This window comes from Mytilus edulis, chromosome 12 (assembly GCF_963676685.1).
Source record: "Mytilus edulis chromosome 12, xbMytEdul2.2, whole genome shotgun sequence".
Classification (NCBI taxonomy): domain Eukaryota; kingdom Metazoa; phylum Mollusca; class Bivalvia; order Mytilida; family Mytilidae; genus Mytilus; species Mytilus edulis.
In genome coordinates, this window is record NC_092355.1 from 29,052,810 (window position 1) to 29,176,552 (window position 123,743).

Below are 123,743 nucleotides of genomic sequence, written 5' to 3' on the forward strand. Positions count from 1 at the left end.
GCAAAACTATTTGGTTCATTAGATTGTGAACCAGAATAAAATGTAGTTAGCAGACTGGATTGTCTTTTAAAGGTTAGTAAATCTGTAAATTTGTTTAATAGGGTGTTTTAATAAATTTACCGTGCTGAAGTACGTCCATTATTCATAGTTCATTATTCAAAATTCAATAATGAATAATGAAATAGTTCACTATTCACTATTCAATGTTTCAAAAATGAATAATGAATAATGAAATAGATTATATTTCATTATTCAGCTTGAAGCGGTGAATAGTGAAATAAAAACTTAAAAAATTGACTGTGACACTATAGCTATACATCCCGTATTTCTAAATTCGTCTTTTTGGTGTTATCTAACAGATATTCAAATTAATATCAGAAAAAATAGATAAAATCACTCCTTAAATTTTATTTTATATATTTATCTAGTTCCTAGTTTCGGAGGATAAACTAGTGGGTTTTTCTAACTATATATATTTTTAACAGAAATTCCTTGGTTTAATGTATGGACGACCTGAATACCAAAACATATTTTTTCAAAATTAAAATACTCTAACGTTGTCTTTCTTTTTTTAGTTTTCACTGGACCTTTGCTATTCTCCATCTTTTAAAAAATATATATACATAAAATAAGTCGATTGTGCCGCAATGACCATTAGGGGTTACGGAGTTAAATGCTAAAATACGCGTGTAAATTAAAAAATAGCCAATTTTGAATAATGAAATGGATATTTTGAATAATGGAATGGACTGCTGCGACCCATTAGCCCCTAATTATAGATAAACCTTATACCTCATTCGAAAGCTTATTACGAGAGGAACAAAATGTATATAGTCAACATGTTCCGCAACACATATTAGAAGAGTAACGACGGACTTTAATATCGAAATACGCGTGAAAATTAAGAAATAGAAAATTTTGAATAATGAAATAAATATTTTGAATAATGGAATGGACTGCTGCGACCCTTTAGCCCCTTATTATAGATAAACCTTATACCTCATTCGAAAGCTTATTACGAGAGGAACAAAATGTATATAGTCAACATGTTTCGCAACACATATTAGAGGAGTAACGAAGGACTTAAATAAGGAAATGGATATTTTGAAAATTGGAATGTACTGCTGCGACCTTTCAGTCCCTAATTAGAGATAAACATTTTACCTCATTTGAAAGCTTATTACGAGAGGACCAAAATGTATAAAGTCAACATGTTCCGCAACACATATTAGAGGAGTAACGTTGGACTTTAATATCGAAATACGCGTGAAAATTAAGAAATAGCCAATTTTGAATCATGACATGGATATTTTGAATAATGGAATGGACTGCTGCGACTCTTTAGCCCCTAATTATAGATAAACCTTATACCTCATTCGAAAGCTTATTACGAGAGGAACAACATGTATATAGTCAACATGTTTCGTAACACATATTAGAGGAGTAACGACGGACTTTAATATCGAAATACGCATGAAAATTTAGAAATAGCCAATTTTGAATAATGAAATAGATAGGTCTTTGCATGTGAACTAAACACATTTATTCTAAAAACAGTTGTTGGCATGACACGGGTAATGTTCTTCTCATATATGTTATGATGGTATGATACTAAACCCCTAACGGGAAGGATTGTGCCTGATGTTCATATGATGAAATCATAATCTTTCAGTCAGTTTAATTGAAGTCTGGAGCTGGCATGTCAGTTAACTGCTAGTAGTCTGTTGTTATTTATGTATTATTGTCATTTTGTTTATTTTCTGTGATTAATACATCTTCTGACATCAGACTCGGACTTCTCTTGAACTGAATTTTAATGTGCGTATTGTTATGCGTTTACTTTTCTACATTGGTTAGAGGTATAGGGGGAGGGTTGAGATCTCACAAACACGTTTAACCCCGCCGCATTTTTGCGCCTGTCCCAAGTCAGGAGCCTCTGGCCTTTGTTAGTCTTGTATTATTTTAATTTTAGTTTCTTGTGTACAATTTAGAAATTAGTATGGCGTTCATTATCACTGGACTAGTATATATTTGTTTAGGGGCCAGCTGAAGAACACCTCCGGGTGCGGGAATTTCTCGCTACATTGAAGACCTGTTGGTGACCCTCTGCTGTTGTTTTTTAATTGGTCGGGTTGTTGTCTCTTTGACACATTCCCCATTTCCATTCTCAATTTTATTTGAATAATGGAATGGACTGCTGCTACCCTTGAGCCCCTATTTATAGATAAACCTTATACCTCATTCGAAACCTTATTACGATAGGAACAAAATGTATATGTCAACATGTTCCTGAAGGCATATTACAGGAGAAACAAAGGACTTTAATATCGAAATACGCTTGAACATGTAGAAATAGCTTATTTTGAATAATGGAATGGACTGCTGCTACCCTTCAGTTCCTAACCAAGGCCTAATTTATACACCAAAGTAAAGCTTATTGAGGAATAAACTGAATATAAACGATATGTGCCGCCATGAACATTAGAGGGTGTACGAAGGACCTAAATGCCAAAATACGCGTGAAAATTTAGAAATAGCCAATTTTGAATGATGAACTACATGTAGATATTTTGAATATTGAAATGGAATGCTTCGACCTTTTAGCCCCTAATTATAGATACGCTTTATATCTTATTCTCAAGCTTATTACGAGAGAAAAAATGTATATAGTCAATTTATTGCGCGGAGTAACGAAGGACTTTAATATCGAAATATGAGTGAACATTTTGATGGGAATTTCTATTGGAACCGGACATAAAAGTCCAAAATTCGTTGACGAGGTTAAGAGGTGAAAACCTGGGTGGTTGGGGTTGAAGGGAAATAAGTATTGGGTTGGGGTCGTGGGAAAATGTTTCTTTGTGGAAGAAAGACAACACACCAAAAATAATCCGCACATAGAATAAACACAATGGATTGTAAGATTACAAATATGTCTTATCAGAGCGAGAATATTGCGCAACAGGTAGAAATTTTGGAAACTACTGATGAGGAAACTCTCAAATGGCGAGAAGTAGGTCAGGACTTACCCTGGATTGTCAAAGACATTAAAGATGTTGACACGAAGTGTGGGTTCTCAAAAATTACAACCTTGTGCTGGAAAGGGAAATATATCCGCACTTGGGGATGTGAAAGACAAAACGAACAGTTGACCACCGTCTGGACAAAGAGAGAGACCGATGGAGCTGTGCAAATCGCGAGCTATAGGATGAAAAAATCCAGGGGCACCGGATATGCTTACCACGACTTTTATATTTTTTTAAAGACAGTATGATTGGAAGTGTAAGGATATATTGTTTAGGCCTGACAATTGGGTCTAAAACCATTGAATTGAGTAGGGTGGGAAAAACCTAAGAGGACCATTTTGACAGATCCTCACTGATATTAGACATGTGTTTTTGCAGCTGAATTATGTTCGTAGTAGTTTTTAAGGCAGATGACGACTTTCCCAAACTCGTCATCATCGATCTGTTCATCATCACCTAAAGCAGAGCTGACACATTGCTCAACCAAGGACTGTTTGGACTGGGCCAATAGCAAGGTATCGTGGTGTTTCTTTTCCTTTTTGGTTACATTAGTGTGAGATAAATTACGGTGGTCGCATTTAAGCAAGCTGGAAACCCAAGAGGAAGGGTGGCTATAACACCTATACCGGTCAAAGATGAAACAAGGGTACTGCTGGTTAACACCACACTACCCACAAAACAAGCACCCACTGCTACAGATACAGCTTTGTTCAGACGTTTATAGGCGTTCAATGTAGTTTGATACCTTCAAATTTCTGCATCGAGTTGATTCTACACACATTCGACTATAGTCTTCCGGTACCCAGAATCTAAATTGTTAATTTATTCTATAGGAGCATACCGAGGAGGGGAATGTTTTTGAAGGGGCTGTTAGCATCTAAATATAAGATTAGACCAGCTCCCTCGTGGAGTTGCTGACCACGCTGCCAGTAGAGTCCATACCCATAGGTAATCCGGGCGTTTGAGGATTTGAAGTAGAGATCGTTGCCACTGGGATTCACTGTGCAAACGCATCCACCAAGTTTCAGGTACAATCCATAAATTAAGGCCTTGTTGACGACAACACCACCCAAACCGCTTAAGGCTCCAACACACAAGGCTGGTAGAATAGTTTTTTGCTATCATGGGAGTGCCCTCATTGCCAGTCCTGTCAACATGGGTAGGAATCCACCTACTTTTTGCATGTTTTCCTTCATTCCCGATTCAAACCACCAGTACCTTTTTTGGAGAAGCTTTGTAATCTTTTGAACCTGCCGAGAGGTGAGCCAGGTTTGATGAGACAAACGAATGGAGACTGGATAACCTTTCTTGGCAGCCCATTGTAGTTTATTATGTTGACCGTTTGTCAAGTTCAAATCATGTTCGTGATAAGTCATTTATTTATACCTCTCGAAGATGAAATCGGATGGTGAGATGTTCACCTCTGAGATAGATGTGTTTACCGTTTTGATCGTTGAGATATGTTTGCATGCGATTGCTGGTTTGCAAGGTCACTGGCAAGTACTAGTATACTAGGTTCTTGTGGGTTTGAATGATTTCGGTACCAGGACCGTCTGCGGATAAAAAAAAGCTGTAGATGGAAGAGTGCTGTATACCATTTACATAACTTCCATGGTTAATATCACTATTCACCAGAATGCTGTTGATTCTGATGATATTTACAATGTGCCCCCTTTCTGTATAGCCGTTTGTGATCATACCGAACTTGTAAATCTGCCACTTGAATCCCAAGACGGTGTTGATGCTATTGAAAACGTTGAAGTATACTTGATAGAATTCTGTCGAGGGTCAGCGTTGCTCTTAGGGTCGCCCGGTGGGCATCGATGATGATCTTCGTTTTTGTGTGTGTTGAGCCGGACCTGCCGCTGGATTTTATTGTTGATGCCTTCAATGTTATAGGAACCTGTGCTCAGTGCGATGGAAAACCAGTTGGCACCATCGTCGGGAGAGCAGCGGAAGGGATTGTTACCTGTATGCATATGTATATTAGGGATGGAGTTATTGGTTTCCAGGTTCACCAATGTCATCTCATAGATCTTGGATTCCATCAGTTGCATCGGGGTTTGAAACGGGTAAAGATTTGGCTATCATTTACAGAAACGATGAAGGAAAACCCATGCTTGGGGTTTGTGTTATTAGCAATTTGCTGCAACCATGTGTTACCCATTTATTTATAGTACACCATTGTCACATATTTTTTCTTCCACTTTTCGATATCGTCATACTTCTCAGTTGTTTAATAACCTTCGCCACGATCGCATAGACTTCGGCCGGGCGGCTTGCAAAGAGGAGTGAATTTTATCCATTTTTCGACTTTTTGTACACGATGTTTATCTTCTGACCGTCGGATTAAAACTGCAGGATTCTGTCGGAAATCACAAGTGCAAATGCCTCTGTGTTTGCAGGTACTTTGCGCTCGAACTCGATCAGGATCTGTCGATCAACAGTCGACTCTTTCAACCGCTTGGACTGGTGACTCACATCAATGACAAACAGTCGGTAGAAATCGACGAAATCGGAGGGGTAAATGTTGCAGTTGCTGATAAAACGGTCCATGTTGAAGAAGTTTTTTTAGAACTCAGCGACATTCTTGTACACTCTGGCGATCTTGGTTTTTGTGAAACTGGCATTGAAGTCTACCGCCGCGTAGAGTTCTGCGTTGAGAGTGACGTAGATAGTTTAACCGTCAGTGGTCGAACACGGCTATATTTCGAGTCCGATCGTTACTTTTCCAGGTCTGCAAGGCTACGATGATGTATCTCAGTTTTTCCCGACCGCTCTTGGCAAACAAACGCCAGTGGAACTGTAAGGTTTGGGTAACACGTGTAGAATCACATTGTAGTATTCGGAAACCACAATCGATCTTACCCTTGCTCTGGATGGTCTTGTTCAACCGCATTTTTTTTTCATCGGAAGGAAAAAAGGACGTGAGGAACAAACCAAGAGATCTTACTCAAGTTGATTTTCGCCACGTCGTCAGGTTGATTTTTGCCACGTCGTTGATGGCAGCTTTAGGATGGCATTGTCGTCCGAGTCGCGGACGTGTGACAATTCGTAATTGAATCCATACACAATCTTGTTGTAATCGTCTGCAAAGCCCGAAATGTGTCTAAGGGGTATGGAGAAAGAAAACAATCTGTTGTTGGTGGGCTAACACTTCCGATCCTACAATCCGTAAAGAACAATAAGAACGTCAAGAAACGTACCCGGTGCGTCTGGATCTTTTCTTCCCATAGCTAGCAATTTGCACAGCTCCATCAGTCTCTCTCTTTGCCAAGACGGTAGTCAGCTGCTTGTTTAATCTCTCACATTCTCATGTGCGAATAGTTTACCCTTTCCAGCACAATGTTATAATTTTGCGGACCTTTACTTTGTCGTGTAAACATCTTTAATGTCTTTGACAATCCAGGGTCAGTCCTGGCCTGCTTCTCGCTATTTAAGAATTTTTCATTATTGCAGGGCTGTTCTCGATTGGCATTAACAGTGGCCAGATTTTTTTTTTCAGAATTTCTTCCTCTTGCGCCGTATTCTCTATCTGATCAGACATATTTGTAATCTTAAAATCCATTGTCTTTATTCTAATCTGTGAATTTTTTTTGATTTTGTGTGTGTGTGTGTGTGTTTCTTTCTTCCACAAAAACATATTTTCCCTCGACCGCAAACTCGCAATGGGGGTGTAGCCGGACTCTCATAATCATACTACTGTTCCTTTCTTAATAAGCTTTCGTATGAGGTATAAGGTGTATCTGTAATTAGGGGGCTAAAGGGTCACAGCAGTCAATTCCATTATTCAAAATATACATTTCATTATTCAAAATTGTCTATTTCTTAATTTTTACGCGTATTTTGGCACTTAGGTCCTCCGTAACCCCTTTAATGGTCATTGCGGCACATATGGTTTATTCCTCTATTAATCAGCTTTAATTTGGTGTATAAATTTTGCCTTGATTAGGGACTGAAGGGTTGCAGGAGTCCATTCCATTATTCAAAATAAGCTATTTCTTAATGTTCAAGCGTATTTCGATGATTAGGTCCTTCGTTAGTCCTGGAATATGCGATGCGAAACATGTTGACTATATACCTTTTTTCCTCTCGTAATAAACTTTCGAATTAGGTATAGCCGTATCTATAATTAGGGGCTTAAGGGTCGCAGCATTCCTTTCCAGTATTCAAAATATCCATTTCATTATTCAAAGTTAGCTATTTCTTAATTTTTACGCGTATTTTGGCATTTGTGCCCTCCGTAACCCCTCCAATGGTCATAGCGGGACATATCGTTTATATTCAGTTTATTCCTCTATCAATCAGATTTGATTTGGTGTATAAAATTTGCCTTGATTAGGGACTAAAGGGTTGCAGCAGTCCATTCCATTATTCAAAATAAGCAATTTCTTAATGTTCAAGCGTATTCGATATTTAGGTCCTTTATTTCTCCTGTAATATGCGTTGAGGAACATGTTGACTATAAACTTTTGTTCCTCTCGTAAGAAGCGTTTGAATGAGGTTTAATATATATCTGTAATTAGGGGATGAAGAGTCATAGCAGTCCATTTCTTTAATCAAAATATCCATTTCATTATTCAAAATTGGCTATTTCTTAATTTTCACGCGGTCATTGCGGCACATATCGTTTATATTCAGTTTATTCCTCTATCAATAAGCTTTAATTTGGTGTATAAATGTTGCCTTGACTAGGGCCTGAAGGGTTGCGACAGTCCATTCCATTATTCAAAATAAGCAATTTCTCAATGTTAAGGCGAATTCCGATATTTAAGTCCTTGGTTACTCCTGTAATATCCGTTGCGGAACATATTGACTATATACCTTTTGTTCCTCTCTTAATAAGCTTTCGATCGAGGTATCATATATATCTGTAATTAGGGGCTGAAGGGTCCTTCTTGTCCATTTCATTATTCAAGATAGCCATTTCATTATTCAAAATTGGCTTTTTTTTTAATTTTCACGCGTATTTTTGCATTTATTCCCCCTGTAACCTCTGCAATGGTCATTGTGGCACATAACGATTAAACACAGTTTATTTCTCCATCCATAAGCTTTAATTTGGTGTATTTTTTTCCTTAAATAAGAAGCTGACGGGTTGCAGCAGTCCATTCCATTATTCAAAATTGGCTATTTCTTAATTTTCACGCGTATATTCACGCATTTATTTCCTCTGTAACCTCTGTAATGGTCATTGTGGCACATACCGATTATACTCAGTTTATTCCTCCATCCATAGTCTTTAATTTGGTGTACAGTTTTTGCTTAATAAGAAGCTGACGGATTGCAGCAGTCCATTCCATTATTCAAAATAAGTTATTTCTCAATATTCACGCGTGTTTCGATAATTAAGTCCTTCGTTACTCCTGAAATATGCGTTATAAAACATATTGACTATATAACTTTTGTTCCTCTCTAAATAAGCTTTCGAACGAGGTATTATATATATCTGTAATTAGGGGTTGAAGGATCCTGCTAGTTCATTCCATTATTCAAAATATCCATTTCATTATTTAAAATTGGCTCTTTCTGAGTGTTCACGCGTATTTCGATATTTAAGTCCTTTGTAACTCCTGTAATACGCGTTGCGGAACATATTGACTATAATACCCTTTGTTCCTCTCTTGATAAGCTTTCGATTGAGGCATAATATATATATATCTGAAATTATGGGCTGAAGGGTCGTACCAGTCCATTCCATTATTAAAAATATACATTTCATTATTCAAAATTTTATCTTTCTTTATTTTCACGCGTATTTTGGAATCTATTTCCTCTGTAACCTCTGTAATGGTCATTGCGGCACATAACGATTATACTCAGTTAATTCGTCCATCCATAAGCTTTAATTTGGCGTATATTTTTTTCCTTAATAAGAAGCTGATAGGTTGCAGCAGTCCATTCCATTTATCAAAATAAGTTATTTATAAATGTTCACGCGTATTGCGATAATAAAGTCCTTTGTTACTGCTGAAATATCTGTTGCGGAACATATTGACTATAAAATTTTTGTTCCTCTCTTGATAAGCTTTCGATTGAGGTATAATATATATCTGTAAAAAGGGACTGAAGGGTCCTGCCAGTCCATTCCATTATTCAAAATATCCATTTCATTATTCAAAATTGGCTATTTCTTAATGTTTAGGCGTATTTCAATATTTAAGTCCTTGGTTACTCCTGTAATATCCGTTGCGGAACATATTGACTATATACCTTTTGTTCCTCTCTTAATAAGCTTCCGATCAAGATATCATATATATCTGTAATTATGGGCTGAAGGGTCCTTCTAGTCCATTTCATTATTCAAAATAGCCATTTCATTATTCAAAATTGGCTTTTTTTAAATTTTCACGCGTATTTTGGCATTTATTCCCCCTGTAACATCTGTAATGGTCATTATGGCACATACCGATTATACTCAGTTTATTTCTCCATCCATAAGCTTTAATTTGATGTATTTTTTTTCCTTAAATAAGAAGCTGACGGGTTGCAGCAGTCCAATACATTATTCAAAATAAGTTATTTCTGAAATTTCACGCGTATTTCGATAATTAAGTCCTTCGTTACTTATGCGTTATAAAACATATTGACTATATAACTTTTGTTCCTCTCTAAATAAGCTTTCTATCAAGGTATTATATATATCTGTAATTAGGGGTTGCAGGATCCTGCTAGTCAATTTCATTATTCAAACTATCCATTTCATTATTCAAAAATGGCTCTTTCTGAGTGTTCACGCGTATTTCGATATTTAAGTCCTTCGTAACTCCTGTAATACGCGTTGCGGAACATATTGACTATAATACCCTTTGTTCCTCTCTTGATAAGCTTTCGATTGAGGTATAATATATATATATATCTGAAATAAGGGACTGAAAGGTCGTACCAGTGAGAGGTTTAGCTAGCTATAAAACCAGGTTCAATCCACCATTTTCTACATTAGAAAATGCCTGTACCAAGTCAGGAATATGACAGTTGTTATCCATTCGTTTAATGTGTTTGGACTTTTGATTTTGCCTTTTGATTTTTGATTTTCCTTTCTGAATTTTCTTCGGAGTTCAGTAATTTTGTGTTTTTACTTTTTTCCATTCCATTATTAAAAATATACATTTCATTATTCAAAATTTGATCTTTCTTCATCTTCACGCGTATTTTGGAATTTATTCCCTCTGTAACCTCTGTAATGGTCATTGCGGCACATAACGATTATACTCAGTTAATTCGTCCATCCATAAGCTTTAATTTTGTGTATAATTTTTTCCTTACTAAGAAGCTGATAGGTTGCAGCAGTCCATTCCATTTATCAAAATAAGGTATTTATAAATGTTCACGCGTATTTCGATAATAAAGTCCTTCGTTACTGCTGAAATATCCATTGCGGAACATATTGACTATATACATTTTGTTCCTCTCTTAATAAGCTTTTGATCAATGTATAATATATATATCTGTAATTAGGGGCTGAAGGGTCATTGCAGTCCATTTCATTATTCAAAATATCCATTTCATTATTCAAAATTAGCTATTTTCCATGTTCAGGCGTATTTCGATATTTAAGTCCTTCGTTACAACCATTATGTGCGCTGCGGATCATGTTGACTATATACATTTTGTTTCTCTTGTAATAAGGTTTCGAATGAGGTATAACGTTTATCTATAATTAGGGGCTAAAGGGTCGCATCAGTCCATTCCATTATTCAAAATATCCATTTCATTATTCAAAATTTGCTATTTCTTAATTTTCACGCGTATTTCGATATTAAAGTCCGTCGTTACTCCTATAATATGTGTTGCAAAACATATTGACTATAAATTTTTTTTCCTCTCTTGATAAGCTTTCAATTGAGGTATAATATATATCTGTAAAAAGGGACTGAAGGGTCCTGCCAGTCCATTCCATTATTCAAAATATCCATTTCATTATTCAAAATTGGCTATTTCTCAATGTTCAGGCGTATTGCGATACTTAAGTCCTTCATTACTCCTCTAATATGTGTTGCGGAACATATTGACTATATACCTTTTGTTCCTTTCTTAATAAGCTTTTGATTGAGGTATAATATATATCTGTAATTAGAGGCTGAAGGGTTCTGCCAGTCCATTCCATTATTCAGAATATCTGTTTCATTATTCGAAATTGGCTATTTTTCAATGTTCAGGCGTATTTCTTTATTTAAGTCCTTCGTTACTCCTGTAATATGCGTTGCGGAATATATAGACGATATACCTTTTGTTCCTCTCTTAATAAGCTTTCGATTGAGGTATAATATATATCTGTAATTCGGGGCTGAAGTGTCCTGCCAGTCCATTTCATTATTCAAAATATCCATTTCATTATTTAAAATTGGCTATTTCTTAATTTTCACGCGTATTTCGATATTTACGTCCTTCGTTACTCCTCTAATATGCGTTGCGCAACATGTTGACTATATACATTTTGTTCCTCTCGTAATAAGCTTTCGATGAGGAATGAGGTTTATCTATAACTAGGGGCTCAAGGGTCGCAGCAGTCCATTCCATTATTCAAAATATCCATTTCAATATTTAAATTGGCTATTTCTTAATTTCCACGCGTATTTCGATATTTAAGTCTTTCGTTACGCCTCTAATATGCATTGAGGAACATGTTGACTATATACATTTTGTTCCTCTTGTAATAAGCTTTCGAATGAGGTATAAGGCTTGTCTATAATTAGGAGCTAAAGGGTCGCAGTAGTCCATTCCATTATTCAAAATATTTATTTCATTATTCAGAATTGGCTATCTCTTAGTTTTCATGCGTATTTCGATATTTAAGTCCTTCGTTACTCCTCTAATATGCATTGCGGAATATGTTGACTGTATACAGTTTGTACCTATCGTTATAAACTTTAGAATGAGGTATAAGGTTTATCTATAATTAGGGAATAAAGGGTCGCAGCAGTCCATTCCATTATTCAAAATATCCATTTCATTATTCAAAATTGGCTATTTCTTAGTTTTCATTCGTATTTCGATTTTTAAGTCCTTCGTTACTCCTCTAATATGCGTTGCGGAACAAGTTGACCAGATACATTTTGCTCCTATCGTAATAAACTTTCGTATGAGGTATAAGGTTTATCTATAATTAGGGGCTAAAGGGTCGCAGCAGTCCATTTTATTATTCGAAATATCCATTTCATTATTCAAAATTGGCTATTCCTAAATGTTCATGCGTAATTCGATATTTGAGTCCGTCGTTACTCCTCTAATATGCGTTGCGGAGCATATTGACTATATACCTTTTGTTCATCTCTTGATAAGCTTTCGATTGAGGTATAATAGATATCTGTAAATAGGGGCTGAAGGGTTCTGCCAGTCCATTCCATTATTTAAAATATCTTTTTCATTATTCAAAATTTGCTATTTCTCAATGTTCAGGCGTATTGCGATACTTAAGTCCTTCGTTACTCCTCTAATATGCGTTGCGGAACATATTGACTATATACCTTTTGTTCCTTTCTTAATAAGCTTTTGATTGAGGTATAATATATATCTGTAATTAGAGGCTGAAGGGTTCTGCCAGTCCATTCCATTATTCAGAATATCTATTTCATTATTCGAAATTGGCTATTTTTCAATGTTCAGGCGTATTTCTTTATTTAAGTCCTTCGTTACTCCTGTAATATGCGTTGCGGAATATATAGACGATATACCTTTTGTTCCTCTCTTAATAAGCTTTCGATTGAGGTATAATATATATCTGTAATTCGGGGCTGAAGTGTCCTGCCAGTCCATTTCATTATTCAAAATATCCATTTCATTATTTAAAATTGGCTATTTCTTAATTTTCACGCGTATTTCGATATTTACGTCCTTCGTTACTCCTCTAATATGCGTTGCGCAACATGTTGACTATATACATTTTGTTCCTCTCGTAATAAGCTTTCGATGAGGAATGAGGTTTATCTATAACTAGGGGCTCAAGGGTCGCAGCAGTCCATTCCATTATTCAAAATATCCATTTCAATATTTAAATTGGCTATTTCTTAATTTCCACGCGTATTTCGATATTTAAGTCTTTCGTTACGCCTCTAATATGCATTGCGCAACATGTTGACTATATACATTTTGTTCCTCTCGTAATAAGCTTTCGATGAGGAATGAGGTTTATCTATAACTAGGGGCTCAAGGGTCGCAGCAGTCCATTCCATTATTCAAAATATCCATTTCAATATTTAAATTGGCTATTTCTTAATTTTCACGCGTATTTCGATATTTAAGTCTTTCGTTACGCCTCTAATATGCATTGAGGAACATGTTGACTATATACATTTTGTTCCTCTTGTAATAAGCTTTCGAATGAGGTATAAGGCTTGTCTATAATTAGGAGCTAAAGGGTCGCAGTAGTCCATTCCATTATTCAAAATATTTATTTCATTATTCAGAATTGGCTATCTCTTAGTTTTCATGCGTATTTCGATATTTAAGTCCTTCGTTACTCCTCTAATATGCATTGCGGAATATGTTGACTGTATACAGTTTGTACCTATCGTTATCAACTTTAGAATGAGGTATAAGGTTTATCTATAATTAGGGGATAAAGGGTCGCAGCAGTCCATTCCATTATTCAAAATATCCATTTCATTATTCAAAATTGGCTATTTCTTAGTTTTCATTCGTATTTCGATATTTAAGTCCTTCGTTACTCCTCTAATATGCGTTGCGGAACAAGTTGACCAGATACATTTTGCTCCTATCGTAATAAACTTTCGTATGAGGTATAAGGTTTATCTATAATTAGGGGCTAAAGGGTCGCAGCAGTCCATTTTATTATTCGAAATATCCATTTCATTATTCAAAATTGGCTATTCCTAAATGTTCATGCGTAATTCGATATTTGAGTCCGTCGTTACTCCTCTAATATGCGTTGCGGAGCATATTGACTATATACCTTTTGTTCATCTCTTGATAAGCTTTCGATTGAGGTATAATAGATATCTGTAAATAGGGGCTGAAGGGTTCTGCCAGTCCATTCCATTATTTAAAATATCTTTTTCATTATTCAAAATTGGCTATTTCTCAATGTTCAGGCGTATTGCGATACTTAAGTCCTTCGTTACTCCTCTAATATGCGTTGCGGAACATATTGACGATATACCTTTTGTTTTTCTCTTAATAAGCTTTCGATTGAGGTATAATATATATCTGTAATTCGGGGCTGAAGTGTCCTGCCAGTCCATTTCATTATTCAAAATATCCATTTCATTATTCAAAATTGGCTATTTCTTAATTTTCACGCGTATTTCGATATTTACGTCCTTCGTTACTCCTCTAATATGCGTTGCGCAACATGTTGACTATATACATTTTGTTCCTCTCGTAATAAGCTTTCGATGAGGAACGAGGTTTATCTATAACTAGGGGCTCAAGGGTCGCAGCAGTCCATTCCATTATTCAAAATATCCATTTCAATATTTAAATTGGCTATTTCTTAATTTTCACGCGTATTTCGATATTTAAGTCTTTCGTTACGCCTCTAATATGCATTGAGGAACATGTTGACTATATACATTTTGTTCCTCTTGTAATAAGCTTTCGAATGAGGTATAAGGCTTGTCTATAATTAGGAGCTAAAGGGTCGCAGTAGTCCATTCCATTATTCAAAATATTTATTTCATTATTCAGAATTGGCTATCTCTTAGTTTTCATGCGTATTTCGATATTTAAGTCCTTCGTTACTCCTCTAATATGCATTTCGGAATATGTTGACTGTATACAGTTTGTACCTATCGTTATAAACTTTAGAATGAGGTATAAGGTTTATCTATAATTAGGGGATAAAGGGTCGCAGCAGTCCATTCCATTATTCAAAATATCCATTTCATTATTCAAAATTGGCTATTTCTTAGTTTTCATTCGTATTTCGATATTTAAGTCCTTCGTTACTCCTCTAATATGCGTTGCGGAACAAGTTGACCAGATACATTTTGCTCCTATCGTAATAAACTTTCGTATGAGGTATAAGGTTTATCTATAATTAGGGGCTAAAGGGTCGCAGCAGTCCATTTTATTATTCGAAATATCCATTTCATTATTCAAAATTGGCTATTCCTAAATGTTCATGCGTAATTCGATATTTGAGTCCGTCGTTACTCCTCTAATATGCGTTGCGGAGCATATTGACTATATACCTTTTGTTCATCTCTTGATAAGCTTTCGATTGAGGTATAATAGATATCTGTAAATAGGGGCTGAAGGGTTCTGCCAGTCCATTCCATTATTTAAAATATCTTTTTCATTATTCAAAATTGGCTATTTCTCAATGTTCAGGCGTATTGCGATACTTAAGTCCTTCGTTACTCCTCTAATATGCGTTGCGGAACATATTGACTATATACCTTTTGTTCCTTTCTTAATAAGCTTTTGATTGAGGTATAATATATATCTGTAATTAGAGGCTGAAGGGTTCTGCCAGTCCATTCCATTATTCAGAATATCTATTTCATTATTCGAAATTGGCTATTTTTCAATGTTCAGGCGTATTTCTTTATTTAAGTCCTTCGTTACTCCTGTAATATGCGTTGCGGAATATATAGACGATATACCTTTTGTTCCTCTCTTAATAAGCTTTCGATTGAGGTATAATATATATCTGTAATTCGGGGCTGAAGTGTCCTGCCAGTCCATTTCATTATTCAAAATATCCATTTCATTATTCAAATTTGGCTATTTCTTAATTTTCACGCGTATTTCGATATTTACGTCCTTCGTTACTCCTCTAATATGCGTTGCGCAACATGTTGACTATATACATTTTGTTCCTCTCGTAATAAGCTTTCGATGAGGAATGAGGTTTATCTATAACTAGGGGCTCAAGGGTCGCAGCAGTCCATTCCATTATTCAAAATATCCATTTCAATATTTAAATTGGCTATTTCTTAATTTTCACGCGTATTTCGATATTTAAGTCTTTCGTTACTCCTCTAATATGCATTGCGGAACATGTTGACTATATACATTTTGTTCCTCTTGTAATAAGCGTTCGAATGAGGTATAAGGCTTGTCTATAATTAAGAGCTAAAGGGTCGCAGTAGTCAATTCCATTATTCAAAATATTTATTTCATTGTTCAGAATTGGCTATCTCTTAGTTTTCATGCGTATTTCGATATTTAAGTCCTTCGTTACTCCTCTAATATGCATTGCGGAATATGTTGACTGTATACAGTTTGTACCTATCGTTATAAACTTTAGAATGAGGTATAAGGTTTATCTATAATTAGGGGATAAAGGGTCGCAGTAGTCCATTCCATTATTCAAAATATTCATTTCATTATTCAAAATTGGCTATTTCTTAGTTTTCATTCGTATTTCGATATTTAAGTCCTTCGTTACTCCTCTAATATGCGTTGCGGAACAAGTTGACCAGATACATTTTGCTCCTATCGTAATAAACTTTCGTATGAGGTATAAGGTTTATCTATAATTAGGGGCTAAAGGGTCGCAGCAGTCCATTTCATTATTCGAAATATCCATTTCATTATTCAAAATTGGCTATTACTAAATGTTCATGCGTAATTCGATATTTGAGTCCGTCGATACTCCTCTAATATGCGTTGCGGAACATATTGACTATATACCTTTTGTTCATCTCTTGATAAGCTTTCCATTGAGGTATAATAGATATCTGTAAATAGGGGCTGAAGGGTTCTGCCAGTCCATTCCATTATTTAAAATATCTTTTTCATTATTCAAAATTTGCTATTTCTCAATGTTCAGGCGTATTTCGATATTTAAGTCCTTCGTCTCTCCTCTAATATGCGTTTTGCAACATATTGATTATATATATACCTTTTGTTTTTCTCTTAAAAAGTTTTCGATTGAGGTATAATATATATCTGTAATGAGAGGTTGAAGGGTCCTGCCAGTCCATTCCATTATTCAAAATATCCATTTTATTATTCAAAAGTGGCTAAAATGTTTAACCCCGTTTATGTTTATGTGTTACATATTTGTTTTTCGTTCATTTTTTTAAAATAAATAAGGCCGTTAGTTGTCTTGTTTAAATTGTTTTACATTGTCTTATTGGGGTCTTTTATAGCTGACTTTTCGGTATGGGCTTTGCTCATTGTTAAAGGCTGTACGGTGAGCTATAGTTGTTAATGTCTGTGTCGTTTTGGTCTTTTATGGATATTTGTCTCATTGGCAATCATACCACATCTTCTTTTTTATATTTCCTCATTGTTATGCATATTGTGGCATTTAGGTCCTCCGTAAACCCTCTTATGGTCATTGGAAATCAAAATATAGCTATAGTGTAACAGTCAATTTTTTTTTCACTATTCACCGCTTCAATTTGAATAATGAAACATAAACCATTTCATTACTCATTATTCATTTTTTAATATTGAATAGTGAATAATGAACTATTTCTTTATTCATTATTGGAATAATGAATAATGAACTATGAATAATGGACGTACTTCAGCGCGGTTATAAATTTAGAGGAAACGAGTTTAAAGAATTAAAAGATGTTTCAGTAAAGTAATTTTATTCACATGCGCATGGAAAATCGTAATAAAGATTAAATAAATAATAGACAAAGTTTGAAATGATATTTAGGTAAATGATTTGTATAAAAGGTTCTTAACTTATAAAAATAGGTATTTAACTTATTCGCATAGATTACTTTTGAAAATACAATTTTTAATTTGATACCTGATTAAATATTTAAAGTAAACGAATTAAGGGGAGATAACAGATGACACGACTGTTCATTTATGGCGCATATACTATTGTCAGGTTTTGTATTATTGTTTAAATTATATTGCGAAATATTTGATGTCTAACTATGATGGAAAAGTAATGTAATCTGTATTATAAATGTTGTAAATATGATCAGACTGTCAACCAGAATAAAAATGTATTTAGCAGACCGAATTGTCTTTTTAAGGTCCCGTTGTCATGCCAAGTCCAAGCTAGTTCCCAAATTATGTTACACCAATGTGAGCAGTATCCCGCAATAAAAATTGATAAAACCATGACAGAAAGACTACAACACGAATTACACAGACGGGACCAAGTTCCCGCATAATGAATTTTATATATACACATGGACAAAAATATTGCAACACCAAATTGAAATTGAAATTAAAGAAACACTCTTTATCTTTTTGTGATATAATTTGTTAAAATAGAACTAGTTAAACATTATTTGAATATCACCTGAGTTTAATCAATAAATATCGACTCGATAAGTTCTTATCTGCATATGCAGCTACTGTACCCGTGAACAGCAAAACAGATGTTTTTATCCTTATTGTTTTCAACATTTTAAATAAACATGTTTATAAAGTTTTGTGATTGACACCTTGAAATGGCTCCTCCACAACTCTTAACTGCAGAAATATGGCAGATTATCAGCATGAGAGAAGGAGGAAAGTCGCTGTGACAATAGCACGTATTGTTGGTCATCACCATTCCACTATAAGACGTTTTGAGAATAAAAATTAGGCAATAAACGATGTTAAAGACCTTCCGAGATAATGAAGACCCCCTATACCATTTGCTAGAGAAAATCAAGCACAACGAAGGTTGGCCAGAAGGAAACCCATTGCATACAATACAATCCTAAAAAGAGAGTGGTGGGCATACAGGAGCCTTTGAACATGAACTGTTTGAGATCGACTCATCGATACTGGTTATCGTGCAATAAGACCATTTCGGGGGCCTTTGCTACGAACAGACACACAGTTGTAGTGCAGAGCTCGCCAAAGTTGGAAATGAGCATCGTGGAGGAAGATTCATTGTTCCAATGAAATTCGGTTCATCTTCCTTGGCCCGATCGTAGCCCGGATTTGTACCATATCGGGCGCATATGGGACACTATTGAGCGTAAAGTGTAACGTATAACGATCAATCATGATGTGAACAATCATCTTAAGATTAATTTTGAAATTTCCGACATTGTAAAGTTAGACTACAGTAAAAGTCGTAAAATGTATTTTTTGGTACAAAAAAAAAACACTTTATTTTGTTATTAAAATTGTCGTGAGATAAATCATCTTTTTTCAAACATTTTCTGTTATTTTCTGTTCGTTTAATTGCCAATGTTATCATTAACTACGTTTTGATATTATTTTACAAATATTTTATCAAATTCCATGCAAAATAAGAGGCTGAGTTTTAAAAAATCAAGGTGTTGCAATACTTTTTTCCATGTGTATATAAAAGTATACATTTGAAGTTGTTTTATTGATACAAATCTATATTACAAAATCCTGATAAAGACAAATATGCAACTTAGAAAAGGTTTTTTTATTCGGGGACAACGAGTATTTATGACAGCTTGAAGATGTCATTAAACGATTTCCTATATATCTTATCAGTCCTGTAAACTACGAAAATCATGCTTTCAATGTCATTAAGAATTTTTATGATTGACTGCTAGCAGCGGTTGGATATTGAATATCGAATATCGAATAACAAACCGGCTGCCAACTTCACATCCATCTTGCAATTGGATAGAAAGTTGTTTCATTGAAATTTATATCATATCCTTTTTTATCTACTAGTTAATTAAAAGAACTCGTATCAAATCTATATAAGATGACTAAAAGTTAAAAAAAACCTGAAAAATTATGTGAATGAAAGACCCGAATCCATTAACAGAGATTTAAAACCTGTTACCGAAATGTATGTTGATGTTCCTGTGGATAGAGTTTCAACGAATATTGTGTCTGCATGTAAATACTACGAGTGTCTTCTGAAAGATTAAGAAACAAATAAGCACTCAGGAAATTCCACCTACAAAAAAACATATCGTTTGACAAGGATGAATTTTTTTCGAATAATAAGTCCGTCATGGCTTCAATAAACATTCCATTGAATAGTAAATCGGAGGACCTACCTTGTACTATATTGGACACTGAAGTTTTACAAAATTCCACATGTTCCATGGTAGAACTGTACATTGCGCCTCTGGTATATTTTCTTTCGCCCAATTTGTAAACGCCCTATACTACGTTCCCGTTTCCGAATATTACGGGAACTAGGTATTACTATGACACATGGTTGCAATTATAATAATAAATGAGTAATGTTAAATAAAGTTTTCTAAAATTAGATTTTCCTCTTAAGCTTTGATGACAGTCTTTCACATTTGTTTAATCCGCTAGGCCTACACTACATTAGAAATGCCTGTTTATTTTCAAAAATGTTTGAGAGACAACGCACTTGACTTACAGTATGAGAAAAGAAATTCCTCCCTTTTTAGTTTACAATTAAGAAATTATATTCTACGGTTACATCAAAACTATTGCACCTACAGAATGTAACTACAAGCAACGTTGCAGCACCTTGATTTTGAACAATACATGGAAAACCCTCGGACATGTGTCTATTCCAACTCGCTTACTTTTACTGCCCCTTTGGCCATGTTATTAACTGAGATCTAACATAATTCAACATGGAAATCACACCGAAAGATGATCTATCATGGTCCTATGTTTAGAGAACTGAAAAATTGTGTGAATGATAGACCACAAACTGTTAACAGAGGTAAAGAAGCTGTGAAATATTTATCATCTGTTAACAAAATAAATTGTGATGTTCCTGTGGATAGAGCTTGAAAGGGTGACACTTTTCAGATGGTCAAAATGAATATGAGAATATGCTTTCTATAAAGATTATTAATTTCCGAATTATAACAAACAAAAAAACAAAAGCACGCAAATATGATATTAAACCTTGAAAGTCTTAAATGAAGATGACAGTTGTCTAGTTTTGTTGTATTGTCTTCTGACTTGACTTTTGATGGAAAAAAAGTAAAATCACCAAACAAACTGAATACCGAGGAAAAAATCAGAACGGAAAGTCCCTAATCAAATGTCAATGTAAAAAAATACATCAAACAAATAGACAACACCCGTCATATTCCCGACTTGGTACAGGCATTTTCAAATTTAGAAAATGATGGATTAAACCTAGTTTTTTAGTGCTAAACATTTCACTTGTACAACGATCGCATCAAATTCTACTGTACCGACATCGATGTGTAAACAAAGTGTCCTAAATAGGAGTAAAAAACATCACGAACCCAACCAAAAACTGGGAGTGATGTCAGGTGCTCCGGAATGGTAAGTATATCCTGCTCCACATGTGGCACCCGTCGTGCTTCTCTTGTTTTTAAAAAGCTGGTAAATACTCTTATTCGGTAGATCACATTCGTGAAAAGGGAACGGTATTGTTTCGATATATTAAAGGAATATATCCGATATCATCTGATTAACGGATATCCAATAACCGTCAACCAACTCGTGATGGCGTCAGTAAAATTTACGAAGTGGATTGTGGCTTGGCATTACAACTTCTGAGCTTTTAATTACCAAACGTGACTTATTTCCCATTCTGACTGTTTGCTAAGTGTGAAATAAACATTGCTATAAGACGTGTCAAGATACTTTTCTATCCAAAATTCATGCATTAAGTTTTTATGTTATATTTGTTTTCTCATCGGATTTTGTTGAAATATGTTATCGTTTGAAGTTGTAATTCTTTTTTTTTCTGTTGTATTCGTGTGTTATGGTAAAGATAATTAATCACCCAGGTCATTTATAAGATTATAGTTTGGTTCAAGTAAAATTATAAGATACAAAGCTACTTTTGTATAGGTACTATTTCTGTACTTAAAATATGTACTACTGGAAATTTACTTTTAATATTCAGTACTATTTTATATTATATAATGTATAGTATATTTAGTTCAAAGATTGATTTAGAAGAAACTCCGACATAGCTAGATAATACAATTAATTATCTAATTACTACCACAATTTGATATTAATTACTTATAGTATTGACTTATATCATTGTTATTAATGAATGTTATATCAATATGACAAACCTCATCTTATATTGTATCCAAATTCTATCCTTTTTTAGGGAATTTTTTAGAAATTCAAATATGACGTCACGTTGTACGTAAATCGCTTTTGGGTAACTCGGCTGTGAATTTATATGCGCTAGTTTAGATTGTTTGATGAATCCGTCTTTATTCTGTAGCTAGTCACTACTTCGGTTTCATCATGTATATCTATTATATAGTCATTTTATAAAACAAATACTGTTTGCAAAAGTATGAATTATTCTACATTACAAGGATGTTATTATCCCAGCCAGAAAACCTTAGCCGTATTAGGCACAATTTTTGGAATTTTTGATCCTCAATGCTCATCAATTTCTAACATGTTTTGGCTCTCGAACTTTGTCATCTGAGCGTCACTGGTTAGTCTTGTGTTGATGAAACACACTTCTGGCGTAATAAATTTTAAACCTGATACCTTTTGATAGCTATTATTCGTGTGTTTCTCTGTCCTATATGTTCTCCCATTTATTTGTATTGTAATCCTGTCATGTAATGTTGTCATTTTAATGTTATGTTTAACATTGCCATAAACGCGGGAGGTTTTCTATAACACAAAACCAGGTTCAACCCACCATCTATTCTAAAAATGTCCTGTACCATGTCAGGAAAATGCCAGAAAAAGCCAGCAAAATGACTATTGCTATATTTAAGTTCGTTTATGTGTGTGTTACATTTTAATGTTGTGTTTCTGTTGTGTTGTAGTTATCATCTTATGTTTGATGTGTTTCCCTCAATTTTAGTTTGTAAACCGGATTTGTATTTTTCTCAATTGATTGATGAATTTCGAACAACGGTATACTACTGTTGCATGTGTTGACTTTATTTTAAAATGAAAAGGTCACAATTGGAAATCTGAAATCATCTCTTTTAAAGTAAAGTTTTGTTTTCAACCGACCCTCGTAGTCAATTTCTAAATATGCGTCCAAATGTAATGTCAAAATCAAAAGCTCAAACACATCAAACGAATTGACAACAACTGTCACATTCCCGACTTGGCACAGACATTTTTTTATTTCTTAAAAGCACTATTCGTCTTACTTGTATGACAGTTGCAACGATGCGTGAACAAAAAAGACATAATAGGCACAATTGTCAAAATAGTGGTACAGCAGTCATCACTGTGTCACAATCTCAAATAGAACAAAAACAAACAAATATTTAACATTGAAGCACAAAAAGCATCTTTCAAATTTCACATTCATTGCTTACTTAATATGTATTTTAAATCAACCCATTAAAGGATTGAAATTTTGAAGTCCTGTGACTGCATTCACATCAACGTTAGTGTAGAGTCGCGTGTTGGACGTCAAAATGTATACAGGAAGAAATATAAAAATAATTTTGTCGATCGAAGTATTTTCAAAATTATAGTTTCACATGGTGAATGGTGATATATAGAGTCTAAAATCAAAAGTTTTGCTAGAACTTATTTCAGAAGACCGAGATTTAAAATTATACAGAACATCTTTAGAGTTTTTAAGAATACACAAATGGCTAATACCACTCCGCAAGTAAAATGATTTGTCGTTAAAAGTATTTTCAAAATTTTAATAGAACATTAAAATTATAAAATTTTAAAGAACAATATTTATATGGTGGGATCTATAAAAGTAGATCCACTCCACATGCACCAAAGAAACACAAAAAGTGACAGGTATAAAAACACATTGAGAAAAAAGTAAAGATAATACAAACACCACATTGACAGGATTCATAAGTACGGAGCCACGTCAAATGGATATCACAGAAAAGAGACCAAACAGTAAAAGTAATATTAATCATTGAACAGAGAAAATAAAAGAACAATATAACACGTTATTAAGAAAATACACATGTAATGAATATACAAGCTGCATTGTGAATGTTCAGCAAATACCTGCACTGGAAAATAACATTAAGTCAGAGGTACTCCGTAATATATGTGTAATTCAGGTCTTAGACAGGGTATATACTGTGACATTCCCGCCTAAGGGCTTATATCCCTTCGTCTTCGGCTCAGAGGATATACACTCTATACCGGGAATGTCACAGTATATAACTCTTCCTTATTCTGAAATTGCTACTTGAAGCTTTGAAAATAGGTGGCATTTAATATGCAGATAATTTAAGTTCATGATTGCTTTGTCAAGAATAGTATTCCGAATCCTAATGTAGTTAATTAAAGCTTTGCAAAGCAATGTTATACTATATGCAGAATATTTATTATGCATTATATAAATAAAATGTTGTTTATGCTGCATTTAGTCCCCTCTACAACGAAATTTTGTTTTACATGCACACGTATACAAAAAAAACGGTGTTTGAACAACGCAAGCATATGTTTGAAAGTTGTTTTCAATTTAGACGTGTATTATATATATATGAATTATTCGTAAATTTGCGCAAAAGTTAAACAAAATTAAAATTAACATTTGTAAAAAATCGATACCTGCTATTCTGAATTACGAAATTCAATTTCACAACATTTACCGGTAAAGTGAAATATTTTCAACTTTGAAATATATAAATTCATATTATACATATTTCAAGTGACTTTATCATAATTAATATATTGATAACGAAGTAAGAAAGATGTTACACGTACATTATTCAGGCGTACATAACTTGCATAATCAATTATGTTAATATAGAAAAACAAAGACCATTTTATTTTGCTATACTAACTGAATATATATTATAATACCTTATTAATATCTTAATAACATAATATACAAATTAATAAATGAGATATACCAGTTTTTTGTAAACCATACTCTACACATATATCAATAAAATTGAGAATGGAAATGGGGAATGTGTCAAAGAGACAACAACCCGACCAAATAAAAAACAACAGCAGAGGGTCACCAACAGGTCTTCAATGTAGCGAGAAATTCCCGCACCCGGAGGCGTCCTTCAGCTGGCCCCTAAACAAATATATACTAGTCCAGTGATAATGAACGCCATACTAATTTCCAAATTGTACACAAGAAACTAAAATTAAAATAATACAAGACTAACAAAGGCCAGAGGCTCCTGACTTGGGACAGGCGCAAAAATGCGGCGGGGTTAAACATGTTTGTGAGATCTCAACCCTCCCCTATACCTCTAACCAATGTAGTAAAGTAAACGCATAACAAACATTTTTTTTTAAATGTTTAAATGTATTCAAGGTATGATTACAACTTCTGTAAACCAACCGTCATATCAATTTTGAAATATGTTTTTTTTATTTCACTATACATATTGCATGTATTGATAGTTTAAGTAACCCTTGACTGGTTGAGACTATTCAAAATGTCATTGAACAAATCTTCATATTTATCTCTGAGTATCATAATCCCCTCTGAAACGACGGGACGACATCGTACGTTTTTACGTGCGTTTAATGTACATAATGTCATAAACTTTATTTTTTCTATAGCGATATTAAATTTGATAGATATACAAGTGTTGATGTTGTTATTTACGTTTTTGTTGTTGACTTTTGGAAGCCCATTTAATTTGTGAGATAGTTTAGTAAAATTTTACTTTTTCAATTCAGAATATATAATATTGTCATTTTTACAATTTTTATTTAATCCTGATAATTTTATAAATATATAATGAATTTTTTTCGTAACCCAACAATGTAAGATCTGCAAATTTTCGAAAGTAATTTGTTGTCTTTCTCTGGCATGGACTCGAACTCACACCACTGAGATATCATGGCACCAAATCGCCTTGCACTATGTTCAACGCGCTAGATCACTCGACCATCTAAGCTCTATACAACTAATAAAGCTCTCATCAGTTTTTGTCTAACACATAAAATGATCTATTTAAAAGCATGAAGATGGAATTCCTACAGATCAGCTGAAACTTCAATAGCTGAGGATCTAACAAATTTATATAGAATGAAGTCATGTAAATAATCATATTATAAGTACGTCTGAACCAGTGACAACCTTACGACAAATTTTATACATCAGATCACCAGTGATGGTGAAACAAGGCTGAACACTCATTCTATATCTACATCATTGTCGTAATACCAACCAAACAATGTTATACCAACAAGTAAATATAAGATGTACCAGATCGTGTAGAATAGACGATACTACGCAGATGAGGAAAATGTATATAATAATAACTATTAAAATATATAAATTCATATAATACCTATTTCTAGTGTTTTTTAAAAGTTACATGTAAAATTCTGCTTACTCTATAACAATTAATATATTGATAAATAAGTAAGAAAGATGTTACACGTACATCATGAAGACGTACATAACTTGCATAATCAATAATATTAACAACGAAAAACAAAGACCGTCGACATTTATTGTTGTATAATTAGCTAGTTCTAGAACATGTAGAACACACCCGCGAAATCGCCGGCATTCAGAGCGTAGTTTAAAGTATGTAAAGTGTTGTTGGAAGAATTTTGTAAAATATTGAATGACTGGAGAATTTCAGCAAATGTATCATAAGTCATAGGTTATTGGGAACCGGAAAATGTTTTTTTTTATCCCTCCTCCTTCATTTTCAAAATTCCCAATTTATTTCACTATACATATTGATAGTTTAATCAACCTTTGATTGATTGGGACTGTTCAAATTGTCATTGAACAAATCTTCATATTTACCTCTGAGTATTATATTCCCCTCTGAAACGACGGGACGACATCGTACGTTTTTACGTGCGTTTAATGTACATAATGTCTTAAACTTTGTTTTTTCAATAGCGATATTAAATTTGATAGATAAACAAGTGTTGGTGTTGTTATTTACGTTTTTGTTGTTGACTTTTGGAAGCCCATTTAATTTGTGAGATAGTTTAGTAAAATTTTACTTTTTTAATTCAGAATATATAATATTGTCATTTTTACAATTTCTATTTAATCCTTATAATTTTATAAATATATAATGTATTTTTTTTCGTAACCCAACAATGTTAGATCTGCAAATTTTCGAAAGTAATTTGTTGTCTTTTTCTGGCCTGGACTCGAACTCACACCACTGAGATATCGTGGCACCAAATCGCCTTGCACTATGTCCAACGGGCTAGACCACTCGACCATCTAAGCTCTATACAACTAGTAAAGCTCTCATCAGTTTTTGTCTAACACATCAAATGATCTATTTAAAAGCATGAAGATAGAATTCCTACAGATCAGCTGAAGCTTCAATCGCTGAGGATCTTACAAATTTATATAGAATGAAGTCATGTAAATAATCATATTATAGGTACGTCTGAACAGTGACAACCTTACGACAAACTTCATACATCAGATCACCAGTGATGCTAATACAAGGCTGAACACTCATTCTATATCTACATCATTGTCGTAATACCAACAAAACAATGTTATACCAACAAGTAAATATAAGATGTACTAGATCGTGTAGAATAGACGATACTACGCAGATGAGGAAAATGTATATAATAATAACTATTAAAATATATAAATTCATATAATCCTATTTCTAGTGTTTTTTTAAAGTTACATGTAAAATTCTGCTGACTCTATAATAATTAATATATTGATAAAGAAGTAAGAAAGATGTTACACGTACATCATGAAGACGTACATAACTTGCATAATCAATAATATTAACAACGAAAAACAAAGACCGTCGACATTTATTGTTGTATAATTAGCTAGTACTAGAACATGTAGAACACACCCGCGAAATCGTGGGCATTCCGAGCGTAGTTTAAAGTATGTAAAGTGTTGTTGGAAGAATTTTGTAAAATATTGAATGACTGGAGAATTTCAGCAAATGTATCATAAATCATAGGTTAATGGGGACAGGAAAATGTTTTTTTTTATCTCTCCTCCTTCATTTCCAAAATTCCCAATTTATTTCACTATACATATTGATAGTTTAATCAACCTTTGATTAATTGGGACTATTCAAAATGTCATTGAACAAATCTTCATATTTACCTCTGAGTATTATATTCCCCTCTGAAACGACGGGACGACATCGTACGTTTTTACGTGCGTTTAATGTACATAATGTCTTAAACTTTGTTTTTGCAATAGCGATATTAAATTTGATAGATAAACAAATGTTGGTGTTGTTATTTCATTTTTGTTGTTGACTTTTGGAAGCCCATTTAATTTGTGAGATAGTTTAGTAAAATTTTACTTTTTTAATTCAGAATATATAATATTGTCATTTTTACAATTTTTATTTAATCCTTATAATTTTATAAATATATAATGTATTTTTTTCGTAACCCAACAATGTTAGATCTGCAAATTTTCGAAAGTAATTTGTTGTCTTTTTCTGGCCTGGACTCGAACTCACACCACTGAGATATCATGGCACCAAATCGCCTTGCACTATGTCCAACGCGCTAGACCACTCGACCATCTAAGCTCTATACAACTAATAAAGCTCTCATCAGTTTTTGTCTAACACATCAAATGATCTATTTAAAAGCATGAAGATGGAATTCCTACAGATCAGCTGAAGCTTCAATCGCCGAGGATCTTACAAATTTATATAGAATAAAGTCATGTAAATAATCATATTATAGGTACGTCTGAACAGTGACAACCTTACGACAAATTTCATACATCAGATCACCAGTGATGGTGATACAAGGCTGAACACTCATTCTATATCTACATCATTGTCGTAATACCAACCAAACAATGTTATACCAACAAGTAAATATAAGATGTACCAGATCGTGTAGAATGGACGATACTACGCAGATGAGGAAAATGTATATAATAATAACTATTAAAATATATAAATTCATATAATACCTATCTGTAGTGTTTTTTAAAAGTTACATGTAAAATTCTGCTGACTCTATAATAATTAATATATTGATAAAGAAGTAAGACAGATGTTACACGTACATCATGAAGACGTACATAACTTGCATAATCAATAATATTAACAACGAAAAATAAAGACCGTCGACATTTATTGTTGTATAATTAGCTAGAACTAGAACATGTAGAACACACCCTCGAAATAGCGGGCATTCAGAGCGTAGTTTAAAGTATGTAAAGTGTTGTTGGAAGAATTTTGTAAAATATTGAATGACTGGAGAATTTCAGCAAATGTATCATAAGTCATAGGTTATTGGGGACAGGAAAATGTTTTTTTTTATCCCTCCTCCTTCAGTTCCAAAATTCCCAATTTATTTCACTATACATATTGATAGTTTAATCAACCTTTGATTGGTTGGGACTATTCAAAATGTCATTGAACAAATCTTCATATTTACCTCTGAGTATCATATTCCCCTCTGAAACATCGGGAGTACACCGTACGGCGTTACGTGCGTTTAATTTACATAGAGTCTTAAACCTTTTTAACAATAGCGATGTCAAAAATCATTATAAGTATGTATTACATTAACTCAAATTGATTTCAGACCTAAAAATAAAACAAAATTTCAAAAGGCACGGGAATAAATGTATAATATGGATAAAGAAAGTACGGAAAACTGTATCAGACATCTTGGGTATATGTATTAACATATATCATCGACATTATATATATGAACTGGATTTATTTTCAATCATACCGCATTTGATCTGAAACACATTGAAACAAACATGTGTAGATTTCTTGACTTAAAATGACATATAACAACTCACTCATATATTTTAATGATTTTGTATTTTATGTATACATGTACACATGTTTTTTTTTTGTTACATATATGTTTGTTTTTATGGTGATTATTATTATAACACAATGTTTACTGATGTATCCCATTTTTTTCTTTATTTTTGTCTGTTGTGTCTGTTTGTTTTGTTTACACATCGTTGTCAAAGTGGTGGAATTGGATGCGACTGTCATACTGGCAAAAAGTTATCTAGCTATTAAACCAGGTTTAATCCATTATTTACTTCAAAACCACGCTACGAATATGACAGTTGTTGCCCATTTGTTCGATTTGTTTCAGCATTTGAATTTCTCATTTGATTCCGTTAAATATCCTCTGAGTTTAGAATTTTTGTGATTTTACTATTTGCTGATTGACTTACAATGTTCGTAAAGAATTGAAAATATGTTAATAACAGTTAATGGAAGTAACACGTTTAACAATTTTTGCTTACTCAGTGAATATTACGACAGAAAAACAACATATGTTACTAATCGATGTTATTAACTGCGCAGAACATTGAGTTTGTACGTGTATTTTACTTACTATTTAAGAAGCAACTATATTTCAAAAATCATCTTTCTATCTACGGCTCTGCTATTCCACATATTGGTAAGTTTTCAATTATTTTCTTACAAACGATATTCTTGTTGTTTTAATTTGTCCAATACAATTTATTATCGCTATTTTGTGCATTTTTCTTTTGATGTTTTTTGTGATAAATTTCATATCATGCTTCTTGCTTGAGATGGAAAAATTATCGTTAGAAACTAAGGAGGCCACGTTGCGTTGCTAACGAAATTGAGATGAAATTGACAACGTCGTCATAGGTAAAATAGCGATAAACAGATTATCATTGGTCATCTCAACTCGATTGCTTTTCTCACTTTCGCTGTACCAGCTCAAGCGAGGAAATCAATCTCGTTGAGATGCTCAACGATAATCTATAAATATGTAACATATAGTGAAACCTGGCTTAACCGAATCCTGTATAAACCGAAAACCTGTATAAACAAAGTTTGTTTTTAAAAACCGTCATACCAACTGTATGCGTTGAGAATCTACTTAAACCTAACATCGGCCAAAACCGAACAAAATCCTAAGTCCCAAAGAGGTTCGGTTTAAACAAGTTTCAATGTAACAGAGTATTTAATTAGATAACTTTCATCTCATCTAAACATCAAATGTGCAATTGGCACTCACACCATATCTTCCTATATCTAAGTAAAGTTTAATTGAAAGATAAAATATTACTTTACTTTAACAATTTACCAAAAGTTGCCTAGCCGTTAAATTTCAATGTAATGTTTTTACCTGACAATTTTTTATTTTTTTTTACCGTTGTAGTGGCTGGTTTTGAGATATTTATGTCTTTTTTTCGAATGCCACCCTTTTATACTCTCTCTAATATTTTAATACATGTACCCGTTAGGTAGATGCATTACTTTCTGAAATTTCAATGTGTTCTGCGGCTGTTTGAATATATAAAAAGAAAATGTAGTATGATTGCTAATAAGACAACTGTCCACAAGAGCCCAAATATATAAAAAAAAATAATGTGGTATGATTGCTAATGAGACAACTGTCCACAAGAGCCCAAAATGACACATTAATTAACAACTTTAGGTCACCGTAGGGCCTTCAACAACGATCAAGGCCATACCGCATAGTCAGCTATAAAAGGCACCGACATGAAAGAGTAAAACAGTTCAAACAAGAAAACTAACGACCTTATTTAAACAGTTGGGTGCAGACCAAGCATTTCATGTTACTGTTTGTAGCAAACGCGCGTTAACGTAGATTGTACTCGTATCCTTGATACACTGACCTAATATATCACATGATAAGGTACATCAAAATATCCATCTGTCCATTTTCGATCAACATATTGACGATTGCATTTAATGAAATGACACTTCTTTAATTAATTTATTGAATTTTTTTTTTTTTTTTAAATATGCCAGTTTAATTGTGAGTCGATATTTGTACATGTAAATTTTGAACAGAAAAATAGAAAATCCGCTGTTGAAAGTTTTTGGAACTGACTTTTTTTGCAATTAATAAATGTTTATATTTCTAATAAAAAGTATTTTTGATTGTTAAGGTTCAAAACACATATACGTAAAATATTAAGTCATTTCAACAACGTAAATAAATGTACATATGCATCCGACAATTATTTTATAATATACACAATTAGTTAACGCGAAAAGTAAACGCGCGTTTACTCTCAAGTGCATGTAAAAATACAATTAAAAAATCTGTAGTAAACGCCCGTTTACTTTTACGTGCATGTAAAATTAAACTAGTGAAATCTGAAGTAAATGGTCGTTTACTACTGACTAAACAGACACAGAGTAAACGCGCGTTTAATCGAGTAGACATTATAAATTCCCATTTTGACCGCGTTAACGTAAATGAAGTAAACGGGCGTTTACTAGTAAACGCTAAATTTAAAGTCAACTAACGAAATATGTGCACTCCGCGTTAACTTGCGTTTACTTTATGTAATGCTTGGTCTGCACCCAACTGTATATTAAAAAATGAACGAAAAACAAATATAACACATACACAAACGACAACCACTGATTTACAGGCTCCTGACTTGAGAATGCCACATACATATTTAAAATCCATAATATATGTTAATTCTTAAAGACACAATAGACTATTCTGATTCAAATCAAACAAAACAAAAAACTATATTGAAAGGCGGATAGGATTTTAAAAAATCCCTAAAATACTAATTTCAAAATTAAAAAGAGGTTGAAATGACAAACAGACATTAGAACACCGAACAGACTAAACATATAAACTTTGTTAGCAATGAAAAATCGTTTCAGTACAGCTCGTAACAAATATATATTCTGAATTAGTTAGTTCATTGTCAAGCTTTATTCGGATCATGGTACATTTCCGTTACAGAACAAGAAGTATTATATGTTAATTTTGCACAACACATACTTTTCTTGATATTTCATTATAAATAACAAGTAATTAAGTTTTATCTAATAATAAGTCATACCAAATTTGTAAATTTTCGGATGATTTCTTATCCTTAAACTTGACTGAAAACAAAATGGTGAATTTAAAACACGTTTTTCATAGATAAGACTGTAAATAGTTATCAAAGGTACCAGGATTATAATTCAGTACGCCATACGCGCGTTTGGTCTTCATAAGACTCGTAAGTGACGCTCATATCAAAATAGTAGTAAAGGCAAACAAGTACAAAGTTGAAGAGCATTCAGAGATCAAAATTCATAAACGTTGTGCCACATACGGCTAAGGTAATCTATTCCTAGGATAAAAAAAATATTTAGTTTTTCGAAAATTCAAAGTTTTGTAATACTTACATGTATAAGCAACAATGACATTCAAAATAGAAAATCACAGAAAACAAAACACGAATAATTCCACATTTTTTTTTTTATTGTTGACAGTCCGATTACTCATTTCGTTTTTAACACATGTAAAGTGAATTACAGTGATGTTGATAAGTAATGCTCGTTATCAAGATACTTTGAAAGCAAAACTTTAAACCTCTTTAATGTTTACAACCTGACAGTACTTTTATAAATCATATAAACCCTTCTATTGGTAAGTAGGGACTATGGTTTGAAAACTGTTACATGTTTTTGGAACTTGAAATAAGCGATCAAATTATAATATTTAATGCATACAGGCTCACTGTGCTTACTTCTGGGTTACATTTTTTTCTAAATAAATCCATATTTGTAGACAAAACTCTGGCGTCTGGCGTATATATATTAAAATTTCAATCCTGTATCGATAATTAGTTTATTTCAAAATAACATGGAATATAAATTGATACAGATGAGATCTCATTTCAGAATTATGATGAAGTGGTGTTGTTTGATTGTTTTCATTTTTTGCACAATTGGTGTGTCAAAGGGCGGCAGTAAGTATCCTATATGTTTAAAACACTGTAGTAAAGATTAAAGATTAAGCTGCTAGACGCTCTCATAATATAAAAAGGTACGGTCATATCAATGTGATCAAAAGTTCTTCTTTCGAGAGTCAAAAGATACAGGCATCGTTTGAACCTTTTTATGTTACAGATATTCAATCAAGTTAACACAGCTACCTACCGTTTGTTTTTATAGTAAATTAAGGGTAGATGCCTTCAGTTTACAACGATAATATCAGTACTTTTGTCGAGCTACGAAACTGTACAAAACTATTCAATGCTACTCTCTTAGTTAACATAAGAACAATAATAACAAAATCTGCATTTAAGAAGAACTAACTTTAAAACTTTTTAAGCAGATCTACGAGCATCTCGAGCAAACTTAGTAACTTAGCTACTCGCTTGAGATGGTAAATTATCGCTAGAAACTTAGGAGGAACGTGGCTTTGCTAACGAAATTGACATAACATTGACAACGTCATCATAGGTAAAATAGCGATAAACAGACTTTCTCGCTTTCGCCGTCCCGGTTAAAGCGAGAAAATCAATCTCGTTGAAATGATCAACGATAATCTATAAATATCAAAGGAAAACATTATATATTGTATCGGAGTACTCTACTATAATGCTCTTTCAGAAAAATGCCTCGCCTCCAATGGTAAATGTGGGGAAAAAAATGTGTCATGTAATGAGACGTTCGGACCTGAATGGACGTATAACGGAAAATGCTGCAGTGGACGACCATGTTGCAAATGTAAGTAGACAAATACATCAATTAATAGTTTTAGTCACTGTTGATCACATCGAAAAAAATGCTAATGAAATTTATAGACAAAGATAGTTATTTTTTTAGAGAAAAAAAAAACATAGAACAGCTTCTCATTCCCTTTACTGAAATAATTTGTGCTCAACATCGTTGATGATGTTCTTTTGTACAACTAACATAGACAGAAGATCTAAATGTGACATGTTTATACTTACAATACCACAACATAGACAGAACATCTAAATGTGACATGTTTATACTTACAATACCACAACATAGACAGAACATCTAAATGTGACATGTTTATACTTACAATACCACATTTGCAATTTTGCAGTCAAAGACAACGCAACTATACAAAGTATTTTAAGCTGCCATATTGTCCATGAAGAATTCTTTATGTTACAGTTTTCAGATTTTTTTTTCTGTTTTTAACTTCTGTTTTGACTTTTCGTCTGCATAATACACACTTGGGAAGCACATTTATGTGTTAACATGTGTTTATTTTGCAATTATTTTCATAATATTCAATAAAGGAATGTGTCAACTTACTTGCAATTAAAACAATTATCATAGTTAAAAAAAGAAACGTCTGACGTTAGAAGAAATGTTTTTAACATAGGTTTATTGATCAACGCGAGTTCTCTCTTATATCTTTTGATAATGTAAGTATAAATTTTATAAAAGCAATCAGTTTGCACCACCTATAGTTTCCTTTTATTTGATGTGAAAAAATGGTATGTAAAGTGTATTTTTGTCCACCTTTTTTTGTTTTCATTTTTCCTTTTAAACGGATGACGTATGACGGATACACTTCAAGGATTATAGTTCACATGCACAATATCTAATACAAGGTTTGCGATAAATGTCATTTATTCAGAATCCATAAAAACATAATACAGCTGAATGTTATGAACAATTATGTAATAAACCAAACATGAATAAATGACAATAATTTGTCATGGTAGGAAATAAATACTTTCACCCTCAACAAACAAAACAAAATATATAAGTAAACAAATATTGTACTATAAAAGATTGAAATCATCATCATATGACATTAGAAAAAAATAATTTGAAAAAAAACAACCTACAGATATAAATACGATAAAGAATTAAGGAAATAGGTGGTGGAATTAAACATCTTCGCTTTTCTTTAAAAAAAAATGGCGTCTGCTAGCATTCAGTGCAATTGCGAGAATGCTGGCTTATCTAAACACATGTGAAAACATAACATGCACCTTATCCTAATTGCTCAATTAGATATCAATAAACAATCATACCAGTAATTATTCTTGACCCTTATCGTGAGATGACCATACTGACATCAACTGTCTGTAATAAAAAAAAACTAACATAATCCAGAGACAACCCAATGCAAATTTACAATTTCGTTTTACTCTTGATAAAAATAATTAACTGAAAAATATGTTTTTATGTACCATTAAATGATTTTTGTTTATGTTTTATGATTTATCATAGGATACTGGATATCTCATCTGCTCATTGCTAAAATAAACAATTTGAAAGTAGGCACTCACTCCACCAGTATTACAGTAGATTATTCATAAAATACTAATGGAATGTATTGTGTAAAGGACACATGTATAAACGTCATTACCTTACCAAGTCAGGAATACGACAGTTGTAATCAATCGTTTGATATGTTTGAGCATTTGATTTGGCCATTTGAATTTCGCTTTAGAATTTTCCTCGCAGTTCCGTTTTTTTTTTTGTGATTTTTTTTTGTTAAGAAGACAAATTTTTTATAAACTTCTTTTAGTTTATCACATAGAACTTGCATTTTTCTGTATAATCTAATTATAAGCTTATGTAATTTGTCACTTAAATTTCAGTAAAAGTTTTAGATGTCATAATGTATTAATTGTTGTAATTCGCATGTAATGCAGTTAGATTTGTATCCGTATTGTAATGAGGTTTTATTTTTAATTCTTATATTGAATATCTTTTAAGAAAAAAGCTTAAAACATTGTTTCTAACTTTGCAATAAACGATTTTTTTTGTACACAAACATTAAAAACGGTTAAAATTATTGTTTGTGTTCTTTTTGGTTGAAAGCTGTTCATGTTTTTATTTTGTTAATATTTTGGCCTCCAGCTGACGAGACATTGTTTGTCGAAATGTGCATCTGGTGCATACGATTGGTACCGTTTATTTCTTTAATGAAGTTCTGTAAAATTTAAACATGATGATTCTTTTATAACGTTAGTGTAATTACGCCATCGCTTTATCTTTTTATGTTTTAATTGCTATTGTTGATAAAATTGCAATGATTTGTTTTAGTATTAAAAGCGCCGTGTGTTCCTGAAACTTGCCCAATCGGGTTCAAGCTATTATCAAACCAAACAAGTAGTGCTAATTGTTATTCCATGTCTAATGGTAAAACAGCGGCTTCCTGGGATACCGCTCGTGTGAGTATGTTAATGAATCCCCATTTGCAAGAACGTGTCTGTTACTTCGAAAGCAAACAAGAATCACACACCATCTACAATACATTACTTAATCTGTAAGCAAACTATAGTTTTAATATAAGATTACAATAACGGTATATGTTTGATGTTTTTATCAAGTGACATTTCAGAATTCGTAATCCCTGACTTTAGTAATTTCCTATAATTTCCTATAATTTTTAATCCCTGAATGAAGTAATGTCCTTTGATTTCCTATAATTCCTAACCCCTGACTTAAGTAATTTCTTATGACTTAAGTAATTTCTTATGACTTAAGTAATTTCTTATGACTTAAGTAATTTCTTATGACTTAAGTAATTTCTTCTGACTTAAGTAATTTCTTAAGATTTCCTATAATTCTTAGTCCCTGACTTATAAGAGTAATAAAGGACAATCTGGTTTAACATACGAAAAATGTTGACTTTCAAAAAGTTTTTCTACAGTGTTCATAAATATGTCATTGGCGTTGTATCTGTATTTGATATATACAGTACTTTGATGAAAGTCTGATTAATTTTGTTGCAGAAGATTTTATTTATATATGAATACCATGTGACGTTTAAAGTAGTGTTGAATGAAGCCGAAATATTTGGACAAAACTGTATCTAAATCAACAATGGTATTTTGATAATAGAACTAAAACAGTACAACAAAATAACTGAATGGTCTTTGGCGTAATTTTGACTCCTTATAGACCCTTTTTCATATTACCGACTTTTGACTCCGGAAATTAATATTTTCGACATGTTACCTTCTCTGTAGTAAAATATCCTGAAAACCGGTCAAGCAAGAGCAAAGAAAATAAGTAGCTTCAAAATGTCAACCTACAAGTTTAAGGGAAAGTTTACTGTTAAAGGCTTTCTTTACATGACTATATCTGCGAAGACTTTTACTCACGTCCGTGGTTACTTAATTTCGTGGTTTTGCTGGAGTTAGCATACATATATCTGGTCTATATGTCTATAAGTGTTTGGAATTACTATAAATTCATACTATAAACATCGATATTTTGATTTCCTTTCTAATTTCATACTGTATACACATCACACCTCTGGCACCTGTTCATGAAGATAACGAAGAATTATCGAGCACCCATTTTTAGTTTTATTCTTTATTGACCCCAGTGTGCAAATTTATTATTTATCCCTTATTATTGTTAATTTTGTATTTTCATACTATCATCAATCAAATTTATTCGTTCTGTGTTTGTTCATTTGTGTTACTACTCCTTTAATTTAGCAAAGCCTTTTCAATTGATATTTTATAGTGTGCCTGTCTATGTTGTGATGATACACTATTGGTTCAGATAAGAATAAAGGTGTGATACCATAAAAACGTGTAAATCAGCTGCAATTGTTGGCAGGAAGGAATCTGATGTTCAGTAGTTGTCTTGTGTTGATTCTGTTTATAAATGTTTCTCGTTTCTCGATTTTTTTTATAATTTGACCGTTGGTTTTCATGTTTAAATAGTTTTACACTAGAAAATGTTTGGGGCCCTTTAAACCCTTTAAAGATTGCTGTTAGGAGTAGGCCAATGCTCCGTGCTGAAGACCGCAGTTTGACCTGTAATGGTTAACTTTTATGAATTGTGACATGGATGGAGAGTTGTCTAATTGGCACACATACCTCATCTTATATCTATATACAAATTTATAGAAAATTAATTTTCATTCGTTGAAGATTTAATTTCGTGGTTTACCTGTACCCACGAAAATGAACGGATGTAAACATGATATGAATATCATCTTACTTAATTTTAGGCCATTTGTGCCCAGACAGATGGTGCCTACATGTGGAGACCGAACACTGAACAAGAAGCCAAAGCTGTCTTGATTGAACTTAATAGTCGTAAGTTGAGAATATATCATTATTTGTTTAAGATGAGGTTTTCCAGTAATCATGAATTATAAAAACAAAAAATGTGATAACAAATTCATAAAGTTCGTGTCAAACCATTTAATCCGTTATTACGTATTACAAAAATATGTGACAACGAATTTAATCGGTTTGGTAACTATTGTAAGACTACAATTGGATGATCTGCTTTTTATTTAACTACTAGGCAAAATTTTCCAAACTTGGTCTCAATCTTTTATATGGTGTCTTTTTCTTACAATTATGATTTTAACCTTCATTCGCCTATTTTGTCTGTTGGTTTTGTTAACACATCGTTGTCAACTTAATGAAATTTGATGCGACTGACATACCAATTAAAGGATACACTAGTTAAAAACAAGGTTAAATCCACCATTATTAATATACGAAAATCTGCCATTTGGAAGGATCCTTTTGTTTAAAATTTTTCCTCGGAGTTCATTTTTTTTTAAGTTTACTTTTCACAGGTTATTCAAGCTGTTGGATGCTCTTAGAAGCATGTGTCGCTCGTCTGTATTAAACATTTTGGAAATCATGTAAAATAAAGGTTATTGTCATGAACAAGTACTATTTCTGAGGTACGAATTCGATTTGAGGAAAATGTTTGTAAATCAGTCAATGAATCTCATTTTATATGTTTATGTACACAGCCATGTATCACTGACTCAGACGTACTTATATATATATATATATACAACTCGTCTAAACATCAACCCAACAATGTTAGATCTGTAAATTTGCTTTCGCAAATTTTTTGTTCTTCCCTCGACGGGATTCGAACCCATGCTACTGTATATATATATATATATATATATATATATATATTTACAGATCTAACATTGTTGGGTTGATGTTTAGACGAGTTATATATATACAACTCGTCTAAACATCAACCCAACAATGTTAGATCTGTAAATTTGCTTTCGCAAATTTTTGGTTCTTCCCTCGCCGGGATTCGAACCCATGCTACTAGGATATCGTGACACCAAATCGCCTGCACTGCAGCCGTCCCGCTAGACCACACGACCACCTGGGCTCTCAAAAAAAGAGCTTTCGGTGGGCATGTGTTACCTTTCCACGTCAGTTTTAATCTAGCGGCGTACTACAGTACATGATATATAAGGCATGAAGATGTTATTGTTACAGATCAGCTAAATTATCTATAGTAAAGGATCCTACAAATTAATGTAAGATACAGTCACAGAAAATAATTATATTCATAAGTACGTCTGAATTAGTGACAACCCTACAACAGATGTATTCATCGGATCGCCATCAATGATGGTGATACATGGCTGTGTATATAATGTATATACAACTCGTCTAAACATCAACCCAACAATGTTAGATCTGTAAATTTGCTTTCGCAAATTTTTGGTTCTTCCCTCGTCGGGATTCGAACCCATGCTACTGTGATATCGTGACACCAAATCGCCTGCACTGCAGCCGTCCCGCTAGACCACACGACCACCTGGGCTCTCAAAAAAAGAGCTTTCGGTGGGCATGTGTTACCTTTCCACGTCAGTTTTAATCTAGCGGCTTACTACAGTACATGATATATAAGGCATGAAGATGTTATTGTTACAGATCAGCTAAATTATCTATAGTAAAGGATCCTACAAATTAATGTAAGATACAGTCACAGAAAATAATTATATTCATAAGTACGTCTGAGTCAGTGACAACCCTACAACAGATGTATCCATCGGATCGCCATCAATGATGGTGATACATGGCTGTGTACATAATGTATATACAACTCGTCTAAACATCAACCCAACAATGTTAGATCTGTAAATTTGCTTTCGCAAATTTTTGGTTCTTCCCTCGCTGGGATTCGAACCCATGCTACTATATATATATATATGTTCCATATTTTTAAAACCAAATTCCATACCGCAAAACTTTTTTAAAATCTTTCACACAAAAGATTACGCATCATAATAGATACCAGACGTAGTATAAAATTGAGAACGGAAATGGTGAATGAGTCAAATAGACACCAACCCGACCATAGAACAGACAACAACAGAATGTCACCAATAGATCTTCATTGCAGCGAAAAATTCCCGAACCCGGAGGCGTCCTTCAGCTGGTCCCTAAACAAATATATATATACGATTTCAGTGATTATGAACGCCATACTAAGCTCCATATTATACACAAGAAACTAAGATAAACAATATACAAGACTTGCAAAGGCAAGAGGCTTCAGACTTGGGACAGGCGCAAAAATGCGGCGGGGTTAAACATGTTTATGAGATATCAACCCTATCCCTCTACCTCTGGCTAATGTAAAAAAGTAAGAAAAGTGAAAGCATAAAAGTTGACATGTTCACCATAAGCCGATACCGAAACCAAAACCGATTCCGATATCGAAACAAAAAATAGTAATGAGGTAAATGATAAAAATTTGTAATGTTTAATTCCTTTATATTGAGTGACATTTGAACCAATAGATGGAGCATTACTTCAATTCAATACTTTACATAATTCTAGCCAAAAAATAAAATTCAATTCAACAAGTATTCAATGCACTATTGCAAGATATATACAATTGAAATGTGGATACAAATTTATTAATTATGTAAAAGCTTTCGTCGAAAGGAATAACCTGTATAAAGACAAACATTTTTATGTCATTATGAATAAACAAAATTCTTAACATTCAAGTTGCTTCCTCGGTTCATTTATCCATCAACAGTACATAATTTTAATGAAGTATGTTTGATTCTCACGAGAGCGCTAAGAAAAATAAGTCAAAGGAATGAAGAAATGGTACTCTTAAGTTGGCAAAATAAACTTTTAACGATTATGATTTGTCAACATACATTTGAAAAAATGAGTTTTATTTAAGCAATACTTTTGTTCACAAAGCCATCCATGAAATTGGGTCAATTCTTCATTGAGCTTTAACATCAATGATAGCATGGCATTCATCTGAGGAATTGGAATCCTAAAAGGGTCATTGGCCAGAATTGGAAGAATCAGTTAGATATATTGATAGTACCTCCCATAGAATAAATCTCACAAACTAAATACCAATATATTTATTAATAGTATCGGAAGCACATGTCTGTGTTTGTTTACGTTAAACACGTGTTGATTAGCACATGGTTGCATACCTGGCTTGTTATTGTATGATTTGATTGGTTATTGTATGTCGCAATGCAGGTATTCTACCCGTTTGTACGAGGGTAGGATCGTGATTCTCGTGCAGAATCTCATTATAAATATAAGATATTTTTATAACCAGTTAATCGACGTTCTGCCTTTACCGAGTAGCATACCTTCCGTTTCGTTATACACATAATGACCGAAAACCACTCAGACGACGAGGACACATTGCTTTTGCAGGAGCCACCAGTACATTCAGGTGCCAAGTCTAGTTCTGTACCACAGATAAGTGATCAAACTTTTGAACTTTTTACTTCTTATTTTGATAGTAAGATTTCTTCTCTGAAGAACGAGTTAGTCTCCGGGAACGACTCCCTAGCTAAGAAGCTCAAGAAGGAGGTGTCCGTTAAGCTTAAGGGGGAAGGGAATCAGATTCAATATTCCTTCAACTCAGATATTGTTTCCGAATTGCAAAAACTTCAGAAGCGTACTTCCGCGGAAGATTCCGTTAGCACCAATTTGATATCGGGCCTTATTCTTAAAATCAACAGGAGGAATAAATTGATTCGAATTGCCGACAAGTCGCCAGCAGGCTGGTCCACAGTCAGAGAATACGAAAGTGATGACCTGGCATCAGACTCAGAAGATGAAAAAACGTTTACGGCAAGCAGAAAGCAGGGCCCTCAAGACCATCAAAGAAAAGAAAACCCGTGGAAAACCGTACTCAAAACCGTCCGCCACCGTTTCTAGACCTGCCAACTCTACTGATAATAGTAACAGTTACTATCAGCCTTACAACGCTACTCAGCAGCCCTTTCCGAGGTTCCGTCGCCGCGAAGCGACCCCATACGACACCTGTTACGAGTGTCATCAAACTGGCCACTTCAAGAGGAACTGCCCAAAAGCTGCAAACAAACCAACCTTTGGAAACTTGTCAAAGTGAAAAGATACAAGATGAGTATATTACTTTTGTTGACAATTTAATGCTATTTGGTCATATTAATGTTCTCTTTCAACATGTTAAATATTTTGATAATATAGATTTTTCAAAAATCGCTAAAGGAGTAAAATCAAGCTTATTTAAACATATAGAGTTTTGGAAACACATTGGGGCCAACAAATTTGTGTTGGACACCATTGAAAAGGGTTATATAATTCCATTTATGAAACAACCCCCTCCAATGAAATTTCGGAATAATAAATCTGCTTTAAAAAATAGTTTGTTTGTAAATGAAGCGGTAACTGAGCTAATTAGCAATGGTTGTATTCTAGAAGTACCATTTCAACCATTTGTCGTTAATCCTCTCAGTGTTGCTACACAAAAGACTGGTAAAAAGCGTTTGATTTTAGATTTAAGTGAATGGAATTTCTATGTTTTGAAAAACAAGGTAAAATTTGAAGATTGGAAAATTGCAATGGAATTCTTCCAAAAAGATCATTTTCTAATTAAGTTTGATTTAAAATCAGGATATTTTCATTTGGACATCTGTAAAGAACAACAAACATATTTAGGTTTTTCCTGGAATAACAAGTTTTACTGTTTTTCTGTATTAGCTTTTGGTTTAAGTAGCGCCCCCTATATATTCACTAAATGTTTGAGACCAATGGTAAAGTATTGGCGAGAAAATGGTGTTAATATTGTTCTTTATCTTGACGATGGATTAGGCATGGATGAAGGTTATAAAAATTGTAAAGATACTTCTGAATTTGTAAAGTCATCACTTAAACTGGCTGGATTTATTGTCAATGAAGAAAAATCAATTTTTGAACCAGTTCAGTGTTTAGAATGGTTAGGATTGATTTGGGATTCAAAAGATTTTACTTTAAAGGTGCCAGAGCGCAGAATTAAAGACACTTAAGATTCTCTTGATATTATACTAAAATCATTTTCAAATTTGAACGCACGTATGCTGGCTCAATTTGCCGGAAGAATTATATCTATGTCACCAGTTATGGGTAATGTCACAAATTTAATGACGAGGCATATATATTTCGCGATAGAAAACAGAAAAACGTGGGATTCAAAACTATATTTAGTATATGAAAAATGTGTATTAGCTGAATTGAAATTTTGGCAGGAAAACTTGTTGGATCTTAATGAGAAACGTTTATTGAATGATTCTTTACCGAGAATTATGATATATTCAGATGCAAGTAATGTAGCTTTAGGTGCATATACTGTTGAATCAAATGAAAAGATTTTTCATTGTATGTTGAATGAAAATGAGAAAAAATTGAGTTCCACTTGGCGTGTACTCAGGGCTATTCAGTTATCGTTGAATTCGTTTGAACCCGATCTGAAATGTAAAATAGTTAAATGGCATACAGACAACCAAAATTGTGTAAATATAATCAATAAAGGCAGTACAAAGTTGCATTTACAACATTTAGCTTATGATATTTTTAGAATATGTACAAGGTCGGGTATCACGTTGTGTCCTACTTGGATACCTCGGTGTGAAAATTTCAAAGCTGATTTCATATCTAAAATGGTTGATATTGATGACTGGCAAACCTCGTTTCAGTTTTTTACTTTCATGAATGAAATTTGGGGTCCTTACACAATCGATAGATTTGCTAATTTTCATAATACAAAACTGAAAAGGTTCAACTCCAAATTTTGGAATCCAGGAAGCACTGCTATTGACGCTTTCGCTCAAAATTGGACAATGGAAAATAATTGGATGGTTCCTCCGATAAGTTTAGTGGCTAAAAGCATTAAACACCTCATTCTCTGTAGAGCTGAGGGAACATTGATCGTTCCAAAATGGCCATCATCGGCATTTTGGTCTTTGATTTTTAATAGAAGATTGGAATTTCAACCTTACGTTATAGAAGTTCTTGATTTTTCATCAGGTCAAAATATATTTATTCAAGGACAGAATAAAAACTCCATTTTTGGTACCAAGCATTTTAAGTCTGATATACTGGCAATTAAGATGAAAGCGACTTAATGATGTTCGAGTTTATTTGTACATATTGTTAAATGTTTACAATATGTGAAATTTGCATTGTATTGCAAATTTGGTTCTGACACGGCTATGTATGTTGATATAGCAAGGTCTAGTGAATAGTACGATGTATATGAGATATTAAAAAAAGAAAAAAAAAAAAAAAGTTTTATAATATTATTATTTGTTTATTTTATTTATACGTTTTGCAGATGTTTTTAGTACTGGTCGTTGGTCTAAAGATAAAATACCACAGAATGAAGCTCTTAGCAATCTTGCAAAATGTCTTCCAGATTATTGTTTAAATTCTAGAGCTGACAATACTAGAAAGAAATACAGGTATGCATTTAATAGCTTTTGTAAATGGTGTAATTTATTTAATATAAAGCCTTTACCGGCATCAGATTATAATGTCTCATTATATTTGATTCACTTACGAAAAAAAAATTATAATTCTTCTGCAAAGATAGATGAAGCATATTATGCCATTCAATGGACACACAAATTAGCCGGATATGTAAATCCTTGTGATTCTTTTCTTTGTACTTCCGTAAAAGAAGGTACACAAAGGTCAATCGGTCATCACATTGTAAATAAGAAGGAACCAATAACTCCTCATATTCTTAATCAACTGGTTTTGAAATATGGCAATACAAATAGTACTTTAAACCATAGAAGAATAGCATGTATGTGTCTCGTTAGCTATGCCGGATTTTTAAGATTTTCAGAATTAGTTAATTTAAAAAGGTCAGATGTTTCATTTCATTCATTATATATGTCTTTATTTATCGAAAAAAGCAAAACGGACCAACAAAGAGCAGGAACTCATGTTTTTATTTCCAAAACATATTCGGTTACCTGTCCAGTCCAAATGTTAGAGACATACTTGAACCAAGCGAACATTAAACACGATTCTATAGAATTCATATTTAGATCAGTTGTATATCGTAAAAAGACTAACACGTACGTGCTAAGGGGTCATGCGCCTTTGTCTTATACAAGAGCCAGAGAAGTACTGTTAGAGGCTTTAGAATCTTTGGGATTAGACAAATCAAAATTTGGTTTGCATAGTTTAAGAGCAGGTGGAGCAACAGCTGCGGCGGCTGCTGGTATTCAAGATAGAATATTTAAGAAACACGGTAGATGGTCTTCAGATACAGCAAAAGACGGATATGTGCGTGAAAACATTTCTGAAAAACTACTCGTTACTAAGAATCTTGGCTTGTAATTTTCATACCCGTTTTTTCTTATCTACTTTGTCATTTCGAAAGTGTGCTACTCACAAGGAGAGCTCATTCCTATTGTATACATGTGTTGAGTTTTATTGACTAAATAATTTATGTTCGGTTAAGCTTGGCGAATTAGAACATAAATATATTTATTAATAGTATCGGAAGCACATGTCTGTGTTTGTTTACGTTAAACACGTGTTGATGAGCACATGGTTGCATACCTGGCTTGTTATTGTATGATTTGATTGGTTATTGTATGTCGCAATGCAGGTATTCTACCCGTTTGTACGAGGGTAGGATCGTGATTCTCGTGCAGAATCTCATTATAAATATAAGATATTTTTATAACCAGTTATTCGACGTTCTGCCTTTACCGAGTAGCATACCTTCCGTTTCGTTATACATATCCCCCACCCACCCCACCCATTTTGATAGATTTGAGTTAGACAGTTTAATGATGTGACAAGATAATTTGTAATAATAATAATTATATTTATTGTGTTTTGTAGATTGTTGTTGATTTTGATTTTTAGTGGGATGGAGTCCCGATACGGTGTTTTGTGTATTGCGAAAATTGTGTGATTTGCTTGGATGAGCAATTTGATGCAGATGGACGTTTAATTATTGACTATTGAAATATGAATATATATGAAATGATTTTGATATTTGAAAAAAAAAAAAAAAAATAATAAAGTATAAGTGTGCTACTCACAAGGAGAGCTCATTCCTATTGTATACATGTGTTGAGTTTTATTGACTAAATAATTTATGTTCGGTTAAGCTTGGCGAATTAGAACATAAGGCATTTTTTATAGTTGACATGTTCATTGATTCACTGTATTCATATGTAAGTCATAATAGACACAGTTAAGAAAATAATATACATCTGTAGATTAATTCTTGTTTGCTAAGTATTAACAATATATTGATAGGTGCGATCGGTCCACACGATATATTACTGTTTTCTCGTGAATGTTATTTAATTGTCGATACCCTATACCTATCTGAACATCCTATTGCAACACCATATACTGTAAGGCAGCCCCAATAAAATATGCAATAATCCGCTTTCACATCTGGCGTACTAAATTATAATCCTGGTACCTTTGATAAATATTTACACCACTGGGTCGATGCCATCGTTGTTGGACGTTTCGTCCCCGAGGGTATCACCAACCCAGTAGTCAACACTTCAGTGTTGACATTTATATCAATAATGTGGTCATTTTTATAAATTTCAACAAAATTGATTGATATTGTTTCTAGTCAGGAATATGAATGTTTTCCATTAGTTTCACTGATTACTTATTTAGTTTATCAAGTTTTAAGATATTCGCTTCTCTTGTTTTTGAAATTATGCCAGATTTTCGGAACTCCCTGGTTTTATCCATGAAGTGCCATTAATAAAATTTCCCCACTTACCACTACTTTTCTTTTCATAGTTGCATTACATGTAGTTTAAAGCCAGTATTTTTAAATCCAAGAAAATCCTTGTTATTTATTTCTTATTTTTTTTCAAAGAAAAATGAGACCAATGTAAATGAATGAAAAGACCACAAAGAATCATTTTCCGCCATAATTTTGATAGCCTGTATCTAGAAAACAAGCACATGGACCCTTCTTGGTTTTTTTTCTCTACATTTGAGTTTTTACATTCATATTCTATTAATTAAAATCAAACTTTTAAAAAGCTTATTATTTTGAGACAGAGAGGCGGACTTTTATAAAATTTTTATCAAAGTCGTTATTTATGTTCATACCTAAGTTTAATTCTACTGATTGTCAATGAAGCTCATTAACATTTAATTCTTTTTACAGCAGGCAATGTTTTGGATGTGTGGACCGGAGCAAATGATATAGATTATGATGGGAACTATTTATTTGCCGGAGACAATAGTCCATTTTCATTAAATAATCTCCCATTTGGTGAAGGTAAATTTTATGATAATTAGCAAAAGCATATACACCATACGTCGATGAGACAGCAAATAAACAACACAAAAAAGAAGCGTCATCTACAGGACAGTATATGGTATCAAACAATATATGTGTATAAAAACAAATAGACTAATACATGTAATAATGATCAAAACTTTTAAATTCAGTCCACAGCAAGATAAAAGAATAAAAACATAAAAATTATTTTTGGATTGTGACCTTCCGAAAAAGACTGAACTTCGGATGTGTACAATTTAAAACCCGACATGTGCCTCCTGTTGGGCAGCATCTTCTTACCATTCCAGAGCACCTAATATCACCGCTTGTTTTTATATGTTGTGTTTCATTTACTGTTCCTTTCTTTTAGTCAAACTCAAACTCAAGCCAAGTCACAATTTGCAAAAAAAATTAAACCATTATAGGTCAAAGTGCTGTCTCAGCACGGAGCTTTCGATTACTCCGAACAACATGCAATCCAGTTTGTGTTCGACTAACAGGTTTAAAACGATCTTTTTCTTTATTTTTTTTTTTAATGTATTTTCTAATACAATCAAAAACAATCAGAATAGAAATAGTTCCTATTGTGTTATTTAATACGAAATACGAAATAAATATTCGGTTATTTATTTCAGCCTCTACTGTTGACCCACATTCGTCCTGTGCTGTGAAATTACATACCGTCGGCGGTGCTTCCTGGTATTGGGAAATTGTACCCTGTAGCTCTACCGCTGGATACTACATATGCGAGTACAAACTGGTAAATTAACCCTTGGTTTAGCTTTTAATTTGAAAAATTAATGTTCCATTTAAGTATTTATATATAACTTCAACAACATCATGAAAAAAATATAATACATGTCACAGACAGGTTACAATTCGATACTACTATATAATGATTTATTTGTCAATAAAGTATTGATACTTGTACTGGCAAGACCAGCAAGTTTAAGCAGGATGACTATAATTTCACTACCAATCCCATGGTGAAAATCTGCAAATACAAATATAAATCATTTTACAATGTGTTCAATGATCATTTAAGTCCATTAAAAATACGGATAAACAGTTCAAAGATATATAAAGCTGTTAATGTTCTTTATAATTATAATACATAGATGAATATTCTTGCACACGTCGGGTTCTGTCTAAATTAAATTGTGTAATCGCAAATACGAACAGTTTGAACGGTTAAATGATCAAAGTTTCTTTACAACATAGGAAAATATATTAAAACAGTTCATCGTTAATGTAAAGACATACTTTGCATGTTTTTAAAGTAACTCACGCTGTGGTTTGCCACGAATTGTTCTTTTGGACAACGTGTCCTCTGAATGTTCCATGCAGTTGTGCACACGGCCTTCTGAGCTGTTTGTTTTCGTCACTCAGAAGAGAGGGGAAAGTAACATAGGTTCCTACACTGTCCTGTATAAAAATCCTAAAACTTGCAGTGATGTACGTAATGAAACATAAACATTGATCACATTAAGAACAAATGATTAATGAGTTAGAGGACACTCCGCGTCTGTGGTCTATCTGACATCACTATTCAATCATTAAAACAAAAAGAATTAATATATAACGACAGTCCAAAGTTCCACTTATATGAACTAAGAAGTAATACAACAAGACCTAGGTATTTGACCACTTCTATCCTAGACAAGGCGGTCTTTCCGACGAGATCGTGCCAATTTAAAATCTAGTTCCATGGCTGTAGTTCTGATGAAAGAATCTCCTTTCGACATCGATATGCAATCCAACGAGGACATCTCGCAAAACGGGCACTTTCTGTTACGGTTACGGCATACAGTAGACCAGTCGATGCCATGTTCCTTTTCTCTGTGACTTAAATCAGAATTGTCCATTCTATTTTGTTTTTGTCCTTGCATATCCAAAGGCGAATTGAAGCTGTACTTGGGATATGAATGTTTTCGGATGTATACACTTTTTTTTGTCGGTGTTCACTTGTTGTGGTGTTGCTTCTGAAATGAACATGTTGATTTCTGAAAATCTGGCGATCGAAGTCGCTGATTTCGTTTTCGGTTGCCCATGTAAACGGGGATAATGTTCAAACGAATCAGTTGTAACACTCAGGTAATGTCTTTGTATGTGGTTTCACAACACTGCAAGTTGGATTTGTTTCCTTTGTAGTAAGTTCAGGGAGAACATGTTGCTTATCGGAGCGTATTTCACCAACGATAATCAAACCCATGTTTAACTTTTGCATAAATGTTACCCGTGGTGGTCCTAGCATTGAACAAGGACGTGATGTGCCTCTATTAAGTTTCTTCCAATGAACAGTTAGGATTTTACATTTTCCATCAATCGATAGACTATTTTTTTGCTGTTCTTGCAAGTGTTGATATTGCAGTATATCTTCAGGTGTAGCAATTTCGTTCTGATCGTTCAGGCAGATTGAATCTAGTATTGAGGAATTCAGGAGCGGGGAGAGAACGGTTGCTTTGGTCGTCAATAATTGCATACATGCGAATTACTTTGTCCTGATTATTTTCGTGAAAGATACTCACAATTATCTTGGCACAAGATTTACTACTGTTGCCATCTTTGCAGATATATTTGCAAGTTGAACTAACAGAGGTTAGCTTGGTTTCAGCTAACTCAAGTTGCTCCCAGACGTAGGGTGTATCAATAAGCTCCCCTCCGTCGACTGATGGAGGCGTTGAAGGCGGTGCACCTGTAGGCCACTCCATTTGTGTGTAATGCAGTGATGTGTTCTAACTTCCGAATTCATTGCAACTGATAATTGCGTTGCAATTACGATTTCTGTGCATAGTCAAATCACAACATTTGTAACATATATTGTATTACCTCAACAGTTTCTTATGTTCCTCGATTGATTTGGCACGGAACGCTCGGTGTTCGTTTGATGTATGCTTTGTATTATGTAAAATGCAACGACTTTGTTGTTCACTGATGTCTCCAGGTTGCTGATCAATTGCTGGCTTATGCACATAGAGGTTAGAATATGTGTGAGGTGTGAACTTTGGCGCAGCGTCTTTTGTACTTGGTGTGACTCTTGACCCAAAAATGAACCCATGATCGTTCTTAATTTTGTTAATTTTCCTGATGAACACAGAGAATTCTGTGAAAAGTGAAAAGGCAACTTCATATAAGCCTTGTATCTTGAAGCACTTGTTATCCTCTTTTCTCGGAGTCCGTATGGTAATTTTTCCACAATAGGATTTATCATGACGAAGAGTCGAAATAAGCACGCAAACATCCTAGCATTGGACTTTCCTTGTGATATTCTATTTCTGATAGAATATCAGACAAGTTATATAGACGTGCGCTATCTCTGTTCATCAACGTAGGAAAATAAGCAAGTTTGCTTGTAAGAGAAGCCTCCAACATTTCTGGAGCACCATATCGCTCATCTAGTCTCTGCCATAACCTTTGTAGGCTTCCTGTTGAGTTGTTGACGTTTGATGCCCTAATTGTCATGGCAGGTTTGGCAGACTCTGACCTCAGCCACTTAATCCGTAGGTTTTGTTCCGAGTTCGAAACTTGTAATTTGTCTATGACGTTTTTAAAGCTTACTTTCCATGTACGGAAGGATTCTGTACGGTCGTTAAAGTTTGTTTACCGGGAACACAACAAGTCCTTACTCAGTAGAAATATCCGACGTTGGATTGACTATTGCTGGTGAACTCTTCTATTACGCCTTGTTATTGGTGTACAGCAGGGAACTCAACTGAAAGGCTTAGTTGTTGTATGCCGGTAACTTTTCCCAAATCTGGGATTATTATAACTTCCGGTGACTTAGTATCAGAAGGCAAGACAGCAGATGTCTGTGACGGCAAGTTCAGTGCCACAGATGGCACGAACGCTGGTGCTTCATGATTCACCTCAACCTTAACAGGAATTCATTTTATCTTTTGAGGTCATGTTACTTCCTGTACAGCACGTGGTACATAATTTTTATTGACGAAATCTTGAACACGCTGGAGTAGGTCCTCTGTTTCGTCAGAAAGATTGCTAAATGCTTAGCTGCCATCGTATTTCAGGATACGAGCCGCGTCTTCTGCGGCTTCAGCCTCACTCTGTGCTTTGAGGAAGTTCAAATTGGCCTTTAGTTCAACCTTTTTCCGACTTACTCGTGCTGCCTCTTGTTCTAGTTGAGCTTTTCTGCGTATGGCCTCTCGTTCTAGTTGAGCTTTCCTTTGTGCTGCCTCCTGTTCCATTTGAGTTTACAGGAACGCAGACTCTTGTTGCATTTGAACTTTTCTTTGTGCAGCCTCTTCTTTCATTTGAACTGCTTTACGTATGGCTACTTGTTCCGTTTGAACTTTTTTACGTAAAGCTTCTTGTTCTGCTTGAATGGCTTGTTGCTCCATTTCGGCTTTTATTTCAGTTTGTCTGAACAAAGCCTGTTCCTATTATAATGCCCCCTGTTTAATGATCAATGCATGATTTTCAGTAAAGGCTTTTTTTGACTTAGCAGTTTCTGCATTGGTACGCTTCCTCAGTGCAAGGCTTGACATATCGGAGGCATTTGAACTTCCGCTATGAGAAGTTTTGCTTAACCATAGATGTTCTTGTTTTGGTAAATTTAGCCTTTGTTAGTGCGAGGCGATGCTCGCGTAGGGTTTCCATAGCCAGGTCTATTCTAGACAGTCAAATTTCTTGGGATTGATTACATATGTGTCTATGTTCTTAAGACGTTCTGGTCGTCTTTAAAAAGTTCAGGTAATCATATGTGCGCTTGCGGTAATGAGTACAGGCTTGTAATATTTTGTCCTCTGCCGTAAGCATTTGTTGGAGCTCGTTAATAGGAGTGGTCATTTCTAATTACTGCAATTCTAAATCTGACCGAAGGACCTCTAGTTCCTCACAGAACTTGTCATGTTTTTCTGTGAATGCTTCATGTCCTTTTTCAGTGAGATCAAGCATTCGCTTGGACTCGGGATTATCATCTAACTGTGTTGTATTAGATGCATTTTCTAATAGTTCTTTAGAAACATCTCCCTATGGGAGTTGAACCTCGTCTTGCTGTTCCACGTGAATGGGATCCATTATGACTCAACGTTGTTGGGTTACTGCCTAGTACACACAAGTTATGTAGTCCACTGCCAGTGTATAGGTATGAATGTTGCTACGTCGTTGTTCCTTTTCTGGATATATAAAGATAGGTGGTCGTCAATTTACTAGCAGGATACGTTGTCGTTGAAACTACGTTATGGGTCGGCTGACTGTCGTGGAGTGGCGTACAATATCCAAGAAAAACAACAGGCAAGTTGTAGCTTTTTCACTGTACTGGCCGGACCAGCGAGTTTAACCAAGATGACTGGGTTTATGTAAAGATAAAACAGCCAGGAGCTGACATTTATTTAACTACCAAACCTAATGGTCAAACTCTGAAAATACAAATATAAATACAATTTAACAATGTGTTCAATGATAATTAATTAAAGTCCATTAAAACATGTAAAAATACGGAACAACAGTTTTCAGATATGTAAAGCTGTTAATGTTCTATATAATAATAAATAGATGAATATTCTTGCACACGTCGGTTTCTGTCTGAGTTAAATTGTGTAACAGCAAATACGAACAGTTTGAACGCTTAAATGTTCATAGTTTCTTTATAACATATAGTAAAATATATTAAAACAGTCATCTCTGATGTAAAGACAGCATTGTAATGTTTTAAAGATAACTCACGCTGTAGTTAATAAGGAATTATTCCTTTGGACAACGTGTCCGCTGAATTTGCCTTGCAGTTGTGCACACGTCCTACAGGGCCGTAACTAGCATATTTTAATAGTGAGGCAAAATATATTGCCGAGCGGAGGAGCGGAGCGAGGCAAAAAAATTTGGCGAGGGGTCTGTGGGCCGATCAAGTCCCAAGAAGTTCTGATAACTTGATCAGAGCTTGATTGATATTTTTTTATAGATGATTTGATACTGGGAAATTGGTGGTCTTACTTTAATTCAAATCATGTCAGCTATCTAGACAATTGTATCTTCAAGCCAGTTTTGTATTCTTTGATATCAAGTTCAATTCTCCATGCAGAAACGGACATTTTTTTCTGTGTCCAGTATCATCGTATATTCTTTCTCGCATGTCTGGACATCGGTGGACAGGCAGCATTGCAAAACCACACGTTTACAAATGAAAATCATCACTCAGACTATAGTCATACAGAAGGGGAAAAAATGAACAAAAGATAAACCCGAGACAAAAAAGTACAAACAATAGACTTTCAACTCTAAAAACTAAAAGTAAAATAGAAACATTGATCACAAAAAACCTGCAGGGGCGACATGATGTCATAAGAGAGTGAAGAGAACTTGCTTCTTGCAAGACACTTTCCGTGAAAACAATTTGATATGAAGATAATATTTTGTTTCATTTTTATTTAATTTCAAACATGAGGCATTTGCCTCATTTGCCTCAATGTAGTTATGGCCCCGACCTGCCGAGCAGTTTTCGTCACTCAGAAAAGAGGGGAAAGTAACACGGGTTCCAACACTATCCTGTATAAAAACTCCAAAAACTGGAGCACATACAGTGATTTACGCAATGACAAATAAACAATATAAAATATTGACAACATGAACATGATGAAGTACAAATGATGCAAGTGGTAATTGCCGAAACCCCTGGTTAAGATGAACCTATTTAAGCCGTTCGGCCACCACGATACGCAATAGAAGTAAATATAATAAACATTTTGGTAACATTGTTTAGAAAATTAACAATTTGATAAATATCACTCTTTTTATTATATATTTACTGACATATCGTGACTATTTAAACTAACAGTTGACTATCAGTTTTCCCGTTTTCTCTGAGAAAATATTGAAGCAATAAGGCTGTTCAATTTAAGTTTTGACATTCTTATGATTATAAATTTACTGACATATCGTCAAGTTTGATTATCTTAAACTAACAATTGACCATCAGTTTTCCCGTTATCTTTGACAAAATTTTGAAGCAAAAGGCTGTTCAATTTAACTTTTTACTTTGCAAAAATGTACTGATGGGAGTTTATCGCTGCATTGAAGATTGCTTATTGTCATCTCTGGTATTTTAAGGAAGATACGTGGTATACTGCCATCTTGGATTGTACGATCATAGTACAAAATCGGTCTAGTTATTTGGCCAAATCTGCAAATTTGGAGATAGATTTGCAATTTAATGGTTAAGAAGGTTTCTTTATATCAAGAACACTTGTTAATTTATTGTATTATTTAAAATATTTTAAAAATATCTATTTTTTTGGTTTTGAAAATCATTTTTTTCAAATGAGCCATATAAGGGGAGATAACTATGCAAACATGTATTGATGGGAATTTAACGCTGCATTGAAGATTGCTTATTGTGATCTCTGGTATTTTAAATTGATAATATTGGATACAATCAAATATATTATACTCGATTCCATTTATTATCTCATATGGAAGCAAAAGGTGCTTCTCTACTTGCAATCTTTTGTTATGGTATGTTTCTTTTTTTTAGAAAATTTCAAATCAAAATATATATGTGGGTGAATTGACGTGAACCAATAAAATTTCTTGATAGTGAAAGGCGAACAAATTGAACTCATTTTCATTTGTTCACTGAACCAGCAAACAAGAGAACCAGATACTTTTAGTTATGTTCCTTATAATCAAACCCATGCTTAAAACTAAATGGGAGTCTACTGATTCATCTCTGTCTGTTCGTCCGACCATCCATCCATCCGTCAGTCCGTCCGTCCAATATATATCTTTCTCAGGAACTACAATACTAGGATTTCTACAATTTGGTTTCATGGTTTATATAAGTCAGTTATATCGTGTGATTGGTTTTAAGATTCATCCCTCAACAACTTCCTGTTTACCAATAAACTCATAATAGATATCAGGATTAAAATTTTATATTTACGCCAGACGACGAGCACTTGTAACACTTTACTCATGGTAGACAAATTGAAAATTGTAATCACGCTATTCTTAGGAATTGCAATACAATGATTTCTGGTATTTGGTTTCAGGGTTATTATAAGTCAGTTATACTGTGGTGTGCGTTTCATCACTTAACAACTTCCTGTTTGACGTATGTTTGTTGCAGGCGGGGGTGAGCAATAGCGCACATAATCACTTGTTGACAAACATTTTCTAACCTGTACAAATATATATCATGTGATCTCCATTTTAATCAGATAGTAGTTATTTGTATGTGTCTGTTTATTTATAGTATTGTGTTTTTCAGAGAGTTTGTCCATAGAGAGGATGCATGCCATTGCAGTACTTGATGAAATAAAATCATTCAAGCAGATTTTTCTTTTCTTTGAAAAATGAAATAGAAAGGATATATCAATGCAAAATGAACAAAACAAAAAGAATCAATTATGAGAGTATCAGCTTCTTTTCCACCATGGCATTGGTTGGTATGATCATGCCATGCGATGCAGTTATGAGTGTTTTAATAGTACGTCGAAATCGTTTTGATATCAATAAGCTTGACTTAAATTAGTGTGGCACGTTTAATTTTCATTACATTTGGCAACAACTTTAATTTGACACTTTGTCAGAAATAAGAATAAAAATCCGAAAAGCTTGATATTTATCAATGGTACCAAACCTATGATTTTATACGATAGACGCGCGTTTCGTCTACATCAGACTCATCAGTGACGTTTAGATTAAAAAAGTTTTAAAGCCAAACAAGTACTAAGTTGAAGAGCATTGAGGACTCAAATTTCCAAATTGTTATGCCAAATACCGCAGAGGTTATCTATGTCATGTATGCCTAGGCTGAAACAAATCCTTAGTATTTTGAAAAGGTCAAACTCTTGTTAATATGAAATTATAAAAATGACCAAATAAGTGATATTATCGTCAACACTGAAGTGCTACCTACTGAGCTGATGATACCCCCGGGGACGAAATATCAACCAGCGAACCACACACTTTCTGGAGAAAAAAAATCATTTGATATGTAGCAGCTTGACAAACCCTAGTTTTGATCATCGAGAAGCTTAATATATCTTTATCAATTAAACGTTCAGCTGATTTTACATAGTTATCTACCCTTAGTGTTACAAATATGTACCACCTTAATCGAGGAGAAAATTAAAGAATTGTGACCGCGACGATAGCATATATTCGTAATCAATGTTTACACTAATATTCTAAAAGGAGAAATTAAGCCATGATTGCAATTGCAATGCTTTCAATTGCAATCATTACAAAAATAAACTAAAACAAACCACTTGGTTCATAAAGCTTCTTTATAGGCAAAACACTTATGGAAAATGAAAATAGAAACTTATAAGACAAATAGTTCATACATGCGAGCTGTTGGAATAGTTCAACAAACAAAAGAACAGACAGCTAGAATTGTGTCTTTTATCAAATAGGTATGGTATTTACATTGTGTTAAGTGGTTGTCGATTGTTGATGTGGTTTATAAGTGCTTTCTCGTTCTCGACTTTATATGGATTAAACTGTTGGTTTTCTCGTTTATATAGTTATACATTTGTCATTTTTTGGGCCTTTTATACATTGTTATACTTTGCTGTTAGGTTTAATTCGTGGCTGGGAAGACCGAAATTTTACCTTTAATGGCTTATTTTTAAAACTTGTGACTTGCAATTATGATGTAAAGTTAGCAGCCGGTTCGTTATTCGATATTCGATATTTGATATATCTAACCTGCTGCTAGCAGTCGGTTCGATGTTCAAAATTAAGTTTAAAATCATGAAAAAAATAAATACTTGATAACATTAAAAGCATGATTTTCATAGTTAAGACGACTGACAAGATACGTAGGAAATCGTTTAATGACCTCTTCAAGCTGTCGCAAATTTTCGTTGTCCTCGAATATAAACCCTTTTCTAAATTGCATATTTGTCTTTATGTTAGTAAGATTTTTATCAATAAAATACATTCATTGATACAGTTTTATATATAATATTTCTTAAAACAAAAAGAAGAACCGATAACTCAAGAAACATTAAGAAATAATAATATTTATGAAAACCTACCTGGGACCGCTTAAATGAGGGTGAGACACCCCTGGTCTTTCAATGTCCATAAAATCATCAACAAAATCATCGAATATGTTTATTTAAAGGTTGTATAAGAAGAATTTTTCCAGAATAAAGTCACCTTCGATATCTATGGAGGGCTAAGATTGTCACTTTTCAGCAAAAAAGTGTCGAAATTTCAGGACAAAGAGCACAGAACAATGGTGAGAGCCCCCTTATATCTCAATCTTTCTAATATTATGCAGACATTTAGTCAAGAGGTAGATACACACGTGACTAAAAGGAATTTGGGTACACTTCCTGTCTTTCATGTTTCCGGAGCGCCCAAAGTGCCAGTTGGATATTCAAAATATATAGCGAAAAACTACCTTGGACCGCTTAATTAAGAGTGAGACACCCCTGGTCTTTCAATGTCCATAAAATTCTACTAAATCATAGACTCTGTATATATAAAGGTTGTATTAGAAAGATTTCTCAGAATAATGTCATCTTCGATATCTATGGAGGGCTTAGATTGTCACTTTTCAGCTAAAAGACAGAAAGTGTACCCAAATTCCTTTTAATCACATTTGTATCTACCTATTAACTAAATGTCTGCATAATATTAGAAAGATTGAGAGATCAGGGAACTCTCGTCATTGCCCTGTGCCCTTTGTCCTAAAATTTTGACAAATTTCACCTGAAAAGTGACAATCTAAGCCCTCCGTAGATATATAAAATGACGTTATTCTAAAAAATCCTTCTAAAACAATCTTTATAAATAAATAATCTATGATTTAGTTGAGTTGTATGGACATTGAAAGACCAGTGGAGGTCTCACCCTCATTTAAGCGGTCTCGGGTAGGTTTTCCTATATATTTTGAATATCCAACTGGCACTTTGGGTGCTCCGTAAAAAATGGAAGACAGGAAGTGTACCCACATTTCTTTAATTCGTGTTTGTACCTAACTATTGACTAAATGTCTGCATAATATAGAAAGATTGAGAAATCAAGGGGCTCTCGTCATTGCCCTGTGCCCTTTGGCCTAAAATTTTCACAAATTTTACCTGAAAAGTGACAATTTAAGCCCTCCGTAGATATAGAAAATGACCTTTTTTCTGGAAAATCCTTCTAAAACAATCTTTATATATATAAATAGTCTATAATTAAGTTGAATTGTATGGACATTGAAAGACCAGGGGGTCTCACCCTCATTTAAACGGTCTCAGGTAGGTTTTTCCTATCTATTTTGAATATCCAACTGGCACTTTGGGTGCTCCGTAAACATAGAAGACAGGAAGTGTACCCACATTTCTTTTAGTCACGTTTGTATCTACCTATTGACTAAATGTCTGCATAATATTAGAAATATTGGGAGATCAGGTGGCTCTCGTCATTGCCCTGTGCCATTTGTCCTAATTATTTAGACAGATTTTACCTGAAGAGTGACAATCTAAGCCATCCGTAGATATCAAAGATGACGTTATTCTGGAAAATTCTTCGAAGACAATCTTTATATATGAATAGCCTATGATTTAGTTGAATTGTATTAACATTAAAAGACCAGGGGGTCTCACCCTCTATAAAACGGTCTCAGGTAGGTTTTTGCTATATATTTTGAATATCCAACTGGCACTTTGGGTGCTCCGTGAACATATAAGACAGGAAGTGTGCCCAAATTCCTTTTAATCACGTTTGTATCTACCTATTAACTAAATGTCTGCACAATATTAGAAAGATTTAGAAAGCAGGGGGCTCTCGTCATTGTCCTTTGCTCTTAGTCTTAAAATTTTGACAAATTGTACCTGAAAAGTGACAATCTAAGCCTTCCGTAGATATAGAAGATGACGTTATTCTGGAAAATCCTTCTAAGACAATCTTTATATATAAATAGTCTATGATTTGTTCAAATTATATGGACATTAAAAGACCAAGGGGGGATCTCACCCTCATTTAAGCGGTCTCAGATAGGTTTTCACTATATATTTCTTTTTTTGGGCGCTCCATAAATTTATCTAATTCTACTTTTATTTGAAAATGTTACTTATTATAGTTATAGGTTTTTCTTTTGGTTTTAAGAAATATATAATGATGCAAAAATGCATGATATTTAAAAATAATATTTATTAATAAATTACAAATAAAGTTTTGTTGGAAAATGGAAAAATGCACACAAGTTCAAAAGAATATTTATCATTTAATTGTAAAATTGACAGAAAAAACTAACGTAAATAAAACAAATTAAAGAAAGTTTAACTAGTTTATAAAACAATTTCCTAAAAATATAAATGTAAGTGTTTAATTTTTTAGCATATTTGATAAAGTTGTCTCCAAAATGTCCCCCAGCTAAATGATAAATGTGTCAGCTTCGAAGGCATAAACATACTTGTATATACTTTTAAAATGAATAGACTTGAACAATTAAGATTAAGTAATTCTGCCTTTAACTGACAAAGTCCATTGTTTATTAAAAGAGATCAGAGAAAGCTATTGTATTGAGTAACAAAATATTACGTGTCAAATCTGCTATATAAAGTCGTGCAAAACTATTTGGTTCATTAAACTGTGAACCAGAATAAAATGTAGTTAGGAGACTGTATTGTCTTTTGAAGGTTAGTAAATATGTTAATTTGTTTAATAGGGTGTTTTATAAATTTAGAGGAAACGAGTTTAACATGTTTAAAGATTTAAAAGATGTTTCAGTAAAGTTATTTTATTCACATTCGCATGGAAAATCGTGATAAAGATTAAATAAATAATAGGCAAAGTTTGAAATGATATTTAGTTAAATGATTTGTGTAAAAGGTTCTTAACTTATAAACATAGGTATTTAACTTATTCGTATAGATTACTTTTGAAAATACAATTTTTAATTTGATACCTGATTAAATATTTAAAGTAAACGAATTAAGGGTAGATAACAGATGACACGACTGTTCATTTATGGCGCGTATACTATTGTCGGGTTTTGTATTATTGTTTGATTTATATCGCGAATTATTTGATGTATAACTATGATGGAAAAGTAATGTAATCTGTATTATAAATGTTGTAAATATGATCAGACTGTGAACCAGAATAAAAATGTAGTTAGCAGACCGAATTGTCTTTTTATAAGGTCCCGTTGTCTTGCCGAGTCCAACCTAGTTCCCAAATTATGTAACATCAATGTGAGCAGTTCCCCGCAAAAAAGAATTGATAACACCATGATTTTTTTTTTATGATTTTCAATTAAATAACGAATAACGAACCGGCTGCCAACTTCACATCCATCTTACAATTGGATAGAAAGTTGTTTCATTGACATTTATATCACATCATCTTTAATCTACTAGTTAATTAAAAGAACTCGTATCAAATCTATCTAAGATGACTAAAAGTTTACAAAAACTGACAAATTATGTGAATGAAAGACCCAAATCCATTAACAGAGATTCAAAACCTGTTACCGAAATGTATGTTGATGTTCCTGTGGATAGAGTTTCAAAGAATATTGTGTCTGCATGTAAATACTACGAGTGTCTTCTAAAAGATTAAGAAACAAATAAGCACTCAGGAAATTCCACCTACAAAAAACATATCGTTTGACAAGGATGAAATGTTGTCGAATAATAAGTCTGTCATGGCTTCTGTAAACTTTCCATTGAATAGTAAATCGGAGGACCTACCTTGTACTGTATTGGACACTGAAGTTTTACAAAATTCCACATGTTCCATGATACATAGCCAGAAATTAGTAGTGCTTTTGCTAATTAATATTCATAATATGTAAATGAGAATTGTACCACGGGATCATAGTTTGAACTAGACTGGCTTGATATCGTTAAAGTCTTTAAAACACAGATATTATAAGTTGCCCGTCACAGAGTCCTTGTTTATAGTCAATCTGATATTTCCGTAAAGTTGTCATGCGGTCAAAATCAAAACACTGAACGCGAATTAAGTACATTTTTCGTGTTCTCGTGAGTTTATTCTTTTTAAAATGTTGGCATTTTAACTTTACGTGTTAACCTTGAGTTCAACTACTACACATACAAGGTTTGGGCTTGCTTATTCTTTGGACATTCAAGTTTCAAGTTTCACCCCGGCAACTTGTTTTTCTAATGACTTTGTTAGCCAATTTTCAACACGAAGTTTGCAAATTTGACGTTTCAGTGTATATTGTTGTGTATATTTATTTTCTGACCCGGCAACCTTTTTTTGTAATGGCCTTGTAAGCCAATTTTCAACACGAAGTTTGCAAATTTGACGTTTCAGTGTATATTGTTGTGTATATTTATTTTCTGCCCCGGCAACCTGTCTATCACTTAAATTAAAGTTAAAATATACATTTTTTCAAAAATCCCTATCATTTTAATATAATTTTCGTGACCCGTATCCGATTTCATTAGTATTCTATTCAAATGAGCAAAGTAGCGTTGATTTCTGGAAATGAGTACTGTACATTGCGCCTCTGGGATATTTTCTTTCGCCCATCTTCTAAACGCCCTATATTTCGAACCCGTTTCCGAATATTTAGGGGAAATGTCTAATTAAGGGAACTAGGTATTACTATGACATATGGTTGCAATTATAATGTCAAATGAGTAATATAAAATAAAGTCTTCCAAATGTAGATTTCACTCTTGAGCTTTGATGACAGTCTTTCACATTTGTCTAATCCACTAGGCTTACACTACATTAGAACTGCCTCTTTATTTTCAAAAATGTTTGAGAGACTACGCACGTGACTAACATGATGAAAAAAGAAATTCCTCCCTATTTAGTTTACAATTAAGGAAATGATGCAATAAGCATCAGCAATGTTCGACTTCACAAGGAGGTACATTTTCCAATTCCGCTATATTTTCAAAACCAGTCTGTTCCTATTATTTTCTACGGTTACATCAAGACTTTTGCACCTACAGATTGTAACTACAAGCAAGCGTTGCAGCATCTTGGTTTTGAACAATACATGACAATCCACTGACATGTGTCTATTCCAACTTGCCTACTTTTACTGGCCCTTTGGCCATGTTATTACCTGAGATGTTACATAATTCAACATGGACATCACCGAAAGACGATCTCTCATGGTCCTAAGTTTAAAGAACTGAAAAACTGTGTGAATGATAGACCGAAATCTGTTAACAGAGGAAAAGAAACTGTGAAATATTGATCATCTGTTAACAAAATAAATGGTGATGTTCCTGTGGATAGAGCTTAAAAGGGTGACACTTTTCAGATGGTCAAAATGAATATGACAGTATGCTTTCTTAAAAGATTATTAATTTGCGAATCATAACAAACAAAAATTTAAAAAAACATTCAAACATGGTATTAAACCTTGTAAGTCTTCAATGAAGATGACAGTTGTCTAGTTTTGTTGTATTGTCTTCCAACTTGACTTTTGATGAAAAAAAAGTAAAATCACAAAAATACTGAACTCTGAGGAAAAATTCAGAACGGAAAGTCCCTAATCAAATTTCAAAATCAAATGTCAATGTCAAATAAGACAACAAACGAATAGACAAAACCGTCATATTCCTGACTTGGTACAGGCATTTTCGAATTTAGAAAATAATGGAATAAACATGGTTTTTTACTGCTAAACTTTTCACTTGTACGACGATCGCATCAAATTCTACTGTACCGACATCGATGCGTAAACAAAGTGCCCTAAATAGGAGTAGAAAACAACACGAACCAAACTAAACACTGGGGGTGGTGTCAGGTGCTCCGGAATGGTAAGTATATCCTGCTCCACATGTGGCACCCGTCGTGCTTCTCTTGTTATAACAAAGCTGGTAAATGTTCTTATTCGGTACGTCACATTTGTGAAAAGGGAACGGTATTTTAGTTACAACATATTAAAGGGACATATTCGATATGATATGAATAACGGATATTCAATAACCGTCAACCAACTCGTGATGGCGACTGTAAAATTTACGAAGTGGATTGTGGCTTGGCATTACGCACTAGTTCTCCGTTAAAGCGCCCAACGTCAGAGTAAAAATGATAACATATAAATTGCAACAACACTTGTTTATAAAGAACATAGAACATCTTCATAGTGTATTCTATCCACCCTATAAATTTCAGCAAGAAATATTCTACCGTTAATTAGTAATGATCGAGACAGTTTAGATGAAAAATAAAAAAAAAAACAATTAAAGTCATTTTATTTCCTTTGACGTCGTGATTTTCAATGCCAAAATGCAAAAAACTTTTTTATTAATTCACGTAAAATTTTATTTCTTTTTCTTGTTAGTTGAAATTTCATAGCCAGAAATTAGTAGTGGTTTTGCTAATTAATATTCATAATATGTAAATGAGAACTGTACCACGTGATAGTAGTTTGAACTAGACTGGCTTGATAGGCTTGATATCATTAAAATCTTTAAAACACGGATATTATAAGTTGCCCGTCACAGAGTCCTTGTTTACAATCACTTTGATATTTCCGTAAAGTTGTCAGGCGGTCAAAATCAAAACAATGAACGCGAATTAAATGAATTTTTCGTGCTTTTGTGAGTTTATTCTTCTTGAAATAGTGACATTTTAATTTTACGTGGGAACCTAAAGTTCAACGACTACATATACAAGGTTTGGACATGCTTATTCTTTGGAAATTCAAGTTTCAAATTTCACCCCGGCAACCTGTTTTTGTAATGGCCTTGTAAGCCAATTTTAAACACGAAGTTTGCAAATTTGACGTTTCAGCCATTTTAGCCTGTATCTTACACTGCAATATTAAAAGCCTCTCGCTTCGATTTTTAAAATAGCTCAGGAACCTGTATTTTTGCAACAACAGTCATTATGTTTCGTTTAAATGGTGTATATTGTTGTGTATATTCATTTTCTGCCCCGGCAACTTGTCTATCACTTAAATTAAAACTAAAACAGACATTTTTTTCAAAATTCCCTATCATTTTAATGTAATTTCCGTGACCCGTATCCGATTTCTTTAGTATAATATTCAAATAAGCAAAGTGGCGTTGATTTCTGGATATGTAAGCATGCTACTTAGTCATGTCTGCATTATAATATATATATATAAGTCTTTTGTTTTATCTCTTTAACACAAATTAAGGTGATAAATCTTCAATTTGGCCTTTTCTGTGTGAACTAGTACGACTCAGCATTTCAGTCTTGTACAAAGCAGGAAAATAATAAAATAGTATAAACATGCTTTCAACCCGAATCATCCTATTTACCAATCTGTGTTACCATGAACTATCATTGATGTGGTCATATTGATATCGAAAACATATATATTGTATATATATATATATATATAAATCAACTGTTTTAATTTCAAAATGCAAAGTATGGCGTATAACGCATGAATCCCTTGCCTTGAACTGTTTTAAAAATTCTTTCGAAGCCGAAGCACAACCCCTGTATGATCTTTTATCTTACCTCCTATACATTTCCAGGAATATGATTGGTTAAAAGCGTCCGCGTGCAAACCGTGTATATTTGATATTAGGTTAGTAGGGAGGCGGGGCTTATCTCATACACGGTTAGTAGTGGAGTTACGTCCCTTTAAATTCCTTATTAGGTAAGAAGGGGGCGGGGCTTATTTCATACACGGTTAGTAATGGTGTTATGTCCCTTTGTAAAAAACAAAACGGTACTGAGAAAAAAATCTCAAAAGTTCCAACAGACGAAGAAATTGATGATTAAGATTGAAACAAATTCATAAAACACATTTAAACCTTACAAGTCGTTATTGTTGGCATCTGTTTTTGTAGGATCAATGGAAGTATTTTCTTAGCGCTAACAGTATTGAAGACTTGCTCGTTTTGAGAATCACTAGTCTTAATTTCACACGTTAAGATAGTCGGTAAGATAAATTCGTTACATAGTGTGCTAGTGACGTAATACGGTATATATGGGGTCAGTAAATTCCATATGGGGATTCGAGCTTCGCTCTCACCCCATATGGAATTTACTGACCCCATATATACCGTATTAGGTCACTAGCACACTATGTAACTAATAATGTCTTTGATGGGTTACTTCCTTTGATATTTATTAATACCTTTTTGTTCATAGTATCGGAAATTTAAAAAAAAATAGGAAAGAGACGAGACGTTTCTTTTAGTTTTTTTAGCAGACCAATGGGAGTATGTTTCTTAAAATTCAACACTTGAACACTTTAATATAACAATAAGAAGATGTGGTATGATAACAAATGAGACGCCAGTCTAAAATTCAACTAATAAAGATAGTCGGCAAGATAAATTCGTTACAAAGTGTGTTAGTGACCTAATACAATATATACAGGGTCAGTAAATTCCATATGAGGTTCTATTTTCGCTCAAACCCCTTATGGAATTTACTGGACCCGTATTTATCGTATTAGGTCACTAACACACTGTGTAACTGATAATATCTGACTAAAATTTAAACGAATCAGTTATTTGATCATGTTTTCAGTTAGTATAATACTACAATTTTAGAGGAGATATGATTTATTGATTGATGTTTTCTGAACGTACAGTGTCAAATATTTTATGCAGATTTATGACCGGGAGAAGAATATTTAAAAAATGAATAAGATGTTACATGCGTTTTCGTTGATAAAGAATTTTAAAAGGTTCAATATAAATATATAAAAAAACAATGATGAGAGAGACACGACAAAAAATGATCCAGCAAAATATAAAATATAAAATAATTTTTCATAGATATTTTATTCATCCTCTTTGTTGGTTAGTTGTAGCCTATTAATCTCGCAACTTTGATTTTTAGACAACCAGTAACGCCCAATTGAACAACTTCTTTTTGTAGATCTTCTTATACTAATAGTTATATGCATCGTATTCCGCTTGAATATCATATAGTTATTTGAAATAATCCAAGATATAGGAGGTGGTTTATAGATTAAAATATAGTTTTGAAAATTAAGATTATGGTGAATTAAAAATAACATAAATAAATGATTTAAATGATTAAAAGATTAATGAAACTTTCCGTTTTCTGCATATTAAATTCACTATTGACAATATTCTAGTAGATCATTTCGAAAGAAACGTTTAACTTTCAAATTGGTTGTAAACGCAACTGCTCAAATAAAATTAGCGATGCAAATTTTATACATTAATATGCATCAGTTTTTTTCGTCAAAATCACGATCTTGCATATCATTTCGTTTTCTAATGTAGGCAAATTTAACCTTACATCCTTTTCGTGCATTGCGTCAGCAATTATTTAATTTTATTCATCTTAGAAAAAATTGTTCGTGACAGATGTCTGACCACGATAATCCGATAAGCAACCAAATGATCTGCAATAGTGGGTGAAAAAACATGTTATAAATTCCATGCGTCCGAAGCGAGCACTGTTTTTGATTTATCTTCATTATTTACGCACAGGAAAAATATTTGAAATCCAAAGATATAAAAGAATAGAAAGAGTTGATGAGCTATATGACGAAAAGGACACAAACAAAAAAATAGTCAAATCAGTCGAATGTAACATTGATTGATGCATTCGGCAATCCTCGGTACATGTAGAATCCGCTACTCTCCTCCTATGAGGTTACGGAATCGGCCGAGTTGAGACGGATGTGATTGAAGGAGTTTAAAACCTTAGGTATCTTTATAATTCCAAAATATATAAATGGACCATTGATTGGAATTGTAAGGATTTGCAGAATCAAAACATTGTCATAATTCTTACGTCTGCATTTTCATACTGGTGCTCGAGGACGGAAGACATGGTCTTCAATTTTTTGAGGGTATAACATTTTTTAGTACCAACATATATTAAATATATTTCATTATTCACCAAAACTATTGATTGATAAGCAATGTTTTTTTCTATATTTTGTTGGACAGATGAGTAATCAATGATAAAATCATTTTGGTGATTAATTTTTTTTCATCCGATTTCAGATTTCTCTTAATGTCGGTTGGCTACCGGTACTGTCACTGTTATAAAACTGAACGTTCAGCTCCTCTTTCTAGTACCTCGCATAACAAGGAAAATATGATAATGTTTATTATCCCAGCTATCCAACTTATATCGAAGAAATTGAAATACGTTTTTTCTTCAAGTTTTATACCTATTTTAAACATGGTATCATTTATGCAGTACAGTGACAGAATACATAAGAGGGGCTATACTGAGTAGTGTCGTCATACGTATGTTGTTGATACAGACAAGATAATGGCTAACTTTTTTAAATTGTTATTTTGATGGAGAGTTGTCTCATTGGCACCCACACCACATCTTTCTATATCTTAGACAATATATATTGTCAAAATGTTATATACGGAAGTTTTCAAATGCGGGAATTGAACCCAAGAATTTTACAGAGAAGGGCATATATTTCTAACTGAATAGAGAAAAATGACTAAAAGAATTACAGAATACAGAAATGTAGATCTCCTCCCCTAATACAGACCGTAATATATAGCATTGTGACGGATAGTTTTGTTTAATCTTTTTAAAGGCTTTTAATTTTGAAAAGAATGTTGTACAAGGTGTTGTAAATAAATGCAGCGGACAATATATCATGCACTTTCAACTGACGTCCTAATTTGATGAAAGAAATTAAAAGCTTCTCTTCTTGTGCAACACGAAAAAGGGAAGAGCAATTTTTATGACTTCTTGCCATTGCATTATTGTTAAATCGTTTTGAATTCGGTATCAAATTTATATTACATGTAATCATAGAAGCTTCATATCTTGAATATTGAAAACAGGTTTAAATTATTAACATGCAATACAATTGATATAAAAACATCCGATTCGTTTTTTTTTTCTTCTTCTAGATTTACACTCTAACAATTGATTGATAAAAGTTTTACATAGTGTCTTCTTATGTCGTCTGCATTACAATATATTATTGATCTGTAAGTGATATATCCGCCATCCATTATAACTATCTAATATGTGTATTTGGTATGCTATACTCGATAAAAGTGCGGACGTGATATAAAGCACTCTTTACCAAAATGTTAACGGAGATTACATTCAACGGAGGTTACATTTCGACGATTTCGTCATCTATGAACCATAATAGAGTCATAATATGTATATCTAAAGATCGAAGTTGTACTAAAATTTAATGTTGACACCGATATCGATCTGTTGGATGTGGAATTTTTTTTTATGATTGATGTTTGTTTAGAATTGGCTATTCCACAGCGATTACACGCTTAACAAATCTCTACAGTTTTCAACTTTGCTTCGTTTTTCAGACTGATGTAACTTGGAACAAATGACCATTGTTATAAACCAAGTTATTTATGGTAACCTTATGATCAAATTTAACTCATATTACACTATAGTGTACTAAATATTTTGTGCTCTTTGGTCTTTTATCCATCAACGGAAATTTCAGCTTTTCGAAGAAAGCATTATGGACGGCCGGTACGATCACTATCGTTGTGCAATATGTACTAAACTTTATAAAAATTAAAAATATAGATAATAAAGAAATCTAAAATTCTCAGATATAAGTATAAAAAGCTACTGGTATATAACTGGAAGTTGTTAGGTTTCCTTTCTTACGGTGGGACAAAAAAAAAAGTCATAAAATGGGCGCTTTAACGGAGAACCAGTGTACGACGTCTGATTTTTCTTATTACCAAACGTGACTTATTCCCCATTCTGACTGTTTTGCTAAGTGTGAAATCGGATTGCTATATGACGTGTCAAGATACTTGTCTATCCAAAGTTCATGTATTTAGTTTTTATGTCATATTTGTTATTCTCATCGGATTTTGTCAAATGTCTCATCGTTTGAAGTTGTAATTCCTATTTTTTTCTGTTGTATTCTTGTGTTACGGTAAAGATAATTAATCACCCGGTTCATTTATAAGATTTTAGTTTGGTTCAAATAAAATTATACGATATATTTGGTTCACAGTTTGATTTAGAAGAAACACCGACATAGCTAGATGATATAATTAATTATCTAATTACTACCACAATTTGATATTAATTAGTATTGACTTATATCATTGTTATTACTGAATGTTATATCATTATGACAAACCTAATCTTGAATTGTATCCAAATTTTATCCTTTTTTAGGGAATTTCTTAGAAATTCAAATGTGACGTCACGTTGTGCGTAAATTGCTTTGGGTAACTCGGCTGTGCATTTATATGTGCTAGTTTAGATTGTTTTATGTATCCGTCTTTATTCTGTAGCTAGTAATTACTTCGGTTTTATCATGTACATGTATATCTACTATATAGTCATTTTATAAAAAAAAATACTGTTTGCAAAAGTATGAATTATTCTAAATAATAAGGATGTTATTATCCCAGGCAGAAAACCTTAGCCGTATTAGGCACACTTTTTTGAATTTTTGGTCCTCAATGCTCTTCAAATTTGTACTTGTTTTGGCTCTCGAACTTTGTCATCTGAGCGTCTCTGGTTAGTCTGGTGTTGATGAAACGCTCTTCTTGCGTAATACATTTTAAACCTGGTACCTTTTGGTAGCTATTATTCGTGTGTTTCTCTGTCCGATATGTTCTCCCATTTATTTGTATTGTAGTCCTGTCATGTAATGTTGTCATTTTAATGTTATATTTAACATTGCCATAAAAGCGGGAGGTTTAACATGCCACAACACCAGTTACAACCCACCATTTTTTCATAAAATGTCCTGTAACAAGTCGGGAAAATTACCATTGATATACTGAAGTTCGTTTCTGTGAGTGTTACATTTCAATGTTGTGTTTCTGTTGTGTCGTAGTTATCCTCTTATATTTGATGTGTTTCCCTCAATTTTAGTATGTAATTCGGATTTGCATTTTTCTCAATTGGTTGATGAACAGCGGTAAACTACTGTTGCCTTTATTCAAAAATGAAAAGGTCACAATTGAAAATCTAAAATCATCTCTTTTTCAGTAACGTTTTGTTTTCAACCGACCCTCATTTTATAAATATTAGTCCGAATCAATTGACAAAATTTAAAGCTCAAAAAACATCAAACGATTGGACAACAACTATCACATTCCCGACTTGGCACATACAATTTCTTATGAGAAAAAGGTGGATTGAACCTGTTTTGATAGTGCCAAACGTCTTACTTATATGACAGTCGCATTAAATTCCATTATATTTACAACGATGCATGAAAACTAAAGACATAATAGGTAAAATTGTCAAAATAATGGTACAGCAGTCATCACTGTGTCACAATTTCAAATAGAACAAAAACAAACATTGAAGCACAAAAAGCATCTATCAAATTTCACTTTCATTACTTACTTATATATGTATTTTAAATCAACCCATAAAGGATGGAAATATTTGAAGTCCTATGACTATAGTGTAGAGTCGCGTGTTTGACGTGAGAATGTAAACAGGAAGAAATATAAAATAGTTTTGTCGATCAAAGTATTTTCAAAATTATAATTTCTCATGGTGAATGTTGGTATACAGGGTCCAAAAATCAAAAGTTGTGTTACAACTTATTTCAGATAAGACCAAGATTTAAAATTATACAGAAGTTATTATCTTTTAAGAAAACACATATCGTGTAAAGGAAAAGTCACACGTACAAAACACACCAGCAAAAAGTAACAAACACCACATTAACGGGATGCAAACAAGTACGGAGCCACGTCGAATGGTTATCACAGAAAACAGACCAAACAGTTAAAGTAATAATAATATTAGTACAGAGAAAATAAAAGAACAATATAAAATGGTATTAAGATGATAAACAACGCCAGTACGCAGAATCCATACAGAAAGAACATGTATTATTTGTGAAGTTGATACGAAATATTTATCAAGAAGGTATTAGTACCTTCCTACGAACTTTTTCTAGAAAAAGGACGAGACGTTCTTTGATATATCCCAGGTTCATCAACTATCTGCTCAGACACTGATGACGTTTTACAAAGATAAATTGAATTTTCAATTTTATGATTGCCTAACAATAACTGTGATTGATTTAGTAAGAAGATAGTTGGTTAAAATTATTCGGAGAGCCGCCCTATGACAGAAAATCAAAAACATGAGTTATGATAATGTTTAATATTCTAAAGTTGTTTTTCACAAATATATCCTTGTGGAAGACTGCATGGAAGATCATTCCATCCGTAGGCGATAAAACCACAACCACTCTGGCAATAATGAGCCCAATTTTCTCTCCGTCCGCTATTTGGTTCACCAGATAACCAGTAACTAAATGGTATCCCAGCATTACCAGACGTCCACCTCCACTCTCCTTCCTTCTCGATATCGTTTAGGCCTATCCATACGTCAGCTATGAATATTTTTTTTTTTAATATAGATTTAGCAGGTCTCATATCTACTAACATGTATCAGTGAGACAAAACAAAAGGAAAACAAATGCAGTCGTTACACAATTTGTACAAGTAATGAAAGGAAATTGTCGTTTGATACATGATAACCTATTTATACATAATATATTAAAACTATAAAGTCTTCATAATAATTTGAAGGTTATATATACGCTATCAAATTACGAAAATGTAATTTTTCATGAGAGATACACTATTCATAAAAACAAAAAGACAAAAAGTTAACATCTACGAGTTAACGTCGTTGGTAAAGAATCTTTCACAAAAAAGCAAACACCTCCACGAACGTAAACCCTCTTTTTCAGGCAAATTTAAGTTAATGCATTTAGCTGAAGCAATTGACAACATGTGTACTATGAATGGAGAGTTGTCTCCTGGGTACTTATATCACATCTTCTTATATTAATGTTTACGATAGAAAATACCATGAAATGCTGAAATCAACCATGCATTCTCTGCTACACTTTCAACCTTTACCAAGTAACCACCTTTTTGCTGACATTCATTCTACAATAAAACATGACACGATTAAGGCCTATAGAACGAACCATAGCATAGTCATAGATATGGTTATCTAAAAGCGTTTTCGTCGGTTACAGTTATACAATGCAATGGGGAAAAAAAGAGAAAAAATACCGTGATTACAGAGGAGAAAGTTGTACTGTTTATTTTAACCCGGTTTTTGTTAGAGGCTTTTTCTAGCTATAACACCAGATTTAATTCACATTGTTTTCCATAAAAAAATTGCTGTACCAAGTCAGTAGTATGACAGTTGTTTATAATCTTGTGATGTGTTTTCGATTTTTGCCATTAGCTTATGGACTTTACAATTAGCATTTTTCGGAGCTCGGAATTATTGTTTTACTAGTATTTCTGTTTACCACTGTTTCAGCTTTTGGGAAATTGTTGCGCTCTCGGTACATATCTTTCGAATCATATTTTTAGATTTGTGGAGTATGTAGTTGACTTTAACAACTGTTTAAAGGTGTCTCTGATATTACACTTTGAACTGATTATTAGTATCCAAAATGAGTTTTAAAATTTGAAAATTAATTACAAAGTTATAAATAGTAAACTAAAATCATAAAACATATAACATATTGCTATCTGATGCGTAATTAGGTTAATGTGATAAATAACATGACGAAAGGGAAAACTTTCAGCGAGACCGTGCCTTAAAACATTGTTTGTTTTGATAATGGATCAATTCAATCAATAAATTGAGATGTGGTAACAAAACAGGAATGACGATATATACTGTGCTTCACAGTTGTTTTTTTATTTAGTGCTATCCTTATATAATGTAGTAACATAGCAAATTTAAACGTCGCTTTAAGTTGCTATAATAATTGCTCTGATATTCTGTTTTATTTGAAATTAACAAAATTACTTATCATACATATTTTTTGTCACGTATTTTCATAAGATTATTTTATGGTGTATGCTTCACTGGAAATGGTCGTTTGAACTCTAAACAGAAATTAAATTACAACATAACAGATTTATGTTATTACATTAAATTACCTTAGCGTTATTTCTTTTTATACACGAGTAAATAGCAATGACCCATAAAAAACATCCAGTTATGCTGACATGCTCCTGTAAAATAGAATAAATAAGAAACTTTATAGATGGATGCATGAAATGTGTTGTATCTTCCTGTTGTCCATATATCAATATTATTACATTATTATTAAAAAAAATGACAAAAGAAAAATTGATCAGAAACATCGTCCGCCATCTTTGGATATACGTAACTGCAGTTACAGAGATCATATTTGCCCCAGTGATATATCCTACTTTTAAAAGTAAACCAGCACTTCTTTTGAATTTGGCAATCAAAAAGACTGATACCGTTCTTTAATCAGATAAAAAAAAAACAATAAATATTTTTTCACTTAAGTAATTTTTAATTTGTGTTGGTATACAGTTTTCAAACGCTTTATGCTCGATTTCCAAGATCAGTGATGAGGTCGCATTCCCGTTTCAGGAGATTAGTTAAATTTTGAAGAGGTTGTTGTGAGTTTTAGCGGTATAGTGTACATTCTTATTGAAATGTAAGTTTTTTTTACAATATGCCAATGTTTGCGTATGTTAGTTATGCTTTCGAGGAATGGTGTATGTTGCAAAACCTCAGTTGTTTGCAATTTTTCTGTGATTTCGAGTTAAAATTGTGTTCTTTAAAGCAGTCTGTAAAATTAAATATGAAATTCTTCTTATTTTGTATCAAATATATAGAATTCTTTAAAATTCTTATTTTATTTTTTATATGATATCTGATTGCGTAAGATGTCACATTCGAATATGACAATTGTACTTACTTTTCTTCAGGACATTTATTTCAGACTTCATATTTTTCATTTTCTTCTGAATTCCATTCAATAAGGATTTAAATTGTGTTACTTTATCTTTCTTAATTATTCCATGAATACTGTTTATTGCTACTATATGATTCTGATTACTGATGGTGTGAACTTTGTTTAGTCTCGTTTCTGTACGGTCTACTTGTTTTATTATCATCAATATGCAAGGATTATAGGACGAGTGATCCGATGAGTCTGAAGAAAATCTTTTTTCAATGGCGAATGAAGAGGCAACGGACAAAATCAATAAAAAATAGACGCAAATATGCATTTTGTCCACAAAAAAAATAATAAAGACAAAACCTAAAACATGTAAAATGCTCTAATTTTTCTGTAATTTCCAGGAACTGACACAAAAAATGTAAAAAACAATCAAAGTTCAGAGTAATTACATGTTTTCGCGACAATTATTGTAATATGATATTGAACATGTTGTATAGCCTTATTATTGTTTTAGTGGGAAAAGATCACTTTTCGTCAGTTATTATTGAAAAACGTAATTGAATTCTATTGACTTTTCTTTAATTGATATATGTATGTGTGTGTCTTTCTTATTCATTATGATTTCTAGTTTTATTTTATAATTTGTTTATGTACAGATCTGTACACGTATTCATTTATTATTATTTATTTGTTTTTATTTTTTTTTTTATATATTTCAGTATGAAAACTTGTCGTTGAGTTAATATCGCTATAAATGAACTAATTGCATGTTCTTTTTAAAATGTAGTTTATTTTTGTTTCCTTTTTGGGTCGGTAACATTTATTGAAAAAAAATTCCCATTTATCTCCATTCTCTATTTCTTTTTTCTCTGCAAGTTTCATTATATTCATATCGCTTCGCGGTTCAATTTTGTTTCAGGTTTATCGAAAGATGTAGCCTTGATATTTGGTATATGATATCGAACACTTTATATGTTTTCAAACTGACACCGCTTAAAAGAATACTTTTCCATGTAAGAGTTATCTCATTGAACACTGTTTTTCTTATGTTTTCTTCTACTGCGCAACCTTAGGAGAAACAGACAAATTTCATTTTTCCAAATTGCTTTTTATAGCATTAGAATGTTACGTTTAGTTCTGACTGAAGCGTTAAGACGGCTCTATGTGACAGTTATCCCCCTTTGTTTTTATACTTGTTTGAGAGTTCATTCTCCTGGTGAATACATTTTTTAAGTTTATTTTGTAAATTGGGTAGCAAAAGATGAACATTGTTTTAGTTTTATTGTACTAAAACATAAATATGTGTAAGTTGATACAGCCAAAACTGGTATTCATGCTTAGCTAAAATAAATTTATATATTAATATCAAAAGTACCAGGATAATAATTTATTACGTCAGACGCGTGTTTCGTCTACATGAGACTCATCAAAATATGTATCAAGCCAAACAAGTACAAAGTTGAAGACCATTGAGGGTCCAAAATTCCAAAAAGTTCAAATTCGGCTAATATAAGGTATCCTATGCCTGGAATAAGAAAATCCTTAGTTTTTAAAAAATTCAAACAAATTGGACATCTCAGTTCTGAAATAAACACCATTCACTATAAAATATCATATGCCTGAATGATATCTTTACATATCGAATAACGCTTGTTTTTAGAGAGAGAGAAACAAGTAAAAAAAATAACAAAATAACAAAAGGTAAAGCATTTGGCCCAATTTCATTTATTCACAACAACAAAAACTAATTTTTTATTACAAAATTTGACCAGTACAGATGAAAATAATAGTTTTCTTCTTTTACAATCAATACAAGCACAAAAAGTAACAGCAAAAACAATATGAAATATATAGCTCGTATTGTTATCAGTATAAAATATACATAGTTAGTCTAAACATTGTAATGATCAATTTATTTATATAACATTTTTAAAAATCTATAGCAATGCTTTCCCACTAATATTGGCCATGTGAAAAAACTTACATTTGAAACAAACATTTTCTTCTTATATTCTTATTATATATATTCAAGTAAAATTATTATTGGAGCAAGCTATTTTAAAAGGGGAATTGTGAAATAGTATTTGCATATAAGCAGCCAGTTTGGCCAAAATTTGTCAAAGTAAGCTAAATAAAAACATCGCTTACATATTATTGACCTACAAATGAATAATTTAACCTACTTGAATCCGTATTTATGTGACCTTCAATTTATAATATGCAAACTATTCGGATACCCCTGCTTTTATTCACGTGGTGCCCGTCAACCCTTACTTTTCTTATCATTCTATACATATAAATCTTTTTTCAAACGTTATAGAACCATTGCTATATTTACATAGTTATTAAATGATAATGAAAGTTAAGATATCATAATTTCCCGCTAAATGTTCAAGATAGTATATATGTCAACGAATAAACGAACCTAACATTTTTAATCTGCTTTCTTAGTTCTGTTTTTCTATACTATAAATCTATAACAACCTTTTTAAAAAGCTTGTTATCTCGTAACAGAACAACATCGTTAATTTCATTAAAAATAAAGATGTATTAAACTGAATTAAATTGAACTGCCTTTTACGCAATTGTAACACAACTGGTTAAATAACTCTATTTGTCACGATTTCGGAATAGGTTTAGCTAGTGAAATTGCTTTATCAGAAACACCAAAAACAAATATATGCGTCCCATGCTTTAGATATTCGAACAAGTTTCCATTTAAGTCATACTTCAATTGTCCAGAATCCTCTTTTGTGTGTATCATCAAATGTACCGTTTCATCCTTTATCCTAAAATATATCATATATATCAATTAACAAAAAAAAAAGTATGTTCCCTTCCATATTTGTACAAGTTTCATTACTTATTATTTATCTGTCGTACTGAAAGTGTTTATTGATATCCATTGTAAATATGTAAATGTGTAAATACATGATGATTTATTTTAAACATGACAATTTGTAATATCTTCCCATTAATTAACGGTCCAACTGTTTTCATTGATTGGAGTTCTTACGCACAAATATACACGGATATATTCCCCGAGTGTAATTTAACCGGCTTTGTACTAGTTTTACCTCTATGTTTTAAACTTTTGATTATTGGTTGTACCTTGGTATTTTGGTTTCTTTTGTATCATTTCTAATGAGAATTAACATAATATGTGATGTTTGTAACATTTTAGAAACTAGACAAACTATGTACAATCAACACATTTTAATACAACCATATTTTGTTTTTTTAAAAGCAAATTACATTTTAGATTTCTTTCTCCAATAACTAATATCTGGAAAGTTAGTTATATATTTAAGATGTCTGTACTATGGTCAGAGTGTTGTACCTTTCCTCATTTCTATTCTCAATTATATTTCATATTCCTTCCCCATGTTTGATTCACCTTTTAACTTGAATAGACATAACACAATACTGTTGATACTTACAAGATACTTAAGATATAGTTGCCTGTTAATGTTTTACTTTCTCTTACGAGAAAAGCACCATCCCCCATATGTTTGTATTTCTGTAGTAAAGTGTCTGCTTCCACGCGCGTCATCTTTCCATAGTTCCATGGCTCTTTATTCTGTAATGATAATTCTTAAAATGTGGATTAAGGGAATTTTATATTATTACATGTTTAGATGACCAGATAAAGGCAATTTGCTTTATATTGTTTGTAAAACATAGTTGCCTGGATACTATGAAACAGTTTTAAATAAAAAATCACTTACCATATTACAAAGATTTAATAAACACCTGACATCCTAACCCTTTAAGGACAGCACAAACGTGCTTAGAAACATGGAACACGTACCGCCACACATATATAATCTCTTGAAGTAACAATAATATTAAACATTAAAAAAATAAAAGTTCAAAGATCAATTGAAAGTCTTTCCACATACATTTTCAAATAGATTCAAACATCTCACTAAATAGTACAAAATTTGGTGACTTATTGAAAGAATCTATCATAGCAAACTTGAGATAAAGGATGCTACAGCTAATATACAGCCTTACATCAGAAATTGACAATGAGGGTTGGTTGAAAACAAAACTTTACGACAAAAGAGATGATTTCAGCTTCCTAATTGTAAACTTTCCATTTCTATGTAGCGACATTCCAGCAGCGCCTGCATACGAAGTATATATCTCCCAATTGATCGATATTCCCGGGCTTATATTTCTTATCATGATTTCCTTGATAGAGGATTGCTACTCAAAAAGAAGATATTAAACCAAGAGTTCCAATGGTAAAGTCGAAATCACCCCTTCGTAAATTTTACGGACGCCATCACGAGTCGGTTGACCGTTATTGAATAACCATTTCAAGATGATTTGGATATGTTCCTTACGTCGTAATTACAATACTCTTTTCCTTTTCACGAATGTGACCTACCAAATTCGGCTATTTAGCGGATTTGTAATAACATAAACAACACGACGGTAGTGGGATCTGCTTACACCTCCGGGACACCTGAGATCCCCCAAAGTTTTCAGTGGGGTTCGGGTTGCTTAGTCTTTAGTTTTATATGTTGTGTCTTCTGTACTATTAATTATCTGTTATTCTTTTTTTCAGCCATGGCTATGTCAGTTTATTTTCTGTATTTGAGTTTGATTCTACCTCTGGTATCGTTCGTCCCTCTTCTTTAACAATGTTCAAGGTCATTGATAAGACGATGTTTTTGATTTCTTCAAATCATCATGATCTTAGGTTTCTATAGACTGATTAAAACATTTATGGTTTATTTATAAATTCTGCTTGAAATGAGGGAAATAATTGTCATCCTCCAGTTCAGAAAATGTCACTTCTGGTCTCATATGACATTGTATTTTTTATGAATACATAAATATATTGTTTATATATACTGTAGTCTGTACAAAGGGGATATTTTTCAATTTATTGAAAGTATCTTGCGCCCGCAAATGACAGTTCATGAATGTCTATTAATTAAAAACGAGATTTCTAGGTATTTAGTCATGACAAAAAGTGCAAAAACGTTCTACCTGGCTTAGTCGAAGTTACTTGCAGAAGACCTTTTCCAGATGTATATGTATCCTTACATTTTACAAAGACTGGCTTTATAATGAACCACCAATGTGGTTCATTATAAAGCCAGTCTTTGTAAAATGTAAGGAGTAATAATCTTAAAGCAAGCAGAAGTAAGATAAAATGTCGAAATAAATAGCGTCAACCAAACTTTGACATTGACCATAAGTTAAAGATCATTAAACAAAGACATGTAATCAAGCTCTTCTACATATGGTTAGTGAGTTGTATTACCTTAAAGCTAAGATAAAATGTCACAGAGAAGAGAAAAGAAAAGTGGAAATAGCTATCATTCTCATACTGTTGGAAAGTGTTAGGCATAACAAGAAAACAGTTTTCGGGAGGTAACTATTTCACAGAAGAGTATTCGGTTAAGCAGTTTCAGTTTCGAAAGCGTATAAATAGTTCAATGACATCAGCAAACGACATCCTGCAAAACAACAAAACAGCGCAGGAAACAAAGATAACCAGTAAATAGTAAATATCAGAACAAGAACAATACATTTTTTTCACGGAAAAGTGGAAAGATCTAATACCCAGAACAACATTAAAAGTTTTTTTATTCACGGAAAATTGTAAATGGGAAAACAACCTGTTAATTGTAAAAGGGAAAAAAACCTGTTAATTGTAAATGTGATAACGCGTTTTATTCCATATTTCAATATAGTTAAATATTAGTAAATATCATGATAAGAAGGAAAACTAAACCGTGTGATAATCCTGATCCAGATATCAAGTTTTATAAATTAAACACCATGACAAAAGCATGAAAAGCGGAAAAGGAAAGCAGTTTTGATTGTCCTGAGCCTGAAGATCATTTGACAATGTTGTTGTATGTTCTGCAACTAAAAACAATATATAATTTAATATACCCTAACAACATGAACAACACATAAAACGTTAATGATGATGATGATGATGATGATAGACATTGAGGTCACAGCATTTGCAACGAGTTATATTAGTGATAGAAAACGGTAATTTGTCTGTTTTGTTCACGCATCATTGTAGATATTACGGAATTTGATGAGACAGTCGTACACAGCGAGAGCTTAGCTCTATAAAACAATTTGAAAATGCCTGTACCAAGTCAGGAATATGACAGTTGGTGTCCATTCGTTTTTGATGTGCTTTGTAATTTAATTTTGCCATGTGTTTAGGGAGATTCCGATTTCATTTTCCTCTGAGTTCAGTATTTTTGTGATTTCACTTTTTTTTTTATTTACTATGATATTCACCATAAACATCAATTTATTAAGAATACATTATCATATGACAATATGGTAATACCATGAGGAGCGTTACATTTTTTGCAACTGATTATATAATATGATATAATATGATATAATAAGGAAACTCCGTAACATTATGAACAATAAATAAAATATTGATGATGATGGGCATTGGCAACAAGTTGAACTAATGGTCCAGAACGTTAATTATATCTACAATTCTAGCTCTTATAAGGCAATTTATTACCTTCCAGATATCTTGGATAGACACGATGCTATGGGTGAATTTTCTCTTTACACGTACTGCATAAGAAAATACCACACTCCTCGCATTTCCACTCAACTTTGTTATGGTCACATAATTGACATACGAAAGCAGATTGAGCTACATTCACACTAGATTGTGCTGCCATCTAGAGTCTAAAATAAGAAAACAAAAGAAAAATGAATTGAATATATTCAGTTTAAATTTGAAATGTCTGTGGCAGAGAAAGATAAAATCGAAAATAAATGATATTGCAAGTATTTCCCTTGAGATGTGATCAGGTGTGTCGTCAATGTAAGTCTCTTTTTATATCCCTCCCTTTCACATACATGATTATAATCCCATTCATCAGAATTGGTAATGCTATAAAGACAATGCCGATAAATGTATAAGATATACATTGCAGTTGTTTGAAATATATACCAGATATATAGTATCACTTGTATGAAAGACTGGTACGGACATTTAACTTTTTCTAAATTTATTATTTTAGTTCCAACCTAATTTGTCGTAGTTCCAACCTAATTTGTCGTAGTTCTCAGTTAATAATTCGTAGTTCTAACGTGACATTTTACACTTCCAACTTGACCTTTTTCATGTCCAATGTTATATTTCTCAGTTTCTAGCTTACATTTCTCCGATTGTAGTTTACAGATCTCAGTTTGTTCCTAGTTTTCAGTTCTCATTTTCAATTTAAAAAGAAAACAATTCAGGTTTGACAAATATTAATTTAAAAATTAAAAACAATGTCAAATCGGAACCGACACATGTTATTTTTGAACTGATACATGTAAAGTAAATACTACAAAGGTAAACTTGTAAGTTTTTTAACACAACATTGATAACAGAATTTTCAAACCGTTAAATCGAGCAAAAGTGGGTGACTAAATTTAGAAACTGTGTTTTTCAATCTATACATTAGTATAAGTTAAAAGCGACTTTAGAAGTTGTATGCATTTCGTAAAATCGTTTCTTTCGCGGAAGGTCCTCTATTTTCAACTGATCTTAGTAGTTCAATTGCCATTAAACATGCAGAATTACAATGATATAATGAGTTCGAACCCAACTAATTGCAGGTGCGCTTGACTCCAATTGTAATTGTAATTGAATATCAGTTCCAGTTTTCCTGCCGCAATTGACAACTAAACAATAGCCAATAATTCTAAAAGTATCGTTATACACCAACTAATCAATCTATAACTCCTAATGCAAAGATTGATTTTGAGATTTCAATTTCTCTGGTAAGGAGTTGGTTTCCCTGAAATCGGATATTAATACTTATTTCAAAATTAAATTTTGACATCTAAAACATTTCTGCTGCGTCAACTTTTTTTCCATTTGACACTGTTATGAATATAAACTTAGCCAAAAAAGTTTAACAACACTTTTTTTTTCATTTTGTTTTTGTTCTTTCTAAAAAATAAAATATCTAAACATCATTGATTTGGTCATAAGGTTTACCTGTAATTTTAAACAGTCTTACCTTTTCCGGGTGATTTATTTCGCGCAATTTTCACTTTGCACGTGAAATTAATGTTTAACCTTTTGTAGCTGTTCTTTTAAACGAAATTTTAAATTCCTTTTTCACTATAAACGTTAAGAGACACACAATCGGTAAGAAAAACGCATAAACGTTTGATAAAATAATCGTCAGAAAGCTCTTGGAATGGTTGATGCCGGAATGAGTGTTGCTGACGTCGTGGCTCGATTTAAGGTGCATATGTCATCAGTTTAGAGACTAGCAAACATATATCGACAAATTGCAACTGCACATGATCTTGTAGACCGAAAAAAAACTAACGTCAAGGAGGAGCGCTATCTTCACCTTATTTCAACATGTGACAAGTTTATTCCGGCCATGAGAGTAGTGCATTGACGAAGGGTAGGTGCTGGGGTGCTTGTCAATTCTTCATTGAATCACTTAGGGCATGGAGGAGAAATTGATTTCGAAAAACACTATACTCATTTCCGCATTTTGACATTACTGCGCTCCATACAAAGACATTCCTAGTGAATGTGAGTGATAAACATTCATGTTGCTTCTGACATGTCATAATTCCGTTATTTTGTAATTACTAAAAGTATATGTTGTTATGATTTTGTCATAAAATAGAATTTATATTTGTGTTGCAAAACGTTTTTGGCTCAGTATATAAGACAATTACTTGCATTTAACAACTTACTTTTCAAGCAATTTTTGTAATTGTTGTAAATCGGCGGGTTCATCCTACTTATTTTTTTTATAAATTATTGACTCTAAATATGAATTTGGTGAAGATTGGTAGCGAGTGGCTATTCACCATTTATATAAATAATCTTTTTTTCTAAATTTAACTGACGATAATGGAAGATAGATGTCAAGCGAAAAAAAAAGAGATAAACGTGGGCATCCATGTATTATATCTGTGCACCAGCCCAAATTCAGTATATCTATCAGTTGCTTTCTTGTGTGCCAATGTTGTCTCCGGTATACAAACTGATATTAATTACAGATCTCCGATTATTTCTCTACATCCGTTTTTATTTAAAAATGATTTCCTTAGATATAAACGTCTGTTGATCACACATATGCTACTTCTACAGATTCGACCCAATAAACAACATACAACGGTCAGTTGATTGGTAAATTAAACGTTTGTTGAAACCTATGTTGAAAAGACTAATCTAAAAAAAATACGGTAACCAACAAATAATGTTAAAAATAAAATATTACTTACTACATTTACGACGTACTTCTCTCCTATATAATATAGATGTATATATATCTTTTAATATTTACGAATGAGGAAGTACCTACTTGTTCCTTGTTTCCTTCCTGCTTCATATTTTTTGATCTCATAACTATTCAAGTTATTTTATAAGTAGGAGTGTTCACGAGATTTTCTTCAATTCGTTTTACGTTTTGAAGTATAAAACAAAAAAAGAAAATTGTGCTTTGTTTTTTTTTTTTTTTTTTTTTTGTATTACAATGTAGGCTATGGTGAAATCTATGTCGTTTATAACGTAAACGACGTATTTGTCCTGCGGGGGTTTAATCAAGACATTGCATTATTATACATCATATACCAAAACATGTATAACTTTAATACTGACCATGGTTCATTTAAATTTTCGTTGAGGTAATGACGTCATATTGACTTTTTAATCACGGCAAAAATTGGGTGTGCAGTCTATAAAAATGTCTTCAACAGAAGACGGGGAAAATGATGCTGATAGTTATAGGAGTATATTACCATAGCCGTATTTGGCACAACATTTTGGAATTTTGGGTCCTCAATGCTCGTGAAATTTGTGATTGTTATGCTTTATAACTTTTTTTTTATTCGACAAAAACGCGCATCTTGCGTTTTAAATTATAATCCTGGTACCTTTGATAACTATTGATTACTTGACTCATATGAAACGAATGTTGGAGATTTATACACTGAAATCAATAGACATGGTAACATCAGAAATGGATTGTAATTTACTTTTATAGAGCCAAATTCAGACAGACAGCCGCCTTTCATTCCACATCATGGACCTTTTGATTTTTTGAGTTTTCGAAGTTCCTGCAGAGTATCTGTGATTTGTTCCTAAAATGTCTATTGTGTTGGCAAGAGTTGAAGTGATTTTAACTAAAGATTCTTCAAAAATGTCTAGCCTGTTGTTGATCATCAGGACTGCATTTGAATCAACCTGTTCTGGTAAATTTATATAATTTTCATCTTTATTTGTAATATTTGTAACGGTACCATGTTTCTCACTTTTATTCAGGGTTTTATCTTTATTTTCAGTCTTTTGATTTTCATCATCTTTCTCTGAATTTGTCATTGAACGTACATGTAAGAAGAATTTTTGGATTTGTTTCTTCAGTCATGTCAGTATTGGTGTCATTTGTAGTTACACTTACAAAGTTATCTTTTCCTTGTTTGTCTAATTTACTCATTAAGTTATCTACGAGTTGTTTACAGACTTCAAATTTTGTATTGCAAAATGATTCCCAATCTTTAACTTGGATCAAAATTTTCCCAGTTGTAAGATATATGATGACTTTGTAAAGACAGTCATCATCAGAGTCTAAGCTACCATTATTGGACACAACTAATTCAGTTTATATAATTGATGTTTATATAAAAGATTAACTCAGTTTTAGTCATAGATAGGGTTCCCCCATGTGTACCTCTCGATCATGTTAGCCTCATTTTCAAATTATTTTGGGATATACGTCATCTATATGCTGCTTTTGGATCAATAGCAGTGTCCCTTTTGTCATCAGATATTTTCATTACGTTTTGATTGGATTTTCATAATTTAAATTTTTGATTGGATTATATACTGAGTAATGGATATTTATACATCATTCTGTGTGATCTAAGACTTAAAACTAATTCATGGTAACTGTCCCGTTTCTTAAATAACAAGCGTTCCTTGTGGATTCAAAATGGCTACAAGAAGGAAATCGGCAAGTCGTGTTCAAACAGAAACATTAGACGACCAAAATCCTTCTAATTGGACTACGTCTCAACTTAAGGCTGCCCTCGGTAAAATAGGGCTTACGATTACCGGGAATTTATCTAACAGTAGTTTAAAAAGACTGATTTTGGACAATCAACCAAAGGAAAATAGTTCCGCTAGGATAATTTAGCTGAACGGAATACAGTTTCTGATAGAAACTATTCGTTAAATGTAAGTGATGCTACTATACGTGATCCTATTGATATCAATACTTCCGATCGCAATGTTCACTCAATTTCTATTTCAACCGTTCAACAGGAGATTACTACGCCGTCTATATCATATGCGCACGCAATTCCTCAGCTTCCGCCCACTGTTGCATCTGTCAACAATAACAATCAAAATGTAAACACGTAAAGCCTCTTAATGAATACAATTCAACTCTGCCAGCAATCTATGCAACAATTAACAAGGAGAGCAGATACAGCCAAGTTTCCATCTATCAACAGCTTTAGGACAAGGTTCAACTTCCCTAGGCATTGCACCGTCTTATAATTCCACTATTCCCGTTTATTTTACTAATTCTTCAACTCCAGGAAAATTCGGATTCCCAGCTTCCTCCTTTTCAGCTATTGACATGGTTTCCCCCGAACTTAGGAACGATATCATTACAGGTAAAGATGTCAATCTTAATATGTTATTGATTTCAAACTATGAATTTCAAACCTCTACTATTAAAAAGAATAAGGAATTTGATGTAAGACTCCAGAGAAATTTATCAATGGACGAATTTGTAATTGCCTTTGGGCGTTTCAAACGTATTATGGGTACAGCTTTCCCTAACAGAAACGGTGAGTTAGACTTATACCTGGCACACATTATTGAAACAGCTAACATCTGGCCAGACTGTTTTTATGAATATCACAAAATATTCTCAGCTAAATGTACCGTCATGCTAATTCAGCACAGCATCAAAATAGATTGGTCAAAAGGGGACTCAGATTTACGCAATATGGTATGTGCAGGTTCTAAGATCAACACATGTAGAAAGTGTCACTCAACAACTCACTCCATCGTTATGTGTAGTGTACAGCAGCAAAATTTTCAGCCACAAAGAAATTCCAGAAATACACCTGATTCTCTTGGCTGTGATGTTATTTTTGTAGATGGTTTACCCGTTTGCAACAATTTCAATGGATTTAAAGGTTGCACTAACCTTATTGTAAATATGTTCATGCTTGTAAATCTTGTAAAAGTAAAACACATGGCGAAGTTGCTTGTCAAAACTACAAAGAAGGTTATCAACACAATGATCAAAACTCAGTTAAAGCAAGCAGTAAATCTGTACCTAATAAATGACTATCTTTTGACTTTAAAACTTCTTCACCTATTAATTGTGACCAGTTAGAATTTGAGCTAAGAAACCATCCCGACAGAAACTTTGTTAGCTTACTGTGTAATAGTGTTAGATATGGTTTTGATATGTTAGTTTCTGACATTAATATTTCTACTTATGAATGTAAAAATGCTTTGTCGGCCAGGAAAGATCCAGATTCAGTAACTGCTTTAATTCAAGATGAATTGGTTAAAGGCTTCATTCGGGGAACTTTTTTACATCCCCCTTTTTCTGTTTATAGGGTTAGTCCAATCGGAATAGCAGTACATAAATATTCTTTTAAGAAAATACTTATATTGGATCTTTCCTCGCCTCACAACAGCTGTGATCATGATAGTGTGAATGATTTAGTAGACATATATTCGAAGGGGATTATCTTTCTGTTTGAAGATTTCTAACTATTTCTATATGTTTCTGTTACATTATAAAATTTAACAAGACTTTCTACGTCTGTGTTTATTTCAGATCGGGTTGTTTTTGGTGGCCATTGTTGTTTTGTTTTGGTAATCGCAATATTGGTATTCAAATATGTGTACCTTTTAAACTCAAATATTTAGTTAATTTAAGTATTTTTGTTATCCCTCCTCGGACATGATGTTTAACTACTCAAGCTTTCATTGACTGGCAAGTTTGTGTCAATTTAGTTGATATTTCAGTTAGTATAGAGAATAAAATATTTGCGTACTCAAATACAAATGTATGGTGGCTGCTATCGTTTTTTCCTCAATATGATGTTTTGTATACTGGATATTGCCTTTATATTTGACCTTGATGATATTTACCTTTAAGGTCAAATAAAAAGTCAAGGTCAAATATTCATAATTCTATATGTCAGCCTGAAATCAAAACATTTTCTTTCTTGTGTGTTGATATGAAAATGAAGAGATGTGGACGTGCACTGATTGCTTATTCGACAACTATCCGTTTCGGCTAATATGCAGCGGTAGTAAGCAATGTATAGGCCACAGCACAGACAAGACATTTGCAGTGCAGCTTAATGGTTTTCCCTGGGTGTCATTTCCCACCCCCTTATTAAAGGATGTTGCTATTTAGATGTATCTAGAATAAAAAGGTTCAGAACCATATCTCTTGCCCATATTTAATCTTAATTGCGTTTCCAGTTCATCTTGGGGGACATGGTCTGCAACTACATACAATTAATGGTAAATTGCGTCAAAGAGTTTACTATTTCTACCTGTAAATCATATATATATTCTCAATCAGCCTGACAACGGCTTTGAGTATACCATATATGTTTTTGCTGGGTTTTGTGGCCCTTATATACACTGTTCATATTCCTACCCATAAACCATATACAATAAATATATCACAACAAGACTAAGTGTACCATTTATCTGTTCCTCATGTCCTAACCCCTTGTTTCATCAATTGTTAAATTTATTGAAAAGAACGCAAATTTCCAAACATCAACCATATATTGTTACTTGCAAGGACATTTTTTTTTTTACAAAAGTGACTTATAAAAGGAAGACATTATAGTTTTAATTCATTATAACAGTTCTACAGAGGTGTAGTTAAATTTAACAAAAACATCGTAAAATTTTGACTTTATGCAGAAATTTTTGAAATCTGTAAATTCAGAACTTAATGTGAGTACCAATATTATTGCGCATTCATTGAGACCGTCAACAATGTGGACATTTATCAAAGAAAATCCATATTGATAACTGTAATTGAATATTGTTCAAAAATGAAAATGCAACTAAGGTAATGTCACAGTTTGGGTCAGATAGAGCTAACTACAAGGTGTGGGATTTCCAAGTTTGATGCAGATCATATGGCGACCTATTGGTGTATATTTTTGGTTGGTTAACTTCTGAGATGAAATGCTTTATATTTGAAATGATTTAACCCTTGCCATCACATTGCGACAGATGATAAATAATACTGTGCATGCGTCTGTCCATCCTAGGATCGGATTGCATTGTAAACTTCCTAGCCTATTTATCTAATTTCTTTAAAATTTGTGTAGTTACTTTCTATAGATAACTCATCAAGGCTGAAAATTAGGCCTGTTCAAACATTTTGAAGGTGGGGGTAAACAAATTGTACCAAAAGCATATCAGAAGCTTATTTCGAAACTTTACCTTAAAAAAAATAACATAACATATGACCGGGGCAAGATTTTTTTAAGATCTTCCTACCGTCTTTTACGTCACTACTGTCAGAAGAGCACGTTTTGGAGTTTTTGTCCATGAATAACAAATGTTTTGCCTATAACATAAATTTTAAACTCCCCAATAAATAAAAACTTTACAAATATATGGTAAGGGTTTCCTAGGAACCATGTGTCTAGCCTGTGATTGTTGCTGTCAGTTTTAAAGTATGATATTGACATAAACAGATGCTCCAAAGGGCGCAGCTTTATACGACCGAAGAGGTCGAACCCTAAACAGTTGGGGAAAGTATGGACACAACATTCAAGCTTGATACAGCTCTGAATTTGGATTAAGATTAAATAGTTGACAGTGTATAGGTTTCTGATACAGAATGAATGTGGTCTTATGAACTTAAAATATTCAAATTTACCTATTATGGTCCAATATCTAAAATCTAAATACATGGCCATGGATTGATCCAGCATATCAAAGAATCCATAGACTTCAATGTTTGTTGAAATCAAACAAAGTTTAATTTTGGAACCTTTTGATCTCAATGTGGACCAATTTGATAACAGGGCCCAAAAATCTAAAATCTGAATAAATAGTTAGATTTAGCATACCAAAGAACCCATTTTTTGTTGATACAAAGTAAATTTTGGACACTAATTTGGACCAACTTGAAAGCTTATTCAATTTTTGATGAAAATTAATCAAATAATCTTTACCATTTGGACCAATTTAAAAACGGGGACCAAATTCCAAAACCTAATAGATTTAGCATATTCAAAAATAAAACCCCATTGAAATTGGTCAAGAAAAAAAGCAATTTATATAATATTTTTAAACTATTGTTTTTGGCCCGTAATTCCTGAACAGTTTGGGCCATAACCCCAAAATTTATCCCAACCTTCTTTTTTGGAGGGTAATCTTGTGGTTTAATTTTAGAAAGAGCCATACACTTACACACAAGTTATTGTCTCGAAACTAGACAAATACTTATGTTGACCCATTTTAGGCCCTTGTTCCTAAACTATTGGGACCCAAACCCCAAAAAACAATCCCAACCTTCCTTAAGTGGTTATTAACCTTAATCTAGTTAATAACGAAAAAAGAAACACTTATGATGTATTAACAGCAGAACAGTTAATTTGAAGATTTTTTTTTTGATTTTTGAAACAGGATTTTTCACTGAATTATTTCCCTTTGTACGATAGAAAATCTTCATTTATGCCATCATTTATTGTAATTGTATTTTCTTCATTGTTAGTTTATTATTTACTTACACTGTTAAATAATATGAGACAGGCATTACCTGTGAATGGGAACGAAGTTTGTTTAAATAAATTTTTTTTGTAATTTAAATATTTGTTAAAAAAAAGATACGGAAATACCGTAACGTTTCCGATTTTGGTTCTGTTGTTAGGAATTTTACTTGTGACGTTATTTAAGTTATGACGTCATGTTCAATGTAAACAAAGAAACGCAATGCATCAGGTAGGCCTAACGTTTATTCATATCAAAGACAAAGAATGATTAAAAATGAAATATTGGTATTGTGTTCCTTGAGTTCCTATATTTTACTAGACTAATCAAAGTCTCACGACAACAAGACCGGAAGAAGGAAGTAGAGTTAGGTAGCAATAAACAGTTAGGAATAAATACTAAAATCTGCCCTTATGAATTTTACCATCCTCTTTTCATAGCTTTCTTGCAATATCAAGCTTACTGTTTGTGTCATATATGGGCATATGTATGTAATAAGAATCTTCCATAGATTTTATATCCAGTAAATAAAATGGTAAAATATAATTTCTTTTTGGTGTATCCATGGCAACAATCTGCATTTATTTGTTATAAAATATTGCAAAAAGGGGGGGAAAGATGTCACATATTTCCCCAAAATTTGGCTAAAAGTAGAATTTCAATCGCTTGAAGTAATACCTTTTCTGAAACTGTGTACATATGTCATTCAGCAAATCCAATGAAAATCATATGTCTCTCATCTCATTTTTTTGTAAAATTGCGTCAAAAACTTCGCGTAGAAAAAAAGTGTTTGTAAACAGTACAATAATTTCTGGACCGATGGCCGGTCTAGCTATGAAAATACGGATTGTCATACAGAAAACAGCCCATAAAACATGTAAAAAATAATCTTGATGAACTTATAAACCATCTTTGAAGGCTAAATTAGCACTCATCTGTCTAAAAATGAATTTTATTACACAATAACTTTCCTATTTTAAAAATCCACAGGGGCCAAAATGCGAAACTAAACTCCTAACTGTGTATTGCTACCTTATGTGTTCTGTGCAGATCCGGAAATTAAAAAACGCGACAAAAATAAATTGAACGATTTTGAGTTCATTAGTACAATGAAAAATTCGGGAAATTTTCCCGATTTTTTATTTTTTTATTTTTTCTATTGAATTTTCTACTGTAATAGGGGACTTCGTCCCCATATAAGAATGCTTTAAGAAACGAAAAAAAAATCTACAGATTGATATATAATTACATTCGATGTATGTTTCATTATCATGATTATAAGATTTTATTCTGATTGACTAACTGCAATCTCTCGTTATACCTTAATCAACTTCATTACACAGTTAAATTTATCAGTCATGATGACACAAGGTCCCACAAAAAAAGTGCACAGGTAGAATTCAATAAAAATATGATATGAAATGTGTTTTTATGATCATAATTAAAAAAATGTTATTATACGTATTGCATGATTATTTTTGTAACTTCATAGGGTTGTATTAACCAAAGCGTTAATCGTACGCTTATTTTCAAAATGAAGCTCCAGCGCTTCATACAAAATGTCATACAGTCAACGCTTTTACACCCCAAGTTTAAAAAAAAAGCAAACAATTCTTAAATAAAATTCATTGAATTCTTTAAGAGAAATGTAAATTTGAATATTGTTCAAGGAGAATTCTAGAAATTACTAAGACAAGAGCCCACCAATCATATATGCTAAAATGTGTTATTAGCTCTGTCTCTTAAAATAACCAAATAGATATATAATCATATATTTAATGGACCAAAAGCAGATAAGTTTAAAAACAAGTAATTCTAAAGTTAATTAAAATGCATTTTACTGGATTATCGCCCTTAGTACCATATACATTCAATATGTATGGCAACATAAATTGTTTTTAAACTATGTCATTGTTACTTTGAATTAATTAGTTAAATATTATAGTGTTTTTGAAAAAGACACACTTACATTTCCAAAATTATCCACAAAATACTATTTTAAATCATTGATTCATAGAGAGAAAATGCAAATTTAGACATTTTTCTATAAGAATTTTGGAATGTACTACAAGTTTATTAGCTAAAATGCATAATGAAGTATTCCAATTAATAAAACAAAGTGAAATATCTTTATATTTGTAATGGACCAAAGGCTGGGGAGTTTTATAAAATGTGTCCTTTTTTTTATTTTCTAAAAATATTTTTTACTGGATTATCTTCCTTGGAATAATCAACAAATAGTTTCTTGAAAAATGTATGTACTTGATTATTCAATAAATCATTATTCTTGATCTCGTTGTTCTACGCATTAATAAGTTTCAGGGTGTTGAAATTGGTCAATTTCATAGAAAATACTGCTTTAAACATTGGGAAACTGGTATACTCGCAATTGACAAAGATACAGCTATGCGTAGGAACTATTTTGTTTAAAATATGTACTACTTTATTGTATGTTCCTATCGATCAGGCCTGAACTAGTGGTTCTATACCATAAAACATGGACGAAACGAGCTTCTGTAAGCATGGTAAGACTAAAATTGAAAGTATTTTAACCTAAGTCTTTAAATCTTTTTTTACAATTACCTTTTTTATGGCTTCTGCGTCTTAATTATGATTCAATATACATATTTTGAATTTTATTGATTTGGAATGACTTTTTCATGTTTTTGGCTGCTTGATTTTAACTCTAAAAACGTTACATTGATTTTGGTGCCTCACTATTAGTAATACAAACAACATATATCTGTTTTACATGTATCTCATGGAAAGCGACATTTTGAAATGTATAACGATAAAGTTGTCTGTTACTGAATATTTACCAAAAATATGGTTCACTTATCTCCTACCCAGAAATGTTTGCTTTTCATTCATCAAGGAATCACGGATGAGACTTATCACTAGATTTTTTGACAGAACCGGGTCGACGCTACTGCTAGAAGACTATCTGTCCCTGACGGTATCATCGGCTCGGTAGTCAGTATATATATAGAATAAAGGACTTTTGTTTTTGATACTGACCTTATCACAGTAAAATATCAGGTGAGCCCGAAGGGCGAGCCTGATATTTTCTGTGATAAAGTCAGTATCAAAAACAAAGTCCTTTTTTATGTTGATCGGTAAATTAAAAAAAAATAAAAATCACTACAATAATGGAGAAAATACCAAACGAACGAATCACGGCGAATCACACTTGACGTCACAGGCTGCATTATCTTTTCAAATTTTGTCACAGTGCTGTAAACATGGCGTTCTCTTGCAAAAAGTTTTGAAAAGGAATTATTGCATGCGTTTCATTAATATTCTGCTTTGGACATAACACTAACAATGGCAAATATAATGTAAGCATACCGGTAAGTCAAATTTCTTTATTTTTCACAAAGCATCAGCATAGTGATCATCAGAAATAAGAATGATACGATATGAATCAGCAGATTTTTTTCATCGATCATCATTTTGAGTTCAACGACAAGTAATAATTATATTTTACTTAGTTTAGTGGATAGAATTACATTTATTTTTTTCATTATTCGCTCAGTATTCATCATGAAAACGATCACATTGATTTCAAATAAATTTAAGAAAGCACTGTGAGGAGGCAAAGTATAAAGCTGACTGTTAATTATCTGAACAAGCTCATTTCTTGTCGACTTAATAATTTATTTCAAACATTTTAATAGACGTCACTAAACTTTAAGCTTATAATTCTTGCTTTTTCAAAGTCATGTTCATTTATTTTCAACACGGACCAGAAATATGAATTTTGGAGTTAAACATTGTTAAAAGGCCCCGCGGTTACCATTAATTTTAGAAGCGAATTTAGGGGTTGGCGACCCGGGTCACAGTCTTCCCTTATAATTCTGCAATTATTGTGAAGCAGACTTTTATAGTTTGGTGCCCCCGGTTACCCCCTTTTAAAAATTTATCCTAGATCCGCATATGAATATCACGGTTCACTTTTTTGTTCTTCATTCTATAAATATCTGTCATATTGACAATACACCTTATCGCTAATCCCGGCTGACCCGGCCGCTTGAACTTTTGACGCATAGTATGGCGCCTTGGTGAAAAATTGTGCACATCCTGCTACAAGCATGAAATTTGGCATAGACCTTCCTCAACTATTACTCTTGTATTTCAGATGGGAGGCATTTGAAAAAAATGTATTACTTCCGGTTAAATCCATAATGGCGGACATCATACTTAAATCAGCCCAATATCGAAGGCTAGCATGTGAATAGGTGTTACTATAATGCTACTATTATAATATTTGGTACAAATCTTTGTTTTTTACTACTTTTGGATATATCATATAGATTAGTGGTCTTTAAAAATCCTACTTCCGGTAAAATCCAACATGGCGTACAGTGTACTAAAATAAGCTTATTTTTTAGGAAGGGTAACTGAAATGTGTTTTAACGTATTGCTACTATCATAACATTGTGCAGGAACCTTTCTTTGGTGCTTCTCATTGATTCAATGTATAAGACATATATCTGTAAAACCCTTACTTCCGGTAATATCCAAAATGGCGTACATAGAAATATCAGTTTCTTATTTTAATATTCAATTTTTTTCTAAATGTAAAGAAAATGTTTTTTTTTGTGCTGATCATTATATTTTTGGCTTTAGGTTATCCCAAAAACCACTTATTCTATTATGTTGTAAAGGTTCAAATACAAACTTAACACTTCCGGTAAAAAAAACAACAATATGGCGAAAATTTCAAAGATGAGTCTTCAATTCATATCTTACATATGGAGTTTTGGATAGACCGATTAAAACAATATAAAATCACTTAAATACTAAAACATTTTTAAAATTACTACTACTTGGCCAAAAATACATGTTTATTCACGGTCACCCCACATGCACACAAGGCAGTGCACAGGAGACCCGATTTTCCCCATTAACAACGACCGCGGCATCCTTTCTTTCATCCACAATGTACAAGCTTCTGACAAAATGATCAGGCCTCCAAGTTTTCAAAAGGAACCTCTTTGTCTCTTTGTCACCTATTAGCGCCTCGAATTGGTACCATAAGAGCCAATTTTAGACTCGTCCCCCTAAGTACCTTAGTATGTTGTACGTTTTACATGCTGGAATGACTAGACCAAGTTGAGGGAATAGCCTCAATTAGCTTTCCCTTTTGCCCTTTTACAAGCGAAGAGAGAACCGTATTACAACTGGTAAAGGCATGGATCACAATACGTGTGTGTGATAATTCATTGCCTTGTTCATTTGAAAGGCCATTGATAGATATTAATCCAAAATGTTTTGCCCTCTCAAACAAAATCCATAGTTCGTCTACACCTATGTCACGGAATAGCGAAAATGACAGCATCATCAGTAACGACTGTTCGAATCATGACTCGTTTAAGTTCGTGTTTTACTGCATCAGACACATACACCATGATTCTAGTGTCTGCCTCTTAATGTGAACTTGCTAAACTTGAAACACATCATGTGGTGGATAAGATAGAATATCCTGAGCATTTGTTGCTACAACTACCATACGCATCCAAGACTTCATCCACTCGTGTTACCGTTTCAAGGTATTTTATTAAGGTAAGGACAAAATACCCAATCAGCATACTCGTTAGGCCTCAAACACTTGTTTATTCACAATCGGAGAACCGATTTTCCACATTTACAAAGACTGTGATATTGTTTCTAACATCCATAATGTACAAGCTCCTGATAAGATGAAAAGGGCTCACAAAGAGTTGTCCAAAAGGGTTACCATGGATCATATTTTTTTCTTTCGCCATTCATAAGCGTCTGGACTAGACCGGGTCGTGGGAATAGTCTCAATAAGTCTATTCTCTTCCAAAAACACATGTTTTCTTGCTTTGTTAACCCCATCTGATATTGTTTTTCGATCTTACAACAAAACCACGTATCTTTTTATCAATGACATTATCAAATCCATAGCTGGCGTTGTTGGTTGATCAATCATCATTCTAAATGCGAAAGTCACATCTTCAAACGCCATCCATGTGACCAACGCAATTCTTTTTCCGGCAAACGTGTAATCTCTCAATGCCTAGTGCATTTGATATATATATATATATATAAATATATTTTTGTATATTGAATGAGTTACTTGTGGTTACGTTTTCGAAATTAAATTTAAATTAAAGTTAAGTTAAGTTACATTAAATATAGTACTTATTTATTTATTTATTTTTACCTCCGGCAGTGAGTCGAGAACATGGGATCTTTCAGCTGTCAGTCGGGCATCTTACTGCTGAGCCACAGAATCAATTGCCGAAATTGTGTATTCTTAAGTATATACATGTATGTATCGGAAACCTTTAGTTGGCAAACACAGTAGAAAAAACACGTGCGCATATGATACAGAAAACATCCATACGATGTTTAAATGGCTTAAAGTTTTACTCTTGCATCAGCCAAAAAAATAACAAAAAAACAAACAACGGGCCATTGCTTCTCTATATAATAATAGGGAGATTGGTATGATTGGCGAAGAGACAAATATCCACCAGAGTGCAAATGAAGTAGATGTATGCAATTATAGGCAACCGTACGGCCATCAACAATGAATGTCTGCAAGCTTCGTACTTGCTTCCTACTTACTAAAACACCTTCTGTAAATTATCGTTAATATATCAATGTCACTTAAGGTCAAACATGCTTTATCTACTTTATTTTTGTACAGATAAACCCAGTCGCAGCATGTCTACAGACAGGTTTTTCTTTCTAATCTATATTTTATTTCTATGTAGGATCTGGCCAAAGCAACTGCATTTTTCTGTTCAAGATCTGTTTATGAAGGAGAAGAATTACGAACCTGAAACAGCTGTGGTGTGTTAACTTTTTATATGGTTATGCATGTAGTAATGTATGTTTAATTTCAAATTAACAATAGAAATGCCACGACGGCAAAACTGTATCGCTTATAACATAATCAAATGAAAACTACAACAAGGCAGGGTACCGCTACCAATATCATTCATGTAAACAACAAAACCGCTGACACGATGATTCGTCAATGCCAACAATCCATTTTTGACTACAGTACAGGATAGTTAAAAGTGCTGTTCCTTTATTTTCCATTTACCACTAAGTACGCTATGGATTAATCTAAGAGATGAATCAATTATTTACTCCATTTACGAAAAATAACACAACTATACGGTTTACGTTATGCTGATTTTATAACACTTTATTACATGTATTAAATGGCAAATTATCGCTTAAAATTGTATTAAATTTCCACGAAAATACTAGCATTTTTGTCCTAGGATTAGGGGAGGGTTCGACGCCCTCTAACGCCGCCACATTCTGTATATTCCTGTTCCAAGTCAAGGGTTATTAAGTTGTTGTCGTTTGTTGCTGTACTGTTTATCGTTAATTATTTTGTACACAAATTAGGCCGATATTTTTCTCGTTTGAATTGTTTTACATTTTTCATTTCGGGGCCTTTTATAGTTTACTGTGCGGTATGGGCTTTGCTCATGGTTGAAAGCCGTAAGGTGACCTATTGTTGTTAATTTATGTGTCATTTGATCTCTTGTGAATAGTTGTATCCTTGGCAATCATATCATATCTTCGTTTTTATATATAGCAGTATGAATTCGCCATTCAAAAGTTGAAGATCATATAAATATTGGATCCCTTCAAAATAAACAAATTCCTGTATACATATACATTTAACAATCTGAGTGCGAATCAAAATTTTAACAACCAATTCAAAATGTCCTTTATTGATTGTCACATTTTCAATAGGGCAGTGGATACCATTTAATTACAGTTGTTACATGTATTACAAGAAAACCAGAAAACAAAAATATTACGGACAACGCTAACAGCAAAGGACAAATCTGTTCTCTGTTTTAACTAATCTGATTATGAACTTTCAATTTTATACTGAAACTAATCATAAACCATTCATGAAAAGAAACCTGCATCTAAATATTACGTAATTTTATAAAAACAAAAAAACCTATCCGACATGTATAAAACTTAAACATCCCGTAACTAAAGTATACCCACTAAAACCCCGTTTATGTAATCTAGCAGTAACAGTTTTTTTTTATTTGTCTTTGTCTTGTTTTCAATCAGTCATTTGCTAGATTTAAACTTTTATCTTCGGAAGATTAACCGCTTAAAGCATGAATATGCTATTTATAACATTTATGTTCGGTTCGTCTATCCTTATAACACGCACCTGCTATTTGTAACATGTAAGATTGGTTAGTGTATCGTTTAAACACGCATCTTCTATAAATAACATGTATGATATGTTATTTAGCTGTTATAGTACGCAACTGCTATAAAAAATGCATGATAGATAACTCAGTTGTTATAAAACGCACCTGCATAGCAGGTTGACATAAAGTGTATGTGTAGCTATGTTGTCGGGTGACACAATCAAATAGTTCAATATTTCAATGTTATTATGTAAAAGTAGGCGGATATTGATGAAAGACATTTTGGTATGTTTATATTTTAGAATGCATTATGTTTGTCATACTTCATTTTGTATAAAACATCATAGATCGTGATGCACTTTCATAAACAGTCTATTTAAAATGGGATGTTAGTCACATGTTCCACACCCGAATTTGTTAAATTTTCTGTGTTGCCAAAGAAAAATTTCTTTCTAAACTTTATTAGAGTGACACTGAACTTCGTTAAGTTTTTAAAGTTCTAATTCCATGTGTAGCTATGTTGTCGGGCGACACAATCAAATAGTTCAATATTTCAATGTTATTATGTAAAAGTAGGCAAATATTGATGAAAAACATTTTGGTATATTTATATTTTAGAATAATTACATTAGATGTATGTTTCATTATAATACTTTATTCTGATTGGCTAACTGCACATCACGTGTTATTTCAAAAGCAATTGCATTAATCAATAAATAAAATAAAACTTATCATTCATGATAACACGTGGTCCCACAATAAAATGCACAGGTGAACTAAATTTAAAAAAAAATTCGTGTTTTCATGATCATAGCTAAAAAATGTAATTCTAAGTATTGAATGCTTCTTTTTGTAACTGCATAGGGTTGTAAAAGCGTTGACCGTGCGCACATTTTTAGAATGAACCACTTCCGCGCTTCATACAAAATATACTTCGGTCAACGCTTGTACACCCCAATGAAGTTACAAAAAGAAGCATTCCATTCTTAAATGCATTATGTTTGTCATACTTTATTTTGTATAAAACATCATAGATCGTGATGCACTTTCGTAAACTGTCTATTTAAAATGAGATGTTAGTTCATACCTGTCAACCTGTGACGATGAAAATGCAGGTCATGACCTGCATTGAAGAATCAAATCTCAGGTCATAACGCGTACGAACTTGTTCGAGCTGAATTTCAGTATTTATTTCTTATAATGTATATCAAAGATACCAAAACATCAATGCATGTTCACTTTGTTAAGTCATTTTAAATCTTATTAAATATTATTTCATTTGCTCTTTTAAAGATTTTTATAAAATTGTGTAACTCAGTCTTGTGTGCTTTACTTTTTGAAAAAAAATAATACAATCATCAAACTCTAGAATTTAATGTAATTCTTAAATGTTTGAGACTAATCACTATATAGCCTTAAACCATAATAACTTTTATTCAACAAGGAAATTAGACTATGATAAAATATAGTAATACAGTTCAAGGAAGTATAAATGTAAAAAATAATTTTCAACTTTTTTTTAAAAATTGTATAAAGGTATAAAAGTAATGAATAGTTATTTTTCAATATGTATTTGAATTTTATATTTTGAATGATTTAAATAAATCTTTTTGACCCATAAAACGTAAAGATAAGGAATAATTTTGAATGGTGACAAATAAGGGGAAGTAACTCTAGTTCAGTTTGTAACCGATGGTGCAATTTATTTACGACTTAAAGCTAAGGTAATTGGTGTTAGTTAACACTACAGTGTGTTTGACACCAAAGCTGTCAAGTGAAGCCATGCACTTAATGGGTCACTTAATTTGACAGTTTACATAGCTAGATGAACTTCCTGTTCAGGGAAGAATTGTGAATTTGCCGGTATTTCAAAGGAATATTACTTATGAAATCAATCTCAAGGCTAAGAAATACGGGTGAAATCGGGTCATTTTCGGAATTCCCGGGTCATTTCAATGACCCGGCGGGTGTTCCGGGTGATCCCTCAGAATTGTGAAAATCTCGGGTCACACCCGCAGAATACGGGTCAGTTGACAGGTATGTCACATGTTCCACACCCGAATTTGTTAAATTTTCTGTGTTTCTAAACTTCATTAGAGTGACACTGAACTTCGTTAAGTTTTTAAAGTTCTAATTCCATGGATGCTCAATAATTTATAGGACATATCGTTCATATAAAATAGAGAATGGAAATGAGGAATGTATATTTCTATGTCTGGGTTTCGACTTACATTGAGTAATGGAAATGTTATACCGTCTTCAAGATCATATATAAATGTACTAATACATAAACGGGCAGCAATCCATATCTTCATTGGTTGACTTTAAAATACGAAACACCAAATTTAAAGGTTCATTCAGTGAACAGGATGTATATTTAATGGAATTTCATTATTATTCACCTTTCACGACCTTCAAATATTTTTTTTCTTTTTCTGTTTTTTTCTTTTCTTTGTTCCAGGGGTCACAGTTGTCTTTAGGTCGAAAGGTTAACGTATGATGAACTAACTTTGTATTTCATTTTTTCCCTACCATTAGTTAAAATAGATAGCTCAAATAAATAAAAAAAACAAAAATAAATAAATAAATAAATAAAAAAATGTATAAATAAACACATTTTGTGTAAATAAATAAATGAATAAATAAAAAAATAAACAAATAAATAAACAAGCAAATAAACAAATTAAGAAATAAAAATACAAATAAAGAAATCAGTAAAATAATTCATCATTAAATTGATTAATTAATTACTAATCAATTGATTTAGTTTGTGTTGATGAAACTACTTTTTGAGGATGAATATTCAGACGATGTCTTTAGTTCATTACTTATTTTTTTTTACTACTTTCCGATACTCTTATGTTAAACCCTTTCGTGATGCAGCCACAAATAATATCACGCAAGGTACATTGTGTACCATATCCTTCCTCGATTGTTACCCTGTGATAATCAACTAGATGCTAAAACTCCAACTGGATATGACTGATAAGTAAAAAGTATGCTATCGACATATTTACAACTGAATAAAAAACAGCAAAGAAAAGATCGCTTTGGAGCTTTAATAAATTTAAACGAGTCAGAAATTTAAACTTTAGTTTATACCAGTGAATAACGTACACTATTTTACATGACATAGCATTATATATAATTTATACGGTATTGAACAGTTTACAAAAATTGACTTTTTGAACTTAATAAAAAAAAAAGTGTCAGCTAAAGTTCAACATGTAAACTTTTCACTATGAATATAAAAGACTAATACGAACACATTTATAATTATTGTTATCAATTTAGAGAGAGGTATATGCCTTAAAATTACAAGAATGAAGCTTCTGTTACTAACTAGTTTTATTATGATTTTGTTTGTTTGTATGTCTTCCGCATTCCTAGTATCAGGTAAGTTGTATTATTTTCAGTCAATTCACTTTATATGATTGTATAAATATCGAACACTTTCATTGAGACTGTCAGCTTTGTGGCAGCCTACTATTTGTCTCCTAAAATGCAAATAATTGCACATTGAACAGGTCGATAAAGATCTAGTTCATTATAGGCAGTTGCTATTTGTCCGGCTAGCCGGACGAATAGTACCAGGACTATTTGTCCGGCCAATACAATGCGCATGTCACTATAATATTTGTGTGTGCGTGTAATATTATCTTCAGCATCACCAGGGGGTAGCACATCTTTGAAATCTTTAGTGTTAGGGCCTAATCTTGTTACTGGTAATTGAAATTGTTGTTTTCTTCATACTAGTATATAGTCCAATGTGGATAACGAATAATTAGAATAAAATCATATATATCCCATATGTTTTATATAAGAAGAGAGAAGAATTTACTTGTAAAACAAACTTGGGTAGTGTTTGACTCGTGCATTTTAAGTTAACGTAGAGGATTTTGTCTAGCTGAAAAAGGTACAAAATTATTATGTCTGTAGCTGTCAAAGAGAATTATAGACCTCTTGACAGAAAGTTATCCATATTTTGAGTGAAAGGTGAGAGATTTTTCTATAATGCCCCAAAGAGTAAAAACACTGTTTTTTTTTTATTTTATTTACGTAAGGGGATCGGGTGTCATAGTGTGCTCCTTTTCCCAAATTTCTCTTTTCTTTTCTTGTCTTGCAAGACTCATTTTTGGATTATAACTAAGCTAAATTCCATTCAGTTAGACCTGCAATTGTAAAGGCCTTTTTCAACTACACTTGCTTTGAACATCTTTTCCACCTGTACACAGCTGTAGCGAATCGAATAATTTTGTAAAACTAATTCTCCAATCAATTATATATAATTATCTTGTATATCACATTTTCCTTGTGATTTCAATTTTTTATAGTCCTTTTCTTAAGATTAAACCATTCTTGAAAGTTCATAATATCGTGTTCCATTGTCAAATTCCGAAAACTGCAAAATTTATCACAAATATTTCAGCCATTATCTTAAAATTGAAAATCAGTGATCAGATTACACGCGCCCCCCTGGGTGCTACTGAAGATAATGTTACACGCACTTCCGAACGCACATTATATGACATGCGCATTACAATGGCCGGACAAATAGCCCTGACACTATTCGTCCGGCTAGCCGGACAAATAGCCACTCCGTTCATTATAGGTTTTTTAAAATCTCTAATTGTTTTTTTTTATTTTTTTATATATTGCCATTTAATTGAGTTTTTTAATATGAGAACAATATACTCGAAACTAAACAAAATCTGCCTCTAAGATAAATAAAATAATGGTATTCAGTGAGTTAAATTTTAAGTATAAACTGTTTCAAACGGACTAGTTATTTTACTTCTTTTTTCAAATAAGTGATTTTAAATCAGATATTAAAAGTAAGATCTGTGAGTCGTTATTTTGAAAGTAATTCGTTTCAGCCACACACTAGAAGACCAAACGAAATACAGACATACTTATCCAAAAAAGTTTAAAGGTGGAATCATATCTTAGCTTTTTATGTAATCATAAAAATAACTTAATCGTCTTCCAAATATCAATACATCCTGCAAGAATGAAGGAGGGAACAAAAATAGGACAATATATCTTATTGCATGAACAGTATATTGTTCCTTAAAGTGCGAGGTTTGGCATGCCACAAAACCAGGTTCAACCCACCATTTTTTCCTTTAAAAATGTCCTGTACCAAGTCAGGAATATGGCCATTGTTATATTATAGTTCGTTTCTGTGTGTGTTACAATTTAACGTTGCGTCGTTTGTTTTCTCTTATTTTTGAGTGTAAATTGACATTGCGATAAGACGTGTCATGGTACTTGTCTATCCCAAATTCATGTATTTGGTTTTGATGTTATATTTGTTATTCTCGTGGGATTTTGTCTGATGCTTGGTCCGTTTCTGTGTGTGTTAGTTACATTGTAGTGTTGTGTCGTTGTTCTCCTCTTATATTTATGCGTTTCCCTCAGTTTTAGTTTGTTACCCCGATGTTGTGTTTTGTCCATGGATTTATGAGTTTGAACAGCGGTATACTACTGTTGCCTTTATTTAAGCTAGTGTCGATAATCTTTACAAAAAAGAGGGTACTATAAAACTGAATTTCGCATTTCATATCATTTTTTTTTTTCAAATAAATCTTTTGACAATATGCTATATTATGGTAAGGTTGAGACATACCCTATCATTTAATGAAAAGAAATCGAACAACTTGAATTTAAGCTATGTGAATCAAACATTTATTATACAATTGAATGTACATAAATTATATCATATTATTATAACCTGAATAAACTGTGCTATACTGTATAAATAAACAAACTGACCAAAAAGCAAATTGACCGATTTAAAGAAATTACCTAATAATCTGTTAGATGCCAATTGAAAATGTATAAGATATAAAGCCCTTTTAATCAAAATATTTGCTCACAAAATAACATGTAAATATTTTGAAAAGAAATAATAGTTAAGGTTCAACACACTGTTAAATTTATTGATTTGATTCACCGGTGTTTCGCGCTACTTTAACACTTTTGGCTATTTCATGGTGGTCAGTTTTGTGTTGATAGAGGCAGCGGTACACATATTTAAAGAATTAAATCGATGCTATTTTTTGACTTTCTTATCATTAAAACTTTTCGATCTGTTTATCTTAATGTACTTACTTATAAAGAAATCGCGTTAGTATGATTGCAATTAGATAACTATCCATCAGAATTTAAATAACGTGGGTTTAGGCAATTTCATACCATCGAATGACCTTTAGCAACGAGAAGAACTTCTAAACTAATTTAGTACCCAATTCAAATATTAAAGTCGTCAAAATATGTTTTATTAATGCATACAATATACGATTCCTGCCCAAAAGAGCAAGTAAAACATAAGTGTTATTATTATTGAAATTTGGTGGAAAATTGAAATTTGTGTTATTTGTGATGTCATTAAAAGAACGATAATACGTTGATTTTTAAATGATTGAGATACATAAATCCAAGTAAAAATTAAAGCTGAAAAACAGATCATTTTTAGTGCTATGTCGAATTCCTTCGCCTTATGGAACGTGAACCTTAGTTATTCTATCATCTTTTACATTGTAAATTATCAATGAGATATTTCAAATATCAAATATCAAATATACTACAAATAATGTCAGTTCCGACGCTACAGACAAAGGAGCTAATTAAACCCTCGTAGACAAAAAAACAAGCAGTAGAAGGATTGACCAAGTGCTAGTAACTAAGAAACAAAAATTAAATATTGTGTGCATTCGAATCGTTAGTGCTATTAAATAACAAAAACAAAACACTTTGAAAATTCGTGTAACCAAAGCCCTTTCCTTGATTTAACTTCATAACGAACACTCAAACATATGAACATATATGTCTAAATATGTATTATGTAGATGAAGTATTGGAATATAATATAAAAGTAGGCGTAGATTAACAAAAAACATTTTAATGAATTTATGTTTCTTTAGGAACTCAGCTTGTCAAATTCGTTTTGTATAACTCATCATAGATTGTGATGCATCTTTAAAAAACTGTCAGTGCAAAGTGGGCTGTAAGTCAAATGTTCCAAACCCTGATTGTTTGAATGTGCCATGTTGCTTAAACAACATATGAATTGCAGACTATATTAAGTATCCGTAGAGCTTCATTGAGGGTTTTAAAATTTCCAATTCAAAGAATTTACAAACTTTTATGAGATGGTTCGTGCACACAGTGCATTTTTGGGTTCCCCCTTGCATACGTGATGCCCAAGAATCAACTATAAATGTTCAAACAAATAAGGATAAGCTAACAGCAATGCATTTTGCATTAATGGATATTTTAAAATAAGAAATACGAAATTGAAAAGGTCATTCAGTTAAAAAGATTCACAATTAATTAAATATTATTCCGTTCACCTTTCACGACCTTAAAATATTATTTTTTTTCATTTTTTCTTACAGAATGTCACAGTTGTAGTGAGGTCGAAAGTTTGTAGAAGGAGGAATTCATTATATATCGATTGTTCTCCTCATTGTTAGTTTAAATAGATAGATGAATAAAGAAATGAATAACAAAACAATTAAAGAAATAAATAACAACATAAATGAAAACAATAAATAATTAATTAATTAATTAATTACTTTTGCTATTGTTGATGACACTGATTTTACGGATGAAGTTTTAAAGCGATGAACAAAAAGCATTAACACTATAACCTTAATTCATCTTGTATGTATTTCTTTTTTCCGATTAGTGTATGCCAAGCCTTTTTATAAATGGTTGAACATTAGGTTAGAATGTATCCGGCAGGGTACAATATCTCCTTTCGAAACTGTAGTGAGCACCTAGCATGTTCAAAAGCCGATAATTAAAAAGTAGGGTATCGATATATTGAATTGATAAGGCATGAACCAGACATTTTGACATTTTGTCGCTAGATGGTAAGCGCCGATAAGTTAATCAATCGTTAAAACATTTCAACATGAGCAACCAACTCTGCAAATAATGTAAAAATAAGGAGATGAAAATAATTGCCAATGACACCACTATCCGTCCTAGGTCATTAAACTTGAATTTAAGGAAATACAACAAATGTAATATTAAAGACTATTAGTAGACAACTCTCTCACATGCAAAAAGCAAAAAAAAAATGTAAAATATAAGGGCATACACTATAAGCACAAGGACACATTCTACGCATTAACACAGTACGAGCAACAAATCCTGCAATCAATATTTATATAAGGTAAATAAGGAGATGAGGTATGATCGCAAATGAGACAACTATCCACCCAAGTTCACTAAACCTGAATTTGAATAAATAGAACAAATGTATGACTTTACGGTTGATGACTTGTGTCCAATACGGTCAGGCTTTGTACTATGCTGTTGCGAACGTCCAATGCACATAATGGTTTGTGTAATTTTCAGTTCAGCCCATTTTTTGACAAATTACATTAAACCTTCTAGTTTGTTTACACCAAGCGATTCTTTTCCAAACAGTATTGTATTTCCAAGCAAAGGTTCTCGATAGTAGCATTCATTATTACTGCATGTGTTAATATATGTCTCAAAAAAGGTTGTACGTACACATAACGGCCTGAAAATAAATTATAAAACTAGAAATAATACAAATATTTTATGGTGACTTTGTGTGATAATAATCATATGTGTTGGTAAAATTAGTAGTTACGGATATGTATCTGCATTTAAACAGTTGGATTGCCTTTTATTTTAAGTATAATGCAAATTAAACAATTTCACGAGTTCGTGGGAGATAGGAAATAACTTTTGGAAGGAATGTAGATTTTCCCCAGTTGTGACTAACTGAGAGCAAGCAGAAATATATTTGTAATAATGTTGTAGTCTTTAGCATGTGCGGATCCATAATTTAAAAGGGGTGTCATTCCAGTAATAGGAATACAATCCACCGAGCACAGCAAGACAAACACATTTGTGGACAATTTTATTCTAAAATTCATATAAATCGTAAAAAACATGAGCTTTTTGTTGCGATGAAGTAAGAGGAGAGGACACAAACTATCTACGCTATCTGGATTCGCCACTGATTAGTATTTAGTAATAATCCTAAAATTGTGTTTTGAAAAATAATCTAAAATTCAAATTAATTAGATAACGAACTAAAGCAGTTGGTACGAAAAGATAAAGTTTAAACTAGTATTTTTTCAATGAAATGAACAACACGTAAAATGCAAATATTTGTACATCTTTAAAGTTAACAATTAAACAACACTTACCGTTGTAGCTAATTTTCATATGCACCAGACCAACGTTGAAAGTCTCGTTGTTTCGACCAATACATTTAATGTATTTTCCCTTTCCATCTTCTCCATTTTCCATCTGAGAACTATGTTAATTACGATAAGAGTTGTTGAATATGAGGGTCAAAGGACACCAGATGACCACAGAATTTCTTTATTTGCCTGCGATATTGCATCTGCCTTATTGTTTAGTCCCAAGTCCTTATAAAAGCAACTCCGTCATCTTCGAATTAAAACCTTTTCAAAATTGTGAAAATGTGCCATCTCTTTTATGAATGAAGTTAACATGAAATCATTTGTAGTCCATGCAATGTCTCATTATGTTATACATCGACTTTGTGCTTCTCTCTGTAGCTTATAATCCATAGTATTAACATCCAATGAGAACAATTTTGGAATTTAAACACCGGTTTGTCTTCTCGCCGCTTGCCATTCGGTTAACACATTTATGGACCACTTCGTGTTCTTTTATGTATTCGGGTTGGTTTGTGAAGCTATTAATTTATCGATCTCGTCAGCAGAAACTAATATACAAAAATGCTTAATCCCCTTTCCTACTCCGCTAGTATTTTGTTCCAGCACCATTGGTTTGCGTTATAATGCATATTGTAATATATATATTGGGGTCTTATCGGACTACAAGAGATTTAAAATAATTTGTCGGTTAGTCGAAATCAGGTAAGTTTTAGTCTCTAATTTTTCACGCTAATGCCATCCGTTAATTGTCATTTCAATCGAACCCACTTCCTAGAAACAATCGTATTAATCTTTATATCTATATGATTTTAGGACCAAAAGGAGACAAGGGAGAAAAGGGTAAGTAAAACAACATACAACACTTAAACTTTAGTTATTTACATTTGAACCTTACAATTATAATATTTGGCTCTTAAATGCAACTCGTCTTTGTACTATATTTGTCCTTTTTAACTGTTTTGATTTGAACGTCACTGATCAATCTTGTGTAGACGAAATGCGCATTGATCTTTGTATCGATCGGATGCGTCACGCCCTTTCCAACTTACTATCAACAGTTCAGTCTTATGTTAAGCTATTACACCACAATTCAATGAAAATAAAGAATTCGGCTTTCAAAAACAATTGAAACCCTATCACATTGAATGAATGTGTTTATCTCAAATCAGAAATCTTTAATTCGGTAGTTGTCATTTATTGCTGTATATAATTATTTCGCTTTCCTTTATTGAATTTTACATATAAATAAGACTGTTAGTTGTGTCGTTTGATTTGTTTTACTTTGTGCCGTGCCCTTACAGCTTGAGGTTTGATATAGGTGTTGGTGAATTCAGAAAGCCGTATGATGATCAATAATGATCAATTATTGTTAACTTTTTAGTCATTTGGTTTCTGATTGATACATGTTTCATTTGCAATCATAATGCGTATTTTAATATGTATATTGAGGACTTATCGACACTGAAGGGACTTAAAAACAAATTGGTAATCGAATCAACTTGCTATCTATTTGATTTCATCAGGAAAGTTTCAATTTCCAAAACGTCAATGTCATCCTTTAGTTGTATTTTCAATCTAACGCATTATCTTGATACATTTATATAGCAAAACAGTTCGTACTTACCATTACATTTATTCAATTATAGGATCGAAAGGAGAAAACGGTAAGTAAAATAACATGCAACATCTAAACTGCATTTTGTAACGTTCACACTATATGAAATACAAGTTTACTGTTGAGTTCATCAATGCATTCCTGTTTCTTATTTTATTTGGCTTTTGTTCACTTTTCTATTCGAGCTGCACTGACGAGTCTTATGAAAACCAAACTAGCGTCTAACGTACACAATTTTGTATGCGTGGTATCTATGATGAGTTTATCATCCAAACATATAAATGTAGTCAGAGAAACAATGCGATCAAGTCGCGTCTGTAGCAGGATCAAAATAAAAAAGGAGATGTGTGAAAATTTTATCAGGCTATTTTCCAGAAGCTGTACAAGTAGCCTGTATGATGACCAATCTAACCTGAAAATACGTCTTTACATTTCAATTGATAAATTGGAGAACCTCGTAAGATAAAATCATCACTATGAAAATAATTCAACAACATTAAGCAGATGCTAACACTTTGGCAGTGGATATGTGTCGTTGAATATGAGAAATCCTTTCGTTATCACGGAATCTTATCGAAAAAAAAGCGTCTTCATGATCGCAGTTTTGAACGTCATTTTTTTTTAATAATGGTGCAGGTTTTTTTTCTTCAACAAAATATAATATTCTTTCTTAAACTAACCATTAGGTTATTACTTCAGAGATATATCATTATTTGAAGTTATATAAGATGGTATCCTTATTATATCAAAAAGTCTTGTGAATTTCGATCATAATTGTAAACTGCAAATACAAATAAACTGTATAAGACATATAAAATCTATGACAATGTATTAACAAAATACTATCAACATGGTCAATGTATAACATTTATAAATAATAAACGCACAATATATTGCCGTTCGCTTGTTATGCTTTTTATTTACATTCGACACTTATCTATATGATTTTAGGACCAAAAGGAGACAAGGGAGAAAAGGGTAAGTAAAACAACATACAACACTTAAACTATAGTTATTCACATTTGAACTTTACAATTATAATATTTGGCTCTGAAATGCAACTCGTCTTTGTACTTTATTTGACCTTTTTAACTGTTTTGAATTGAACGTCACTGATCAATCTTGTGTAGACGAAATGCGCATTGATCTTTGTATCGATCGGATGCGTCACGCCCATTCCAACTTACTATCAACAGTTCAGTCTTATGTTAAGCTATTACACCACAATTCAATGAAAATAAAGAATTCGGCTTTCAAAAACAATTGAAACCCTATCACATTGAATGAATGTGTTTATCTCAAATCAGAAACCTTTAATTCAGTAGTTGTCATTTATTGCTGTATAAAATTATTTCGCTTTCCTTTATTGAATTTTACATATAAATAAGACTGTTAGTTGTGTCGTTTGATTTGTTTTACTTTGTACCGTGCCCTTACAGCCTGATGTTTGATATAGGTAGTGGTGAATTCAGAAAGCCGTATGATGATCAATAATGATCAATTATTGTTAACTTTTTAGTCATTTGGTTTCTGATTGATAAATGTTTCATTTGCAATCATAATGCGTATTTTGAACAGATATATGATGTTAAGGAGGGGTATTTGCGAAAAATACCAGTCAAGAGAATGTTAAATTTCACGAGCCGTAAGGCGAGGGAAATTCATTCTCAAGACTGGTATTTTTCGCAAATACCCCTCAATAACATGATATATCTGTTTAATTACACCGAATGTTAATGTACTAAAACGCATTGATGATCGTGACGTTACAAGCGTCCAGTCGGATAGAGTATTTTTTGGCAAATACCACGGCAGAGAGGGTAAAAAAGGCATATCCTTTTAGCAAATACCCCGGCGGCGTTAAAAATGAACAATATTCATTTGATAACAGTAAATTGGTGAAAAATACACTGGCTATTAACCAATCAAAACGCCGGATTCTTACATAAAGTGTAATTATAATATGTATATTGAGGACTTATCGACACTGAAGGGACTTAAAACAAATTGGTAATCAAATCAACTTGCTATCGGTTTGACTTTATCAGGAAAGTTTCAGTTTCCAAAACGTAACGTCAATGTTATCCTTTAATTGTACTTTCAATCTAACGAATTATCTTGATACATTTATATGAAAAATCGTACTTACCATTACATATATTCAATTAAAGGTTCGAAAGGCGAACAGGGTAAGTAAAATAACATGCAGCATCTAAACTTCATTTTGTAACCTTCAAACTATATGAAATATAAGTTTACTGTTGAGCTCATCAATGCATTCCTGCTTCATACTTTGTTTGGCGTTTGTTTACTTTTCTATTCGAGCGGCACTGACGAGTATTGTGAAGACCAAACGTGCGTCTAGCGTACACAATTTTGTTAGCGTGGTATCCATGATGAGTTTATTATACAAACATATAAATGTAGTCAGAGACACAATGCGATCAAGTCGCGTCTGTAGTAGGATCAAAATAAAAAAGGAGATTTGTGAGAGTTTTAGCAGGCTATTATCCAGAAGCTGTACCAGTAGTCTGTAAGATGATCAATCAAATCTGAAAATACGTCTTTACATTTCAATTGATAAATTGGAGAACCTCGTAAGACTGAGTCATCACTATGAAAATAATTCAACAACATTAAGCAGATGCTAACACTTTGGCAGTGGATATGTGTCGTTGAATATGAGAAATCCTTTCGTTATCACAGAATCTTATCGAAAAAAAAAAACATCTTCATGATCTACGTTTTGAACGTCATTTCTTTTTAATAATGGTGCTGTTTTTTTTTTTTCTCAACAAAATATCATATCCTTTCTTAAACTAACCAGTATGTTATTACTCCATAGATATATCATTTTTTGAAGTTATTTAAGATGTTATCCTTATCATATCAAAGCGTTATGTGAATTTCGATCATTATTGTAAATTGAAATAACAAATAAACTGTATAAGACATATAAAATCTATGACAATGTATTAACAAAACACTATTAATTTATAATATTTATAAATAATAAACGCAAAAGATATTGTCGTTCGCTTGTTATGCTTTTTATTAACATCGAAAACTTTACTAAATCATAGAGTTGAGTTTTTTTTCTTCAAAAATTAGGATAGCAATACAGTATTGCTGTCTATATACTCCTTTTTTTCATTCATTTGTTTGTACATGAATTAATCAATTGTTTTGTCATTTGGATTGGTTTTCCCTTTGTCGTGCTTTTTATAGCTTGTGCTTTGGTATGGGATTTCACATTTCAAAAGCCCTGATGCTGATCTTTTATTTCTGACACCTACGTTATTTCGTTTGAGCTGTATTATAGCATCATTTGCAATCATAATGCGTATTCTTAAATGTATATTGAGGAACCATAGGCCCACAATAAATGTATTGTCAAAATAATACAACTTTCCTTATTTTTTTTATGCATTTGTCATCAACAGGAATGCTTAAATCCCTTAAATTAAACTTCAATGTCATCCTTGTTCATTTGCCTTACTATTGTGTATTTCAACATCATAACAAAATAGACATTCTGTAGGAGAGACTTATTGTGTAAGTATAACTTTATTTTTAGTTTAAGTCGAACATATTTTCTTAAATGCATTTATTAAAGAAACGTTTCGTACTAACCATTATATCTTTATGATTTTAGGTCAAAATGGAGAAAAGGGAGACAAAGGAAATACCGGTATGTGATAGAATATATATCACATTTAAATTGAAATCTTAAACCTAATAGTTTTATGCAATACAAATATACTGTTAGGCTCCACAATGCGATTCAACTTCTTATAATTTTTAGGCCTTTTTAATTGTTTTGATTCTACCATTACTGATAATGCTGTTATAAATAAAATATGCGCCTAGCGTGTACAATTCATAGCTTAGTATATATGGTGAGTGTACCATGCAAACAGATGTCAGAAACACAATGTCATCTTGTCGCGTTCGAAGCGGGATCAAAATTAAAAAAAACAAGGTACAGTCGGAGTTATATCGAGCTATTATCCAAAGCTGCACACATTCTTCCAGTATAATGTAGGATGACATATCGAACATGAGTATATATTCTTACATTTCAGTTGATAAAACTTTAAACTCTCTTAAGATGAAATCACCACTAAGGACATAATGTCAAAACATTGCGTATTGATGTTTTGTTATGCAATTTGAGCTATGCATCCGTTTTCATGGCATCATGTACCCAAAAATAAAATTTTTCATGATCTACGTTTCGAAGAGCAATTTGTTATAATAGGTGAGATTTTTTCCACAAAATATCATGTCCCCAAAATATTTGTAAATGAAATATTTTGAAAGCAACGTTTCTTCTAAAATGCGATAGACATGTTAATTGCTAATTACTGTAAGAACCGAATTTACAATGCAAAACATTCGGTCACCTGCAGTACTGCAATTTTAGTACAAGTCAAATATAGAGCATGATCTAGTTGGTTGATCCTGTAAATGTGCAACCTTTTATAGATGATGCCTCTGTAATCATCTCCTTAACGTCACCCAAATATAAGTAACTTCAACAAAAGCATTACAAACCCTGAGTAAACATTATCCACAATTGTTAAAATTAACGAAATGGAGCGAGATTACAACTCAATGAAAGTCTTGCAGACGTAAATATGATAGTCATATCCATCAAAATCTAACTGTTCTTGAGCAATTTTGAACTCTATGCGAGTACGTTAACTATGGTACGATAGGTTTTCTCTCTTTCAGGACCAATAGGAACAACCGGACCGAAGGGCATAACCGGTATGTATTCGTTTCATTTACTTGAGCTTTATTTGCCTTTTAGAATAACGGAGATTCGTATCAATTAAATGCATGATAATAGATATAAAACAAATTTGTAGAAGAAACTAAAATAAACGGAGATTCGTATTGATTAAATGCATGATAAAAGATTTTAAAACAAATTTGTAGAAGAAACAAAAATAAAACAAAATCATATTCATCGATGATTTTTAACCATAGATTTTGATAATTTGGAACAATTTCTGAGGCGTTCTGAAGACACAGAAACGTGTTTTGTAAGGCTTTCGTCGTTGTTTCGATATATGAAATATAGAAACGGAATCATATTCTTCTTCACAAGTTGAAATCCATTCAACGTGAACATGGCAAAGACTATGAGAGTATAGTCTTTGTACATAACTATATAAATATACCAAGATACATCTAACTTGTCCTTGTACTATTACCATATATCTAGAACGACAAAACCCAACAAAGCATAGGAAATAAAATCCGTTTTTTTGTATTTTTTTGTTGTATTTGTGGTTTGTGCGTTGTTTTGATCTGATGCGTTGGACCCTTTTCAACTGATTTTAACAGTTATCTAATCTTACGCTGTTTTACCACAACCCCATGCAATGGAAGAATTTGGTGTTCTCAAAAATTTGAATGAGCCTATAATTCAAAAGTTTTAAGGTGTTTCTTACTTTTTATTTTCCATTTATTGGTTGTACACAAAAGAGGGGCGAAACATACCAAAGGGACATTCAAACTCATGAGTCGAAAATAAACTGACAACGCGACGACAAAAATAGGAAAACACCATCAGATAAACAGCTGTACACATAACATAGAATACTAAAACTTAGAAACGCGACCCCAACTAGAACCGGAAGGTTCTCCAGTGCTCCGAAATGGTAAGCAGATGCCGCTCCATATAAGGCACCTGTCGTGTTGCTCTGGTAAGTCATGAAACCCGGTGATAAGTTTTATCGGTAGGTCACATTAAATAAGACAATTGGTTTAGTCGTTTGAAATGTTTTACATGGTGTCATGGTTTTTATAATTTGCAATTTGAAAAAGGTTTTGCTCTTTTCAAAAGGCAGTATGGTGATCTATAATTCCTTACTTCTACGTCATTAGGTCTCCAGTTAATAGCTGTTGCATCTGTAATAATAATTGATATTCTAATATGTATAGGGAGGACCTTTAGGACCACAATGGGCCTTAAACGAATTGTAAATCGAATCAAACATGCTTCAACGTTGTATTGATTTCTCGATGACAGGAACGTTAACATAATACAAATTGAACGTCAATGACATTTTTTTTTTATTTTACTAAATGTACGTGGCAATGCAGTAATAAAACCAAAAACAAAAGCAGAAGCTAAGAATTTAAATAAAAGTTTGGTTTCAATCGAATGCATTTTCTAAAATAATTTTAGGTACTTTATTTTTTATCTATTTGATTTCAGGATTGAAAGGAAATACTGGAGATAAGGGAAATACAGGTAGGTAAAACAAAATATACATTTTAAACTGTACTTTATTTTAAATTTCCATTCTTTTTTTTCGATCGAGTCCTTATTAGACAAAGCATGTATCTAACTTACACACGTTTGAACGTTGTATCTATGATGAGTTTTACTAAAATCATTTGGTCAAAGACACCATTAGATTTTGTGACGTTCCTACCAAGATACAAATACAAGAAGTCATATCCATCAATTATCCAACAGTTTTAGGAATATGGCCATTGTTATATTATAGTTCGTTTCTGTGTGTGTTACAATTTAACGTTGCGTCGTTTGTGTTCTCTTATTTTTGAGTGTAAATTGACATTGCGATAAGACGTGTCACGGTACTTGTCTATCCCAAATTAATGTATTTGGTTTTGATGTTATATTTGTTATTCTCGTGGGATTTTGTCTGATGCTTGGTCCGTTTCTGTGTGCGTTAGTTACATTGTAGTGTTGTGTCGTTGTTCTCCTCTTATATTTATGCGTTTCCCTCAGTTTTAGTTTGTTACCCCGATTTTGTTTTTTGTCCATGGATTTATGAGTTTGAACAGCGGTATACTACTGTTGCCTTTATTTACATATTCCTCCAGTTGTCTGTAGTGTGATCAACCGAACATTAGTATGTATCATTACATTTTTTTGTAATTTCTATTGAATTGAAATGCAAAAATCAATTTTATAAGACATTTAAGAATGAATGAATAAAAAAGATTTTTTTTAAAGTATATGATCTTTAAGAATATAATGCACTCACAATGCATTGTCCTACAATTGTAATGCTTCTCTTTTATTACCAAATTCTACATAATCATGGAGTTGAGGTTTTGTAACAATGTTTCGTGCTTTGTATCGATCTGAGTCGTCAGTCCCTATTTCAATAGATTTTAAATAGTTCGCTCTTATGTTTAGCTGTTATACCACAGTCCAATCTAAGATAACCATGGGGCGTTTACAAACATTTATATCCCCACTAAAATAAATGAAAGTGTCTATCCAAAGTGTGTTCATGTATATGGTATTTATCTTTCGTTTATTGATTAGTACATACATAAGGTTGTTGGCTTTGTTTGAATTGTATACGCATAATAGTTTGTCATGTCTTTACAAGCTTGCAATTCGGAATGGTGAATACTTATTTCTTTAGGCTTGATTATTATCTGTAATTGCTGCAGAGTACAGGAACTATAGTATGGTGTATGCTATTTTTTTCAGGACCAAACGGATCACCCGGACAAAAGGGCATGACCGGTATATATATGTATATATGTTGCAATTATTTGAACTTTATTTTATTTTAGAAATTAATAAAATTCATATTAGTCGAACGTATGTACTGAATGTTTAAAGATTTCAAACCCGATTTGTAGAAGAAATTCAAAATTGAAAAACAAAATAATATCAGATAAAACGATGCTTTAAAAAAAATAACGATTGTGAACGATCTCTTATGCACTAAGAATATTCAGAAACGTGTTTTGTAAGACAATATGTGTTTGATTTTTAAAAAGTATGGACAGTAAATGAATGCTTCCGCACTAGTTAAAAATTATATAAAGGAACATGGAAAAGGCTATGACAGTTTAGTATGTGTAATATATAATAATAAAGATGCAGCTAATTTGTCTATGTCTGCCAGATTATATTGTTGCAATTAAACACAATGATGGTTTTCAGATGATAGAAACTATCTGTATCTGTTTTCATGTAGATCTACTGGTTTACGATTTGATCTATTATTTTCAAATATGCTTAAGTCAGAATGCTTTTTAATGAATATAGGGCGTTATAAATTTGCAGACCACCAGCAGGGGTATTGACACTGTATCATTGAAAACAGAAAACTTATCGTATAAAACGTTATTTTCGCAGGTGTAAAATTTCACTATTTTCAGTGAATAATGTATACAAAATATTTTGGCGGATTTGATAATTTTAAACAATACCATTGTATGTGCACTTTTGTATAGTCGGAATTTATATAGACGATTTAGTTCTATCCCTGAAAAAAAGCGAAAATGTACACCTTGTGAAAATAACCTGCTCTACGGTAATACATTTTGGTTCGATCATAGAACTGTTTATGTTGTTTTACCCGTAACAAGAAAAACAACATTCTAAATCGATATTAAACAAATACTTAAAGACAATATGACCGGTCATTTTTGTGAGTTGCATTCTGTACCTTGAACTTTGTGCTTTGTGCTGTATATCAATCCGATGCGTCCAGCCTATTTCATTTGACTTTTTAACAGTTCGATCTTAAGTTAAGCTGTTCCATCACAAATCCAATCAAAGGAAAGTATTGGGCGTTTAAAAAAAAATCAAACCCAATCACATCGAAAGAATGGACCGGTCTAAAGTCATTTTGCTTTAATTCAGTAGTTTTGGTGCGTTGATGTAAAAATCATTTGTTTTTCGTTTATTGGTTTGTATGTGTAAAAAACACATTCAGAAGAAGAAACTCACAATAAAAAAAATAATGTAATTATTGTCTCAATGTAACTTATTACATTTTGGATAGATCATCGGACCTTTTATCTGTAATTGTCTTTAACATAAATATATAAATAACAAACAGTATAACCTTATACTGTAAGCACAATATGAAGAGTAGTGTTTGTGAGTTATTGTTTATGCTTTTGGTGCTTTTCGTGTTGTTCATGTTGTATTCATATGATGTGTCACAACCATTTGAATTGATTTTATACAGTTTGATCTAATGTTACACCACAAATCCATGTAGTTCGTACTAACCATATCATCAATATAATTTTAGGACCGAAAGGAATTAAGGGAGACAAAGGATATCCAGGTAAATAAGTAAAACAGTATACATCACATGGGCGTCACTGATGAGTCTATTGTAGACGAAACACGCGTTTAGTGTTCACATTTGTTACTGTGGCATATATATACTGAATTAATTATAAAAAAGTTTGGTATTTGTCTGTTAATCATTCTTCGTTTCTGTCATGGAGTAGTCGGTTTGTTTTCAATTTATTAGTGTGTTTATTAATTGTAATTAACGCCTCTTTATTGCAATGTATATGCCTAAATATAAAACAATTTTTTTATTTGTAACATTTTGTGGAGATCTGTGGGTATTGTTGAGTGTATGTTCATTACATAAAACATTTTCATTTTCATTTTTTCTTTCTTTTATTATAGGAAAAGATGGTAAGTATCATACGTATCAAATTTCGTCTATAAAATTTAATTTGAATTCCTTAATAGGGGACAAAAGATCAGAAAAGAAATGTTACAGTCCCGTATTTTTTTATCGCTATTAGCATTTTGACATTGCAAAAGATCCTTTTGCTGTTCGACTATTAATGACATGTTTAATTTATTTATTTATTTTTTTTTTTTTTTTATAAAATTTGAATAATCTAAAATATTTCAAAACTTGTTGTATACAATGAATCACAAGGTTATCAGATGAATTATTAAAAAATTTAAATAACATTTTCAGTTAATTTCTATTTGATCTTTTTTTTTTAGGAAAATATTATGTTCGTGCTCATTTGTATAAGAATCATGGACGGATTGGAAAACTAAATGAAAATGGTAAATACTTAATAATTGTATAACACCAATAAGTGTAAGCATATATGCCAATCTTTAGTCTGGGAAAACATCATTTATTAATTTTTCATTGACTTTTAACTAACTTTCTGTTACTGTAAACTGTATTGCATAACTTATAGTTTTCTTTTTTTATATATATATTTCACAATTTTAATGTCGGGACGTTTTATATCTAAAAATGTGAAAATAAAATTCAAAATAGTTAAATCAATAACAAAAGATGTTGGAATGGAGGTTGATACTGGGCGGCTACTGCATGTTTATTGTGTCTGTTTATTTCATGTTCACTCCATCTTAATTTCAAACAAACCCCAATCACGATTAACGTACGGACGATATGCGTACGGAGAATGGACTACATGTATGATTGTAGTTACAATGACATTTGCTATGCAGACATACAAGACACTGTACTAAACACACGTTTCGAAAGAATTAAATTAGTAAAGTAGCCGGCCATAGTTATGAACATAAGTAAAAATCGTGTTTGACCTCTTAAACTTTTATCATTTTTTATTTTTCTTTTTTTCAGAAAAATACAAAATAAAGAGTGCTGTAAAAGATTTTATTTACCAAAAAGATAAACAACCATGGAGCAAGAAAACCTCAAGGAATACCAGATATCCTTATTGGAACAAGGAAAGACCATATTATTAAATATCGACTCGTCAGAGATAAAAAAAAATGAACTATCCTTTTCTTATTGTAAAGCATTGTTTTGAAGAGGGAGAAGATGAAAGAATTGTTTTAACTTATCATACTTAGTTAAATGTGTTAGTGTAACAGAGAGCAAAAATATATTCCTCGTAATATAACAGAAGTAGTTTTGTTTTGTTTTGTTTATTTGTAAACGACAGAAAGAAATACTATATGATGACTGTAAATATTTGATTCATTGATTATTGATTGCTTTACGTCCAGTGGCAAATATTTCATGCATGTTCATTACAATGTCAATATTGACAAAAAAAACAGTACATGTATATGTTGAACCCTTTACACAATTTAGGAGTCAAAACAGAAACAACTAAACATCAACCAACAACAACAATTTCTCTAAACAGTTACAACTTATCATATACAAGAAAAAAGTAGTGGTATGATTGCCAATGAGACAACACTTCACAACATACCAAAAAAAAAAACCACAGAAATTAACAACTATATGTCACCGAACGGCCTGTAACAATTAGCACAGCCAATATCGCATAGTCATCATTAAAAGCCATGAAATGATATGCACACAAAAAGGTGGCCACGTTTAGAAAGTTATTCTTGATTATGCTGAAAAAAAACAGTGTTTATCCTACAAAAACAATAACGAGAACTCTTTTGATTTAATTAACACTAATAAATTATTGTATGGGTAACACAGAACAAATTTTGATTAGTATCAATACTACAACATCCGTGTAAGCCGGATTTAAATTATTGCCAAATCAACAATCGATGACAGAAAAAAATAAAATAAAATACTTGACTAAGTCAGTTTTGAATTTCAAACAGCACCATGGTTACCGCATGTTAAAACGTTTCAGTTTACTCGTCCGCCATATGCGATCATAATTGTTTTTTAGTAATGTCGTTCTGGTCGGTCTTTTGCTTTCTATGTTAAGTTTTGCGTCTTTTATGTCTTTTTTTATTTATTTATTGCCATGACATTGTCAGATTTGTTTCTCGTATTATAAGTTTGGATATGCATTATGTTTGCGTCGCCCCTCTTTTAGAAATATATTATACACCAAATAGTCAAGATCTTATATAAGTTCGGGATACTTAAGTAGAAGAAAAAAAAACACTAATCAGCTATCACATTTCCGGTTTTTTTTTTTGGTTTTTTTTTTTTCAATTGAACTGTCAGTTTATCGTCAAATTGTGAATTTGAATGTCGCTTTAGTATACTTGCCATTTCTTTGTCACCACACACCACAGCAAGCTTCTATCTTGTCCGATACTGTAACAACATGCATTGTACAAACATTTTATATATAGAAGGAAACAATAATTACAAAATACCTGATAACGTCATTCAAATTATACAGCCTTTTTATATCAAAATGCAGAATTCATACTTAGAAATACTGAATATACATCCTACCATCGAGCGAATAAAAAGTTCATATATACGACGGATTACGTTATGTGATGTGGAAACTAACTTTTTTCAAGATTTGTTTTTTTCGTATTGTGTTGGTCTTTTTCCGATTTGCATGTGTAATGTTTTGTTTTGTATTGCATGTCTTGTGTCTTTTGATCTATTATTTGTCATTGTATTAACTTACTTTGAATTCTTATGTTTATTTTGGTGTCTCTTTTTACTTACCTCTTTTAAACATTAATGATGTACTTCAGCATTTATAGCTGTTAAGTCTTCATGTTCTCAAACTTGTTCATCTGGAAATTAAAGGGTGCATATATATCATGTATGTGGTGTGTATAATTAACGTGAAATCATAATCATGAATGATATAACATGTATAAAATTGAGAATGAAATGGGGAATGTGTCAAAGAGACAACAACCCGACCATTTAAAAAACAACAGCAGAGGGTCACCAACAGGTCTTCAATGTAGCGAGAAATTCTCGCACCCGGAGGCGTCCTTCAGCTGGCCCCTAAACAAATATATACTAGTCCAGTGATAATGAACGCCATACTAATTTCCAAATTGTACACAATAAACTAAAATTAAAATAATACAAGACGAACAAAGGCCAGAGGCTCCTGACTTGGGACAGGCGCAAAAATGCGGCGGGGTTAAACATGTTTGTGAGATCTCAACCCTCCCCCTATACCTCTAACCAATGTAGAAAAGTAAACGCATAACAATACGCAAATTAAAATTCAGTTCAAGAGAAGTCCGAGTCTGATGTCAGAAGATGTAACCAAAGAAAATAAACAAAATGACAATAATACATGAATAACAACAGACTACTAGCAGTTAACTGACATGCCAGCTCCAGACTTCAATTAAACTGACTGAAAGATTATGATTTCATCATATGAACATTAGGCACAATCCTTCCCGTTAGGGGTTTAGTATCATACCATCATAACATATATGAGAAGAACATAACCCGTGTCATGCCAACAACTGTTTTTAGAATAAATGTGTTTAGTTCCGATGCAAAGACCTTATCAGTGACTCAATATTAACGCCAAAATATGCAATCTTTAATGACTTGACAACAGTATCGTAATTATATCCCTTCTTAATAAGTATATTCAAAGGTTGTGTAAGTTTCTGAGGTGAATACTGACACCTTTGTGCTTTATAAAGAATATTTCCATAAAAAATTGGATGTGAAATACCTGAACGTATTAGAAGTCTGCATGTTGAGCTATATTTACGAATGATGTCTTTATACCGATGATAAAATTTGGTAAATGTTTGGACTAGTTTGTGATATCGAAAACCCTGGTGTAATAATTTTTCAGTAATACATAAATTTCTTTCGTTAAAATCTAAAACATTGTTACATACACGAGCGAATCGTACAAGTTGAGATATATAAACACCGTAAGATGGTGACAAGGGAACGTCACCATCTAAAAACGGATAATTAACGATAGGACATGAAAAATCATCACTTTTATCATAAATTTTAGTATTCAGCTTTCCATTAGTGATATAAATATCAAGATCGAGAAAAGGGCAGTGGTCATTGTTAGTATTAGCTTTATTTAAAGTAAGTTCAACAGGATAAATTTCATTAATATACATACTGAAGTCGTCATTAATGAGAGCCAAAATATCATCCAAATATCTAAAAGTATTATTAAATTTGTTTATCAGATGTTGTTTCGATGGGTCTTTGCTTATTTTTGTCATAGATTGTAACTCATAACAATACAAAAACAGGTCCGCAATAAGTGGTGCACAGTTAGTCCCCATTGGAATTCCGATAATCTGACGATATACGGAATCCCCAAAGCGAACAAAAGTGTTATCTAGTAAAAATTCAAGGGCATATATAGTATCAAAGCATGTCCAATTAACATAGTTTTTTTGTTTATTGCTACTAAAAAATGACCTAAAAGAGTTTGAACATATATATTCACATTCTGATTTTTTGAATGCCCATTTAATTAGGTGTGTGAATTTTTTCTTAATGAGAATGTGAGGCAATGTGGTATACAGGGTAGAAAAATCAAAACTTTGAACAGATTCAAAATCACCAATATAAGCATGCAATTTATCAAGTACTTCCAACGAGTTCTTGACACTTCAAAAGTAATTTATTCCACTATTTTCGAAGGCCTTATTTGAAAAATTTATTATCAGGCTTTTAATTGTACCAAGTGTGCTGGTGAGAAGAATAGACAATTTAGTAGTTGAACAAAACGAAATAAAATTTGTCAGGGTGAAAAAACATTTCATGGTGGATTCTATTGTATCTTAAAAGTCATTGAACTGATCAAATGAAACTAATGTGAACATACCGTTCATTTTTTTTTTTTTTTGTGGAATATTTCAATCTATCTTTGAACTGTGTACAATTCTACTGTTTTGGTCAACAATCTTATAAAGATATATTCAACATTGAAAATTGAAATTGTATGAAGTGTAGTGCGATCCATGTGAAAACTACAACTGGATAGTGTCAAAATAACATGCTTTCAATTAGGATGTTTAAACGCTAGAGTATTAAACGCGTGACTGAATCGGACTCAATATATGAAAGGAATTATGTGTGAAAAAGGCAAATCAACCAGGAGGACATTAAGCTCATAAGTCGAGAATGAACTGAAAACGCCATGACAAAA

The 123,743-nt window shown here is 32.5% G+C and overlaps 2 protein-coding genes, 1 long non-coding RNA gene and 1 pseudogene across 3 annotated transcripts; 3 read left to right on the top strand and 1 right to left on the bottom strand.

Moving 5' to 3' along the window:
- The first annotated feature begins 30,026 nt into the window (after nt 1-30,026).
- LOC139499468 (uncharacterized) lies at nt 30,027-56,073 on the top strand. The gene is made up of 8 exons (XM_071288148.1): nt 30,027-30,125; nt 33,368-33,435; nt 34,082-34,198; nt 36,515-36,642; nt 38,442-38,529; nt 47,675-47,788; nt 48,427-48,551; nt 56,010-56,073. The coding sequence occupies exons 2-8, from the start codon at nt 33,372-33,374 to the stop codon at nt 56,022-56,024; spliced, it is 651 nt and encodes a 216-aa protein (XP_071144249.1). The 5' UTR covers nt 30,027-30,125; nt 33,368-33,371; the 3' UTR covers nt 56,025-56,073.
- LOC139498205 (uncharacterized) lies at nt 41,762-44,958 on the top strand (annotated as a pseudogene).
- Nucleotides 44,999-45,976, top strand: LOC139498206 (uncharacterized). Its single transcript, XM_071286560.1, has one exon. It carries the CDS (start codon nt 45,313-45,315, stop codon nt 45,850-45,852), a length of 540 nt encoding a protein of 179 aa, XP_071142661.1. The 5' UTR covers nt 44,999-45,312; the 3' UTR covers nt 45,853-45,976.
- Nucleotides 56,074-76,065: 19,992 nt separating the features above from the next.
- On the bottom strand, nt 76,066-83,697 carry LOC139498207 (uncharacterized). Its single transcript, XR_011657847.1, has 4 exons — nt 83,625-83,697; nt 80,890-81,062; nt 77,804-77,943; nt 76,066-77,152 (listed from the first exon to the last, which is right to left on the bottom strand). It is a non-coding gene; the product is annotated as an uncharacterized lncRNA (long non-coding RNA).
- Nucleotides 83,698-123,743: the final 40,046 nt, after the last annotated feature.

Excerpts from the sequence above, each read along its gene's own strand:
- LOC139499468 (XM_071288148.1), top strand. The coding sequence starts at position 33,372 with ATGATGAAGTGGTGTTGTTTGATTGTTTTCATTTTTTGCACAATTGGT. Across the intron at positions 33,436-34,081 it reads TGGTGTGTCAAAGGGCGGCA|AAAAATGCCTCGCCTCCAAT; the intron begins GTAAGTATCCTA and ends ATGCTCTTTCAG. Across the intron at positions 34,199-36,514 it reads TGGACGACCATGTTGCAAAT|TATTAAAAGCGCCGTGTGTT; the intron begins GTAAGTAGACAA and ends GATTTGTTTTAG.
- LOC139498206 (XM_071286560.1), top strand. The coding sequence starts at position 45,313 with ATGTGTCTCGTTAGCTATGCCGGATTTTTAAGATTTTCAGAATTAGTT.